General features: G+C 43.8%; 1 protein-coding gene across 8 annotated transcripts; it reads left to right on the top strand.

The window, feature by feature from the left end:
- Nucleotides 1-50,229: 50,229 nt before the first annotated feature.
- On the top strand, nucleotides 50,230-142,061 carry sh3tc1 (SH3 domain and tetratricopeptide repeats 1). 8 transcript variants are annotated; one of them, XM_078542033.1, is made up of 18 exons: nucleotides 50,230-50,668; nucleotides 59,031-59,120; nucleotides 60,852-60,893; nucleotides 62,470-62,597; nucleotides 72,086-72,191; nucleotides 72,452-72,595; nucleotides 73,432-73,621; nucleotides 74,312-74,385; nucleotides 74,576-74,771; nucleotides 87,489-87,622; nucleotides 95,959-96,000; nucleotides 104,530-106,227; nucleotides 114,043-114,223; nucleotides 118,181-118,331; nucleotides 129,303-129,425; nucleotides 129,515-129,665; nucleotides 139,350-139,546; nucleotides 140,997-142,061. In XM_078542033.1, the coding sequence occupies exons 1-18, from the start codon at nucleotides 50,455-50,457 to the stop codon at nucleotides 141,252-141,254; spliced, it is 4,119 nt and encodes a 1,372-aa protein (XP_078398159.1). In that variant the 5' UTR covers nucleotides 50,230-50,454; the 3' UTR covers nucleotides 141,255-142,061. The 8 variants fall into 8 exon arrangements, with proteins under 8 accessions (XP_078398159.1, XP_078398150.1, XP_078398180.1 ...); XM_078542024.1 differs by having other exon boundaries at nucleotides 60,804-60,893; XM_078542064.1 differs by having other exon boundaries at nucleotides 50,238-50,617.
- Nucleotides 142,062-144,179: the final 2,118 nt, after the last annotated feature.

Here is a 144,179-nt window from a genome sequence, read left to right as displayed (position 1 = left end):
TGTTGAACTCAATATTCAGTCCGGAAGGCTGTAAAGTGCCTAGTCGGAAGATGAGGTGCTGTTCCTCCAGTTTGCGTTGAGCTTCACTGGAACAATGCAGCAGGCCCTTTGATGATACTGAAAGGAAGAACAAGGACATTGGATCAGTTAATGTGATCACAGGATGCAGATTCTGCAAGTCTGTGCAAGGTACCGAGGCAGCTCCCACGATGCCTACATCCTCAGACACTCCCAGGTGCTGGGGCTCTTCATCCGGCTGGATGGGTGGCTGCTGGGTGACAAGGGCTATCCCCTCAGAAGGTGGCTCATAACGCCTCTCCGCCATCCAAGAACAGAGACTGAGCAGCAGTACAATAGGAGCCATGGCACCACAAGGGCTGTGGTGGAGAGAGCTATCGGTCTTCTCAAGATGCGCTTCCAATGCCCGGACCGCTCAGGGGGCGCATTCCAGTACCCCCCAGAATGTGCCTCGCTGATAGTGGTTGCATGCTACGCTCTCCACAATCTTGCGCTGGAAAGAGGGAATGCAGTGGACGATGAAGGCGTTGGCGCAGTGTCTGCGGCTGCAAACGATGAGTCCAGCAGTGATTCCAAGGATGAGCATGCGCAGGGAAATGCTGAGGGGGTGGATGCTGACCCGGGACTACACCAAGGAGGCAGGGACACCCGGGATGCTTTAATCTAATGAACCTTCACCTAGCACACCACAGATGGATCATCAGGACCAGCCTTGCCTGGCGCCTTGATACACAATACCTAAGTGCAAAATCTGCCAGGTCGTCAGCAGGAACTAAGGGCCTTGTACATAAAATCAAATGTCCAAAGAAACACTTATGATGCTTTTCTTAAACATACACATGTAGAAGAAAAGAGTCACCCTCAGCCATGGTCACACATCTGGCATTTAATGTGTGATTCAGAAATTCTCACAATTATTAAATGCTAGTGTAAGCGATCAGAAATAAATCATAAGGACCTAATCTCAGGCCAACACAAAAGCACCAGTGAAAAACCTGTGGTGTACCTAATGTGCCTTATGGTTACGTTTCCGGGTGCTACATCTTGGTGCTGCCGCATCGCTAGGAGTGGTACTTGAGACAGCCTGCTGACTGCTGTCCTGTTGGCCTTAAAGACCTTGGCGGTCGTCCTCTAGCCTGTGGAGCCTGTGCTGGCCCCGCCTGGGAGAGAGCTGCCAGTTCCACAGCTGGCATCTCCCCAGTCATCGCAACCTCACCAGATGATACAGTCATTGGGAGAGGGGCAGAGGATCTGCCGCCCTCATCCGGAGCACCCTGAGAGGTGCCCGCAGAGATGACAGGCAGCTGCTGCACCGACATGAGGTCACCTCGGACCTCCCTGCTCACCGTGGATGGATGGGCAAGGAGCTGGGAAGCTTGAGGCCCAGACCATCACCCACACTGGCACTGACCAGCTGAGCTTATTGCCGATGTGAGGGTTTGCTGGTCAGAGCACATCCCCAGGAAGCCCTGGCGGGTCTCCTGGAGTTGGATCTCCATGAGAGTCGCCACTCTCTCCATGGAGGACACATGATGCTTGGACATATGGCTCATTGCTTCGGCGAGCGTCCGCATGGACTCCTCCAATGGAGACCAAGCCAAGCATAGCCTCATGTATCTCCCCCAGACGCTCCCGCACACCTGGCCGCATTTCCTGCAGCTGCTGAATTGCAGACGACTCCAGAGGCACATCATCAGGCACCGACTGAGCATGTGCCTGGTCCCCTGCAGTCCTCTGACTGCTTGTGCCATGAGCAGTCCCTGTCTCTGTCAGCTCCTCGAGCGACTGTGAAGTGCCCTCACCACTATGCCCCGGGACACTAGCCGATGTTCTAATTCCCACTGAGGTATTAGTATCTACGCTGGTGCCTGCCTGGCAGAAATGGTGTGACGCTGGTGAGACTTCAGGTCCCTCAGGAGTGAGAGGGGGCATCTGCTGCTCCTCCTCCTGGCTGTGCTCTGATGATACTGAAAGGAAGAACAAGGACATTGGATCAGTTAATGTGCACACACTGACAAACTTTATCCCTGTCCCCCAGGCTCATTATGTGCTCAACCTTCCAGAACCAATTGACACGAAAATTGTTGGGGTGGATACCCTTAGATTACAGGAGGATATAGAAGGACTAGTCAGATGGGCTGATCAGTGGCAAATGGAATTTAATGCAGGAAAGTGTGAGGTGAGGCACTTGGGCAGGACAAACAAGGCACAGGAATACACGATGAATGGTAGGACCCTGCGAAGTAACAAGGATCAGAGGGACATTGGTGTGCATGTCCACAGTCACTTAAGGTAGTGGGACAAGTAGATAAGGTGGTTAAGAAGGCATAAGAAGGCCTTTATTAGCCGAGGCATAGAATATAAGGGGAGGGAGGTTATGCTGGAACTGTATAAAATGCTGATTAGGCCACAGCTAGAGTATTGTGTGCAGTTCTGGAATCTGCATTATAGGAAGGTTGTGATTGCACTAGAGAGACTGCAGAGGAGATTTACCAGGATGTTGCCTGGGCTGGAGAGTTTTAGTTATGAGGAGAGATTATATAGACGGGGATTATTTTCCCTGGAGCAGAGGAGATTGAGGGGGGACATGACTGAGGTGCATAAAATTATGAGGGACATAGATAGGGTAGACAGGAAGGAACTTTTCCTCTTGGTGGAGGGATCAATAACCAGGGGGGCATAGATTTAAGGTAAGGAGCAGGAATTTTAGAGGGGATGTGAGGAAGATTTTTTTCACCCAGAGGATGGTGGGAATCTGGAACTCACTGCCTGAAAGGGTGGTAGAGGCAGAAACCCTCATACCATTTAACAAATATTTGAATGTACCCTTGTGATGCCATGGCATACAAGGCTATGGGCCTAGTTCTGGAAAATGGGATTAGAATAGTTAGGTACTTGTTTGACTGGTGCAGACTTGATGGGCCGAAGGGCCTTTTTCTGTGCTGTAGACCTTTATGACTGTATGACTATATGACCCAGCAATGTTGCAACAATAACTAATTTAACAATCTTCAGTGCTATGGCTGTTGGGAGGACAATGCGGACCCCACTGTTGGCCCTAAATACCTGGCTGTGCCACCCCAGCCTCACCAACACCAGTAGATCTGTGTGCATGGTGCCTCGCCAGCTAAAGGGCCTCCTGTTCGAAACGGCTTAATATGGGAGCTGTGCCTGGCCACCTCCAGTCCTCACACACTCGGCCGCGTTATGAGTGTTCTTCTCCTGAAAAAGAGAGAAGAGCATTGATTAGGGCAAATTGCACATGGATTCTGCTTGCGCATGGCACACCTCAACCAGAGTGGTCCATATCAGGGCTCCACTGCCTTCTCACCCCGCTGCTGCTGATCACTCAGACCAAGATGCTAGGCCTGCTCCTCACCCCCACAACTTGGATACATAATGCGTACATCACATTAGGAACCACATGGTATTTCCTCCCATAGCAAGGAGGCGCAACCACGTGCAGCGTAGAGGGCAGCTGACGGTTTTTTGCCACAACACCTTGAGGCTCCCCTTCCACCATTTCATTGCCCCGACTAGGACACATCCTGAAGTTCTGAGTCTGCGCCTAGGTGCAGATCATCCAGGTTTCCCCCAAACCAGTCATGTGCGACTAAGAACAACAAATGCTGCGGGGAGAACTCATCTTCTCATGACCCACTCAGGCTGACCTCAGCATGGGCAGTATCTGCTTGCCCACCCAGCAAAGGATAAAATGCCCTAAATGATTCAATGCAGTCACAGCAGTAAGACTTGGTGGGGGGGGGGGGAGGGTGCCTCAGAGGCTAAGGCTACCTGCTGGGTTAAATGCCCAATGCCAACATGGTACTCACCCTGCCAGAGTGCAACAAATCATTGAAGCGCTTGCGGCACTGGATCCAGGTGCGCCGCACCACGTCGTGGGAGCTCACCACCTCCGCCACCTCCTCCCAGACATGTTTGGTCATGTGGGGGGGCCTCCTCCTCCCATCCTGGGGGTCCAACACCTCCCGCCATGCTGCCACCTCCTCGAGGAGGGCAGCAAGGCATTCATCTGAAAAACGAGGGGCGCGTTGGCCCCCTGCTGGCCTACCCTGCAGCCTGCCCTGCTCCTCTGGCCTTCCCTCCAGCCTGGCCTGCACACCCGAGCCCCTCTGCTGTGGCCTAGAACTGGCCATTGTGAGCAACCTACAAAAGGCTGCCATGCCTTCTTTTAAACAGACTGCCAGGTTGCCATTGGACCCGGTGGTCTGTGCATGCCCACCGCCGCCCACACACTCCCGCTATCTATGGGAGTTGGCAAATGGTGGAGCAGACCCGATCATGGGTGGTGATTGGGTCCGCACCCGCCTAGCCATAATTTCAAAATTTACATTTGACACAAAACTTGGAAATACTGTGAACTGTGAGAAAGATAGAGATAAACTTCAAAGGAGCATAGGCAGGCTGGTGGAATAGATGGATGAAATTTAATACAGAGAAGTGTGAATTGATTCATTTTTATTGATGAACATGGGGAGAGAATATAAAATAAAGTGTATAATTCTAAAGGGGGTGCAGGAGTAGAGGGACCTGGGACAAATGTGCAAAAGTCATTGAAGGTGGCACTGCAGGTTGGGAAAGCAGTAAATAAAGCATACAGGATCCTGGGCTTTATAAAGAGGGTCATGGAGTACAAAAGCAAGGAAATGTTATGATAATCCAGTGTAAAACACTGGGTTGGCCACCACTGGAATATTGTCAGTTCTGGGCACCACACAAGAAGGATGTGAAGACATTAGAGAGGGTGCAGAAAAGATTCACAAGAATGATTCCATGATTGAGGAATTTCAATTACATAAATAGATTGGAGGAGCTGGTGCTGTAAACTTTAGAGAAGAAAAGATTAAGAGGATATTTGATAGATGTATTCAAAATCATGAGGGGTCTGGACAGAGTAGATAGTGAGAAATTATGCCCTTTGGCAGAAGGATTAAGAACCAGTGGACACCAATATAAGATGATTGGCAAAAGAAGCAAAGGAGCCATGAGGAGAAAACCTTTTGTGCAGGGAGTGGTTAGGATCTGAAATCTGCTTAAGAGTGAGGTGGAGGCAGATTCAAGTCAAAGCTTTCAAAAGAGAACTGGATAATTATCTGAGGAGAAAAAAAAACCCAGGACTACGAGGAAAAGTCGAAGAAGTGGGACTAGGGGAGCTGCTCTGCAGAGAGCCGGCATAGTCACAATGGGCTGAATGGCTTCTTTCTGTGCAGCACCCATTCTATGATATACTTGAGCTGCATTATATTCTAGGCAGTATCTCTGCAATCTACACTATTTGTATAGAATTGAATGGCAGTTATATACTGGATAATGCATATGAACAGAGGGCAATGAATGTATACATGTAGAGATGAGCAATCTGTCAGAGGTCTAGAGGATAGCCCCATTTTTATGACCAAACACAAACAGACTCAGGTTATTTTAGAGTAATGTTTCATGCCCCAAAAAGAATAATTGGCAATTGCTGGGGTCTCATGCCCAGCTACTCCCTTGCAAATAATTCATAGAATGTTCAAAAAAAAACTCATAATTGTGCATGAACTTGACTTATGCATTTTCTGGTGTTTAGAACATGATTTTAAAAAAATAATCAATCAAATCCAAATTAAACCAGCAAAAGCTTGGAATTTACGTTCATATGTAGCCCCTTAGGACATTGATATTAATGAAATTACCACTGCCTCAGAACAGATACACAGAGAAATTTTGATAAATTTGAAAGCACTGACACTATCTATTTAGGGCATTACAAATTAGAAAACACAGATTTTCGATTATGCAGGCAGAGCATTTGCCCATGCCAGCAGCATAGATCCTTATCCTGGGTAGATGCAACAGGTACAATAGCCACATGATAGGTGGTTAATGCTACACCATTGAACCTGAATTCATTCAGTGAGGAAATCTATGGAGGTAAAAACTTGCTATTGTATTATCCTTTATGTTCTCTTAAAATACGGACTTCAAAGTTTCTTAGTCTATTTTTAAAAAATAAATCAGTCACATCAAAGTGGCCAAACATTCACATAGGCAGAAAGTGCTTCCAAGACCTATTAATAAAATGAAGTATTATTCAAGATAACAGTGGAGTAGATGTAAAATCTCAAGTGACCAACTGTTAAAGCAAGTCAACTTACCATCTGAAAGCACCGCCAGAAAGCCAGGTCCATTTTGAGGTTTGGGCCTCATTATCAAGCCACCTGTTGCAAATCGCTGGCTAGTGCAATTTTGGACCAACCCAAAAGCTAATCCATCTGGTAGCGAGGTAGGCTTCGGGAGGAGGTGATTGCAGGACGAGGGTGAGTCTGAGGCAAAAGCAAATCATATTATTCCTCTTGGCACCGGTAGGAGCACACCTGCTCTCCCTGGCCCCACAAAACTAATTTTAACGCTTTTGGTTATCCTCGACTGTGCTGCCAGGTAAAACTGGTTAGAGAGCGCATGATGCATGTTTCATCCGATTGTCTCCCAAAATGGCAGTCCTATGTGCTATGTAAAACCCCAATTTGCATATTAAAACAGCTTATCATCAGAGAGAGGAGTCATTTCATGGGTGCAAAACTAACATGAATAATAGTATGTGAAGCCGTATGATTAAAGTAACTGCAAACCCTGATAACCATTGTTGCTGAAATGCACAGTTTTAAATCAATTGGAGGAATTATCTTTGGTCACTAAACAAAATCAGTGTGTGCTTTATAAATACTGCACAACCTTCATTAGTAAAACTGCAAAGGCAGAAAATCAGAGCTGCAGAAACTTTTGTCATCACTTGAGCTTTGTGATAAAGGGTGGAATGTTTAACTTAGATTGTTCTAATTTTGTTGGTTCCAGTACATGCATAGTACGTCCTGTGAATAAATTAAGCAGCATATTATATTGGTTCTTTGTCAGTGACCTTTCACTTTTAACTAATGCTTATTTTCTATTAATTAGTTATTTATTACCACAACAAACTTCTCTTTGTCATTAGGATGGATGAAAATGTCTGACGACTCAATTGGCTGTCTTGTGTTTAGTTAATAGGAAGTATTTCTGCCAGGTAAGATGTGCAAAAGATTATTGTCCTTACAATGTTTGACACAGCCGAGCATGGACTTGCAATTTAAATTGTTTTGTGATAATATTATTTATTACGCAAGACTTCTCTCTGGTATCATGGGACTTAGCTTTGAAGAGAGACTGGAGAAATTCAGACTGTTTATATGCGAAAGGAAGCTACAGAGAGGACATCTCACTAAGGTAGCTGAAATGGTAAAGCCCATAGAAAAGACAAATCTAGAACACCACTTCAGATTAAACTGTGACTGAAGAATGAGATAGAGATCAAAATGGAGAAAGAGAAATTAGGATTGGTTTGGGAAGCTTTTCTTCATACGAGTAATTGACACAGGAAAAGTATTTCTCGTTAAAGTAGTAATGGCAAAAATCCTGGAATAATTTAAGATATAGCTGGACACTAATGAGGGATCATTTTGTTTTCTTGGATGAAGGAGTTAGGATAGGCTGAATGTGCTTCCTTCATCCATGTGATGTAGAATTAAAACATAATTTTAAAACATTGATTTACAGGATTCTGCATTTCCTTCCGCCCAATCAGGTAAGGAACAATATAGTCCATTACGTTTAAAAGCGATGAGTGATCTCAAAATTCTGAAGGAGTATGTTCTGAAGGAACATAGGTCCAGGTACACACCATTCAGCAACTCGAGCCTATTCTGACATTCAGTGAGATCATGGTTGACCTTATTGTGACATCATTCACTTGCCTTGTCTTCATATCTTTTTATACACTCGTCTATCAAAAATCTATTGATCTCAGGTTTAAAATTATTGGGGCAGCATCAACTGCTTTTTGTGGGAGACTTACATACTTTGGGTGGAATCTTGTGGAGGCACCAGCGTTCTTGCCCTCCAGCTGCTGAGACGGCGAGAGTCCGCCTTTGGTGAAAGCCTGCCAAACCACAAGCCAATCAGGCAGTTGAGAAGCCAGTAGCAGGCCCTTCCCCGGGATCAGAGGTCCTGCCTACTGAGAGCTGCTGACCAATCAGGGGCCAGCAGTTCTTCTGGCTAGCAGCGTCACTGGGGAGATGGTGGCTTCTGCCAGAACAACATGCGGAGCAACCCAGGCCATAGGTTGGCAGGAGGGGTTTCATGGGGTGCGGTACACAGAATAGAGGGGTGTAGTGGTGCTCAGCAGCAAGGGCAATGGGGTTGCTCACAGGGGGGCCCCCGACTTCCCAATGCTGGGTCCCTCAATCAGGCACTGAGTCCCTTTGAAATAGGGACACCCCCCTCCGCCCCACCACTCCACCGGCAGATGACAAGCAGCCTGCACAGGTTTATTTGTCGGGCATGCCATACGATGACAGGCCTTCCCACAGCTCAGTTAATACCAGCGGTGGGATGAGGCTCTTAAGTGGTCATTAATTGTCCACTTAAGGACCTCAATTGACAGCTGGGTGGGAAGGCTGACCATAAAACTTTCTGCCCCAGACTTAATCAGGAAGGTGGTGGGGGAGGGGGGGGGGTGCTCACCCACCACCCTCCTGCCCAATTAAATGCCTTCCCAAAACACACAACTAGAGAGGGCAGGAGATTCCACTCTTTACTATCTTTTGCGAGAATCAGCGTTTCCCAAATGATCTCCTGAATGGCCAGGCTCAGAATTTAAGGTTATACCTCCTTGTATTGGACTCTTTCTGGTTTTTCTTCATCTACCCTAACCTACCCTTCCAAAGTCCTAAAAATGTTCAAGCAAATCACCGCTTCAATTTCTATATTCCAGGCAATACAAGCCTACTTTATGCAATCTCTCCTCATAACATAACCCTTGGAGCTCTGGTAACATTCTGGTGACTCTCTACAGCATTTCTTCAAAAGGGCAATATCTGATTTTAAGATGTTGGGCCCTGGACAGTACAGAGTACTGCAGATGTGGTCCAACCAGGACTTTGTATAGGTGTAGCAAAACTTCCTCTCCTTTACATTCTAGCCCTCAAATTATAAAGGCTGGCATTCCATTTGCCTCTTTGGTTATCTTTTGTACCTTTCAATTTAAAGATCGATGTATATAGACCCCTAAATCTTTTTGGACGTTTGCTGCTCCTAGCTTTTCACTGTTTAAATACTCAAATCTATCCTTTTTTGGTAAAGGTATTTTACTCTTATAGGTATCCCTATGTGAATATAATGTTATGTGTCCAATTGATTATAAATGGGGCTGTCTCTACTGGAACGTAACAATCTCTAACTGAACATACATGAATCTGAAGTAAAACATTAACCCCTATTTAGCAAGATTTTGCCCTTCAAACCTTCCCCCACCTCCCCGCCAATCTGAACAAGGTGTTGGCCTCCAACACTTCATCACCACAGAGAAATAGTGCGCCCCTTTCTTTACTGCCACCCCTCACCCCAACCTGAGCAAGTTTTCATCCTTACCTCCACCCACTTTTAGCAAAAGTTTAGTCCCAAACAAGATTTCACCCATCCTCCTGCTGAGCGAGATTTTGAACTCTTCACCCCAATAGGGAAGATTTTGATTCTTTCTCAGTCTGTACATCTCCCACTGTGACCCATCTGCTGACTTTCTATTCTTCCAACCGCAACATCCCAGCTTATCAGCTGTAGCTGCCCTCATAGGCTAACTGTACCCTTCCTCACCTTGAGTTTAACAGTAACTCTTTCCCCAACTGTATCTCCTGTCCAAACCCAGTGCCTGCCCCACTTCCAAAACAGCACTGGCTATATTTCTCCTCTTCCAATGGCTGGATGTTCTATACTTCACTCCCCCTAACTAGTTAAACTCAATCCCTGTTCCTCAGAACTTCTTTGCTCTCATCCTCTTCTCTTTCATTTGCTTCACCCTCCTCTATCCTTGTCCTCTTTTCCTATCTCTCCCACTCCTCCATCCCCTCCTCTGTTCCCTCCTTTCCTATTATCTTCTACCACCTTTTCCACTGTTTACATCTCCTCACTTCTCCTCAATGCTCCCTTTCTCCTTTGTACTTCTCCACTCCCTCTTTCCCTTTGCCTCCTTTTCTCTCCATTCCTCTCCAGCCTTGCCTTTTATCCATTTCTCCCAGTTCCCTCCCCTTCCACCTCCTCCTCTTCCACAACATTGATTGCATTTTCCACATGAACCCTGCTTTAGCTGCTAATGTTAAATTTTATCTAATTACCTGTGTGCAACACCACAGAAAATGATCTATTTTTACATAAAAGTGGAAAATGATGTGTTCTTTAGGAGTTAGGGTCTAACAATGCTTTCAAGATTAGCTCAGCAATGGTGCTGTGATTCTACACATTTGCTATCAATATGGTTTAATCTTGGAAAGGCAATGGCACCAGAAATAATGTTTAACAACAAGAAAAACAATTTTGCTTAGCCTGGCTAGAGCTAATATCCTGCTTTAATTGACTGGAAGAAAAAACCCTGACCAGTGCACTAAAGAAATATTGGAAAAAGAACATTTATATCTAAGTAAGCTGTCCCTCTTGGGACACTTTAATTTTTTGTTTCATATTTAATGCATACATAGATTACGGTATGTGATATAATAAAACTCACAAAATATTGTCATGTACTTCAGTTATGAAGCTAGGTTTCCATCTGCTGTCTGAGGGAAAAATAACAACACAGTGCTTTCTCAATGTATTGTCAGCCTACGTGCCAACCTAAAAAACTCAGATGCCGATGAATGGCTTCAAAAAACCTGACAGTTCCAAAAAAAGCTGACAGATCAAAAACTACCAGACAGCTGAAAAACATCTGAATAAAGGCCATTGTTTCATGGTGACTGAATAAATTAAACTCTCTTTTCTTAGATTGGACTGCAGAATATTTATTCATGTTTTGCGATCACATTCTGAAATTGAGTTTTTTTGTGAAAACTGAAACCCAATGACCTCAAGTATAGCATTCAAAAAGAAATAATTACAATGGGAGTGCAGTGGGATGTGAACTTGTCATGTCTGAAGCTACAGCTATTCTCAATATTTCACGAATTGTACAAAATATGGAAAGAAACACAAATGTGATGTTTGCAGTGATAGATTTAGAAATCTTTGGCTGGCAAAATTAACTCTGGTGGTGCCAAATATAATTTCTAATGGAGTTTGGGGACTTGTCCTTTTGAATTTGAAGTTTACTTTCCAGTATTTTGTTGTGTGCTGAGTTTCATTCTTAGCCTGCTTTCAGGGTCTGATGGGAACTATTTGCTCCACCCTTCTGTTCACTCGTGACAACTGTGAACCTGTGTACAAGTGACATGGCTGCATTAATTGAATCTGATGATACTTCCTCTCAGGACAATACATCAAATTAAGCCTCCTACCAAGCCTCTCAGTAAAGAAAACAATATCTGCTGATAGGGAGCTGTAGATGACGTCTGCGAACATTGTGGTGAAAAGAAGTAGCCCAGTGGTGAGAATATTCAGGTGACCAGGTGGTGGATCCCACAAAGGGAGTTAGAGGAACTGGAGCCTTGTTAATACATATAGATATCAAGTGCTGACTTAATAGTCCAGCATTTCCTGCTGGTAATTTTAGCAGCTGACTGCTTAATGTGTCTTCTAGTTTATTGAAGATGGTAGCCGGTACATTTTATTTTATACAGTGATGCTCTTGCTAATCTAACAGATTAAGGAATGTCATATAAACATGTTAAGCACTTGGGTTAAAATATGAACCTCGTTGTAAATGGGCCCAAGGAGACAAGTGCAATGATGGGCCAATTTTGGGGATTAACATCATGCGTGCAAGAACAACTGAAAGTTGCTTAACCTGATCGTGGATCAGGGCATTTTCAGGCATTTCAGACGGTTGCCGAAAACAAACCTAAAACCCCTTGTTTATGCTAATGAGAGCCGTGACAGCCATTTCAGAACCAGGTGTCAGCTGTGACTCCGTTCATAGCACCCTCGCCTTTGAATCAGAGGGTTGTGGGTTCATGTCCCACTCCCGGAAACCAAGAACTGTGATTGTACTCAAAAAGAGTTGCAATCTGTGACTGTTGATAACTCGAAAGAGTTTCCTGAGCAGAACAAGCATTGGGCCTGCTCTGCTCAACTCTCCAGGCATGGATGGGCACTAGCAAGCTGCAGCACGACAAAGGTAGTTTGTTTTATTATGTTTGATTTGCAGCAGTTGTGGCTTGTCTGGGTCACCTGACAACACCAAAAGTCAAAATATTTTAATTTTGTAATATTATCTGTATTCTTGCAAAGAATTGTGATTTAGGTATACAGTAGATATTTTAAATGGAGAACAAAAGCAAGAGACTGCAAATGCTGGAAATCTGAAATGAAAACAAAAAATGCAGAGTTAACGTTTCAGGTCGAGATTACCTTATATCAGAGCTGGTTCTGATTTCTGTTGAAAGATCGTTTCGACCTGAAATGTTGGGCTAGATTGTGACTGAGTTGGGGTGACTTGGGAGCCCTTTAATAATGGTGGACAGGTCCCAATTCCAGGATTCCCAACCCCATTCACGGGGTTTCCAATTTTCAAGAGTGCCTTTTAAGGTGCAGACTGGTTCAGGTTGTGAACCCACACACTGCACTCCTGACCAGACCGGCTCCATTGCAGGGTTAGGCATGTCCTCGTCCTCCGCAGTTTTCACGGAGTCGGGTCAGCTTTTCAAAGAGTCATGGTTCAGGGCACCACAGAGGTTTCGTGAACAATAGTCTGCATGAGGAACCCTTTGAAAGGTGAGTTCAAAATGTCCTCTTCATACACACGCTCATTTGTCAAGGAATGCCCCACCCAACCTCTACGGCCCCTCATGCCCCAATGCCAAGGAATGCCCCCCACCCACATCGCATGGCCCCTTATGCCTCCCATGTGAAGCTATGACCCCCAAACAACCCCTAAGGAATCTCATTCCCCAATACCAAGATACGCTATCCCACCCACTTCCTGTGGCCCCTCATGCCCTCCATGCCAAAATTTGCCCCTACCCACTCCATATGGCCCCTCATGCCCCATGCCAAGCTATGCTCCCCAAACTACCCCTATGGTCCCTTATGCCCTCCATGCCAATCTATGGCCCCAAACAACCCCTATGGCCTTCCTGGCCGCTATGCCAAGGTAGGGTCCCCATTTCTTGCCCCTCATGCCCCCTATGCCAAGGTATGCTCCCTACCCACCCCCTATGGCCCTTCATGCCCCCTGTGCCATGGAATGCCCCCAATATAGCCCTATAGCCCCTCATGCACTGTTTAGAAACAATTAATTCTTTAGTGAAATTATCTTGTGTAAAAAAAAGCTTTACAAAAGTCATCCACTAATAACTTCCCAATTTCTTTTTTAAAAACTCATTTTTATTATAGCCCAATAAAAGTGTCAATCATCCAGACCCTTTAAAATACTAATAGCTGAAACTGCATGCACCTGAACCTCGACCTTGTGTCAGTGAACTTTGCAAAATTGATAGCATAGATCAGAGAGCCAGAACTGTCAATCAAACAATATTTTCCCTGAGGCTCAGGTGTTTCAACAGGCTAATGGATTTCTGGGCTCTCAGCCAAGCCTCATTGTGTATTCTTGACTGAAAGCCCAGAAATCCATTAGCCTGTTGAAACACCTGCACTCACCTGGTTCCATTCTTATTTATCTAATAGTAGGAAGAGTATATTTTGCAATGGTTTCTCTTCCCACTCCAACACTATTACCTCTGGTGTCCCCACGGATCTATCCTTGCCCCCCTACCATTGTTCATTTACAAGCTGCCCCTTGGTGACATCATCTAAAAACACAACATCTGTTTTCACTTCCAAGCTAACAACACCCTGCTCCACCTCACCAGCATGTCTTGACTCCTCAGCTGTTGCTGAATAGTCAGACTGCTTGTGTGACATCCAATGAATGAGCAGAAATTCCCTTCAATTAAATATTGGAATAACAAAGACACTGTCTTCAGTCCCCGCTACAAACGCTGTTCCCTAGCTATCAATTCCATGGCATGGGGTGAGTTTTACGTGTCCCCTCCCACCCCCAACCCCAGCTGACATGTTTGAGGTAGGGAGGCATGTATACAAGTAAAATAGGACGGATGGATAGCCCACCTCCTTCCCGCCCGTTCCCAATCTGGTCCCCATAATACAGAGGGTGCTTAAGGCATCCACTAGGCTGCCTGCCCTTGGGCCTATTGAGGCCCTTAACTGCGCAATGAAGTGTCAATTAAGTGCCTCAATCCACCTCCATTGTCATAATATGCTGGGCAATGGAATGCGAGTGAGAACAGGAAAACTGTTTTTTCAGCAAAGTTGGGGAAAGGGCAGGAAGGAAAAGGGGTTGCCTCCTTCAGGGGGTGCCCTGTGTGAATTGGGGGCACCCACCCAATATGGTACCCTTCCCCCCCCCCCCACTTTGTGCCAGGTTTTCGAAACCCACCTCCCTATATACTTGTTATTTTTTTCCCTGAAAAGTTTGTGGAAGTACTGTGGTGTGTTCTTGGATGAGTTTTAGTGATTTGCTGGTTTTGGAAGGGAGTGTTGCTGCACCCTGACAGGCAAGTCAGAGGAGTTTTCTGACCTGTCCACAGAAAGGCTGCTACAGTTATGGGGACTGTAGCTGCCAATTTGCTCTGCAACAAGAAAGGGAGATGAAACTGAAGTTACAGAGAGGGGATCTTGTGCACAGAGGAAGGAGGAAGAGGAGACAGGGGTGAGACACCAGGATGGGCTCCTTGAGCACCTACTGGGAATCCCTTTCCCTTGGAATGTAATCCCATCAACATTGCCCCACAGTCTTCCACCTTTCAATCCTTCTGCTCACGCCCATCACAGTGCCCTCTTAGTCAAAAGATCTGCAGTAAAAGCGACCAATGAAAAACTATTCCATCACAACTTTATCCAACAATTTATCCAATAATTCATACAAAATGGAACTGTCCTCTCTTGTCATCCCCTTAGTGCAGTGCTGCCCAAACTATTTCCCAAAGTGACCCCATTTTAACATTTGAAAGTTAATGCAACCCCACTTCCCAGCAAAAACAAAACAGCAATAAGACAGCATAGTAACTTTCGCTATACAATTATTAAAGTTTGTGTATTATAGAGCAACATATAATACATCATATACATATGAAAATCTATGTTTTTAAAGTACTTTGAAAAGATGTTATTACTTTATATACTCACCAGCCTATCACTTCATCTGAGCTGCTCCAGCTCATGAATCTAAGCGAGGAAACACTGAATACTATTGACTATTGATATACTATTGATACTGGATACATTTACATTCAGTGGTATTGACCTATTGCAACATCACACCAAGGTTCCCTAAAAACCAAGTTGACATAATTGATTTTAATGTGAGACAAGTCAAAAAAAATGTTTAATTTTCTACTGTGGATTTCTAATGGCATATAGTATTCATAATCCCAGAAAAATATTCAGAATCCCATAATCAACTCCTTTCCCCCACCAGCAGCCCCCAACACACACACACACACACACAAACACGCACAGACAGACACAGACACAGACACGCACTATAATCAACCCCTCCCCCTCACACACACACTGTAATCAGCCCATCCTGTAACACACACAAAGTAATCAACCCCTCTCCCCCACTCCACATACACAAACACACCCTATAACCAGCCTCTCCCCGTCTCTCACACACACACAAACACACACACTGTAATCAGACCATCTCCGCAACACATACACACTGCAATCAGCTCTCCCCCGCCTCCCCCACATCTCTCTCACACACACACACACACTAGTCAGCCAGCCAGTGGTGGCCAGTGGTGAGGTGGGCTACCCTGGCAGCTGGAGCCTCAGCCAGAACCTGAGGCAATGGGAAGCCATTTTTAAATGATCTTGAGAAAAATAATAAAAAATCCTGAGACCAAGAGGTGAGCACAGCAAGGGCAGGGCCTGCCATCGACTGGGCCTCAGTGCTGGTGCGGGGCACAGTCTCAGTGAAAAGGGTTGCTCATGTCCTCCTTTGTTGTTTCTGTAACCCCAAGCAGGATTGTGACCTACAGTTTGAGAACTGTTGCCTAAGTACCTGTCTTGTGGGTACCTTTCCCTAACCTAGTGCTCGTACCCAATGCTACCCCTGCCACAGTAGCATGGCTGGTGGAAGGCTGCTGACTTTCAAAGGGTAGACTGCAGATGGTAGTGGAGGATGCCCTCAAGCATCTCTGGCCCTAGAAGGCCCGACTTTGGACTTTACAGCAGTTTGGGTGGTTCACTGAGAGGTAACAGCAAGGATGCGGATAGAGTGGTGGTCTGACAGAATGCTGTCATCCTGAGAGAAGGCGGGAGGTTTGTGTTCCTCAGAGCTATGGGCATACCCACAGCACCTCTGTAATCCTAGTAATTTGTTGGATGAAGAATTGCTGGACTGCTGTGAGAGCCTGCATGTCCTTTGACTGGGCTCCAAGTTCTGTACGATGCCCTGTGCCATGTTGGAGCTGGGCTCCTTCATGCTCCTGGCAGGGACAAGGTGCTCACTGATGAACCTGCCAATGCACTAAACACGTCTGTGTGCCTATCAACCTTTTCCATAAGCTGCCCCATCATGAGAAGTTGGTAGTGGGGGTGCATAGGAGATGTCCTTTGAAGATGCATTCACTGACCCTGAGTACCTGTATGAGACCATTGAATTTCTTGCAGCACTGCCTCCAGGTCCTCGGGGAACTGATCCCACCCCCCCCGGTCATTTGCTCCCAGTCCCTTCTCAGTGTATTCCTGGAGGGCAAATTGACCCCTGCGTTAGCCTCTCTCTTCCTGTAGACTTCCTGGATTAAAGCTTCCAGAACCACATCCATGAACGTGGGAGGCCTCTCTTGGCTGTTGCTCCATTTAATAACATTCTTCTTACAACTACCTGTACTACAGGCATTCAGCAGTAGCTTCCTTGTAATGAGTGCAGCTCCCGATTGAGAGGAGAAGGTTGCTTTTAAAATGGGTCAGCCAGATGAAAATGTTCTAGCCATGCACACTGCTGGATCCGCTGTTGAGTGTTTAACCAGCCAGCAGCATGGGTTGGGTCTGGCTGAGAACTACAATCATTCATATGAAGAGGCAGCATGAGATTTGTGTTCTGCCTGCCTCAATAAGATCAGGTGCAGGCTAATCGTGAGTTGTGACCCCACCTCAATAGAAAATGGATGCATTTGAATTTTTAGCCCCATAAATTTTGTCACTGTCATTGTGACACTCCCCTTTAATATGTACTCATCCCTTAAAATTTAACATAAGTGCAATCTTCTCCTACCAGTGGTGTAATTCTGAGATGCAGTCAAGTTTGGATTTATAAATAATTATACAAATAATTTTAGATCAGAAAGTCGAGTGCTATTAGCATTGGGGTTAACGCAGGTCATAAAGCCATGCAAACCAAATTAGAACTGTTCTACAGCGAAAACAAAAATCAACCTCATTGATTTTCCACTGCGATTTCTTGACAATTGACTTTACTTTCCTCAGGAAATAAACAGTCACTGCTTTAAACACGGACTGTCAACATAACACAGGAATTTCATTGTTCTCTTATCAGTGTTCTGTGCCAGCTTGTTCTTGCTTCCTTAAGTACATCACTTCATTTGCATTCTCCTCATGATTTCATGAGGGATAAATTGGACAGCTCCTGAAATCGGGTGTAGGCCTCACCATGTGTAATTACCCTGTGCCTATTCAATGTGATGCTGGTAGCCAACCAAGTTTGTGCTGCCCGTTCATTACCATGATTGTGACGTGTAGCAGCCAACACTAGCCATGCTATTGAACGGCAGAAGGCCTAAAATCATCAGAGGTCAGCACAAGTCAAAGCTAGTCTGTGCTATCAAGAGCGTAGAGGGCTCCTTGTAGTAGACGTAATGTACAAGAATGCTCCACTCCGGTTAATTAACGTGTACGCCCCGGCACAAAAGGGCGAGCAGCTGGCAGTTTGTCAGCAGCTCCTGCTGCTGCTGGCGACCTCCAGGCCGGTCATTCTGGGCAGTGACTTCAACTGCATCATCGATGCAGCTGGACGATTCGGCAGGACCGACAGCGGATTGGACGCTACATCCAGATCCTTGATAGAAACAGTAAAGGATGCCAAGCTGCACGGCGTCTTCAGCAACCCTGCAGAAGGAGCGCAGCGTAGATACACTTGGTCGCGGCCAGACGGGTCCATCCGTTCCAGGATAGACTTCCTGTTTGTGTCCCGTGCATTCGCAGTCAGATCCACCGACGTCAAGCCGGTGTTCTTCTCTGACCACTGCCTCCGACTGGCTGACTGTCACTTAGAGGAAGACCAGAGGGTTGGCAGGGGGGCATGGAAGCTAAATGTGCAACTGCTGACCCCAGAGAACATTGAGGAGCTCAAGAGGGATTCTCCAACAAAGGTTGGAGAACCGTGAAACCCCTCTTTGAGTCCTTCACACACTGGTGGGAAGCGATCAAGGGAAACATCAAGAGGTTTTTCATCCTCAAAGGCACCCAGAAAGCTAGAAAGGAACAGAGGGAAATGTCTCGACTCCAGAAAAACATGCAGAATCTGCTCCGGCTGCAGTCGATTGGGGTCGATGTCAAGGAGGAACTTCAAGAGATGAAGAGCCAGCAAGCCTCGCTCTTTGCCTCGGAGGCCTCCAAGATCATCTTCCGTTCCAGAGTCCGCTCCGTGGAGCAGGATGAGACGTGCTCACGTTTCTTCTTCCAAAAGGTACACAGAGAGAGCTCTGTGATCAGCAGCCTGAAGGAAGAACACGGCTCAGTAAAGTTATCGCAGTCTGACATTTTGAGGATCAGCAAATCCTTTTATGCTGGATTGTATGACGTGAAGCCCACAGACAGCACGGCCTCCCAGTGTTTCCTGTCCTCTATCACGGAGGTCTTAGACGACAGTACATGGGAGAGCCTGGACAAACCACTAACTCCTGACGAACTGACTAAGGCCCTTGAGTCCTTCGAGAAGAGTAAGACTCCCGGAAGCGACGGCTTGCTGGCTGAGTTGTATTCGGCTCTTTGGGACTGTGATCAGCAGCCTGAAGGAAGAACACGGCTCAGTAAAGTTATCGCAGTCTGACATTTTGAGGATCAGCAAATCCTTTTATGCTGGATTGTATGACGTGAAGCCCACAGACAGCACGGCCTCCCAGTGTTTCCTGTCCTCTATCACGGAGATCTTAGACGACAGTACATGGGAGAGCCTGGACAAACCACTAACTCCTGACGAACTGACTAAGGCCCTTGAGTCCTTCGAGAAGAGTAAGACTCCCGGAAGCGACGGCTTGCTGGCTGAGTTGTATTCGGCTCTTTGGGACTGTGATCAGCAGCCTGAAGGAAGAACACGGCTCAGTAAAGTTATCGCAGTCTGACATTTTGAGGATCAGCAAATCCTTTTATGCTGGATTGTATGACGTGAAGCCCACAGACAGCACGGCCTCCCAGTGTTTCCTGTCCTCTATCACGGAGATCTTAGACGACAGTACATGGGAGAGCCTGGACAAACCACTAACTCCTGACGAACTGACTAAGGCCCTTGAGTCCTTCGAGAAGATTAAGACTCCCGGAAGCGACGGCTTGCTGGCTGAGTTGTATTCGGCTCTTTGGGACTGGATTGGCCCAGACCTGCTAGAAGTGTACGAGAGTATGCTTCTGGCCGGCAGCATGTCAGAATCCATGAGGAAAGGCATCATCACCCTCATCTACAAGCACAAGGGGAAAAGGGAGGAAATTAGAAATTGGTGATCCATTTCACTATTGAATGTGGACTATAAGATTCTGTCCAAGGTCATCGCCAATCGGGTCAAGTCCGCTCTGGAATTGATGATCCACCCTGACCAGACCTGCGCTGTGCCAGGCAGGAAGATCTCTGACGGCCTCACGCTACTCAGGGATACGATTGCCTATGTGCAGGACAGGGGTGTGGATACCTGCCTCATCAGCCTGGATCAGGAGAAGGCCTTTGACAGATGTGCACTAGCCATGCTACATGGTGGATGTGCTCTCCAAAATGGGGTTTGGGGAGGGAATTCGCAATTGGATCCAACTGCTCTACACTAACATCAGTAGCGCAGTCTCAATCAATGGGTGGGAATCAGATAGTTTTCCTATTAAATCTGGAGTCAGGCAGGGCTGCCCTCTCTCCCTGTCCTGTTTGTGTGTTGCATAGAACCCTTTGCTGAGTCCATCAGGAAGGATCCAGGCATGAGAGGAGTGATGATATCAGGCAGTGGAGGCACTCAGGTCAAAGCCTCCCTGTTAATGGACGATGTCGCCATCTTCTGCTTGGATCCGCTGTCAGTGCGCAGACTGATCAACATCTGCGACCAGTTCGAACTGGCCCCGGGAGCCAAGGTAAATCGTGGGAAGAGCGAGGCCGTGTTCTTTGGGAACTGAGCTGACCGATTATTTGTCCCCTTCACCGTCAGGGCTGACGGCCTGAAGGTGCTGGGAATATGGTTCTGAGGGACCGGGGCATGCGTTAGAAACTGGAAGGAGAGACTGTCTATGGTGCAAAGAAAACTGGGCATGTGGGAGCGATGGTCCCTCTCCATTGCGGGTAGGAACCTGGTCATCAGGTGTGAGGCACTCTCGGTGTTGCTGTACATGGCGCAGGTCTGGCCCATTCCAGACTCCTGCGCGATGGTGATCACCCGAGCCATCTTTCGCTTTATCTGGAGGTCGAAAATAGATTGTGTCCACAGGGACTCGATGTACAAGCCTCTAGATAAAGGGGGAAAAAACGTGCCCAACATCGCCCTCATACTGATGGCCACCTTTGTGTGCGGCTGCATCAAGCTGTGCGTAGACCCTCGGTACGCAAACACCAAGTGTCACTACATGCTGAGGTTCTACCTGTCCCTGGTGTTGCGAAGGATGGGTCTGGCCACGCTGCCGCGGAACGCTCCAAGTAATTGGACTGTGCCGTACCACCTGTCCCTCATGGAAAAATTTATGCAGAGCAGCACCATTGACCACAAGTGCATCAGGCAGTGGTTGGCACGTAACGTCTTAGAGGCCCTGCGGGAAAAGGAGTGGGTGGATCCGGTGGGATGGTTCCCCGAGCAGACTGTGAAAGTCATTTGGCAGAATGCTTCATCGCCAGAACTTTCCAACAAGCACCAAGATGTAGCCTGGCTGGTGGTGAGAAAGGCCCTCCCCGTCAGATCTTTCCAACACGCCAGGAGTCTCACCCACTCTGCCTGTTGCCCTCGAGGAGGCTGTGGTGGGGACGAGACCGTTGTTCACCTCCTTGTGGAATGTGCCTTTGCAAAGAAGGTCTGGAAAGAGACGCAGTGGTTTCTGTCGAGGTTCATCCCGAGCAGTTCTGTGACACAGGACTCTGTGCTCTATAGGCTGTTCCCAGGGACACACACCGAGACAAACATCAACTGCAGCTGGAGGATCACCAACTGCAGCTGGAGGATCATCAACTCGGTGAAAGACACTCTTTCGTCTGCCCGAAACTTGTTGGTCTTCCAGTGCAAAGAGCTGTCCCCGACCGAATGTTGCAGACTGGCACATTCCAAAGTCCAGGACTACGTGCTGAGGGATGCACTAAAGCTTGGGGCAGCCGCCGCAAAAGTGCAATGGGGAAAGGTCGCTGTCTAAGACCTTTCTGCCATAGTGCACTGAGGGGCTGGGAAAGGTATAGACTCCTCGGGCTGTACAGCTCACAATGAATGTATGCATTGAATACTAATTGTATTATAATTGTATTGAAGCACCTCAGAGTGCAACATGATGTATGACGGTAACTCCAATACCACTGCACTGCCTGACTGTCTGTAATGACCATATTGAAATGATTGTAATATGTATTGATTGTATCGAAACAACTCGTGATCCATGTGTAAAAGTTGAATCTGATTGCACTTTTTGTGATGGCGATTTAGAAATGTTTTGTAATGTTCTTCCAGATATTTTATGAATAAAGTATATTTTTCAAAAAAAAATCTAGAGCCGGGGAGATACATTGTAGCTGACGGAGGTGATGGAATTCCTTCTACAAGTCACTTTGATGTGAAGAAGGTCTGAATAATGGTACAATATGGGAGAGTTCTTGAATGTTGTACTGAAGGCCTTGGTGTCGGAGGTGGAGAAATGGTCAAAGTGAGTGAATGTATCTTTAACCGCACCATTTGCACCACTAGCCTCAGGCACTACTCAATGCACCATACCCCCATCACTCACCTACCATCGATCAATCACAACTGTTACCTAGTTGTCATGACTCACTGGGGATAATGCGCTGTAACATCAAGCCTCACAGTTCCCCGAACCTCAACAAATGTGAAAAGTTTGACCAAACCACCGCATTGCCCCAATTCTACCTAACTGTTTAATTTAGGTTAACAGAATACAAGCACAGGTTTATAAACTGAATAAGTAAATGACTGTTTATTGAACAAACTGTCATTGACCATGACAAAAGAAAGAAATATGAACTGCTAATTTCTAACTCTATAACTTAAACTCTACTCCTTCTTAAACCCCTATATACACACACACACAAGACACACAAAGCATGGGTTTTAAAGATGGGATAAAACAGTTCAATAGCACCAATTTTGGAGTACAGGATTCAATGGGTTGATTTTGATCGATGTCTTCCAAATTCCTTTCAGTTCTTGTTGATTACACGAGGCGGTCTTCCAGCATTTTCAGTATTTAGTTCACTGGCTGAGCACTTGCCTTTCAATGTCTCTGACAGTGATTTTCCCCTTTGCCTCTTGACAGGGGTTTTCAGAGAGACAGCAAGTTACAGAGATATGACGAGAAAAAGCCAACTAGCTATTAGTGTTGATTTACTGGAATCTTCCACACACAGGAGAAAGAGGTTTTAGGTCTTGTTCCTTTCAGGCTGGGAGCTATTCTGCACTGCCTTCACACAAAATCCTGGTCACCTCGTCAGGAGCCAATTAAAACATTGTTGCCAGGCAGCTCCCTTAGTCCAGGACTCCTTTCCGGCACCATCCTGTCTTTCATGGCACACTCTGTTCTAGGACTGCAACATTGTATGTGTCGCTCATCCTGTTCCAGTGGACATGTCTTTCAAACTGTAGCCATTGTAAATTTAATCCACAGTCCAACAAAAAATAAAAAGATATGTTCTTTACAACAGTCCAACAGAAATAAAAAGGTATGTTCCCTACATGCTTCTATCCTTAAAAGAGATGAAACACCATTTCAAAAATGTGTTTCGTCACAAGGTATGTGACACAAGGACAACAAAACATAAGGTTTACTTTCATTCATCCTTCCTCCCTCTTATGTAATCTTATACAATCTTCAGCATTTCTACCCCTTTAACTTATTTTATTTTACACCCGGCACAATGTATCCACGGTCACATCATCTTTGCCAGCAATGTGAACAATCTTTACATTGAATGGTTGAAACAATAGATTCCATCTAAACAATCTCACATTTTGAGTTTTAAACTTCTCAATGAACGGCAGCGGATTATAGTCAGTGTAGATTAGTGTTTCTTTGTTAGCTATTTTGCTGAAGTTAGGCACAAACTTCTTATAAAACCCACACATTCCCAAAAATCTCAGGATTTCTCATTTAGTTTTAGGAATGGGAAATTCTATTAGAGTGTTCATTTTTGCTGTTCTTGGCAACACTTGCCCTTGTCCTATAATATGACCTAGGTAAGTTCCCCTTGCTTTTGCAAATTCACTTTTGGCCAGATTTATGACTAAGCCAGCCAACTGTAATTGCTTAAACAGGTCCTCTAATTGCTTTACATGTTCTTCCCATGTGATACTATATATTATGACATCGTCTAAATAAACCAAGTGTTAGGTAATTCAGCTACGACTTGATTCATAAGTTTCTGAAATGTAGCTGGGGCGTTTTTAAACCGAAACAGCATGACTAGACATTGATACAACGCACTTGGTATAACAAAGGTGGATATTTCTTTAGCCCTTGATGTTAATGGCAATTGCCAGTACGTCTTCAATAGATCAATTTTAGAAAGAAATGAGGCACCGCCAACCCTATCAATGTAATTTTCTAATGAAGAATTGGGTACGAATCTGTCCTCACTTTCCTGTAGTATATACAAAATCTAGTGGATCCATCCAGCTTAGAAACCAATACTACTGGTGAACTCCACTTTGGCTAGGCTCAATCAATTGATTGTCCAGCATATACTGGATCTCTGTTTCTAACTGAGCTTGTTTTTCTGGGCTCAACCAATAATGATGTTGTTTTATCAGCACTGAGTCTCCTATGTCCACGTCATGTTTAGCTAATGTAGTACTTCCAGGTGTATCCCTACAAATTCCCTTATACTTCCTAAGTAACCTTATTAGGTCTTTCCTTGGTCCTTTCTCTAAATATGAGAACACAATATCTAACTGTCCCAGTATTGCCGAATAGGCCAGTCAAATTATAGGAGGTTCACTTTGGGCACTGTCTACTTCTCCTCCTACCCTGCCCTACTACTCTGTAATCCTCCATTACTCCTACCACCTGGCACACTTGTTCTGTCTTATCATCTTCTCTGTGATGATATTGTTTCAACATGTTTATGTGACATAACCACTTCTTCTTTCTACGCTCAGGAGTATCTATCAGAAAAGTTGCTTTACTAAATCGCCTATCTTATAGGGGCCACTAAATTTCACTTTAAGGGGTTCACGCTGCAAAGACAACAATACTCATACTTCATCTCCTGTTTGGAATGTTTTAGTTGCAGCATGTTTGTCTGCCCATTCTTTCATTTTGGTTTGGGAAATTTTTTAAGTGCTCTCATGCTACTTTACATGCTCCTGTGAGTCTTTCTAGAAACATAGACATGTAATCCAACATGGAGGACTCATCTTTCTGCTTTGGGAACTTTTCCTTAATCACTTTTAACGGACCTTTTATTTCAGGCCCATAGGTCAATTTGAATGGATAAATCTAGTAGATTCACTTGGAGAATCTCTGGCAGTAAATAATAAGAAATCTAATCCTTTGTCCTAATCCTTTGGGTATGGCAATAGGTCTTAATCATGGTTTTGAGAGTCTGATGGTATATCTCTAAAGCTCCCTGTGTCTGTGGGTGATAGGAAGTACACTTTATTTGTTTGATACATAAATTGCTGATTATGTTCTGGAAAATTTTAGGCATGAAGTTAGAACCTTGGTCAGATTGCATTTCAATTGGTAGGCCACAACGAGTGAAAAACTGAGTTAACTTTTCCACTACCACCTTAGCTGTAATTGCCCTTAAAGGAATAGCTTCTGGAAATTGGGTTGTCATATCCATGATTGTAAGGATATACTGATGTCCTGCTTTCGTTTTGGGCGATGGTCCTACACAATCTACTAACACCTGACTGAATGGTTCTTCAAAAACTAGTATGGGTATTAAAGGTGCAGGTTTGATTACATGTTGAGGTTTACCTATGTCTTGACATGCATGACATGTTTTACAAAATTGCACTACATTCTTTTGAAGTCTTAGCCAGGTAAAATGCCTGCTTATCGATGATTGGGTTTTCTGTATTCCTACATGTCCTGCCATAGGGATTTCATGTGCTACTCACAATATCTCCTTACAATATTTGGGCAGTACCACTATCTAATGAACAACCACCCATTCCTCATCTGCAAGTCTGTGAGGGTGTCTCCACTTCCTCATCAGAACTCCGTTTTTAATGTAATAGCACTCTGAAACTCCTTCTGCCTCAGTTTCAGTGTGAGCTGACTGTGCTAACTTGTTTAACTCTGGATCTGATTTCTGAGCCTCAATTAATGAAGACATGCCAAAATACTCCCTTTGAATTATCCTCATTTTTAAAGAAAGTTTTGGCTACTCTAACATTTGCTCGTGGTATTACTTTGACCTCTGGTTTGTTTAGCCATTGCTCTGGTCACCACACATGATGGAAAAATACCAGGAGCTTGTTCTTGTAACTGCTCCATCTCTTTAGCCTCTCTTGGACCTTCCGTAATTATGGGCGAAGTTATAACCTTCACTCCTGTTGAATCATTCCCCAGGAGTAAATCAACTCCATCCATGTGTAATTTCTTAACCACTCCTACAACCACCAAACCAGGCAACAAATTACACTCCAATTGCATTTGTACAATGGAACCAAGATATACTCTCCACTTATTCCGTTTACCAATACAGCTTTCATTGAACTCTCGGGAGGGAAAACTAGGTCCTTCTCCAGCAAAAGAGTTTGAGTAGCTCTTGTTTCCCTTAATATAGTTATGGGTTTAGCTAAATCATTTGATGAAAAAGGGGTTATCTTTCCTAAAAACCCTTTATATCTCTCATCTACCTTATTCACTTCACCTGCATTCATAGCAGTGTTTACCTCTAGTCCCTTATTTGTAGTTAAAGCTACAATTTGAGCTATGGCATTTTCTTTTTGAGTTCCCTTTTTGGACTCACTCTTGCGAACTCCAATAAGTCCCATGGGCTTCCCTCGTAACTTCCAGCATTCTGAATGAATATGTCCCACTTTATTACAATGGAAACACTTAGACCTTTGAGTTTCACCTCCACCCTCAGTACCTTCCTTTCTCATCTGGGGAGGAGATTTCAAGGTATTCCCAGATATTCATTCTTTACCATGGCTACTTTTTATCCTTTCACTCTCCCGCTTTCTCTCGTTTTCAAATTTATGGGTGTGATGGAAAAAAGGTTTAGTTTTATGGATCAGCTCATAATTGTCAAACATTACTGCTGCCTGTCTAGAAGTTGCAACCCTTTGGTCTTCAACATGGGTTCTTATTACAAAAAGGTAGGGAGTTTTAAAATCTTCCAAGACAATGTTCTCTCTGAGAAGTTCATAGGTAATATCAACTCCTAATGCTCGTATCCACCTGTCAAAACTACTTTGCTTAATCCTTTCAAATTCAATGTAAGTTTGCCCAGGCTGTTTCCTTAAATTTTGAAACTTTTGTCTATATGCTTCAAGGCCCAACTCATACACACTCAAAATGGCCTTTTTCACCACATCATAATCCCTAGGAACTTCCTCTGACAGTGAAGCATAAATTTCCTGTGCTCTACCTGTCAATTTGCTCTGCATGGGCAATGTCTAGTTTTCCTTTGGCCCGTTCATCTGTTTAGCTGTCTTCTTAAATGAAATAAAGTATGCTTCAACATCCCTTTCCTCAAATTTTGAAAGAGCTTGTACAAATTTAAACACCTTCCCACTAGGTTCTGATCTGGAAATAAGTTTTGCCTCACCCACTGGTGTCTCTTTTTTAACTGTCAGCATTTTAAGCTGGAATTCTCTCTCTTTTCCTGTTTCCTCCTTTTCTAGCTTTCCCATTTCTAACTTGCTTTGAAATGTCATTTCTCTTTCCTTTTCTGCTGCCTCTCGTTCCAGTTTTTCTATTTGCAACTGAATTTGAGTCCATCCCAATGAACGACCCCTTGTAGAACTCGGTCTCTCAGGTATTCCTTCCAATTTCAAATGTTGTGCCATCTCTTCGATTATCTCTGCCTTCTTAGCTTTGGCAGGCAATCTGACTCTTAATTTACATACCAGTTTGATTAATTTGGCTTTTGGGATCCCTTGTAATGTTGCCAGGGACATCTCTGCCACTTGCAGAAAAGCTTTAGCAGTTTCAAGTGCCATCTTATTTTTGACAGTATGAACCTCATGTTTCCTTTTAGCTTTTATTACTTACTAAATCTACACCCAAATCATCATTGTCTTTTTCTCCAAAGTTTCCCAGACCTGAGCCCCCAAACTTTGTCACTGGGGATAGTGCGCTGTAATATCAGGCCCTACTGTTCCCCGAGCCACGACAAATGTCAAAAGTTTGACCAAGCCACCAGATTGCCCCAATTCCACCTAACTGTTTAACTTAACTTAACAGAATATGAGCACCAGGTTTATAAACTTAATAAGTAAATTACTGTTTATTGGACAAACTGTCGGTAACCAGTGGCAAAAGAAATATGTACTGCTAATTTCTAACTCTATAGCTTAAACTCCACCCCTTCTTAAACCGCTATAAACACACACACACACATGCAAGGCACATAAGACACACAAAACATGGATTTTAAGGGTGGGATAAAACAATTCAACGGGACCAATTCCAGAGTACAGGATTTTATGACTTGATTTTGATCGATATCTTCCAAGTTCCTTTCAGTTCTTGTTGATGACATGAGGCAGTCTTCCAGCACTTTCAGTATTTAGTTCACTGGCTGAGCACTTGCCTTTCAATGTCTCTAACAGTGATTTTCCCCTTTGCCTCTTGACAGGGGTTTTCAGAGAGAGAGCAGGTTATAGTGATATGAGGAGAAAAAGCTATTATTGTGGAATTACTGGAATCTTCCACACACAGGAGAAAGAGGTTTTAGGTCTTGTGCCTTTCAGGCTAGGAACTATTCTGCACTGCCCTCACATAAAACCCTGGTCGCCTGTTCAGGATCCAATTAAAACATTGTTGCCAGGCAGCTCCCTTGGTCCAGGACTCCTTTCCAGCACCACCTGTCTTTCATAGCACACTCTGTTCTAGGACCTCAACATTGTATATATCTCTCATCCTGTTCCAGCGGATATGTTTTCCAAACTGCAGCCATTGTAATTTTAATCCACAGTCCAACAGAAAATAAAAAGATATGGTCCTTACATAGCAAACATAGTTGCACCCCCCTCTCACAGATGTAACACTACAGCAAGACTCACACCCACTCACATCTCACAGCTTGCACGCACCAACACAGTCCAGTCTCTCTCGCAGGACAAAATGGAGCACAGCAGCTCACCAGTGAGGACAGGTGTGGCAGCATGTTCTTACTCTCGTGGAGAAGACTGCCACCATTGGAGTGTCCATTGCTGAGGCCAAAGCAAATGGCGAGGTTGAAACCATAGAAGTTGATGATATCCTCATACCCAATCCTCCTTCTCACATCCTACATCTGCCTCATTGCACAATCTCTTTTGATTTACAACCTGCAGACAGTATAAGCATCATCAGTAAAGTAACGGAAGGGGTCATCAACAGTACTATCAAGCAGCACTTGTTTAGCAATAACCTGCTCACTGACACCCAGTTTAGGTTCCGCCAGGGCTACTCAGCTCCTGACCTCATTACAGCTTTGGTTCAAACATGGACAAAAGAGCTGAACTCCCGAGGTGAGGTGAGAGTGACTGCCCTTGATATCAAGGCCACATTTGACCAAGTGTGGCATCAAGGTGCCCTAGTAAAACTGGAGTGAATGGGAATCAGTGGGGAAAGCTCTCTGCTGGTTGGAGTCATACCTAGCACAAAGGAAGATGGTTGTGGTTGTTGGAGGTCAGTCATCTCAGCTCCAGGACATCGATGCAGGAGTTCCTCAGGGTAGTGTCCTTAGCCCAACCATCTTCAGCTGCTTCATGAATGACCTTCCTTCCATCATAAAGGTTACAAGTGGGGATGTTCATTGATGATTGCACAAAGTACCGTTTGCGACTTCTCAGATACTCAAGCAGTCCATGTCAAAATGCAGCAAGACCTGGACAATATCCAGGCTTGGGCTGACTAGTGGCAAGTAACATTCATGCCACACAAGTGCCAGGCAATGGCCATATCTAACAAGAGAGAATCTAACCATCACCCCTTGACATTCAATGGCACTACCATCACTGAATCCCCAACTATCAACCTCCTGGGGGTTACCATTGACCAGAAACTGAACTGGACTAGCCATATAAATGCTGTGGCTGCATGAGCAGGACAGAGGTTAGGAATCCTGCGATGAGTAACTTACCTCCTGACTCCCCAAAAGCCTGTCAACTATCTACAAGGCACACGTCAGGAGTGTGATGGAATACTCTCCACTTCCTATTGGATGAGTGCAGCTCCAGCAACACTCAAGAAGCTTGACACTATCCAGTACAAAGCAGCTCGCTTGATTAATACCCCATCCACAAACATTCACTCCCTCCACCACCAACGTACAGCTGCAACAGTGCGTACAATCTACGAGATGCACTGCAGGAACTCACCAAGCCTTCTTAGACGGCACCTCCCAAGCCCATGGCCACTACCTATGGCCTAGAAGGACAAGGGCAGCAGACACATGGGAACACCACTACCTGGAAGTTCCCCTCCATGCCACTTACCATCCTGACTTGGAAATATTTTGCCGTTCCTTCACTGTTGCTGGATCAAAATCCTGGAACTCCCTCCCTAACAGCACTGTTGGTGTACCTACACCACATGCACGGCAGTGGTTCAAGAATGTGGCTCAGCACCACCTTCTCAAGGGCAATCAGGGATGGACAATAAATGCAGGCCTAGCTTTGGGGAGTCAGGAGGTGAGTTACTCATCACACGATTCCTAGCCTCTGACCTGCTCTTGTAGCTATAGTATTTAGATTGCTAGTCCAGCTCAGTTTCTCATCAATGGTAACCCCCAGGACGTTGATAGTGGGGATTCAGCAATGGTAATGCCATTGAACGTCAAGGGGGGTAGTAAGATTCTCTGTTGTTGGAGATGGTCATTGCCTGGCACTTGTGTGGCGCGAATGTTACTTGTCACTTGTCAGCCCAAGCCTGGATATTGTTCAGATCTTGCTGCATTTAGACATGGACTGCTTCAGTATCTGAGGAGTCACAAATTGTGCTGAACATTGTGCAATCATCAGCGAACATCCCCACTTCTGACCTTATGATGGAAGGGAGGTCTTTGATGAAGCAGCTGAAGATGGTTGGGCCGAGGACACTATCCTGGGGAACTCCTGCAGTGGTGTCCTGGAGCTGAGATGACTGACCTCCAACAACCACAACCATCTTCCTTTCAACCAGTGGAGAGTTTTCCCCCGATTCCCACTGACTCCAGTTTTGCTTGGGCTCCTTGATGCCACACTCGGTCAAATGCAGCCTTGATGTCAAGGGCAGTTACTCACCTCACCTCGGAAGTTCAACTCTTTTGTCCATGTTTGAACCAAGGCTGTAGTGAGGACAGGAGCTGAGTGGCCCCAGCAGAACCCAAACTGGGCATCAGCGAGCAGGTTATTGCTAAGCAAGTGCAGCTTGATAGCACTGTTGATGACCCCTTCCATTACTTTACTGATGATCAAGAGTAGACTGATGGGGCGGTAATTGGCCGGGTTGGATTTGTCCTGCTTTTTGTGTACAGGACCTACCTGGGCAATTTTCCACAAAGCCAGGTAGATGCCAATGTTGTAGCTGTACTGGAACAGCTTAGCTAGGAGCGTGGCAAATTCTGGAGCATAAGTCTTCAGCACTATTGCCAGGATATTGTCAGGGCCTATAGCCTTTGCAGTATCCAGTGCCTTCAGCCATTTCTTGATATCATGTGGAGTGACTTGAATTGGCTGAAGACTGGCATCTGTGATGCTGGGGATCTCAGGAGTAGGCCGAGATGGATAATCCACTGAGCACACTTGGCTGAAGATTGTTGCAAATGCTTCAGCCTTAACTTTTGCATTGATATGCTGGGCTCCTGCATCATTGAGGATGCAGATATTTATGGACCCTCCCCCACCAGTGAGTTGTTTAATTGTCCACCACCATTCATGACTGGATGTGGCAGGACTGCAGAGATTAGGTCTGATCCGTTGGTTGTGGGATCGCTTAGCTCTGTCTATCACTTGCTGCTTATGCTGTTTGGCATGCAAATAGTCCTGTGTTATAGCTTCACAAGGTTGACACGTCATTTTTAGGTATGCCTGGTGCTGCTCCTGGCATGCCCTCCTGCACTCTTCATTGAACCAGAGTTGATCCCCTGGCTTGATGGTAATGGTAGAGTGAGGGATATGCCGGGCCATGAGGTTACAGATTGTGGTTGAGTACAATTCTGCTGCTAATGATGGCCCACAGGGCCTCATGGATGCCCAGTCTTGAGTTGCTAGATCTGTTCGAAATCTATCCCATTTAGCACGGTGGTAGTGCCACAGAACACGATGGAGGGTATCCTCAATGTGAAGGCAGGACTTCCTCTCCACAATGACTGTGCGGTGGTCACTCCTACTGCTACTGTCATGGACAGATGCATCTGCGATAGACAAGTTGGTGAGGATGAGGTCAAGTATGTTTACCCCTCTTGTTGGTTCCCTCACCACCTGCTGCAGATCCAGTCTAGCAGCTATGTCCTTTAGGACTTGGCCAACTCAATCTGTGGCGGGGCTACCGAGCCAGTCTTGGTGATGGACATTGAAGTGCCCCACCCAGAATGCATTCTACATCCTTGCCACCCTCAGTGCTTCCTCCAAATGATGTTTAACATGGAGGAACACTGATTCATCAGCTGAGGGAGGTCTCCGCTAATTCTCCCAGTCATGCTGCATTCTAAGAGGAATGCCCACTATTCCATCCATGTCTGGGAGCAACTGGTTTGTACAGAAGTCATGAAGTAAGATAACATCCTTTAGTGATTACTACACCACTCCCTGTAGACTTTAGCAACTTTCAAAAGCTCTAGAAAGCACAGAACTTTTACAATTGTAGCATCAGCCAATAGGAATCAAGCAGCAACTAGCCTCTAAGTATTTGATGAACCCTTTAAATATGAATAGATGTGTGAATGGAGGGTTCCTTCCTGCTGCGAATTGCATGTTCAGCCGTGCACGATTAAGAGAGGGCGTGAGCTTATCCATTGAGCTCCAAACTGGAAGCGTGGTATTAAATCAACATTCCACACCAACTAACATTGTGATCTTTCTACTCTGCATAATTCTAGTGGATGCTCACTGTACACATGCTAATGTCCTCAACAACATGGCAGCCAGTGCAACTCGCACCAGAGATATGCGTGCATGTCTTATCAACACCATTTTGGCAATACCTTTAAGGGCATGCTTAGCATCCAAAAAGTAGGCACTACGGATCCAAATTTTGCACAGCATATCTGTCAATAAATCTGCCTATGCGTTTGCTAGGAAGGACAAATATTTGTTTTATTTCCACACTTTGAGACATAATAAGGCATGACAGCCTGGAAATTCAATTGTGCTACACCTATTTGCAGGAAGAAAGCTCAGTACCACTGGGTCCAATATGTTGGGTGACCTACACCAGAAAGTGCTTCATCTGCCATTTTGGATTGAGCTCCTCAGTCAGTACCCATGGTGTGTTGTCACTTGTGATGACCATAACTCCTCCCGGTTCATCATGCCAGAGAGGATGTGTGAGCAGACATGGCCTCTTCCAACTGTTGCCTCCTGCCTCAAGTTGGGCATGATCTTCTTTTCATAGAAATCCTAAAAATCATGGAAAATTTATAATACAGGAGGAGGTTATTCAGCCCATCATTTCTGTGCCAGTCAAAGAAGAGCTGCCCACCCGAATCCCATCTTCCGTCACTAAGACTTTCTGCCTGTACAACCTTTTTAGTCAGTGAGTTCCAGGTCTCTACCACCCTCTGGGTGAAAAAATATTCTCTCATCTCCTTTCTAATCCTTCTATCAATTATCTTAAATCAGCCGCCCCTGGTTTTTGACCCCTCTGCTAAGGTAATTATGTTGCTCTATTAATTTACTCTATCTAGGCCCCTCATAATTTTATACACTTCAATTAAGTCACCTCCTCAGCCTCCTCTGCTCCAAGGAAAGCAATCACATCCTATCCAATCTTTCTTCATAACTAAAATTTTCGAGTCCTGGCAACATCCTCGTAAATCTCCTCCACATCCTCTCCAGTGTAACCACATCCTTCCTATAATGTGGTGACCAGAATTGCACACTATGCTCAAGCTGTGGTTGAACCAGTCTTTCTCTTAAAAGAAAGATTTGAGTGATTAGTGACAGCCTCATGAGCTGTTGTGAGAATGTGCCTATGGTGAGAGTGAGAAATTGCAGAATATGTGAGTAGGAGGAAAAGGAGGTGGAGTGGAATGTGTTGCAGTGATTGTAAGAGTGTGAAGGGAGGTGGGGAAGATTGTGAGTAGTGGAGATGCAGATGGTTCTGGTGTGAGGAGAATGCATCTGAGTTGATTTTCTGATCTTGATAGCTCTAATGAGGTCAGCTCATTAGTTGCATCAAAGAAATTAGCTTTGAATATACCTTATACCCATAACAATAACAATCCACTTGTTTTTAGCTTCACTGCGCATACATCTATGACAGTAATATTAATCACTGTCACTTTTTGTTCATGTACTTCTACTCATTTCGATAATGCTGCACACAATCCATCGCTGTCCTTTACTATACTGTCTATCTAATGAACTAATATGTGTCATTCTCTCTGCCTGTTTGTTGCTCTTCTTCCTGGTTACATACGTCTTCAAAACAGCTATCTGTTTACCAGCAATACAAACATCAGTCATAGGAACGTACATTTTGCTTTAGCTCTCTCTCCCCCTTTCTCTCCAATTAAGTGATGTAGCATCATTTACTCCCTGCTTCTTTCTGTGCTTGTGGTGCACCTGCTCATTTGCTCATCTGTCCACGTTGACACATATAATTCTATCAAAAAATTAAATAACATTTTCTATGTCTCCCATTTTTGCTTCTCATGCAACTATGTTCTGCACATTGTCATTTCACTTGGTTCAGGGAACAGACAGAATGAACATCCTGCCTGTGTCATGATAAGAAATCCCTTTGTTCAGAACAACATCATTTTAACAGCAGATAAAGCAAGCAAAATATAAATAAATATGCCAGATAAAATACTTTTTAACATTTATTTACTTGAATAACAAAAATGAAAGCTGAGGCCTTTATGCTCCAGTGAAATGTGAATAACAGATATTCAGTATTAAAAGAGAGACTGACACCATGAAGTATCAACATTGGGTCGGGCTTGGGCATCAGTGGAATGTCCCGAGGTGTCTTCCCCCATCTCTGAATTCTGATTGTCAACTGTCCATCTTTTAGGTGAGGAACAAGGGGACTGAAGTTGAAAATTGCCCAGAGTATGTCAGTCTTTCAGTGCATTGGCTTGAAAAAAGGCTGACCAAAGTGATCATCAACCAGCATAGACTGGGGGAACACACTCACCAAAATTCTCTGCAGGGATTGTTATAACTACCCAGCAACAATCACGGAGAACTGACTTCATAGAATTCAGACCAGCAGAGAGTCAGATGCAATTCTGTGCTAACTCTCTTAACTCCTGTAGCAAACATGCAGCACAGTCTGGCACAACTAGTGCAGTACAGTCAGCAGTGGCCTCAAAACCTTACTCCTGCTCATTTTGGTGATGCTTTCAGGGATTGTTTGACAAATCTATCGGAGTTTTTTGAGGATTTAACATGTGCAGATGCAGGGTCAGCACCTGTGATGTCACTGACCGTGATGCCCGAGGCAGCTCCCTACATTAAAACAAAGACAGCAAAGAAAACCCAAAATCTCTGGTTGCCCCCATGGCCACTCACATCCCATGTGGCTCCTCATTTCTTATTGCATTCTCCCATTCCCTCCTGCTTCCCCCATGATCTCTCACCACTTCCTTCACCATTTCTTGCACCGCCCCCCCCGCTCCCTCCTGCTTCTCCCGCAGCCCTCACCACTCCATCTTGCATTACCCCGGCCCCTCGCCACTTCCTTCGCTGCTTCATTTTGCATCACCCGGCCCCTCTCTCTTCTCCCTCTCCAGCCCCCACTACTTCCTTCGCCATTAACTCATTCCCGCAACAGAAGGGGAGTGTGGAAGGGAGAAGCAAAGGGAACAGTGGGAGGGAACAGGAGGAGAAGTGTTGGAGGGAGCCATTATGGGGTTGGGGTTGGGGTTGGTTGGGGGGGGGGGGTGGGGGTGGGGGGGTGGGGGGGGGTGCGGGGGGGTGGATGCTGGGAAGTGGCAATGGGAGCAGGCAGCAGGGAGCAGCCTGCGGATGGGACCTGAAGCGTCGGGACACACAATGATGAAGTATGTTGTTGGAGAAACCGTGCATACGCCGGGGTTGAAGTGGGAGCTTATTTCCATTTCCTGTATGGCACATCTTTTCTAAGTGATAGGGCTTTCCACTAGCTCTGCAGTTTGACCCAGCATCTGTGGAGTGAAAAACAGAGTTAAAGTTTCAAGTAAACAGTGTCTGTGGTTAGCTCTGAAGAAGAGTCATACGGGCTTGAAACGAGTGCTGTTAGACCTGCTGAGTTTTTCCAGCATTTTCTGTTTTTGTTTCAGGGGAATTTCTAATGGGAGATAAAGAACTGGCAGAGAAGCTAAATGATTATTTTGTGTCTGTCTTCACTGAGGAAGATACAAGAAACCTCCCAGAATTAGAGATCTAAGTGACTGGGGAGAATGAAGAATTGAAAGAAATTAGTAAGCAGGTTGTGTTGAAGAAATCAATAGGGCTGAAGGTTGATAAATTGCTGGGATCTGACATTCTACATCCCAGTGAGTATGGAGATAGTGGATGCATTGGTGATCATCTTCCAAAAGTCTACAGTTTCTAGAACAGTTCCTGCAGATTGGAAGGTCGCAAATGTTACCCCACTATTTACGAAGGTAGGGATAGAGAATATGGGGAACTATAGACCTGTTAGCCTTATATCAGTAGTAGGGAAAATGCTGGAATCTGTTATAAAGGATGCGACAAATGGACATTAGATAATAATGATCTGACTGGGCATTGTCGACATGGATTTATGAATAGGAAATCATGCTTGATGAACCTGCTGGAGTTTTTTGAGGATGTTACTAACAGAATTGATAAAGGGTGGTTGGTGGGGATGTAGTGTACTTAGATTTTCAGAAGGCTTTTGATGAAGTCCACCACAGGAGGTTGATTAGCAAAACTAAAGCATTTGGGATAGGATGCAATGTGCTGGCATGGATTAAGGATTTGTTAACAGGCAGAAAACAGAGAGTCGGGAAAAAATGGTTCATTCTCGCGTTGGTAGGCTGTGACTAGTGGGGTACTGCAAGGATCAGCACTTGGGCCCCAACTGTCTGCAATATAAATCAATGATTTGGATGTGGGGACCAAATGTAATATTTCCAAGTTTGCAGATGACCCAAAGCTAGGTGGGAATATGTGTTGTGAGGAAGATGCAAAGCGGCTTCAAGGGGATTTGGACAGACTTAGTGAGTGGGCAAGATCATGGCAGATGGAATATAATGTTGAAAAACGTGAGGTTATCCACTTTGGTAGGAGGAACAGGTGTGCAGAGTATTTCTTAAATGGTGAGAGATTAGTAAGTGTAGATGTACAAAGAGACCTGGGTGTCCTCATCAATAAGCCACTGAAAGCTAACATGAAGGTGCAGCAAGCAATTGTTATGGTACGGCGGATGGTAAATGCCGAGCTGCTCAAATCCCAGAGGGAAACTTGAAACAGCTGCCAAAACGTTTTTTTGCAATTTGTATTGTGTGAGAAAAGGTTTTGAAATCAGGAAATATTGTCCCTGGCTACATGTGATGACTTTATAGTAAAGTAAACATTTATTAAAAGAATAAAGGGGAAAAAACACAATTACACAAACACAAGAATGGCTTTACACAGTAAACAGTACTTTAAAACAGTTCCACAAGATCTTAACTTAACTACCCTCTGAGCTAACCTTGCCCTTTTCTGTACAGCAATTATCCTTATAGATTCTATAATCTATAGAATTCCAGTATTTTTTTACCTCACAGTGCCTTTTTCCTTGGGCAGTCCTCTGAGGTTGACAGCAGCTGGGTCTTCAGGTCTGGCTTGTTCAGACTGTCTTCTTGGAGTTCTGCCCAGCTATCCTACTGTCTTCTAGGAGATCTGACCAGTGGCCCCATTGTCTTCTGGGAGATCTGACCAGCTACCCCTTCACATAGGCTTCAGTATTTCATTAAATGCATTCCTTCCCTTTGATCTCTCTATTTTTTTCAACCTGTCTTCAGAAATGATTTCTTCCCAGAATTGGTTAAATCATTCTTTACTTTGGCTCTTAGACTTGTAAAAACAAACTTACCCTGTCTTTACCTCACTTCCTTACACCTTTTTACAACCTGCATATATCCATCCTTTGAACTAAAACAACTCAATTCAAACTATTCCTTTTATTTCTTTATGTAAAATTCTGATTGAAGTTCCTCTTGGTTCATTAACATATCAAAACCACTTCTTACTGTTGACTATAGACCTTGCCATCACTCTAGCTCTTAATCCAATTACAGCCTGACTTCCAGTGCATGAGAAAATATGCCAGGGTTATTATAAGAAAAATATTCCAATTTCTTGTTTTCTTGACACCTCCCACCTTTTTTTAGAAAATGAACCGATCATAATTCAAAAGGACAGTTTCATTTTCTTAACCTCTTTCCTATTAATTACTAATTATCTCTATACACTATACTATTACATTATAAGATGCATGCATTAACATGATAATATACCCAAGGTTTCAGTAAAAATAGAGTCCATTTCAGCCCTTTTTCCCAGGTTTCACATGTCCAATCTTCTTTACACCTTCAATCTTTGATAATGCATCCACAATTAGGTTTTCACGTCCAGCCACATGTATAATTTGCAAGTCAAATCTTTGTAACAATAGACTCCATCTAAACAGTTTCTCATTTCAATTTCAAAATCTTTCCAAAAATCTTAACGGGTTATGGTAGGTGTAAACAATTGTTTCTGATGAATTGTTGGCGACATAAATTTCAAAATGTTGCAATGTGCCAGCATCAAACTCAGTGTTTCCTTCTCGATGGTGAAGTATTTTTGTTGATGAATATTTAACTTCTTTGAGAAATATCCCACAGGCTTTTCAATACCTGCGTCATCTTCCTGCAACAATACAGCACCAATAACCACGTCACTTGCATCAAATGCCAATTTAAGCCGCTTGGCATAATTCGGTGTTGCTAAAACTGGTGCTGTTGTCAACCCAGTTTTTAGATTTTTGAATGCATTTTGGCACTCTGATGTCCAGTTGAACTTCTTGTTCTTTTTTAAGAGCTCAGGTGATGGAGCAACCACGCTACTAAAATTTGGCACCAACTTCGTGTAAAAACCACTCATGCCCAGAAATCGTAAAACTTGCCTTTTTGTTGAAGACATTGGGAACTTGTCAATTGTCTTCATTTTTACATCTCATGGAGCCATCTTACCATGTCCAACAGTATGGCTTAAATATGTGACCTGCGCTTTTGCAAATTCACTCTTAGCCAAGTTCACCACCAACATAGCTTCTTGTAGGTGATCGAATAGTTCTTCCAGATGGTGTAAGTGCTCCTCCCATGTTTGACAGAAAACCACCAGATCATCAATGTACACAGCACAGTGACTCTATCCAGCAATAACCTTATTCACTAGTCTTTGGAAGGTGGCTGGTGCATTTTACATACCAAGTGGCATGACTTTGAACTGATAGAGTCCATCTGGTGTTACAAAAGCTGAATCCGCTTTCACCCTTTCTGATAGAGGTACTTACCGTTAGCCTTTTAGCAAGTCAATCTTTGTAATGAACTTTGATTGCCCCACTTTCTCAATGCAGTCTTCCAAATGTGGAATAGGATATGAATCCGCTTTTGTCACTGCATTCATTTTTCGATAATCCACATACAGTCTTTGTGTTCCATCCGGCTTTGGTACCATCACAATAGTTGAACTCCAACTGCTGCTACTCAACTCAATAATGTCATTCTTGAGCATAAATTTAATTTCACAGAATCACAGAATCACAGTGCAGAAGAGGCCCTTCGGCCCATCGAGTCTGCACCGACATATGAGAAACACCTGACCTACCTATCTAATCCCATTTACCAGCTCATGGCCCATAGCCTTCGATGTTTTGACGTGCCAAGTGGTCATCCAGGTACTTTTTAAAGAGTGTGAGGCAACCTGCCTCCACCACCCTCCCAGGCAGTGCATTCCAGACCGTCACCACCCTCTGGGTAAAAAAGTTTTTCTTCACATCCCCCCTAAACCTCCTGCCCCTCACCTTGAACTTGTGTCCCCTTGTGACTGACCCTTCAACTAAGGGGAATAGCTGCTCCCTATCCACCCTGCCCATGCCCCTCATAATCTTGTACACCTTGATCAGGTCACCCCTCAGTCTTCCCTGCTCCAACGAAAGTCTATCCAACCTCTCTTCTTAACTTAAATGTTTCATTCCAGGCAACATCTTAATGAATCTCCTCTGCACCCCCTCCAGTGCAATCACATCTTTCCTATAATGTGGCGACCAGAACTGCACACACTGCTCCAGCTGTGGCCTCACCAAGGTTCTATACAACTCCAACATAATCTCCCTACTTTTGTGATCTATGCCTCAATTGATAAAGGCAAGTATCCCATATGCCTTTTTCACCACTCCACTAACATGCCACTCCGCCTTCAGAGATCTATGGACACACATGCCAAGGTCCCTTTGTTCCTCAGAACTTCCTAGTGCCATGCTGTTCATTGAATGCTTCCTTGTCAAATTACTCCTTCCAAAGTGTATTACTTCACATTTTTCAGGGTTAAATTCCATCAGCCACTTATCTGCCCATTTGACCATCCCGTCTATATCTTCCTGTAGCCCAGACACTCAACTTCACTGTTAACCACCTGGCCAATCTTTGTGCCATCCGTTTTGAATTATGGGATCTGCTCCACTCTCCAGCTCTTTTATAACTGTATTCTGTGCCTAATCTTTTGCACTGCCATGTTTTCTAATTCTCTTTCTCACACATATCCATTTTTAAAATAGTCTTACAACTCAACAGTTATTTAGTCAAGCTCTGAGTTGCAATTTATACTGTATGAGAAGAAAGTGCTGGTTGGTCAGTAAGTGGATTCTGACTCTGCCCTGGAAGGGCAAGGTACCTCAAAAGGTTTGAACAACAGGTGAAGCCAGCTGTTTCATGCTGCTACTATGCATTAGCAACACGAGTGGTATTCGCCGCTAACAGGATGCTGCCGTCAAACCCAAAAAGACATTTTGCCTATTATACAAATGAGTAATGTAGTATATGAATTTCAGTGCCAGTGTTCTTTACTTTAGCTCTTAGACTTGTAAAATCAAACTTACCCTGTCTTTACCTCACTTCCTTACACCTTTTTACAATCTGCATATATCCCCCTTTGAACTAAAACAACTCAATTCAAACTATTCCTGTTATTGCTTTATGTAAAATTCTGATTGAAGTTCCCCTTGGTTCACTAACATATCAAAACCACTTCTTACTGTGGACTTTAGACCCTTGGTATCACCCTAGCTCTTAAAAAGATTTCTTTTTTACTCAGGAGATTGTGAATCTTTAGAATGCTCTACCCCAGAGGGCTGTGGAAGCTTAGTCATTGAGTATGTTTAAAACAGAGATTGACAGGTTTCTAAATATCAATGACATACAGGGATATGAGGATAGTGTGGGAAAAAATCATCGAAGTGGATGATCAACCATGATCGTATTGAATGGCGGAGCAGGCTCGATGGGCTGCATGTTCCTATGTAAACCCTTATGGAGAAGGTCAGCAATTTGTTCTGTGGGTGTGGGGTGAGTATGGTTTTTAAGAAATATATAATTCAAAACTTTGGCACAGGGTTCTTAAGCTTTTCCGTCAAACTCAAGTGTTAAGTGCTGGAACATTGCTGTCAGCAGAAAACTGCAGAAAACAGTTCCCGACAGAGCAGGAAATGTGGACAGGATTCGCTGGCATGATACAGATCCATTTCTAAACAAACAAAATGCACTCTTACCATAGTTATCTCTTTCATTAATTACAAAGTTTTAGCAATCTGTAAACATTTCAGAATAGACATCTAATGCTAAAAGATAAGGACAGATTTTTAAACCTGTCCCTTCCCACCTAGTGGCAATGGTTTAGACATGTGAGGAAGGGTTGTTGGGGGGACAAGGTCGGGCGGGGGGGCGTGGTTGCACCATGTTCTCACCATTTCCACTTGACTGAATTCAAGCACAGGAAGGTTGACCACCTCAGAGGAGTGGGCTCCCATGTCAAATGGTAATGTTGTGCCCTGCTGATGTCATCAGGGGATACACAGTATATTGAATTACAAAACCATAGGCACAACCTAGACCCACAGAGTCTCCAGCCCATAAGCACTGCTTGCAAAAAATACATGTCCATCTTTATGCTTTTTAGGAAGCTTGCTTGGAACAAGGGAGAATATTATTGCAACCAGTGTTAGGAAACTGCATTACATTATGTACTAATTGCCAGGAGATATACAAGCAAGCTTCTTCAGTGGGATAATAGCTTCCATAATGAATGCACAAAACAATGTTTAACTGCTTTAGTTCAGTGCACGACTAGCTTGCAGAGAAGCTGCCTAGAATTGGAAAGCATACACAACTTAAGAAAAGATTTAGAATTGCATATATACAGAGTAAATTAATCAAACCCTGGCTTGAAGAGTTGGATAGGATTATTGAGATGCTGAAATGCAGTCCCCAGAACAGAATCTGTCTTAATTATTTAAAATAATTGAGATTGCATCTTGAATAAGGATAGCAGTCATCATGCAGGTGTGTCCACAGTAAGAAAATCCAAGGGCTGAATTTTACATGCCCTGGCTGGCGTGTTTCCTGCGGTTGGTGGGGGAGGCATGTAAGATAAGCCAGGTGCCCACCCCACAGCGTTCCTATCCACCCAAGCTCACCCCATAACACGGGCAGGGTTGGGGGGGGTGGGGGGGAATGGGAGTGGGGGGGAGGGGGGCAGTGGGCAGGCGTCGAAATCAGTTGTCCCCGCCCACCATTTTAAATTAATAATCATAGGTCAATGAGGTTTGTTATCAAGCCAATTGACCCTGATAATATGCTTCCCATGCCATAAAACTTTTGGCGTGGGCAGCTGGGCAGGAGCAGGCAGCCTGATTTTTTTTCACTTACCTGTTTAAATGGCAGGAAGGGAGGGTTGTTTCTCTTCAGGGGCTGCTCTTTGCCTATCGCGTGCGCCCCCCCCCCACCCCCCCACCACCAAGCCCGAACCTCCCCTTCCTTCCTACCTGTCCTCTCCCTTAAACCCACCCCCTCCCCTAGTGAGGGGTGGAAGTCCCACTCGACCATTGTTAATCCACCCCGCAGCGCTTTATGACTGTGAGGTGGGTCGGCATGGAGCATGTCAGCTCCACGCTGACTTTATTTCTGGGGCAGCTGTGCCTTCCGCTGCTCCGTATTATTTTGCCCCTAGTGTCTTAATGGAAAATGACAGCTGGATTTCCTGCAGTTGCACAAAAACTACAAGTTGATATTGTAACAAATATGGTTCATGTTAATATTTTAGAGGTAATGTTTAGTTCTGGGAGGATTGTTGTTGTGAAGGTAAAGTAACTAAGATACTGGGCTTTAGAAATCACCAGAATACCTAAAAGAGAATGTAAGTTCAGGAGGTTACCCATTTTTGTTTAATAAAATCAGAATAGAAGAAATGGAGCCATAAAGCAGCAGGTGGGCTTACTTAGCTGGAAATCTGGAGACGTGATGTCTACGATGCTTGCAAAAAGTGCAGTTCAGAGAGATATTTTGTTTTGGGAATTACAGCTAAATTAGTTTAAAAGCATTCAGTGAACTCTGAGAGACTGTGTCCTCATGGAGATGGGTGGAGCTTAAGAAGATTCTCTGGTTTCACTTTATCGGTGTGTTTGCAGGGAGAGGGTTTGATTGCAGTTTGGGCCTCGTTTGGTTTGCAGCTCATAGAGAAGTCCTGGGAGCTGTGAGCAGGCACCAGGCAGTGAGGGCTCAGAGAAGTCCTGGGGAACCAAGAAGGTGGCAGAAGGTCACTGGTTCTATGCCAGGCAGTTAGAGTTCAGAGAAGCCCTGGGGGCCATTTATAGCTTGGTGCAGCCGGGAGGCTGGAATTCAGAGAAACCCAGGGGCATGCCGGCTTAGTGAAGCTAGAGGTCTACGAAAGAGTTGGAAGTGTGCTGATAATTAGAGGCAGGAGTGCAGCTTTCTGAATCCCGTGGAACACAGTCTCGGGGGAGAGATTGAACCATCAGGAGGTGAACAGTTGTTGTGGAGCTCCCTTTCCTTGACATGCTAGTTGAGAAATCCACTAATGGTTCTCTACTACTGTCTACCGCAAGCTACCTTCACTGGTCTCTATATGCATTAGGATTCCTACATCTCCACACGCTATAAGATTGGCCTTATCGGCAATCTCGTAAATAGGGCCAGAGGCATTTGCTCAACATGCAAGTTTGACACTGAAAAAGGGGGCATCAATGCTATCTTGCACGGTAATGGCTACCCCGATCAGATCATTGCTTGCTGGGTATTGCACGAAGGCTATCACAAAGCGTCTAGTCTACCTGAAAGTTCTGTGAGAGGATTTAAAGGGGTCCCCCAAAAGTAAACAATGGATGTTGAAAAAACATATAACTTGTACCCATAAATTAACGGCTGACTATCCGGGAGAAATTTTACATTTGTCTGAGTGAGTTTGCTTGCCTAAATAGGGTCATTACTTTCCGAAAGTATTCTCTGTGAAGCGTTTTGAAATGAAAGCTACATAAAAAGTGTTTTAATACTGTTGAAGACATTTATGTCTCAACACGAGTTTAACCAGATGGTGGCTGTCACTCAACCAATCAGTCATTGCGGAGGGAGGTAAAGGTACCAGCTGTGACAGTGTCGATATTTGATGTAGCTTCCGAGACCCATATCTGCCTCATGGTGATAGTCAGGTGTGAGAGGGAGCTCAGTTAAGGATGGAAGTAAGGGAAAAATTTAATATAGCTGATCAACACCAGCAACAAGTTTCAAAATAAATAAAATAAAAAAGAAACAGTGATACATGTTTCATTGTATAACTAACTTTTTTTTACAGAAAAATACCTGTGTTGTGTTATAGGGGGTACATGGAATTTTTATAACCTGAAGGGGGAACCTCAGAAACAAAAAGGTTGAGAATCCCCCTGCCTTAGAGAAAACCTAGCCCCTTTTAAATTTTGAATTTTGAGCATGGAACTATTTCAAAATCTAAACCAAGATCTATGAATTTGAAGCCTTCAGTTCATTGACCCTTTCCCAAAACAAAAAGAAAATGGTCAAATTAAAACTTTTTGTGGTTGGTATGAGCCAAGAAATTATTGCTGGTAGTATTAGTAAGCAAACATGTAATGTACTTGTATGACATTCTCTTTCCATTATTTTAGTGAAAACATTAACCCGGTTATAATAAGTATATGAACATCTGTGTTAAAATAGTGGTCAGATGAATGTCACACAACCAAGTTAAGTATTAATCCAATTATATTGTGAACAGTAATTTTGACTCTATTATAGGAAACTGGAATTTATATTATAATGTAAAAGTGTTTCAGAATTTATTTATAAATCAAATAAATGACTTACTGGACTATATTTTGGTTAAAGTATAACTGCCACAGCGTCTGTGTTCATATCTGTAAATAATAAACATTGTCCATATTCCTGCTTTGGTGTTTTGTAAGTTTTAAGGTTCAGGAATTACAGAATTCCCAAAATAGTCAGTCAAAAACTCATAAGGTAGTTATTAAGTAGTGATAGTTTAGATATGATCCATAAGCTAAATAAATGGGAAAAGCATACAACCCCTGACAGGTGAGAGCAGTTTACTGATCCTGGAGGACAAACAGATAGATGACACAGAGTGTGTTGATCTTTGTAGCTTGTGGCGGCAGCATTCTTCTCAAGACCAGAAGTGTTAGGAAGCTCTTCCGGCAATCTTCCTTTATCTGAATACTTGACAAGGACTGCCCCTGGTCTTCAAGCATTTATTAATATGCTTTATTTCTAGGGGCTGGTTGTTTACCCTATATTAATCACTTGCTTGGACCCTTCTAATCAGTAAATACAGGATAAGTACCCAGATATCAGAGTGGCCACCTCCCCCCTTGTCCATCACTTTAGCGCAAGGCCATGCTTCAGTTTACCTCATGCTGATGGTCATTTGTTAGCCCTTACTAGACAATTGTATAGATAAGCGGGTAGAAGACAATGTCCTAACTACTTAGGAATGTCAACATGGAAGCCTGAATCAGGACACCTCAGCATTTCAAGGGACTGTTTATGTGTTTTTCCGGAGAGAGAAAGAAAACATCTTTCTGCCAAATGGCCCCATGTTGGGCTGGCTAATTCTATAAGAATTCTGTGATTTTCAAAAAATACCACTTCCTAAAGATTACAGGTTAAACAAGTTCACAAGGTGAGAACCAGCAAAATTGAAAATCAGCTCTAGATATAGACTTAAAGATATTTTCTTAGTGTATTTGTATTTTGTTTTATTCGTTCATAGGATATGAGCATCGCTGGCAAGGCCAGCATTAATTTCTCATCCCTAGCTGTTCTTGAGGATGTGGTGGTGACACACCTTGTTGAACCACTGCATGTGGTGTAGGTGCACCCACAGTGCTGTTAGGGAGTTCCAGGATTTTGACGCCGCCACATTGAAGGGCTGGTGACCTAATTCCAAGCCAGGATACTGTGTGGCTTGGAGGAGGACTTCTAGGTGGTGGTGTTCCCATGCATCTGTGACCCTTGTCCTTCTAGATGGTAGAGGTCATGGATTTGGAAGGTGCATTCAAAGGATCCTTGGTGAGTTGCTGCAGTGCATCTTGTACACACTGCTGTCACTGTGCATCAGTGATGGGGGGAGTGAGTGTTGAAGTTGGCGGATAGGGTGTCGATCTCAAGTGGTCTACTTTATCCTGGATGGTGTCCAGCTTCTCGAGTGTTGATGGAGCTACAGTCATCCAGGTAACTCTTCACTACTACAGCCGGGATGTGGTCAGGGCCCATTGCTTTGCTGCTTCCAGTGCCTTCAGCCATTTCTTGATATCACCTGAAATGGAATTGGCTGAAGATTGGCATCTGTGATGCTGGGGACCTCAGGTGAAGGCTAAGATGGATCATCCACTCAACACCTCTGGCTGAAGATGGTTTTAAAAGCTTCAGCCTTGTCTTTTGCACTGATGTGCTATGCTCTGCCATCACTGAGGATGGGGATGTTTGTGGGGCCTCCTCACATGGTGAGTCATCCAGGCACAAGTGGGCTGCAGCCAGGCCAGGCGTGAAGGATTGTTTGTTTGCTAGCTCATTGGAGGGCTCTCCAATGCCAGATGAGCTCTGCTGCAGGGGACTCAGATGAAGACCTCAATGGGGCAGTAAATTGGAGATGCAGATTGCACATCCACACCAAGATGCTGTGTGCACTGGCTGGGCTGCCAGTCAACTTCTTGTCACTGTACAGGAGCATGGAGGAGCCTGGCTACGACTAGCCAACGGGCATGGCGCAGAGCTTGTTCTCTCTGCAGCCTGTGCATCAACTCCCTGTCATGCTGCAGACTCAGAGGCACTGCCAATGCTGCCCCATACCTGTTATTCTCCTTAGAGTTGAGAAAGCCAAGAGAAGATTTAATAAGGTGTTCAAAATCATGAAGAGTTTGGATAGATTAAATAAAGAAAAACTGTTCCAAATGGCTGATGGGTCAAAAATTAGATGGCACGGATTAAAGGCGATTGCCAAAACAACCAGATGTGACTTGAGGATAAACTTTTTACGCAATGAGTGGTTAGGATTTGAAACACACTGCCTGATAGAGTGGTGGAATCAGATTCAATAGTAGCTTACAGGAGGGAATTGGATAAATGTTTGGAAGAGATAACATTGCAGAGCTATGAGGAAAGATTAGAGGAGTGAAAGTAACTGGATTGATCTTGAAAAGAGCTGGTACAGACTCAGTGGGCTGAATGGCCTGCTGTGCTGCACTATTTTATGATTCCATGATATAGATTACATTATAAAAATATTGCTGGAATCTGATATTTGAAAAGTATCCTACATTTTAAATACATTTGAAACTAGAGATTATTTTGAAAAATTAAGTTGTTATTTGCTATATCATCTATCCTGACCAATCAAAGAAATTGCTTACCACTGCAAGATGCATACGTTAAACTGAAGAGATCTATTTCCAACATCACTTCACAACAAAACTGAAGTTTTTTTAAAAATTCATTCTTGGGATGTGAGCATCACTAGTAAGGAAGGCTGCTATTGCTCATCCTTAGTTTGCGGACATTCTTTTTGATCTGCTGCAAGCAGTTTGATAGAACTGAGTTGCTAAGCCACTTCAGAGGACAGTTAAGAGACAACCACCTTAGTACGGGACCTGAGTCACATATAGACTAGACTGGGTAAGACATTAGCATATCAATTTGGTTTTCATGACACTCTGCCAACTTTTTGGCCCACTTACAGTTTATTTATAGTGTTACAATCCCGCAGATATTAATACTGGACAAGTCAGATCCGAGAGTGAAACCTGGCGTGGTAGATCTTAACCTTTAATTTATAAACTGTGAGGGGACGTTACTGAACAAATTCACAGGAGTCTGCTGATGAACTTTTAACACAAAGAATAAAACATGTGTTGCACCAGACAGAAGGTTGGAAAGTTCTCAATACAAACACAAGAAAATGTTTCAAACTCACACAATTCCTTTTACCCCAGCAATATCTTTACTGACATATACTAACTCAGAAAGATAAAACAATTTGCAATGTCTATCTAATGCTCTAATACTCATGTGAGGCACATGTGAATTAAATGACAAACTATGGTCAGACGCACCACACTCCAAAGTCAATGACAGGTACGGCCAAAGCAGATTCCATGGATTTCTCAACAACCCACCCAGACGTTTGTCATATTGTGAGCCAACTGGTCTCACTGAAACTTTGTCTTTCTCATGAGGGTTTCCAATCTCCATATTTGAAGAACTTACTTTGGAATTCTCTCCAAATGTTGGTCCCACTTGGATGGCTTTGATAAGGATCCATCTCCAGGGTTTCAATCTCACCTCCTGAGATTCCTTTCCCCTGGATCTCTGAGTACACTCATGCTTCACCTTCCAAGAACAATTTCAGATCCCCGCCCATGTCACACAGAACACCACTGCTCCAAAAACCTTGCAGTAAGGAGTCACCAACCATCGGCTGCCTCCTCGGATCTTCAGGGCTTCTCTCAAGTCCGCCTCGCTTCAAGTCTGCTCCTTGCAGCTCTCTCTTTAAATCAGAGCCTATTTCTCTGCTCCTTTCTTTCAACTTGAATTTTGGAACCTCTTTCTGATCCCTGTCTTTGTCCCTGCCTGGGACCTCTCCCTGTTCCCTTCCCCATGTCCTGCTCCTTGGGACACCTTCCTCAGTAATGGTGCTCTGGTTCAGGTCACCTGATCTGCATTTTACATCTTATTTACTTTTCTTCTGCGCGGGAGCGGAGAGCTGGTTTCCGGCCTAAAGACGTGAAAACCTCGAACTGCGCACGTGTAGGCAGTTCCTGGCTGGCGCATGCGCAGAAGGCCCGAGGTTCGCTGGGAGCTGTTGCCCCCGATCTACGACTGCCAATTTAAAATTAAGGTAAGTATCTGAGTTTCCTAACAATAGGTTCAATACCAGTTGTTCTTTTTCTGAGGTTACATCGTGAAACCACAATAAACAAGTCTCTGAGTGGACATGACTCATCTAGTTAGCACAGGAAATCTTTTCAGGTCTCACCAAAAAATAAATAGTTAATTTTAGGAGATTTTGACTTTGAAAGCTTCTGCGTTTGCCACAAAGTGGAGACCACGGCCTAAATCTTGTGTCCGACTCTGATCAGACAGAAAACTACCCAGTTAACTGCATACGTTGAAAAGGTTCTGACTTCAGAGGAGGATCCTACCCTCAGCGCAGGAATCCTCTCAGAGAGCATTGAAGAGAATCTGCATAGAAGACATGCCCTCTTTTTCTGGCACTATCTGCCGTATTGTGGTTTAAAGGTCCCCATGCTTCTTAGTGTGTTAGTGAATGAGTGAATGGGTGAGTGTGTAGCTGTGTAAGTTGGTAGGTGGGTAAGATAAATGGGTAGAGGGGCAGCTGGATAGGGTCTTAGGTGAATAGGGTGGCAGCTGATTTGAGTAGCAGGTGGGTAGGGTCGCAGGTAGGTAGGGTGGTAGCTGGGAGTGGGGTACCCAGAGGGAAAAAGCAGTAAAAACTGGGAAATAAGAACATTAGTCCGAACTGGTCTTGTATGCCTTAAAAATGGAACACCAGTAAAACTGGGAAACAAGAGTACTGGTCCGAACTGTTCTTTCCTTCTGGGTAGGCGGGTGGGTGGTTTAGGGTAGTCAGGCCGGGGGAGGTTTTCAGGTTGAGAGCTCGTCAGGTCGGGTTCACGGGGTGGGTCGGGGGTAGTCGGGGAGATTAAGACTTTCTCGTTGGTCCCTTAATTTTGAACTATTTGTTACAACCCAATGCACGAAATTGGTCGAAATAAAAATTCTCATAATGTTTTCACAGTTACTTTTTATGCAAATTAGGAGGCGTGTCTGAATTTCAAGAACTTCTTTTAAAAAAATGTGGAAACTATGCGCAGTCCCTTGATTTATCAGGGAGGGAGGGAGGTGTGTGTTCCAGTCTGACACCCTCGGGGAATTTGGAGGGTTAAAAAAATACAGGCTGATTGGGACAGTGAACATAATGTTCAACAACATGTGGCACATTTCCCCAAGAATAACGCCATGAAACGGGCTGGGGCCGAGCGGACAGCATTTAGGAAGACGGAACATCCCGTGAGAGAGCCTCTCCGCAGAGCCAAGTTTGGCTTTCCAGCAGGTTTGTGGTTATGGAGGATGCAGAGTTGGGTGACGCGAGGGAGGATTTCCTTCTGTACACTATCGAGGAGGAGAGGTCGAGCCTGATTTCTGAAGGCAATGCCCGGGATCCCTATTTGTACGGCCGGGAGGTGGGGCAACCAGGAAGCGGCGACCCTGACAGCAAGTTCCTGGGTAAGCCGGCAGCAGGAGTCAGTCCCCCAGACATGGTACCGGACTCAGACGGTAATGCATGGGTGTTTTTCCACATATTTTCCTTTAAAGACTGATCACTAATTGCTTTGCAAGTGACTGTATTAAATAGGTTCTTAGTTGAAATTAGGGCCCTTAAGGGCGACTTTGCTTATTTTTTTAAAAATTGAACTTCGTGGAATCCAACCCTTTCATACTTTAGAAACTCCTTAGAATACATAATTGTGCTAAAATAACATGTTGAGTGTTATAGTGCATACAGGCCACCAATAGCTGCAATTTTGTGTGCCCTGATCAAAGTTGTTAATGTAAATATAAGCAATTGTGGACCCGTTTGAACCCTACTGCACTTCGCACTCTCCGAACACACACATCGACACAACCCCCACCCTTACAACCAATCTTTTTAACCCATTCGCAAACTTTAACCTGAATCTCCACACCTTTGAGTTTTAACTGGACACCTCTAATTTGGAATTTTTGAAATACCTTCTGGAAGTCTTTTAGAGGGTTTACCACAGTTAACTTCTGTTTTGACTTACTCAAAATCAAGGGAGATTGGTCAAATAGCACCTTCCCCTTCTAAAGCTATGTTGATTGCTGTTAACTGTTATAATTAGTTCCATTATTTTACATGGAATTAAACTAACACCATTGGTTTGTTGTTTTGTGTGTCTGTTTTGTCACTTTTCTCTGAATATCGGCACCTATGGGTCTAGTTCCAATCTATTGATATTTCGTCCCAGTGTCCAATGACTCTCTGATAATGTTAATTAGGAACTCTCAAATGTTTTTATTCATTCACAGGATGTGGGCTTCGCTGGCTGGGCCAGCATTTATTGCCCATCCCTAGTTGCCCTCCTATTCTCTTTCTCAGCACTGTAATTAGAAGAAAAACTAACCCCTGGAGATATATATGAGATGGAGGTCTTAAGCACATCAACCCTGAATGTTTCCACAGTCCTTCATTTTTGGAGGAAGAGAATATTTGTGTCATACCTTGAATACTTTGAGGAAGTAATTACTCTGAATTTTTATTATTTCATGTTTTAAGCCTGTTTTCATGTTTAAATTTCCTGACCTCTTTTCTAATAGCTTTGCTATTGTGATATACTGCTATTTTTACAGTACATCTGGTAATTTGTGCAGTTTGCTATTTGTCTTTATTTGGCACTGTTGATTGGCACTTCCACTAGCAATTGCTCCACATGTGGCAGAGTCTGCAGATCGTGCATTGGACTTGGCCATCTCAGAACCCACCAAACCGAAGTGGAAGCAAGTCATCCTCGATGCTGAGGGACTGCCTAAGAAAGAGAAGAATGGGGCAAGATCTAGACGTAAAACTTACATTTGAGGCTCCCTCTCCAAGTTTTAGTCCTCTTATTTGCATATGTAGCACATGTTTTAGGGGTAGATAAAAGTTGCATGTTATTTTCCATTAGCATCATGGTGGGTGGTGTAGTTTTGGCTAGAAATGTATGCATGCTTTCTGCAGCTAAAACAGCGGGTGTTGGAAATGTATTGGCAGGTCTGTTGGCATCTGAAACAGAAAAGATGGATTAGGATTTTGCAAGATAGAAGAATCATTTTAGTACTCCTGCACTCGAGCTGTGCCCAGAGGAAGCATGGGGGTACAACACTATTGTGCTTATTGTCCAACCCTTTTGCCCTAATGTGTCAGCATTTTCAAAATGTAACTCATCTTTTGTCTTTCGGGTGCTGCTGGGTCTGATGTGTATTTTTTGGTTTTATTTTGGGTCATCCCACAGATTCCCCTTTTCATTTTTGTTATTAGCATGTCAATGACTATAAACCGTGCTTTCATTTATTGCATGTTTAATACTCCTTTCACAGGGAGTACAGGCAAAAATATCTCTCATAGAAAGGATATAGATATGGGCGCTCACTAGCATCATGCTGTTTATCAGGAAGGCCATGACGAGGGAAGACTATTATGATAGTAGCCCTGCTCTATAGTTGAATGGAGTATCTCCTAGGAAAGAACTAGAGGAGGATGCAGCGTGCAAAAATTTTTAAACTGGAGGATTTGGAGCAGGAATGTTTAGAAAGAAGAAAAGTTGAGAGGAATATGGGGAAAAATAGGGGGAGAAGTTTGATCCCCTAGTGCTGCTTGATGCAGCGCCGCTGCGCTGAGTACATTGATTCTCCGGGATGGGCAGCACCAAGGACTGTTAGCTGTGTGGCCTACCTGGCACTCTTCAATGATATTGATGCGAAATGATGTGTGGGCCACATGGATGGCAGCCCATGGCACTGTCTGCCCCCAGGGATCTGTGAAAGGGTGCTACAGTAATATTTTACAGTGAATTTTACATGCTGTAGTGTCTGTTCTATTTTTATAATGATACAAGTGGGATCATGTTTTTGGTGCTTGCTCCCCTAATTCCTAGGAGATGAAGCAGTGCCCAAATTTGCTATATCAGGGGATATAGGGGAGTGAATATGGATTAAAATACAGAGGCTGTTCACTGGTCAACGTAATGGATAGAGGTTGCTGATTTTAACCGAGTTTGTTTCTTAATTGTTTTCTTTGACACGTTTTTCTCCTCACCTTCTCTTGAAGGTATTGACTTTCTGGGATAGAATAGTTGCGCTCTAATATCTTGTCAAGGTCCAACATCATCTGTAAGGAGAAAAGCGCAATAAGGTTTTAGATGCAGATGTTTTATTGGGCCTTGTTAAAACAGCCTTGTTGAAGAATCTGCACCCAAAAGAGGAAACCATTTTTCTGTTTACAGTTGCTGATGGATATGCTGTTTATTTCTTTACTTTGTAAATCTGGAAATATGAAATAGAAACAATGCTTTTTCAATTTATCTTGACTTTCTGCAAGCGGTCATTCTTCATGTGTGAACCTAGACAATGGCGACAAGCTCCTTGACTAGGGGCATTCCAGCTACATCTGGTCATGTCTTTGCCTGGAATCCACACATACGAGTAAGAGTAAATGCTTAGTAATCGGAAACAGAAATTAAGTGGGTGTGGATTTTGTTCCCTCAGCCAAGGGCATCGAGGATTATACTAGCATCTTTGTTGCCACTCTGACAAAAGCTAGCTAGCACAGCACAGTACATCAAAGTGAACATGTCTGCCCTTGGTACACAGATAACATAAACATGGCCGGCCGACAGATGAAAATCTGAGACTTGGGTTTTGCGTAATGTTAACATCATTACTTATAAAGCATATTGCAACAATGCAGGAAAACAATGCTGCACTTTTATGGTATGGATTCCTGTTCAGATGGAGGAACCTTTGTTAACAAGAATGTTAATATTCTAAGCTATATGTGCTCTTGCTATGATGAGGATGCAGTTCAGATTTAGATTGTTGCCAGAACCCAGACACTGCTCAGTCAAGGAGCCACAGAAGAGACATAGAAAATATTCAGGAATTTAAAAGTTGATTGCTAATAATGAGCTCAATTTTCTGAATATAAGGAATACTACACAACAGCAAACCTGCCAATAGAAAAAGTACAGTATAGGGTAATTTTCTAATTTTGTGCTCTTGACAAAGATTCCCTGCATTTCGAGCTTGGGTAAAGAAACCATAATTACTGTATAAGGCTGTTATAAACAGATTGTAACACCATTTACGCCATTCTATTCTCTATTTTATTGGCAATTATTAGAAATTATTTGGACCTAAATCCAAGTTTACAAAATGAAAGGCACTGCTGAAATTCTCAAATGTTCACCTTTTCCTTTCCTCTTGCCCCTTGCTCCCTTTCCGTCATTCTTTCCCCTTTCATTTTCCCTCACCGACTAACTCCCTCTTTCTCCTGTACCAATGAGAAGTTGAGTAATGAGCATCCAGAAAATTGAAAGTTAGTGAAAGGGGTGATGTAATTGTTGATGAAAGAAGTTTGAATTTGCTTCGTAAACAGGAAATTTTTGTTCTGTAGAAATAGAGTTCGTAACTCCAATTTCAAGTTAATCATCAGTATCCTTTGGGATAAGAGGCTGAAGTACTCAGCGCCTACAGGAGGGATGTGTATCCTCTTCCTGCAGTCAGCAAAATCTGAAAACATTGTTCTGACTGTTGGAGGTTGAATTAATGCATGATTTGAACTTTGCTTTTTCGTAGAGTGCCATGGCAGATAAGAGTGAAGGAGAAGCAAACATTTCATTTAGTCAATAATGGCTCAAAAAGACCCAGAATTTTTGATGTTTCAAAAACCTGAACCCAGGGCCTTAAAATCACTGGACTTTTCTGGAATCATACATACAGTAGACCACTAGTTTTGAATGTTCAGTCATCAGGATTAGATTTGCTGACATTCATGTAAAACTATAAACTACTCTGCTACCAGATCTTTTTTTATATCCCATGGTGTGTTGTGTATTACTTGGCTGAAGTTTTAATGGAAAATTTCTAATTAATTGCCAAGTCATACAAACACATTTTTCTTCACCCCTCCCCATCAAACCAAGTCATATTTGATTTGAATTGATAACCGTTGGCAACTTTGCCCTCCATGTAATTGTAGTAAGTGGCTATGGTTGTAAAGAAAAACCTGATGGTTGACATTCCTGTGGTTACTTTGTTGCATTGCTATGCAATGCTAATTATTCATGAAAATCCTCCAGATCAGCTGCCCTTGACAATGCTTGAAAAAAGCACCTGCTCAGCCTCATTAGAATAGTTTGTATTATTCAAAGAAAATAGTTAATAACTTTACTCTGTTAATGATTTTTTTTAAAACATGCAACAATTGTTTAGTATTGAAATTGTCCTAAGTAAAGTTGTGTGTACATATTGGAGTTGCAAATCCAAACTGACGATCTGAAATAAGAACATAAGAAATAAGAGCGGGAATAGGCCAATTAGCCCTTCAAGCCTGCTCCACCAATCAACAAGACCACCGCTGATCTTCAGCCTCAACTTTATCATCCCTCACTAACCCCATATCACTTGATTCCTTTAGAGCTCAGAAATCTAGCTATCTTTGTTTTGAGTATACTTAAACACTGAGCATCCAATGCTCTCTGGGGCAAAAAATTTCAAAGATTCACAAACCCTTTGAATGAAAGAATTTCTCCTAATCTCAGCTGTAAATGGCTGACCCCTTATTCTGAGACTGTGACCTCTAGCTCTGGACTCCCCAACCAGAGAAAACATCCTCCCAGTATTTACCCTGTCAAACCTCTTAACAATTTTGTTTCCATCAGTTCATCTCTCATTCTCCTGAGCTCCTGGGAGCATAGGTCTGATCTATTCAATCTCTCCTCCCAGAAATCAGCCTAGTGAACATTTATTCCAGTCTCTTTAAGGCAAGTATATCCTTTTTTGGATGAGGAGACCAAAATAAAACCAATATTGCAGGTGTAGTCTCCTCAAGGCCTTGTATAATTGCAATAAGATTTCCTTGCTCTTTGTACCCCAATCCCAAGGCTACCATACCATTTGCCTTCCCACTTGCTGTATTTGCCTGGTAATTTTCTGTGATTCATATACAAGGGCATTCGAGTCCCCCTGAATACCAACATTTCCCAGTATCTCAAAATTTAAAAGATATTCTGCTTTTTAAAATTTTTCTTACTGAAGTGAATTACTTCACATTTCTCCACACTATATTTAATCTGTTATGTTCTTGCCCACTCATTTAACCTGTCCAAACTCTTTCGCAGCTCATTTTTGTCTTTTGCACCACTTACTTTCCAACCTAACTTTGTATTATCAGCAAACTTGGATACATTACATTTGGTCCCCTCATCTAAGTTATTGATATAAGTTGTAAATAGCTGAGGCCCCAGCACTGATCCTTGCAGTACTTCATTAGTTACAACTTGCTAACATGAGAATGACCCACTTACTCTTATTTTTCTGCCTGTTAATGAATCCTCAGTCCATGCTTATATATTGCCTCCAATTCCGTGCATTCTAATAACCTCTTGTGTGGCATCTCATTGAATACTTTCGAAAATCCAAATATCCAAATCCCTTTCCTGCCCCACTAGTTACAACCGCAAAAAACAGATGTGGCAAACTTGAGGTCTTATTCATACATTCATATTGACTGCCAAATTATATGATGGTTTTCAATGTGCTCTGTTACTACATTCTCAATAGATTTAAGCAATTTTCCTACATGTCATACTAACTAGCCCAAAATTTCCAATTTTATCTTTTCCTCCTTTCTTGAATATAGGAGTTATATTTTCTACCTTCCAATCGACAAGCACTGTTCTAGAATCAAGGAAATTCTGGAAGATCAAAACAAATGCATCCATTACCTCTGCAGCTACCTTTTCAAATTCCTATAATGTAGACCACTGTTTGTTGACTTTTAGTCCCATTTAGTTTCTCCAATACCATTTCTTTGCATATAAGGATTTAAGTTTGTCATTCTCTCTAGACTCTTAGCAGTCCATTATTTCCAAAATGTTTTTGTGTCTTCTATTGTGAAGATAGATACAAAGAATTTGTTTAATCTTTCTGCCACTTCTTTATTCCCCATTATTCCCCTCCTTTTTCTGTCTCTAAGGAGCCAGTGTTTACTTTTGCTAATCTCTTCCTTACAATGATTACAATGGCCAAAATCTTCCGGACTCCGGATTGCCAAAGACCGGACATAGGACAGAAGATACGTGTCAAGGCCCTGTGGAAGCCCTGACACATGGAACCATGTGGGAATTGCCTGGGATGTTTAAACGTCTAAAGCCTGTTGGAATATGACCGACTCTGAGCTGGAGTCGGGGCTTGGGCTAGATACTTGCGACTTGCCTTGATAGTTGCCCAGGGAATGTCAGACAAATTAAAATCTAGTCTAACAACTGGGTAAGTCCACAACTGACCTCCGACCAACTGACTAATCTTCACCCAACCCGACTACGGGATCAGAAGATCCCAGAAGAAATGGGCAGTAGTGTTGCGTTGGGAAAATCTTTGCAGCAGCGGTAATGTGCGCAGCATTGCCACTGCCTGGAGGATTTGGGCTATTGTGGTTTGTTTTTAATATCCTTTGCTTAGTTGCTCTCATTCTCTTTTCTGTTTTGTGATCAATTTCTTGGTCATTTTTATGTCTTGGGTTTATGAGCTCACTAGTTGAGTAAACTCGAATTGCACGTCTCCATATACACTTGTTAGTTGATGCTCGCTATCAAGAATGGAGAGACCCCAACATAAGAACAAACTGTGATTGTTTATTGCAACAGAAGGCAGAGCACTAAATCCTTGTGTGCTCCCACAACCACTCCCAGCTCGAGACTTAGATAACCAGTAGCCCGTACTGTACGGTGATTGGTCAGTACTATCACATGGTTAGTCCACTTGCATTCTCTTAAAGGTACATTGTACTCCACTTTACTATAGTCACACTTTGCTGAATTCTAAAATCCTCCAAATCTTCAGGCTTACTGTCTCATCCTTTAATCTTATACTATCTGTAACTTCTTTTGTTAGCCACTGTTGGACTACTTTGCCACCATTTTTGTTTTATTTCTTAAAGGATTGTATATCTGTGGCAATTTATGAATCAGTTCTTAAATGAATCAGTTCTTAAATGTTTGCCATTGCTTATCTACCATCATATCTTTAACGTAGTTTCCCAATCTATCGTAGCCAACTTGCCCCTCAAAGCTACGTACTTTGCTTTGTTCAGATTTGAGGTCTTAGTTTCTGACTTAATTAAATCTCCCTGCCCAAAGTCTGAGAAACTCTTTGGAGCCATTAAGAGATCTCAGGCCATCAGGCGTACATCTCGGTTACCCACTTGTTGAATGAGGCTAGGGACCATAGTGTGGGAACAAGGCATTGAAGTAGATGATCAACCATGATCGTATTGAATGGCGGAGCAGGCTTGATGGGCTGAATGGTCTACTCCTGCCCCTATGTTCCTAACCCTGCAAAAGTAAGCCAGGTCTGCAGGTGGATGTTGGGACATGATTTTTTCAGTCACTTGGGTATCACCTCTGCATTCAGTAGGCCAAGATGTCTGGTCTCACTTGGTATACCAGCAGCCAGTGCATTCCCTGGCATATTCCAGACTGGGTCATTGGGCCTTCCAAGCAGGATGTTATTTTTCCACAGTCACAACCCTTTCTAAGGTGCAGGAGTTTTTTTTGATGATTCCAGAATGGGGCATGTTCAGTGAGGAGCTGTGCCTGAAAAGGGCACTAGTTGGGAGTTGGTTCTTTCGAATGCAATAAACACAATCCCAGACCTGGAACTTTGTGTGTGTTTTTGACAACATTCTGCTTTGTCACTCGCAGCATTAATAATTCAATAATTACATTTTAAAAACTGTACATACCACAGCTTCAGATCAGAAATCACTAAATAATTACTAATTGCAAATTGTTTAAATGATCTTTTCTTTCTGTTTCTATGCTATGTCAAAAAATTGCAGACTCCATGTTATTTCTTTCAGGGAAAATGTCCTTCCATTCATCTACAAGATCCTCACACAACCTAGTGGAATCCAGTGCAGGCTCAACAGCTGGAAAGCAAGGAGGCTCAGGTGAATACTAAACACCTAATTGTAACCCTGCATTTCTTTAGAGCCTGGGGTGGACAACTAGTGTAAGGCTATTTGGGGGCAGAAATTGGGTAGGACCTAAAAACACCAGCTCTCTGCCCTGCAGGTAACAAGGGATCACTGCTGAGGGTGAGAGCAAGCAAAGAACCAATTAATACCCTAATGTACAAAAAGGAGTTGGGATTGTGTGGATTCCTTGTAGCTTTTATCTCCTTGCCACTGATCATTCATTCAGACACAGACAAGATATTGGTGTTCAGGTCAATGGATTGGTGGAAATGTGTTCCAGGCCATGACCCAGTCCTGGATAAGGAATGCGGAACAGTTTAAATTGTCCCTTTGATCAAGGAACTAATTCCAGTGGGCCTTCAACTAATTAGCCTTCACATTTTTCAACCTGTTCGACTTTCTTTCCACTGCGGCAACTGCCTCTCCACTGGGTGCTAAAGTTGGCACAGTTAGGCAGCTCCTTTACATAATGACCTCATCCTGGATAAGCTAGCAGGTCAGGGTCTAAGTCCACCTATGGGGCATGAATCGTGCTCTGCTATAGTTATGAAAGCAGAGGAGGATTGAGAAGTTTTGGCCTCATCTCTAAGTAATTGTTAGGAGTGAGTGTGGAAACAATTTAACCTTTTGTGAAATAACTTAATAGATTAGGTTAGGTTGCAATAGAATTGTTATAAAGCGATCCTAATCATGGCAGACCCCGTCCACCCTCCCTGGCATGGCAGTCCCCCCATCTTCCTCCCCCGGCATGGCAGTCCCCCCTCCCCACCTCCACGGGAAACACCCGCCAAGGCCCAATCCTAGTCCGACTCTGATTGCCGTTCTGCGGAAGTCCAGGCCCATTAAATAATTTTCACAGACAGCAAACCAGGAAGGAAAAACATTAATAATCAAATTACTTTTTTCAAAAATTTTACATTGAGCAAAATAAAGAAAGGGACATTTACATGACTGAAATATATTGAAAAAACTTAAATGTGTTTTTAAATTTTACTTCTTATTCTTTCATGCGATGTGGGCCTCACTGGCTAGACTAGCAGTTTTATTGCCCATCCCTAGTTGCCCTTCAGCAGGTCGTGGTCAGCTGCCACTTTGAACTGCCGCAGCCCCTATAGTGTAGGTACACCCACAGTGCTGTTAAGGAGGGAGTTCCAGGATTTTGACCCAACGACATTGAAGGAACGGCGATATATTTCCAAGTCAGGATGATGAGTGACTTGGAGGGGAACTTCCAGGTGATGACGTTCCCATGTATCTGCTGCCCTTGTCCTGCTAGGCGGTAAAGGTCGCGTGTTTGGAAGGTGCTGTCGAAGAAGCCTAGGTGATTTGTTGCAGTGCATCTAATAGATGGTACGCATTGCTGCCACTGTGCGTCGGTGGTGGAGGGAGCGAATATTTGTGGATGTGGTGCCAGTCAAGCAGGTTGCTTTGTCCTGGATGGTGTTGAGCTTCTTGAGTATTGTTGGAGCTGCACTCATCCAGGCAAGTGGGGAGTATTCCATCACACTCCTGACTTGACTGTCCTTAGTTGCCACTGTAGATGGTGGACAGGCTTTGGGGAGTCGGGGGGTGAGTTACTCGTTGCAAATTCCAGGCTATTGTTTTTAGATGTAATGTACAGCCTCCTGACATTCTTTCTAATTCAATGCATTCTAGTACAGGTTCCATTAGAAGAAAATAAAGCATCTTTTTTGCTTCCTGAAGAACCATCACATGCTTCAACAGGCATGGGAAATTGGGAAACAGGTGAGGATGATCCACAGCATACACTGTAGCAGTTGCACAGTGTATATGCTCAGTAAAACATGCTTGAACCAGTTTGAGAGGGATACATCGTACACTGTACTTCCACTACACCATACTATTGTGTAGAATGTAAGTACTCAATATGCAGAGATTTGCGCTTAATTCTCCTGAGTTACTTGGTGATGAATAGGAAAATGCATTCTGAAAAGCTACTGCTTCAAATTTGTCACAAAAATAAAACTCTACCTGAATTCTCATTCCAAAAAGCCCACTAATTCCTTTTAACGAGCATCACAAGTCACTTCTGCTACTTTAAATTAAATCAAAGGGTTGTAGCTAACCCCTTTTCCCCATTCCCCACTATTACCACCTCAAACCTGTACCAAATATTACTGCCATTATAGGTAAGAGCTGCTGCAAGCTATCCTTGAGGTAGATACCACGTTCAGGAGGCCATTTAAAAAAAGTCTTGGGAACTCGACATGGCTTGGTATTAATTGCCAATTTATAATTTCCCTTGAGAAGGCAGTAGTGGCCTTTCTACTTGAACCACTGTAGTCCATCAAGTGAAGATACTCTCACAATGCTGTTGGACAAGGAGCTCCAGACCAAGCGATGATGAAAGAACAGAACAGCACTACATATCCAAGTTGGGATGCTGTGTGACTTGGAGGTCTCTTGTATGCAATGATGTTCCCATGCACCTGCTGCACTTGCCCTTCTAGGTGTTGGAGGTCACCTATTTGTGAAGTGCTACCAAAAAAAGCCTCGATTACTTGGCTGTAGTGTATCATGTAGATAGAATCAAGTCAGTGCAGAAGGATGCCATTCAGCCCATTTTGCCAGTGCCTGCTCTTTGAAAGAGCTATCCAATTCATCCCACTCTCCTGCTCTTACTGTGTAAATCTTTCTAATCTGTAACCAAGAATTCAGAAAGAGGCTTGGCCGAGAGCCCATCCATTAGCCTGTTGATAATGCAAGTCTTCTGAAAATGAACTCTTCAGCCCATTCCCCATCTCATCCTTCTGAGCTTTAACTAACACTTGGATTTGCTGTCCTTAGTTGCCATATTTTGCTTAATCTTGGCCTGGTCACTTTTTTCCACAGGTTATTGTATATCAGCAAAAGCACTCAATGGGGGAGGGAAAAAGAAAGAAGGCAAAAACAGACTTTCCATAGCAACTGGGCTCCATGATTGCAGCCGCTATTGATGAACCAAGGAGTAGCATGAGGAAGACTGCAGTGAGGTCCTTGTTCCAGGCTACTTTTCCTTTTGAGGTGCAGGTGTAGTGCAGAAAATAAAGGAAATCAAAATATGGTTTAAAAAAGCAGATAAGGCCCAAAATTCCTTTGTAGGGCTGCAGGTGCCTAGATGCTCCTGACCGCACCAGGAAGCTCTAATGACAGGAGAAGGTCACATAACATGTTAGTTCTAGCAGGAATTGACTATGCAGATAACAATTCCTAATGTAAAATGGCAGTGGCTAGTAATGTAAATACAAACTATTTGTGTGTATATAAAGGCAAGTAGTAAAACTTTGTGGAAGTAAATTCTTTGCCTTTGTTTCCTGGATAGATATTTTACTGAAACTGATAATGAAGCGACAAACAACAGGACTCCCTGACGTTCAGCTACAGGACAAGCTGAGAGGAAAGCTGCGCATTCTAGAGAATGACTGTGGAGAGGTCATATCCCTCTTTAGTGTAAGTGACAGTATAGAATACTTCCCTCTTTGTTGCACACTGTTGTAGTAAAAAATGAATTGGGCATAACTGAGCATGTACCTGCTGTTGGCACAGGCCCAGCATTATTACTGAAATGAGATGGGTGCTCCTGACTCTCCTACTTCAACTTCCAAAGTATCCTCCCCAGGGTTCCTAGATCCTAATTCTCCAAAAAGCTGGTGTTGAGACTTGTATGGAGATCCCCTGAGGACTGGTGTGCCTGAGGTGGGGATCAGGAGCAACTGAAGGATGGAAGGAAGTTGCAAGTAAGAATACTTCCTTACTTTGTCTTGTGTTTCCAGGAGGATCCTTAAGTTTTGGGCTTTCCAGTCGCTGCTCTCTTTTTATCTAATAAACTGCTCGCAGCCCCTATACTACTTTAATTGAAAAGCAGAATACTGCAGAAACTGGAAATCTGAAATAAAAACAGAAATTGCAGGTCAGGCAGCATCTCTGGAAAGAGAAACAGAGTTAACATTTCAGTTCTATGATCTTTCATCAGATCTGTTTTTATTCCCTATACTACCTTGTTTCTCTCCAGTTATTTTTAGCTAAGCAGCCACAGCGACTATACCTTCCCACTAACACACTCACCATAGTGCAGCTTCTCCACCTGTGTCACATCCATTTAGATGCTGCAACCTTCTACACTAGCGCTTCCAAAATGTCTTCCTTTTTCCTCAACTGAGGATTCCAGTAACCCTCCCCCCAGCATGGTTGACTGGATCCTCTGCGGTTCCTGATCTATTTCGCGCACCTCTGCTTTGACCTCTTCACCTTTCCCTGCGCCGCCCCGCAGAACCATGATAGGGTTCAGCTTGTCCTCGCCTTCCAGCCTACCAACCTCCGTATTCAATGGATCATCATCCACCAGCTCCAGCGTGATGCCACCATCACAAACACCTTTCCCCGCCCTCCCCCTTCAGCATTCCGAAGGGACCATTTCTCTGCGACACCCGGGTCCACTCCTCAGTCACCCCCTCCCTTTCCTACAGCACATTTTCTGTCGCTTGTCATTTTAATTATCCACCTTGTTCTGTCGTCATGAAAATGCTAGAATCCATTATCAAAGAGGAGGTACCAGGACATTTAGAAAATCATAATACAATCAGGCGGAATCAACATGGTTTTGTGAAAGGGAAATTGTGTTTGACAAATTTAGATTTTTTGAGGATGTAACAAATGGGGTGGATAAAGTGGAACCAGTAGATGGGGTCCCACGTAAAAGGTTACTACATAAGGTAAGAACATGTGGTGTTGGGGGTGATATTTTGGCATGGATAGAGGACTGGCTAACTAACAGGAAACAGAGAGCCAGGATAAATGGGCCACTTTCAGGTTGAGAAACTATTCCTAGTCAGGTGTCACAAGGATTAGGGCTGGGGCCTCAACTATTTACAATCTATATTAATGACTTGGATGAAGGGACCAACTGTATTGTAGCCACGTTTGCTGATGATATGAAGATAGGTAAGAAAGCAGGTTGTGAGGGGGATACAAAAAGTCTGCAAAGGGAGAGAGATCAATTTAAGTCAGTGGGTAAAATTTGGCAGTTGGAGAAAATATGGAAAATGTAAGGTTGTCCATTTCGGAAGGAAGAATAGAAAAACAGAATATTATGTTAATGGAGAAAGATTACAGAATGCTGCAGTACAAAAGGACCTGGGTGTCCTTGTACATGAATCACAAGAAGTCAGCATGCAAGTAGAGCAAGTAATTAAGAAGGCCAATTAAGAAGAATGTTTGCCTTTATTGCAATGGGGATGGAGTATAAAAGTGGGAAAATCTTGCTATAACTGTACAGGGCATTGGTGAGAACACACCAATGGTGGAAGGGCTTGACAGGGTAGATGCTGAGAGGATATTTCTTCTCACTGGGGAATCTAGAATTAGGGGGCACAGTTTAAAAATAAGGGGTCTCCCATATAGGACGGAGATGAGGAGGAATTTATTCTCTGAGAGGGTCGTTAATCTTTGAAATTCTCTTCCCCCAGTGTGCAGTGGAGGCTGGGTTATTGAGTATACCCAAGGCTGTTTGACAGACTTCTGATTGACAAAGGAGTCAAGGGTACTGGGGGACAGGCAGGAAAGTAGAGTTACGGCCACATCAGATCGGCTGTGATCTTATTGACTGGCAGAACAGGCTCGAGGGACCGAATGGCCTATTCCTTCTATTTCTTCTGTTGCCATTCTGACCTTACTGCTTCAGTGTTCCAGTGAAGTTCAATGCAAGCTAAAGAGCAGCACCTTATCTTTAGACTTAGTACACCATAGCCTTCTGGACTTAACATTGAGTTCAAAAATTTTAGATTATAACCTCTGTCTCTGTCTTGTTCTTTTCTTTCCTGCTGGTTTAATGTTGTCTCCTTTATTCCTTTCCTCCTTCATGTTGCTTTCAGATGGCTGCACTATAACCGTTCATGCCTCATCTGAACAAATCCTTCATTGCTTTCCTATACCCATTACCACTCTTTTTGGCTTTTGAACCATATTTTGTTATTTAGGGCGGGATCGTCCCAGATTCGCACTAAGTGTGCTAGTGGGTGGGTAAAATGTTTTACCCGTTGGCCACAATGGTGAGTTTTCACACCATATCGTCCCAAACCTGCTGCGGATGGGCTCTCATTCGCCTGCCACACCATTGCCTCGCTGCTTCATCAAGCTGGGTGCCATATTTAAAGTCCAGCCACGTGTACACATCTCAGTGCTTCCAGCCCAGGACTACTGCAGGGAAGATGTCCACAAAAGGCAAAAAGACTGCAGCCCCCAGGTTTAGTGACGTGTCACTGGAACGCCTTTTGGATGATGTGGAGGCCTGCAGTGATGTCCGCTAACCCCCCTCCACCCCAGCTCTGGCTGCAGGACGGGCAATGGTGTGACCATCCAGGCTTGGGAGGCAATGGCAGTGGTGATCAGTGCCAATGCTGCAGAGAAGAGGTTGGCCATCCGATGCAGCTAGAGGATGAATGATCTCACTCATCTGTGCAGCCAGGGTATGACAATCACCTCATCACTCTAAACTCTCACACTCAAGCGCATCACACATTCACTGGCATCTCACTCGCTGCCAGCTCAAGGAACATCACCACCCATTCTCACACCCTCGCACCTCCATCTGGCCTCACCTCCTCTGGAGACTGCCTCCTCAGCCCTCACCATTTTGAGGCCACTTGCACAGATAAACATGTGCCCCCACACACACACTGGGTTACGCTTCTTCCTCAGTACAGCCCTCGTCCTGCAGCCTCTTCCCTTCCCTGAGGCCACTTTCCCCCTTTGCCAAGCAAGCCCCTGCAGTCATTAAAAAGCCACCCATATATCACTAACCTGGTAGGTAGGGACCTGCTGTGAGCCCTCCCTAAAAGCGATGCGGTGCTATCCGTGAAGCCTGGCACTGATGACTGCGAGTGCTGACCGAAGCAAGGAAGGCAAACAAACCTTGAAGCCCCAAGCGAAGTCAACCTGCCAGGTGCACGTCGCTTATGTGCTGCTGTGAAACATGTAAGTGTGTTTTCCCGCCGAAGTGGGTGGACGATTCAGCAGTGGAGGGAGGATTCCGGTGGGCAGACCTAATGATGATATGCTGATGTATTGCAATGAGGTTCCCAATGTCCGATGGCGGGCCATGTTTCCTGCCATCGGCGGGCTGAGCAGACAATTGCAAACTGGTTTCACACCATTATGAAACTGATTGCGCCATATTGTCCCCTCACACCACTGAACATGCCCGATATCGAGCACGGAAAATCCCGGCCTTAATCTCTCCTGTCCTCCACCCTATCACAGATTCTCCCTTTTGTTCTTCCTGCCCCTCGCCCCACCCCTCACTCCTTTCCATCAGCTCAAAATCTATTCAATTTCTTTCTTTCTTCAGCTCTGATGAAAGGTCATCTCGACCTGAAACCTTAACTCCGTTTCTCTCCACAAAGGCTGTCTGACTTGATGAATATTTGCAGCATTTTCTGTTTTTATTTCAGATTTCCAGCATCCACAGTATTTTGCTTTCGTAACAGTGCGGTTGATGTTGTGTAAATGGACTTTGAAAAGGTGTTTGTCATAGGGACCATGGGTACGGTGGGGCGGTCTCAGCTCCCTCATAGGTTTCTCCTTTGGAGCTTTCACCCTCTTGATCACTACAGCTGCCACCACTGTTCTGAACTGTCCTGAATCTGACTTTGTCTCTCTCCCTCTGATCGACTGGAACTTAGTATTAACCCGTCTGCACAACTGCAGGTACAAGGTGATAATAACTATCATCCCTTTCTTTTCCTTATCCTTTTTCTGCTCTATCCACCACTGTTTTTGTTCTCCGGGGGACTCCCTGTGGGTTCCACCCCTCCTTCTGCATTTTTAGTGATTAGTTTTGACTGCTGTTCCGCTATGAACCTCGTAATGGAGTCCGCGGTTCCCCAGTCGAGTTCCATAGCGCTATTTTGTTTCCCTGACGGCATTCTGTTCCTATTTTCTGTCTATCTCTGCGCAGTACGTTCGCATGGTCCTAAGAACTTAATTATCTGAGGTATGTACGGTTTCACTGAGTCCTGGCCTCCCTGCGCGGCTTCGGCTAAGGCTATATCTCAAACTGTAGCCTGCCAGCACGGCTCCACCCTCCTCTTACTGGGACTTGGCCTCCCTGCACGGCTTCGGCTAAGGCTATATTTCAAACCGTAACCCGCCAGCACGGCTCCGCCCTCCTCTTAACTGGGGTCTGGCCTGCGCGGCTTCGGCTAAGGTTATATTTCAAACCGTAACCCGCCAGCAAGGCTCTGCCTCCTATCTCTGATAATGGTCCGGCCCTCACTGCGCGGCTTTGGCCCCACTAGCCCTCCTGCACGGCTCCGCCTCTTACCCCTGGTGCCTTCTATCTCCTGTCCCGAGTCCTCCTCCTGATTCTTTGATACTTGACCGGACCGTTCTCGGTTAGGCTTACTGCACTAACTACGGGTGGCTAATAAATATACTCACCCACTTTGCAGAGCCGTCCCGAGGATCTGATCCAAGTATCCTGCCGTCTATGCCAAATTGTTGTGGTCACTTTGACAAACGGACCACAGGAGTCTCAGGTACAGGTCACGATCGTTTATTCGAGCAATTGCAAGGGGAGAACCATCTCAATGCAGCTTGAGATAGCACTCTGCTAAATTACAAATGTTCAACATATTTATACATTATTGGTCACGTACAAGAACAGTTTCCAGATTCCGATCTCGTCAACATATAGATTTACATTAAACAGACATCTCGTAACAGGTACTTGCATTGTATGTCCCTATTTTCACCCAGGCCGAGACCTTCCCTCCTACCTAAACTAGGACCATCTGTTCTTTCCCTATCTGCTGTAAACAGGCTCAATCTTAGTTGTTTTTTACAACCTAAGTCTGACTCCCAGGGCCTTGCTGGTGATTGCAAACCCTGAGGGTGTACAAAGTTCGAGAGTGTACAAGGTTCATCAGGTGCTTTTTCACTGTTTATGTACTTGCAGGCACTGGCTGCTTGGAGATTCCAACAGTATCATTCCCTTACAATGAATTCTCCCTTACCATAAATTCTCATTTACTTTCTTCCCCCTAACAAATAGTAACTTTTGTTAGAAGTGGGGGGTGGTGGGGATAGGTGAAGAAGGTGGTTGGGGATAGAGGAGGGCAGTCTTTTCAAGCTTGAGGGATGGGTAGCTTGCTGGGCTTAGAGGAAGCACTCCTGCTCTCCCTGGCTCACGAGCAGTGCTGTAAATCTACTTCCCTTAATGATCCAACCCAGGAAACCTGGCTGGCTTGCATTAAAAATAGAAACACTGTTAAAGTGAAGGCACACAGCCTCCTTAACAGGTTTCAACTATTTACCTGCCTTCTGCAAGCGAACTGATTGTTTGCCCTTCATCTCACCTCTGATGAAACCATAAGCAGGTGAGTTTGAGGTGGTTCCTGTTTCAGATTTTTAACTTTTTACTCTCCCATCTACCCCAAAACTACCCATATTTGAGTTAAAATTACCCCTGTGCCTATGGGCAGAATTTTATGGCGCTGTCATGGCGGGGGTGGGGCCTTAACATGCGGTGAGCCATTCAGAAGTCCATTGACCTCAGCAGCACCATAAAATTCCGCCCTTTATAAATAAAGCCAAGGATCCTGTATGTTTTTTTTAACATTCTTATTAACTTGTCCCACCATCTTCATTTTCTGTATTTAAATCTCCGGGTCTCCTATGTTCCTGCATCCCCTTTAAAATTGCACTATTCCATTCAAAATGCATCACCTCACACTTCTCTGTATCAATGGAGAGGTGGTGGCGATGGTAATGTCATTGGACTAATATTCCAGAGACCCAAGGTCTAGGGACTCAGGTTCGAATCCCACCAGGGCAGGTGGTGAAATATAAATTCAATAAAAATTTGTAATTATCTGAATTGTTGTAAAAACGCATCTGGTTCACTAATGTCCTTAGCTGGCCTGGCCTACATGTGATTCCAGATCCACGGCAATAGGGATGGGCAACAAATGCTGGCCAAGTCACATCCCATGAATGAATAAAAGAAAATCAAGTTTCATCTGCTATGTCTTCTCATCTCACCTGTCTAATCATTCTGAAGTCTGTTACTGTCCTCTGTTTACTATTTGAAATTATGTATTTTTTAATGTATATTTATTCAAACACAATTTGAACAGTGCCAGAGCTTTTAAGAATTAAAGGGATTGCCAGTCACAAACTTTGGTACAGGGGAAACACCCATACTCCAGCTCTTTCCAGACTCAGGAGCTCAGGTAAACAGGAGAGATAAGGCTGTCAGTTTTTGTCAGTTTGAACATCAAAAATGTTTTTTTTTGTTTTTAATGATTTATTTTTCATGAATGGTTGGTCATTTTGAAATGTTTCTATGTGGGGTTTCTATGTTTCTCTTTAAGAAGTTGACAGATTCCTGAAGACTCCCTACAAAATTAACATACCCCTGGGAACTCTTTGCTCTTACTTTTGAATGAAAGTGTTAGTTACCAAAGGACACCATATTTATGTAAACGTTTGTATTAGTTCACAGCATGTGCTTGTAAGTAAAATGGTGTAAATACTGTATATGCTTTTCATTGGAAAGAAGGGAAAATAAAATAAACCATTACATTCTATTGCATTGCCCGATTGTATAAAAAGGACGAAAGAGACCAAAGTGAACATAGGCTCCTTAGAATGAGGCTGGGGAAATAATAATGGGGAACCAGGAAATGGCAGAGGAGTTGAATAAATACTTTGCTTCAGTCTTGATGCTAGAAGACACTAATAGCATTCCAATATTAAATAACCAAGGGGTAAAAGAGGGGGAGGAAATAAATACAATAACTATCACTAGAGGAAAAAGTACTAGGAAAACTAATGGGGCTAAAGGCTGATAAGTCCCCTGGACCTGATGAGTTGCATGCTAGGATATGAAAGGAAGTAGCTACAGAGATCGTAATCTTCCAAGATGCTTAGATTATGGAAAAGTCCCAGAGGTTTGGAAAACTGCCAATGTAACACCCTTATTCAAAAAGGGAGGAAGACAAAAAACAGGTAACTATAGGCCAGTTAGCTTAACATCTGTCATTAGGAAACTGTTAGTCTATTATAAAGGATGTTATAGCAGAGCATTTAGAATTACATAATCTAATCAAGCAGAGTCAGCATGGCTTCATGATGGGGAAATCATGTCTGACAAATGTATTAGAATTCTTTGAGGAGGTAACTAGCAGGATAGATAAAGGGGAACCATTTATAATATAATATATTTGGATTTCAAAAAGGTGTTTGACAAGGTAAGGCTACTTAACAAGATAAGAGCCCATGGTGTTGGGGGTAGTATATTAGCATGGATAGAGGATTGGCTAACTAATAGAGGACAGAGTTGGGATAAGGAGGGCATTTTCAAGATGGCAACCTGTAACTAGTGGAGTGCCACAGGGATCAGTGCTGGGGCCTCAATTATTTACAATATATATTAATGATTTAGATGAAGGAAGTGAATGTACTATCGCCAAGTTTGCAGATGATACAAAAATAGGTGAGAAGGCAAGTGGTGAGGATGACTCAAGGAGTCTACAGAAGGATATAGACAGGTTAAGTGAGTGGGCAAAAAAGTGGCAGATGGAATATAAGTGGGAAAATGTGAGGTTATGCACTTTGGCAGGAAGAATAGAGGAGCTGAATATTATTTAAATGGAGAAAGACTGCAGAAGGCCACAGCACAGAGGGATTTGGGAGTCCTCGTGCAGGAACCCCAAAAGCTAACATACAAGTTCAACAGGTAATGGGGAAGGCAAATGGAATGTTGGCCGTTATTTCAAAGGGAATGGAGTATAAAAATAGGGAAGTCTTACTAACACTATACAAGGCACTAGTTAGACCGCACCTAGAATACTGTGAACATTTTTGGCCCCCTTATCTAAGGAAAGATATACTGGCATTGGAGGCAGCCCAGAGAAGGTTCACTAGGCTGATTCTCTTATGAGGAGAGGTTGAGTAGGTTGGGCCTGTACTCATTGGAGTTTAGAAGAATGAGAGGCAACCTTGTTGAAACATATAAGATTCTTAGGGGGCTTGACAGGGTAGATGCTGAGAGGTTGTTTCCCCTTGTGGGAGAGCCTAGAACCAGAGGGCATAATCTCAGAGTAAAGGGGTGCCCATTTAAAACAGATTAGGAGGAATTTCTTCTCTGAGGGTAGTTAATCTGTGGAATTCTTTACCACAAAGGGCTGTAGAAGCTGGGTTGTTAAGTATATTCAAGGCTGAGATAGACAGATTTCTAATCAGTAAGGGAATCAAGGGTTATGAGGGGGAAAGGCAGGAAAGTGGAGTTGAGGATCAACCATGATCTCATTGAATGGCGGAGCAGACTCGCTGGGCTAAATGGCCTATTTCTGCTCCTACGTTTTCTGGTCTTACGGTCTTATGCACTGGTTCATGGATTACATTAATGATTATGCAAATAAATTTAAATGGAAACATGAAGCATAATCTAACCATCATGCTGTCAAATGCACTTTAGGTACAATTGTCTGATGATGCCAAAACAAAAACTCGACCCCACCATTTGCTTCCTCTTTATAACACCATCTCTATACGTAGAAAATCATTCATGTGTGGCTGCCGAAAGCCAAAGGCAGGTCCTTAGCTCATTGTCTGCTGATGCTTCACCCTGAGCCCTTTTTTTAAAGATTTTGTCAGTGCTGGTAGACCCCAGTCTACCTCAGCTGGAATGGGAATCAAACCCACGCTGCTGGCCTTATTTTGAACCACACGCTAGCCAACTGAGGTAGCCAGCCCCTCATAACATAAAAAAATGTTTGTGTAATTTTATTACTGATTTTGTTTCTTTTTAAACTTGGCTTTCTGAAGGGAATATGTTTTGGTTTAAGAATATTGCGCTCTATCAGTACAAGTTATCATTCTGCTATGCATCATCTCCTTTGTGGTCTCTTAATTCAATATTTTTTCATCTTTTTCAGGAACTTTCAGCTAGGCTGCTGTCCATACATAGTGACCAAGACTTGATTGTGATCACTTTTAAAACATTTGAAGAAATTTGGAAATTTTCAACTTATTACTCACTAGGTAGTAACAGTAGTTTCAGTATGACAGATGTGGGTAATTTCTATATAGTTCACCTTTAATTAAAGCTACAATGGTCTGAAGAAATGTTTTAGAAGAAATATGCTTTATATACATATGTTACCATTGCAAATTGTATTTTTAATGACGTTGTTGAGATCTGTTGGTATCACTAAGTAGAAAATAGTGATTGATAGATTGCTAGATGATCAATGGCTTGTACTTCACCATAACCCGCGATTACAATTTCTGTTGCTGTTTAGGCTTTGTTGGCCACTGCATGGAGAACCTACTGTTAGATCAAGGCTTTTGGCTGAATTGTATCGATGAAGAGGATGCCAGGATTGAGGTGCAGATAAGTGAAGAATCTCTCAAAATAATGTACAAAGGCCTTCTTTTACAGGAAGGTGAGGATCTGTTATTCTGAATTGCATTTCAACTTGGAAACAACTCCCAATAAATTCAACAACAACAATTTGCATTTACAGAGCACCCTCACCAGAATAAAATGTCACAAAGCACTTCACAGGCCCACTATTGATCAAAATTTGACATCAAGCCATATAAGATATTAGGACAGGGGACTAAGAACTTGCTCAAAGAGGTAGCTTTTACGGACCATTTTAAAGGACGAGAAAAGAAGAGAGAGCGATAGAGAGGCAAAGAGATTTAGGGAGGGAATTCCAGAGTTTAGAGCCTAGGGAGCTGTGATCGAGATGTGAAAATTGAGATTGCACAAGAAGCTAGAATTGGGAGGGGCCAGGGCATGAAGGGAATAGCGCTGGAGCTATTGGACCAAATAGCCTATTCCTGTTACTGTCAGTTCATATTTTCAAAACTGTCCAAATTTCAGTTGTGAATTCCTGTTGCAAACCAAGGGACACAAAACCCATGACTCTCCTGGTGAACCTGCATTCACCGTGAGCAAGGCCACCTTTATCAGAATGGGACTTGGTCAGAGGGAATGGGACAGTCAGACCAGGAGTTTATTTGTCTGTGACTTGGACACCTAACGGAGGCCACTGAGTACCTTTGCAGGCTGCGGCAAAATAGGAAAGAGTTAGCCTTGCCTTTCCAAATCTAGTGGTCTCCACAGGAATACTTGACCTGTCTGATCAAGGGGGCACAATATTAAAATGAGATGACATCTCCCTGACCCCACACACTCTGGCAGGATCAGAAGTGGAAGTCATCAAATGTTTGTAAGTTCATATTTACTCCTTGTTTTTTTTTCTCTCCTCAGGAATGTTTTTTGTAAGTTATCCATTCAGTCTTCAGGAAAATGAAGAAAATGACCAGGAGCCCAAACAGAATGACCTTGTTGTTGTTGACAATGCAAAAAGTGGTTCTAAATGGTCAGGGCAGTCTCTGGTCAGTGGAAAGAAGGTTTTGGTTCCAAAATCTCACATGGAGCTTCTCATCCCTTTTCATCAGTAGGTGCCAAAATTTTTCAGTTCCTGTTCCTTTAAAATACTGAACCTGCAGGGAGAGGCTGAGAATTCTGCAGCAACTAGCTCCCCTCCTGACTCCTCAAAGCCTGTCCATCATCTACAAGGCAAAAATCAGAAATGTGATGGAATTCAGATGTTTAGATAAAACAGCTCCAACAACACTTAAGAAGCTTGGCACTATCCAGGACAAAGCAGCTCCCATGATCAGCACCCCATCCACCACCTTTAAACATTCATCCCTTCCACCACTGGCACACATTGAAAGCAGTGTGTGCCATCTACAGCACTCCAATTCGCCAAGCTTCCTTCAACAGCATCTTACAAACATGTGACCTCTATCATTTAGAAGAACAGGGGACACATGAAAACATCACCTGCAAGCTCCCCTCCAAGTCATGTCTTCTGCCATGTGACCTTATCTTATACCACGTACCATCTCAGAACTTGCAAGCCTATGATTTACCTCTCATTCATTGCTATGGGCAGAAAATTGCAGGCAGGCAAGAGAAAGGTAGAAGACTCTGAAATATGAGCGTAAAGTTGCACTTTCCCACATTAATTTCTTAATATGGACAAATTTTACAATTTGGTGAGAATATTCAGGCTCAAGGTTAAAATTAATCATTGTACGGGCTGAATAATTTTATAAGCTGGAATTTTGTCTGTTTTTAGATGGTTTTTCAAAAAGTACAGTGGAGGCATTGATGTACCAAATAACATGACAGCAGAATTTCCTCAACCACTTGGTAAGTTGCTGATGTTTTACAACAATTCATGCAGTGTGTGAATTATTTATGAGAAAAAACACAAGATAGAGACAAGTAACTAACCATAAGGGACATCAGTTTTAAGAAGATGGCTGAGGAAAAACTGTGTTACAAATAGATGGCAGTGTCTCAGGAAGTTGATTTTAACACACTTTAATTGTTTGCACAGGACAGGGGTGCTGCATGGCAGCAGTTGATTACGATGGTTTTGGAGCTGACGAGCTAAGCTTCCAGCTGGGGGACAGGATTGCAATCATCGGCTTTCTCAGCACATGTCTGCAGTGGTTCCTGGGGAGAAATGAAGCAAGTGGAAAAATTGGATTTGTGAAAATAAATCACGTGAAGCCAAAAGATTTCATGCCACTGTAAGTAGCTTTTTTTAAAAAAAAAGTACATGTGTGACACTGATAATTGAATTAAGCTACATCCATCCTATGGTTCAATTAACCTGCTGTTATGCACTGTCCATCAGCTGTGGCTCAGTCCATAGCACCCTCACCTTTGAATCAGAAGGTTGTGGGTTCATGTCCCACTCCCAGAAACCAAGAACTGTGATTGTACTCAAAAGAGTTGCAATCTGTGACTGTTGATAACTCGAAAGAATTTTAAAACAAAGAAAGGGAGGTGTCAGCTGTGGCTCAGTTCATAGCACCCTCGCCTTTGAATCAGAGGGTTGTGGGTTCATGTCCCACTCCCCGAAACCAAGAACTGTGATTGTACTCGAACGAGTTGCAATCTGTGACTGTTGATAACTCGAAAGAGTTTAAAACAAAGAAAGGGAGGTGTCAGCTGTGGCTCAGTCCATAGCACCCTCGCCTTTGAATCAGAGGGTTGTGGGTTCATGTCCCACTCCCGGAAACCAAGAACTGTGATTGTACTCGAAAAAGTTGCAATCTGTGACTGTTGATAACTCGAAAGAATTTTTTTTTAAAAACAAAGAATCGGAGGCTGTGCATGCCTTTGAAATTATAAACTTAAATAGAACGGCATCAGAGATGAGGTAAATCAAGAGATTGAGAACTGGCTATTGCCCAAAAAGTAGTTAAGAATAACAAAAACAGTGTAAGAAAATGGAGGCAGATACTTTTACTGGATTACCTAAAACCCCTGAGAAATTTCAAAACGGGTTCATTACTAATACTGCACAGTACAGTTTAAACCCATGTTCTGTAATTCTGATCGCCTTCCTCTCTAAAACCCGTTAACATGTAGGATAGAGCTCAGTGAAGGGCAGCCAGGATCCTAAGACTTAAAGCAATGTTGGTATAAGACAAGGCTAATGGAACTTAACTCTCTTTCATTGGAGACAGGATGTTATCCAAGTCCTTTTTAAATATTGAATAGTATAGATAGTGGGTTAGATTTTCTGCAGTGGTGGGTTTACTGAATTAGTTTCTCAGCCCAACCAGACCAACTTTTCTTAATGTATCGTTATTAAATATTCATAGTGGGCTCCTGGAACTATTAACATCTGGAGGAATGGAGGAAAATCAAGCTGATAAAAACAAAAAGCTAAAAGCTACTGCGGATGCTGGAAATCCAAAACAAAAACAGAATTACCTGGAAAAACTCAGCAGGTCTGGCAGCATCGGCGGAGAAGAAATCAGTTAACGTTTCGAGCCTTCATGGCCCTTCGGCAGAACTGAAGCATAGTTAGAAGAAGGGAGATATATAAACTGGTTTAAGGTGGGTGGGGGGGTGGTGGGGGGGTGGAGAGAGACATTGAGGGTGTGGTGATTGTGGAGATGAGCAGATAATCAAAAGATGTCACAGACAAAAGGGTCAAAGAGGTGTTGAAGGTGGTGATATTTGTCTAAGAAAAGTGCTAATTAAGAATGGAAGACAGGATATTCAAAGTACAGCTCTAGTGGGGTTGGGGTGGAAAGACTAACGAGGTTTTAGTTTTAGATTTAAAAATAATGGAAATAGGTGGGGAAAGAAGAATCTATATAAATTATTGAAAAAAAAGGCGGGGGGGTGGGGGGGGAGAAACGGGGTGGGGATGGGGGGAGGGGGAGTTTAAGATCTAAAGTTGTTGAATTCAATATTCAGCCCGGAAGGCTGTAAAGTGCCTAGTCGGAAGATGAGGTGCTGTACCTCCAGTTTGCGTTGGGCTTCACTGGAACAATGCAGCAAGCCAAGGACAGACATGTGGGCAAGAGAACAGGGTGGAGTGTTAAAATGGCAAGCGACATGGAGGTTTGGGTCTTTCTTGCGGACAGACCGCAGGTGTTCCACAAAACGGTCGCCCAGTTTGCGTTTGGTCTCTTCAATGTAGAGGAGACCACATTGGGAGCAACGAATGCAGTAGACTAAGTTAGGGGAAATGCAAGTGAAATGCTGCTTCACTTGAAAGGAGTGTTTGGGCCCTTGGACGGTGAGGAGAGAGGAAGTGAAGGGGCAGGTGTTGCATCTTCTGCGTGGGCATGGGGAGGTGCCATAAGTGGGGGTTGAGGAGTAGGGGGTGATGGAGGAGTGGACCAGGGTGTCCCGGAGGGAACGATCCCTACGGAATTCCGTCAGGGGGGGTGAAGGGAAGATGTGTTTGGTGGTGGCATCATGCTGGAGTTGGCGGAAATGGCGGAAGATGATCCTTTGAATGCGGAGGCTGGTGGGGTGATAAGTGAGGACAAGGGGGACCCTATCATGTTTCTGGGAAGGAGGAGAAGGCGTGAGGGAGGATGCGCGGGATATGGGCCGGACACGGTTGAGGGCCCTGTCAACGACCGTGGATGGAAAACCTCGGTTAAGGAAGAAGGAGGACATGTCAGAGGAGCTGTTTTTGAAGGTAGCGTCATCAGAACAGATGCGACGGAGGAGAAGGAACTGAGAGAATGGGATGGAGTCTTTTACAAGAAGCGGGGTGTGAGGAGCTGTAGTCGAGGTAGCTGTGGGAGTCGGTAGGCTTGTAATGAATATTGGTGGACAGTCTATCGTCAGAAATTGAGACAGAGAGGTCAAGGAAGGGAAGAGAAGTGTCAGAGATGGACCATGTGAAGATGATGGAGGGGTGGAGATTGGAAGCAAAATTAATAAATTTTTCCAGGTCCCGACGAGAGCATGAAGCAGCACCGAAGTAATCATCGACGTACCGGAGAAAGAGTTGTGGGAGGGGGCCGGAGTAGGACTGGAACAAGGAATGTTCCACATACCCCATAAAGAGACAGGCATAGCTGGGGCCCATGCGGGTGCCCATAGCCACACCTTTTATTTGGAGGAAGTGAGAGGAGTTAAAGGAGAAATTGTTCAGTGTGAGAACAAGTTCAGCCAGACGGAGGAGAGTAGTGGTGGATGGGGATTGTTGGGGCCTCTGTTCAAGGAAGAAGCTAAGGGCCCTCAGACCATCCTGTTGGGGGATGGAGGTGTAGAGGGATTGGACATCCATGGTGAAGAGGAAGCGGTTGGGGCCAGGGAACTGGAAATTGTTGATGTGACATAAGGTGGCAGAGGAATCACGGATGTAGGTGGGAAGGGACTGGACAAGGGGAGAGAGAAGGGAGTCAAGATAACGAGAAATGAGTTCCGTGGGGCAGGAACAGGCTGACACGATCGGTCTGCCAGGACAGTTCTGTTTGTGGATTTTGGGTAGGAGGTAGAAACGGGCCGTCCGAGGTTGGGCGACTGTCAAGTTGGAAGCTGTGGGAGGAAGATCTCCAGAGGAGATGAGGTCAGTGACAGTCCTGGAAACAATGGCTTGATGTTCTGTGGTGGGGTCATGGTCCAGGGAGAGGTAGGAGGAAATGTCTGCGAGTTGACGCTCAGCCTCCGCGAGGTAGAGGTCAATGCGCCAGACAACAACAGTACCACCCTTGTCAGCGGGTTTAATGACAATGTTGGGGTTGGACCTGAGAGAACGGAGTTCAGAGAGAGACAGATTAGAATGGGTGAGAGGAGCAGAGAAATTGAGACGGCTAATGTCACGCCGACAGTTCTCAATGAAAAGATCAAGAGAAGGTAAGAATCCAGAGGGAGGGGTCCAAGTGGAGGGAGAATATTGGAGGTGGGTAAAAGGATCCGTTGAACGGGGAGAGGACTCCTGCCCAAAGAAGTGAGCACGGAGACGAAGACAGCGGAAGAAGAGTTCAGCATCATGCTGAGCCCGAAATTCATTGAGATGAGGGCGTAAGGGTATGAAACTAAGTCCTTTGCTGAGCACTGAACGTTAAGCATCGGAGAGGGGAAGGTCAGGGGGTATAGTGAATATACTATATTCTGGGGCTGGGATTGGAAGATGGGGTGAGGACGGAGGGACAAGCAGGGGTGGAGGGTCCCAGATGGGTGTTGAAAATCAAGCTGGTTGGCTCACAGGCATGTCCTCAAACCTAATATTAACTGTGCTCAGTATGAACGACTGCACACCCAGGAAAACCTCCCACCTAAGGAGCAGAGGAAATCTTTCCCCATTATTGCAAGCAGAAATACAAAATGCTAACCTGAAATTAGTCTACCGTTGAAAAGATTTGGTTTTCCCTGAAACTACTGGATATAAAGAAGACATCCATTAAAATAATGTTACATGTCTTCAAAAAGGGACTGGAGAAGCAGAATTTAAATGTCTTTATTTTAATGGGTAGCCTGCCCTGGCACATTCCATTAGCATCTTCACTTTTATTTTCGATAAATAATGCATTATTTTTTGCAACTGCTCTATACTCAACACAAGGGATGCCACTGCTGAGAAATTAAACCATTTCTGGTTAGCTAATGCACAGCAATCTCTATCCCAACAAAACACTTCACTCTAAAGCAAAATGCTGAAGATACTGGAAATTTGAAACAAAAACAGAAAATGCTGGAGATACATAGGTCAGACAGCATTTATAGAGAGAGAAACACTTAGTGTTCACATTGATGACCTTTCGTCGGAACTGGGAAGTTTCCTACTCTTGTTATGAACCATTGTCATTGTACTTTTAAGGCAAGATGCACAGTGTTTTCTAATCTGTATTAAATTATGTTCAGGTTTGTGTTATGGAACCACAGCCACAGTAGTAATGAGTTAAACCTATACTGAATAATTTCACATAGAACCATACAGTCAGGAAATAAAAGACTTGTATACCCTAACACTTTAGGCTGATCTATTCCAAGGTGAAAGAACAGTTTACTAACTTGTGACACTAACTGGTCCTCATCATCAATGTCTGCATCTATTAATGCATGATCATTTTGTATCTTCACACAGTCTTGGTCAACTTTTTCTATAATAAATTCCTGGTCCACCATTAATAATGGAAACATCCTATATAAACATGTAATGTACTAATTCTACCATATGAAAGAACAAGTTTGTATTTCTGTGATGCTTTTTACAATCTCAAATTCTCATGACACACTTTTTTGAAGTGCAGTCACTGTTGTAATGCAGAGAAAGGTGGCAGTGAATTTGCACACAGCAAGTCCCACAAACAGCGATAAAATAAACTGTTTTTGTGGCGTACAATTAAAAAGAAAGATTTGCATTTATATTGTGCTTTTCAGGACCACCGGATGTCCCAAAGCATGATGTCTTAACAAAATCCTTTTGAAGCGTAGTCACTGTGTGTTGTAATGTAGGAAACTCAGCAACCAATTTGTGCACACCCAGTTTCCACAAACAACAATGTGACAATGATCAGATAATCTGTTTTTGTGATGTTGATTGAGGGATAAATATTGGCCAGAACAATAGGATAACTCTCCCTTATCCTGCCAGAATAGTGCCCTGAGATCTTTTATGTCTACCTGAGGAATTAGATAGGATCTTGGTTTAACATCTCATGTGAAAAAGATTATTGCCGATAACGGAAACATGTGATGTGAGTGTATTTCAGCATAACAAGTTTATTTAAGAAAATTCCATTCTAAATATGGCACAGAAAATAAGGACAAAATTAATAAAGACTGCACTACATCTGTGCACCTGCACCTTCTGATCCAATGGTCCTCTGTCCTTTGACCTTGCTTCACCGACAATCTATATGTGTAATTACTTTAGGAGATTGATTAACATAGACCTTAAATATTTTGAGTAGATATATGCAGTAATTGTGGTTTTATTTAGTGTGTAATGTACTTTTAAGAATAATACTTGTTAATGAAGATCACATGATCTGTAGTAACCAATAGGAGAGTAGCGCAGGGTACCTCAGCAGTCAGTGTAGAGATAGAGTTGGAGTTGAAAGCACGCGTGTAGTTGTTACTGAGTATATTGTTAATGAACTTAACATTTCCACTCAAGAAGTGACTGCAGATCAACTCTATCATTAATAGTACAACACGACCACCCTATAACAATTTACTTAAGAAAATACTGAGGTTTAAGGGGGTTTGGAATACAACTAACACCATAATGGCCCAGATTTTGTTGTGGTAACGACTACAAAACTGTTAATGTTCAATATCATTATTCCACTGGAATTGACAGCAACTTCAGGGGCAGGATATTGAGGTCGGCGAGCGGGGGGCGGGGTGATGTCGGACAGAACTTCCGATGTCACCCCGCGTCATTTCAATTTTCAGGTTGGCGGGGCCGCAGCCGAATCAGCTGTGCGCCTGTCAACAACCAATTGAGGCCATTTAAAAACTAATTAAAGTAGTTAAAAGACCTGCCTGTCCAACCTTAAGGTTGGCAGGCAGGCCGGGAGCCCTGGCGGGCTTCAGACAAAGCATGAAACCTCATCCACGGGCAGGATGAGGCTTCATGTAGGTTTTTAAAAATTTAATAAAAGTTTAATTAAAAGTGATGGACATGTCTCAATTCATGTGACAGTGTCACATGAGGGGACACGTCAGGGAAATTTTGTTTTTCTATATTTCGCATTTTTGAATTTGGCGCCAGTCTCCCTGAGGCAGCACTTAGCCTCAGGGAGATGAGTGTGTTCTTTCGTGTGCATGTGCGAAAGAGCGCACTCTCAGCTTAGGAAATCTCCCCCCCTGTCCGCACAGGGAGCGCATAGCGCTTCCTGGTGGACGTCAAACTAGGCGGGCCTTAATTGGCCCGCCCATGTAAAATGGCGCACCCCTGATCGGGAGTGCCGATCGGAGACGCGCCCACACGCGCCCCTCCTGAACTTAAATTCTTCCCCAGGAGTTTGAACATGTATAGAATAAAGCAGAAATCCTGAAGTTGCTGCCAATGAGTTTGCACTCCCTCAGAGGTTGTAGAAATTCCCACTAACTGCTGTCTCCTTTGCAATTAGAGAAATTCTACTTCAAAGCTGTTGGGTTCACTGTAGAAAGCCTAGAAAATATGACACTTTGAGTTGTAGCTGGTTTCTTTATGCCATACTAAGTTAATATTCTACATTCTACTCTCTGTAAAGTTGAGGTCATCCAAAACTCTGCCACCAGCGTCTTAACTCCAATCATGTCTCGCTCACCTATTACCTCTGTGCTCGCTGACCAACGTGGCCCTCGGTTAAGCAACACCTTGATTTTAAAATTTTCATCCTTGTTTTCAAATCCATCCATGGCCTTGCCCCTCTGTATTGCTGTAGTCACCTCCAGCCCACCATCTTCCAAGATACTGGTGTTCCGTTAGTTCTGGCTGCTTGAGTGATTTTTTAACTGCTCCACCATTCATTGCACCTTCAGTCGTCAGGCCCTATGCTCAGGAATACCCTCCCTTTACCTCTCTGCCTCTCTCTACCTCACTTTCCTCCTTTTAAGGTACTCTTTAAAACTACCTCTTTGACCAAGCTTTTGGCCATCTGAACCAATATCTCCTTATTTGGCTCGGTGTCATATTTTGTTTTATAATGCTTCTATGAAGGACCTTAACATAATTTCGTTATGTTAAAGGCACTGTATAAATATAACTTGTTTGTGGTATTGTTCACTGGCCGTGAAAAGCTTATTTTATATTTGTAGAATGTCATACATAGTCATTTACGGTTAGAAAGAAGCCATTCGGCCTATTGAGTCAATGCCAGCTTCCTGTGGAGCAATCCAGTCAGTCCCCCGATTGATCCTCATGGCCCTTCAAGTTTACTTCTTTGGAGTGCCCATGAAGTTCCCTTTTGAAATCACTGATTGTTTCCACTTCCACCACCCTTGTGGGCAGCACGTTCCAGGTCATTACCACTTGCTGTGTAAGAAAAAAATTCTTCCTCGCATTTCCCCCTGCATCTCTTGCCCAAATTCTTAAATCTGTGTCCCTTAACCCTTGTACCATCAACTAATTGGAAGAGTTTTTCCTTGTTTACCTTATTTAAGCCTGTCATAATCTTCTACATCTCTATCAAATCTCCTTTGCTCCAAGGTGAACAACCCCAACCTTTCCAACCTAACCTTGTAACTAAAACCCCCCATCCCTGAAACTATTCTGGTAAATAACCTCTGCATCCTGTCAAGGGCATTCACATCTTTTCTAAAGTTGGCAATCAGAACTGGGCACTAGTTGGAGCCTAGTCAGAGTTTTATAAAGGTTTAGCATAACTTCCCTGAGCTCAATGCCTCTATTTATGTACCCAAGGTCCCACACGCCTTGCTAACCACTCTCTCAATATATCTTGCCACCTTCAAAGATCGATGCACACACACCCCAAGATCGCTCTGACTGTGCGCACTCTTTAGAACTTTGCCATTATATCTATATTGGTTCTCCCCATTCCTTCTACCAAAATGCATCAGCTCACATTTATCTACATTACTACCATATTCAACTTGTCTGCCCTTTCTGCTCGTCTATCTATGTCCTGTTGTGGGCAATTTGTATTATCCTGCATTAGGGTTAACCCTGACCCTAATGCTGTTTCTTATTCCTCCAAGTTAAGTATCATCAGTAAATTTTGAAATTTATTCCACATCGCAAGATCCATGTCATATAGCAAAAAGACAATGGTCCATACGCTGATCCCTTGGGGAACACTATGCCTAACGTCCTCCGGCTCAACAAACAGCCATTACCAGACTCGCTGCTTTCTGTCCTCAAACCAATTTTTTATCCAATTGGACACTGACCTTCCTATTCCGTAAGCCTCAATTTTGTTAATTAGCCTTTTATGTAATACCTTGTCAAACACTTTCTTAAAATCCATATAGACAACATCCACCGCCTTACCTTCATCAACTTTCTCTGTTATTTCATCAAAAACTTCAATTAGATTAGTTAAGTATGATCTGCTTTTTTACAAATCTATGCTGGCTCTCCATAATTAACTCAAACCTCTCCACATGCCTGTTGATTTTTTTTTCTCTGAATATGGATTCCAAAACCTTCGCCACCACGGGAGTTAAACTAACTGGTCTGTAGTTTCTAGGAATGTCCTCATACCCTTTCTTGAAAAAGGGTATTACATTTGCCACCCTCAACTCCTCTTGACACCTCCCCATATCTGGGGAAGATTGGAAGATTAAGGAAAATCCTTTTGCTATCTCCACCCCCACTTCCTTGAGATACAAGCCATTCACCCCAAGTGACTTATCTACCCTAAGCATAGCCAGCCTTTCCAGTACCATCTCTCTTTCAAATTTCACACTATCCATTGCCTCCACCATCTCCGCTTCTACCGATATTGTATCAGATTACTCTTTCTTAGTAAACATTGATACAAAGAACTCATTAAGTATTGCAGACTTGTCCTGAGCCTCTAAGCATTTATCACCATCTCTGTCCCTACAGCACCCAGTCCACCTCATACTATTTACATGCTGGTAGAAGATTTTTGTGTTCCTTTTTATATTGACTGCCATTCTATTCTAATACTCTCTCTTGGCCAGCCTTATTTACCTCTTCACCTCCTCTCTCAACCTTGTATTTGACCTGGTTCTCACTTGAAGAATTCAAGTATACATCATACACCCTCCTTTTTATTCCATCATAACCTCCTTGTCATTGAAGGAGCCCTGTTTTTATCTCCCTTACCTTATGCACCTAGCCTATACCTGAAGCATCTCTTCCTTAAGAATCACCCATTGTTCTTTTGCAGTTTTTCCTGTCAGTTTCTGGTTCCATTTAACACTCACTAGATCCTTTCTCAGCACATTGAAATTAGCCCTCTTCCAATTTAGAAGTTCTGTATTAGGTTGTTCCTAGCTCTTCTGCATGACTAATATGTACCTTATGATATGATGATCATTCTTACCCAAATGTACCCCCACAAATACCTGGCCCATTTGGCCCACCTCATTTCCCAGCACCAGATTCAGCGATGTCTCCTTTCTAGTTGGGCCAAGGACATAGTGATCAAAGAAGTTCTCCTGAACACATTTCAGAAATTCCTCCCTCTCTTTGTTCTTTATGCTAACATTAATTACCCAAATATAGATAGGGATGAAGTCCTCTAGTATCACCACTCTATAGTTCTTGCACATCTCTGTGATCTTCCTGTAGATTTGTTCCTCCATCTCTCCCTCTTGCTATTTAGAAGTCAATAGAATACCCCAAGTAGTGTGGTCTTACCTTTTTTGCTTCTCACTCTAACCAAATGGATTCTGTCCTTGCCCCTCAGGACATCCAACACTGCAATAGCTTCCCTAATCAGTACTGACACCTCACCTATATTTCCTTCTCTATCCTTTCTGAACACTTTATATCCTTGTACATGTCAAGTATCCATTATCTGAAAACCTCGGGATCGATCACGTTTCGGTTTTCGGGTACTGCATATATGATTCGGTCTACTTGCATTACAATAGCCTAAGCTTAGGCTAGCTATAGTCTAAAGTAAATAAAATGGCTAGAATACCTGTAATAAGTTCCCACCTGTGGGAGCATTTGTGCTCCTGCTTGTAGGAGAGGGTTCAGAGTGTTGATGTTCAGACAAACAACTAGACTTCCCACGCTAAAGGTCAAAAGCAGTCGGTGATGTTCGTGTCGGCTTGGCTCAGGGACTTCCTGTGCTAAAGATCGATGAGGTTCAAAAAATGTGCAGTTTTTGGATGTGTTCGTTTTTCGGATTTACGGATAAAAGATATTCAACCTGTATATTAAGCATCCAGTCTTCACCATTTTTAAGCCACCTTTCCATTATTGCTGCTATGCCACACTGCTATTTGTGCTTGTAACTCATTAACCTTATTCACTACACTTCTTATTTCACTATATTGATTAAAAAATCCGCTTACCTTTAAAAACAGTAAAAAAAACTCCTATCTAATAGAGTCAAACATTTATTTTGCTATCTGAAAATTTAAGTTATAGGTAAAGCATTTGAAGTGTTTTTAACTCCCTGGTTTGCTGTGTGTGAATACTTTGATTGTTTCAGAGTCTCAGAATTGTTACGGTGTAGAAGGAGGCCTCTCACCCTATCATGTCTGCACCGGCTCTCTGAGCATTTTAACTTGGTGCCAATCTTCTGTCTTTTCCCTGTAACCCTTCACGTTGTTTCTATTTAAATAATCATCCAATGCTCTCTTGAATGCCTCAATTGAACCTGCCTCTGCCACAATTTCAGGCAGTGCATTCCAAACCTTAACTACTTACTGTGTGAATAAGTTTTTTCTCACCTCGCATTTGCTTCTTTTGTAAAACAATTTAAAACTGTGCCCCCTGGTTCTCGATCCGTTTACAAGTGGGAACAGCTCCTCCCTATCTACTCTGTCCAGCTCCCTCATGATTTTGAAAACTTCTATCAAGTCTCCTCTTAGCCTTCTCCTCTCCAAGGAAAACAGTCCCAACTTATCCAATCTTTCTTCATAACTAAAGTGTCTCATCCCTGGAGCCATTCCTGTAAGCCTCTTCTGCACCCTCTCCAATGCCTTCACATCCTTCCTATAGTGTGGCGCCCAGACTGTACACAATACTCCAGCTGAGGTCTAATCAGTGTCTTCTATAAGTTTATCATAAGCTCCTTGCTCTTGTACTCTGTGCCCCTATTAATGAAGCCTAGAATGCTGCATGCTTTAGAAATGGCTGTCTCAACCTGTCCTGTCACCTTTAATGACATATGTACATATACACCCAGGTCTCCCTGCTCCTGCACACCCTTTAGAATAGTATCCTTTATTTTATGCTGTCTCTCCATGTTCTTTGTACCAAAGTGTATCACCTCACACTTCTCCGCATTGAACTTCATCTGCCACCTATCTGCCCACTCCACCAATGTGTCAATGTCCTTTTGAAGTTCTGAAGTTTGCCTACCTGCTTGCTGACATCAACGCAGCTGCAAGCCAAGACACCCACTTGGTGCCAGATTTAAATTGCCATCAAGAGCAGGGAAAATCACACCACAGAGATTGCTAGATCTTTGTGGGCAGCTTTCTTCCTGGTCCTTGCCAAATACAGGTCAATATATTTTGAAATAACGTCCTTTTTTTGACCTGCTATTCCCATTAAACCTCTTTCCTGCTAAGATGGAGAGGGAAGTCTGGGACTATGAATATCCTCACCGTTTCCATCAAGGAAAATGCATGATTTGTTGACAGAAAACAAAATTGAAGTAAAATAAGATTACTTAAATTAGTTCCAGCCTACTTTAGAACATCTCAAAACTGCAATAACTTTTGCTTGAGACTGTAGTATTTATAATTATAATATTTATAATGCAGGACTACACGTTGCACTAGCATGATGTGCTCCACTGAATGTGCATCATTGCAGGCAAGTTGTGCATATATCTCAACTTTAGCACTCCATATCACTGCTGTTTTGAAGGCTGTGATTATACAAACACCTTCTTATTTTATAATTCTAGCAATAAAGAACCAAAATTGATGCAGCACCTTCTGTGCATTTGTATGTTAATGTTCTGCACAATGGTGTTCTTTGCAGCTATCAGTGTGGTAGAAGTGTAGGTAACATACCATTCCATTCAAAAAGTGGACTGCTGACAGCCGTTGATCCATGTTAAAACAAGTGTTCTCCATGTAATTGAAATTTCAAATCCTATTTAATGATCTGATAATGATCCACAGAATGCCGGTTTATACACAGTGTTGTCAACTGCTGTGCGCCATATCACAGAGTGGCAGGGCTTGGAGCTACTGCCACTGTGCCGATGTGCATACAGCTTCAATCCTGGTATTTGTGGAAAATGATGAGCAGAGACCAGGGGATTCCTCACTGGAAGAGCAAACTGGAAGCATATTCACTCAGCAGTAATCTCTTACACCACCTTGTGGCCTGTTACAGAATGTCACACTAATTTGATTGTCCATAGGGCAAACAATCTGCTGTTCATTGACGAAGCAGAGAAATACTTTTTTGTGGAGCAGGATGAGTTTAATGAAGAAGATTCTTTGAAGATGCTCAAGCAGATGATTCAGACTGACATCAGTACAATCTATCGAATGGGTAAGTGAGGACTACAGCAGAAACAAACTTTAATGGGGTAGCATTTAAATAGGCTATAGGAGCTTTGTGGTTATGAGTGTTATGATCCCAGCTGATGTTACCACTGGACAAGCCTGATCCCAGAGTGGAACTGAACTTGATAGATCCTAACTTTTAATTTGTTTGTTTAGATACGTGGAGATTAGCTACTGAGCAGAGTCATGGGAATCAGCTGATGAACTGTTAACAAAAGAATAAAACATTTATTAAACAAGAAAAGATGAATTATATCACAATACTCCTTCGCCCACAACTATACCTTTACAGATATATACAGATTTGTAAGGATAGCAAGTTACAAAATCTTATATTCTAATGTCCACAGCAATTACACAGTCCATTGGAAGCAATAGGCGACCTGTGGTCAGGCATACCACACTCTGAAACCAAGTGACTGATGTCATCTGAACCAGATGCTATGGATCTCTCCTCAACTCCCCCTAGACGCTGGTTACGCTGTGAGCCAACCAGTCTCGCTGAATCTGTCTTTCACATGAGGGTTTCCAATCTCCACTCTCTAAGGACTCGCCTTGGAATCTTCTCCCAAACTGACGCCTTCTGCAAGGGTTCACCTCCAGGATTTCAAACTCTCCTTCCAATGTTCCTCTCCCCTGGGTCACCACATGCGCTCAAGCTTTCTTCCACGCACTGTTTCTCACCTGACTCAACTGTCAACAGTACACTACTGCTTCACATGCCCATAGCAAGAAGTTATAGACCTTCAGTTGTCTCTTTGGACCTTCTGGCTTCTCGCATTAAATCTGCTTCCTGAGCTTTTGTCTCTTTAACTTGAAGCTTGGAGCCTTCCTCTCTGCCCCTCACTGTTAATTTAATTTAACACCTTTTCCAGGTTCCTGTCCTTCCTATGACTAGGAAGATCTGCTTGGGACTTTCTCCTGTTCCACTTCTCTGGATTTGGGGACTTTCTTCTTTAGCTTGGGACTTCCTATCTGCCCCTTTTGCTTCAGTCTCTCTTTGGCAGTTACTTTCAACCAACTTTAGCTTGGGACTGGCTATCTGCCCCTTCTAGGTTGTTTCTGCCTGGTAGCTGCTCTCAGCTGAACTCAAAACTGCTATTTCTTTAGCGTTTCTGTGTGTGGTGTGTATATAGCTGGGGCCTGCCTCTAAGCAACAGCACAGTTTTCTTTTCTACTCTTATTTGCTTAACTACTCTTTAGGAGTCATAAAACTCATGAGAAATGCAGGCATCTTTTAAAGTGAAACTAACACTCAACTTGACCTTTTTTTAACACAAATACAGAAATATAAATCAAACTTTAAAACTAGAACTCACTCCTAACACCCACAAATACAAATATAACTTACTCAAACTGTCTCTATTTCCTAACATGAGACTAGGCTACCAACTACTTAGCCATGAGTTTAAATCCCACCATGGCAAATTATAACATTGAATTTAATAAATATGGTAATTTGTGGGCTGGCACAATAAATCCAACAGACTTGCTGATACCTCTTAGGATAAGGATCAGTCCACTTTACCTAGGCTAACCTACATGTGAATCCAGTCCCGTACGAGATGATTGACTCTTAACGCCCTAAATGTTATTAGGGTTAGGTACTAAATGCTGTCTTAACACTGTTGCTGACATCTGGAGGGTGTGGGTTAAGGGTTAACGGCACACGAGTTAAATTCAGAGGATAGATTGCACAAACTAGGGGTGTACTCCCTGGAATTTAGAAGGACAAAGAAGGTAGATAGAAAGAAACTATTTTTGCTGGTTGGGGAGTCTAGGACTAGGGGCAGAGTCTAGAAGTTAGAGTGAAATTTGGAAACACTTCTACATAGGATGGTAGAAGTTTGGAACTCTTTTCCACAAATGGCAGTTGATGCTAGATCACATGTAAATTTTAAATCCGTGATCGATAAATTTTTGTTAACCAGAGATATTAAGAGATATGGGGTAAAGGCGGTATATGGAGTTATGATGCAATAGGCGATCTTTGACCTTGAGTGACAGAACAGGCATCAGGGGCTAAATGGTCTGCCCCATTCCTATATTCCTAAAAGTAAATAATTTAAAAATGATTGTATCCCGCTCAAGATGTTCCAATCCACTTCATGGCCAATAGATTACTTTTGAAGCTTGGTTACTGTTACTAGTAGGAAAGCATGTTACACATGCAGAGATATTTTTAAAAATTGTATTCACATAGTGCCTTTTGTGACCACTGGGCATCTCAAAGTGCTTTACGATAAAGAAGTACTTTTGAAATGTAATCATTGTAATATAGGAAATGCAGCTGCCAATTTGCTCAAACCAATTTAGCTCCGACAAACAGCAATGTGACAATGAGCAGAGAATCTGTTTTTTGTGATGTTGATTGAAGGATAAATATTTTACAGAATGCCACATGAGGTAGGATTTAATGTTAATTGTAGGAGATAACACGTGCTACCAGAAGGCCTTGTTCAGTGGGAGAAAACTGAACATTCAACTATAGTTCCATCTGTGAAATCACTATAATTCTCTCAAATTTTGTCTTTTCATTTTTTAGCCTCCCTGCCATGCTTTTGATTTGCCCTAAAACCTTTTTGTACTAAGACTTCCTGAAAAAAAAATCAATTTGGAGTTTAAGTGCACTTTTTTTACACTTGCCCTTCTTCCTAAAGCTGCTACCTATTTCTCCTCCCCTATATCAGGTTGTCCCTTACCGGCTTTATGGGGTATGAGGAGAGGAGCTGGGGGGGAGCTGAAATTTTGATTTCCCAAAGGTGGGTTGAAATACAGAGATTAAGTCAACAGTGTGTCTGATCTTGCAACATCCTGTGACAGGTTCCTACTTGTAATACATTTGCCATGAATACCCATTATGTTTAAACTTTTTGAAATTACCCTTACTTCCACAATTAAGTCAGTGGTGCAGGAGAATCTCATGGCACCCGGTTCCCATTTGTTTAAAGGCGGTGTGCAACAGTCGCTTTTTTGCTGTTATGTCTAAGGTCAGTGGCTCTCCTTGCTGAACTCTACAGCACAAGGAAGGGGAACAGGAGAATGACAGCTTGCATGGAGGCCTGGGGCCAGAAAGGCAAGGCAGTGGTTGGGTCAGGGTAGGGAGTGGGGGTTGAAAGGTTGGGATTCGGGTGTATAGAAGTGTGGAGATGGAAAAGTGACTTGGGTGCAGTGGTAATGTGAGGGGGGGGGAGGATGGAGGTACAGACTGTGGAGGTGAGGTGAATGAGGGGCTTAAAGGGTGGAGTTGGTTCTGTCAACATTTTGGACCTGTGGGTTGCATTGAGGGTGCTGAGTGGCAGAGGGAACAGTCACAGTGGGGAATCGGTTTCGATAGTGGACGGTTTCAATCTCACGGTCGGGTATTCGAAGGTTTTGTGGGATGGGGCATGGCAGCGGCTGAAAACAGTAAGACTGATGACCGAAGAGCTTCGGGTCAGGTTAGGCATCTCAACTGGGATGGGTGTAGGCAGAGTGGAGGAGAGATGACACATCCAGGTCAATAGTGATAGGTTCTAATGGGAGGAGGTTCAGGAATTACAGAGGGAAGGTTATGTTGGTTGGGCCAAGGGCAATGGGGTGCAAGTGTAAAGGTGACAGGAGGATGGTGGAAGGTATAAGATTGGGTTTCGAGGATAACATGCACCATTTCAGGGTTTGTTGCAAATGCATGTTGGAATACAAAGATTGCTGATCAAAGTGGGAGGAGCCTAGTGTGTGGGTGAGGTTTTGGGTTAAGATTTAAGGTACTCACTGCTCATTAGTTCTATAGATGAGAACCATGATAAACATGTTTTCATCTTAATGCCTGATCTCTTAACACAGTTCAATTGCAGGAATACCCATGGGTCTCATTCACCCGATATTCCTGCAACCTTGGGAGCAGGAGGAGAGGATGCGACAAAGGAGAGCTCTTGCTGCTCAACAACAGAGACCACAATGCCAACAACAGGCAGCACCAGAGGGGGAGGCTGGTTTGGATGCAGCCGTCCTGGGAACTGTCACGTCAACGCAGCCTCAGGACAAGAACTAAATGCCTTCAGATGTCAGTGAGGAAATGCCAGAGATGGCTGAGGATGCCCTGGAAAATGGTAGCTGAGATATGTGGGATTGTTGAGCAAGACCTGCAACCACTTGGATTTGTTTGGAACCCCATCCCAGTGGCCCTCAAAGTCTCTGACGCTCAATTTCTTCACCAGCAGTGGAATCTGGGATGCAAGGGGTAATATATGTAGCATATCAAAGGCTGCCCCACAGAGGTGCATAAAGGAGGTGACTAATGCCCTGTTCCAATGGCTTCATCCACTTCTCCACAGATGATGACAGCTAGGCGGCAAGATTAATGCACTTCAGGGCCATCGCTCGTTTTCCTAGATGGCAAGGATCAGTAACTGCACTTGTGACCATTGGAGTTCTCTGGGACCAGTAAGCTGCATTTGCGAATCGCAAAGGCTTTTACTCCTTGAATGCGCAGCTGGTGTGTGACCACAGGTGAAGAGTCCTGATCAGTGCTCGTTTTCAGGGAGCTGTGACGATGCATACATCTGGTGTCACTCACAGCTCCTGGGGATTTTTGAGGCCCCAGCCCAGGTTGACAGCTGGATCCTGGGTAACTGGAGGCGTGGTTGATGACACCAGTGAGGCATCCCCAGAGTGCAGGGGAGGAGCGGTACAATTGAGCTTATTCCTCCACCAGAACCATCATTGAACATGCCGTTGGCTTGCTTAAAGAGCGCTTCCACTGCCTTGACCATTCTGGAGGGGCCCTGCAGTACGCACCTCAGAGGGTGTCATGAATAGTAATAGTCTGCTGTGCACTGCACAACCTGCCATGTAACATGGACACATATTGCAACAGGACAAGTACGAGGAGCATCACCCCTCCTCAGGAGAGGATGAGTTGCCTGAGCCTGGGGAGGAGGCCATAAATGTGAATGAGCCTTTAATGGATATCTCCAACAGCTTTACCTGCTGGAGCTATATTGGGATCAATGGTGGAGGGGATGAGAAGATGCTGCTAATCCTGAGGGTCTCCTGAGACGAAGGCCCTGGGTAGTTGGCATGTGCTCCTCCTCCATCTTGGAGCACAATGGCACTGTCTTCGGGGGAAAGGGGTTCCTGGAAAAAGGACCAGGTGCCTTATCCCCCTCTATGGCTGGGCGATGGAATGTAGGTCCAAATGCATATAGGCTAAATGCTCAACCTAGCCCTCCATTGTAGCTGCCATCCTCTCTGTGGATGAAGTTATGCGATCAAATTTCTGGGACATGCCAGAACTCATAGGCCAGGACTTTACGGCGTGCACACCCCCGCCCAACCCAGCGGTTGCAGTGAGCCACCTAAATCTCCATTTGGTTCAGTGGGACCATAATATCCCGCCAGGTGGGAGGGGCCATAAATTCTTGGCCATAGTGTGCATGGACTCCTCCATACTCCACGCAAAGATGCACATGATCCCAGGCATCTTCATAAATTGAGAGAGAGAAGTCCAGGAAGGGAAGGGAAGAGTCAGAAATGGACGAGACGAAGGGTGGAATTTGGAAATCAAGTCAATGAAGTTTTCCAGTTCATGACAAGAGAGGGAAGCTATACTGATACAGCCATTATTGTATTGGAAAAAGAGATGAGGAAGGGGGCTTGAGTAGGACTGGAATAAGGAATCTTTCACATATTCACATATTCCACAAAATGACAGCCATACCTAGGACCCAGTCAGGTACCAATATCAATTGATATTAATTTTCAGTCGTTTCTCTGTTCTCACATTTTTCTACCACTGTATCAAAAAAAATCACTTGTGGCGAATTTAGTAGCTGGCATTTTTAAAATTTCTCCTGAAATATGCTACATTATTCCTGTTGGATATTGAATGTGTTCTGTACTCAGAATAATGAGCATAACCTTCATCATAATATGTGAACGTTTCTTGACAGTCTTGTTACCCAAAGCCTTTGTTTCCAAGCTCTCCCTGTCTTATCTGTTTTTATGTTTTTGTCTGATACTCTGTCTTCCTAGTCCTTCCACCATTCCTTTCTGAAAAGCAATAAAGCCCAAGCCTACTACACCCTAAAAGCATGAATATACCTGCCGGATGCAGGTAACACTGATATCAATAAGTTAAAGGTGGTGTACAAATACAAGTTGCTACTGTTGGATCCAAGTAAAAGTGGGATTAGGGAAGATGGCACATACCGATGAAGTGGGTTTTAAGGTGGCTTTTAAATATGGGGAGAGATGTAGCAAATGTTTAGAGACGGAGTTCCAGTAAGTGTGTATTGAGTGTATTTCTCCAGCCTCTGCTGCCAACTTTGCAGGCCAGTGGGGTGGGGGGATGGTGGCAGAATCAGTGTTGGAGAGCAAAGGTGGATCAGGCTTGGAAAAATGCAGTGTGTGGGGTGGGATCTAAAGCTGTAGGAGATTACAAAGGTCGAAAGGGGTAAGGGTCAAGGAGAGATGTAAAGACCAGGGCCAGCATTTTTAGCATGTCGGGCAGGCGTGTGCCCAAGCCAACCGAGCATGAAATTATGTGCGATGATGTTGGGTGAGCGTCCCGACATGTTCGCGCGATATTTCGGCCAGTGGGCGCCCGCCGGAGTCAGCAGCGCGCCCGCCGACAATTAAAAGGCCTATTAAGGCCATTAAGGTTATAATTAAAAGAAATTTTTCACTGCCCGCCCAATCTTTATGGTTGGCGGGCAGGCGAAAAGATCAAGCGGCCTTTGCAATTTTAGGTGTGAATGAGGTTTTCAACAGCAAAGAAAAATAAAATTAAAATTTTAACATTTCATTTATAACATGTCCCTGCTCATGTGACAGTCACGTAAGGGGACATGTTTTATAACCTTTTTAAAATCGTTATTTTTAACGTTTTAAACTCTTCATCTCCTTGAGGCAGCTCTGTGCCTCGGGGAGCGAAGTTCCTTGCTCACTTTTCTCACCCCCCACACACTGACAGCACTGAGTGCTGCCGCGCGCAACTCACGCTGGGCAGGCCTTAATTGGCCCGCTAGCATGAAATCGCCATCTGGCCCTGATTTGCGGGTGGCAATCGGCTTCCTGACCTCCCCCACCGAGCCCGCCCCGTGAGGGAAAAATCCTCCCCCAGGAAGTGGATTTTTGAATTTCTGTACGTGATGGGCAGTCATGGATTGACATAATAGATGAGTCGGGTTTTATGTGTGATAGGATGAGGTGGAGTTTATGTAATGTGACATGCAGGAGCCAGTTAAGGATAAAGACATGGATAAGGGATCAGCTATAGAGATGAGTTCGGCTGGACACTGATATTTTGGAGAGGGAAGTAGTTTTCTCTAAATGCCACATTCAGTTTCATTAAAGCTGACTCCAGGTTTCGGGTTGTATATTGTCTGGCTGACTTTGGGCACCTGGGAAAAGATGGGAACTGGAGTTAGAGTGGAGAAAGTGATGGAAACTGAATGGAAGGCTTTTGTCTCGCCAGTGTTGAGTGACAGGAAATTTGAGCCCATTCATAATTATGGAGGTGGCTGTATTTTACTTGAAATGTCCAAAAATGCTAGGTTGTTTGCTGGTTTCAGTCCTTCAATCTATCCCAGACTGTTCTCTTGCCAATCCAAATTACACATTGGTATTTCTTCATTCTGTAGTCCCCTGGCTCCACGTGGTACAGTGTGCACTGTTTTTCTCCAGTTTATCCCATTCAATTAAGCTGCTTTCTTCACCACAGCCCCATATATACTTCACTATATGATTCATCATCAGCCATTCTGGCCAATACTTATGAACCCGTCATGGACTTCTGCGATGGTTAAATACAGTTTATCTCAGTTAAATACAGTTTATCTCAACTTTTGAACTGGATTGTCCGAAAATGAGCACTCATATCTGACAGATAATTCTCTGAATTTTCGATTTTTGCATCTAAAGCTAAAGTCAAAAACTTGCTTATACTGCAGAGGCTATAATGTCTGCTGTAGTGTAAAGCTGCCAGATCCACCAGCAGAGCAGTTTTTCAAGCTGGTAGTTTCTGTTAGTTCTGCCTTGACATCAACCCAACAGAAAACTGCAATAACATCCCCTTAAATAAAAATATTAGATAAAATGATCCTAAATATATTACTTTTTATGTTGCTGTATCATATGTGTTTAATTGAGAAAGATGCAAGATATTAAGGTATTATTGAAAGGTTTTATCAACTGCACTTTTGGGGTGTTCTCTGTTTTCTTTCATTTTAAAAGTATGTACTGTTAATTAAAATCTGTGATACTTAGCATGTTTTCTGTTCATCAAACAGACTGAACAAGCATGTGATTCCCTGACTATTGTGTTATTTTTATATCCAGATAAATTGGGACCATCGAATCCACAATATGAGGATGAAAAAGGTAATAAAATGAGAACCTGTTTAATATAAATTGAACATTAATTTACATCATAAGGGATATCACTTATTCATATGGAATCATTGACCTTCGATCTTCTTGCATCCTTGAATTTACAGAACCGTTTTAGCTTTTTGCTATCTACATAATACTGTAAGTAACTAGGCTTATCTTGCATAAAATAAAAAGAATAACCATGTTACATCCTTTGATCAAAATGTTTTGTCAAGTTTTGGAATCCATTCAAACAGCGTGCAAGGTTATTTTTTTATTGCACGGATAGATTTGGATGAAGAAGGACCTGAAGTCCTTTTGATGGCATCCTTCCAGAATAGCAATCTTATCATCATCCCATTTGCCTTTTAACTGATTCCTTCAATGATTCCAGTGTCCTGGTTTTAACCACTTTTCTGAGCAACAGTTCCAGCTGCTGATTACTCTCCCTCTCCTAAATTTTCTAGTATGTGGCAGAGCACTAAGCATAAAGAAATCCTTTCCAATGTCCGTTTTAAATTTTCTGTTTGCCCTTGCTTTCTTGGCATATTTGGAAGCATTGTTTCGAGTGTACCTTCTCCAACCCATTAAGAATTTTATATGCTTCTTTAAAATCCACTTTGAGACATTTCTCTCCAACGCTGAAGAACCTGAGCATATTAATTTGTTTCTCAAAGCTATTTCCTCTGGGGTTCAGCTTATTGTTTATCTCTGCATTCACTGAAGGGCTGAATTACCACCATATGTTACGGAAACCAGAACGACTATAGTAACAACAACAGCAATGTGTATTTGTACCTTTAATGTAGTAATATATCCCAAGGTGCTTATGTATCAAGTACTGCATGCTGTACTCTCATTGTAGCCAGAACAAAGAACACTGTGGCTTCACTTTGAAAATAAAGGTGCTGAATTGTGCTGATTAAGTGAGGTATACTGCTTCAATTGAATCTGCTTTTGAGTTTGTAATTGATACTCAATGAATGCATATCTTTTCTCAAAAGTTGAAAAGGAAAGTATCTCATTAATATAAAGCTGTTATCAGAAAGGTTATTCACATGCTGACATTCATTTGACAATATAATTAAACAGGTCATTTCAACTTCATATAACTTATTTGGAAGGTCATTTAAATACCCTAGCTTCAGGAAGGGATTTCCAGAGCTGAACTTGTTTTTGTTGAGGAGAAGAAGAAAATGACAACATAATCCACAGGCTGAGTAATCCAGGGGGGCAGTGGCCGGATGGCCCACCTCCAGCCCCCTCCCCCCTCCCACCTCCGTGCCTCGCCTGGAAGCAAAGTTGGCATGGAACTGATCTGCTTCACTCCGGCCCGCCCCATAGCCATGATATGTCACAGGTGGGCCAAGTGGGGCTTCTGCCCCTCAGTGGGGAGGAAGTCACACCCTTGGGAGCAGTTGGCCAATCCGATTGGCTAGCAGCTCCATCAGTCCTGGCAGCATGAAGAGCATGTTATTGGCAGGACTGCAAGAGAAGGGGTAGAAGGCTCATGGATCCCTGGGATCTTGGGTGGGGAGGATTTGGACAGGTCGGAGTAGAGCAGGTTTATGGCTGCGGGTGGGTAGGAAGATACGGGAGGGTTTCTATCTTAGGGGGGGCCGACACCCAACTGGCAAAGGGCAGCTCCCAAAGATAGAAACCCCCAAACCCCTCCTTCCTTCCTGCCCTTTGAAAAGATTAATTTAAAAATCTGGCTGCCCATTCCCACAACGTTGTTTTGTAGCGTGGGTAGCATATTATCAGAGTCAGTTGGCTTGGTAACAAGCCTAATTAACCCTTGATTAGCTATTTAAATATGGTGGGCAGGCTGCCTATTTCAGCACCCGCCCACCCCCAGTATTATGGGGGTGGGCAGGAAGGTGGTGCAGCCCCCCTCCCCCCGTGTAAAATACATTGTGCATCTTATTTCAATGATTAAAAATGGCACAAAAAAAATTGTGTGTAAGCACTTTGACAGGTAATATTCCGGCTCTGGACTTCCATTGCAGCCCATGAGTCATGATGGAATATCGGGTGCAGAGGCTAACGCACGCATTCCCATATTCTGTCTGTAATAAAGTGGAAAAGGATCTCTTATTTCTACTATGACTATTGTTGAATACTGTAAATGGAGCTAAATCAGTATATTTGCAAATTCTCACAATGTTTTCTTAAACTGGATTCTTTCAATGTAGCCCTACTTGGTTGATTTTTAGTGTTATACAATTTGTGGATAATTCTGAATAGTGGCCACAGGTAAATGTAGCTTCTAACTTCTATGTCTTCTGTGTGCACTTCAGAAGTCAAGTAAACTGTAAAGTAGTCATTTGGTATTACAGAATTTGAATATTGCTGAAAAAAGACATTGTCGAAGTTTTTCGTCTTGCATTCAGGACAATTCGCAAGAACACTAAATGTAAAGGGAACAACAATTTATACTTTATGAGAAGAGAATGCTGATTAGTTGGGAAGTGGACTCCGATTGATGGAGGAGTTGCCATAGAGAATGCACCAGTTAACTGATGACTGACCGTTAACTGCCAAGTTTGTTTAAATTCAAACCAGGCAGGTTTTCTCTGATTGGTTAAAGCATTGCCTTGGGGAATGAACCAGAGAATGGCTGTCGCCTATTTTGTTTAGTTGAAACGGGAACAATGGCTGGAATTCTCCCATCTGGGATTAAGTCCTGTGGCGGGGGTGGGGTGTATCTCCTGCTATGGAGACTAACGGAAAGCCATGCTACATCTTCCAGCCCTGACATAATGAATGACACATCTGGGGGTTTCGCACTGTCTTCCATTGTGGGGCGGGCTTGATGACACACATTCCGCTGTCATATCTGGGCACCATATTTAAAAGGCGCCTGGACATCCACAATGTCAAAACAGATGCCTGCAAAGTCATCTGCCGTCTCAGCTCCGGAATTTAGTGATGCCTCCCTGTATGTCCTTCTGGACCATGTCGAGGTGCGCAGGAATGTGCTGTACTCGCCTGATGGGAGGATGAGGCCAAGCAGCGATACCAACGCTACATGGGTGGAGGTGGCCAATGCCGTCAGTGCCCAGGGGGGTACACAAGAGATCGGCAACATAGTGCCAGAAGAGGATGAATGACTTTATTCGTCAGCCAGGGTAAGTCTTATCGGATGGTCACACAAACCACAATGATCCAATATGTCAGGGTGCAAGGCCCAGTGGCACGGCATGTCCTGCTTCACTGTCCCACTTCAGTACATCCAAGCTGTGGTGAAGTGTCCACTGTGCTTCCCTCACCCTTCAGCAGACATGGAACTCTGTGGGAGGAGGGGGGTGCGGGGGGTGGAAGGGGAACTGGCTTAGGCGCAGACAAGCAACCTCTGCAAATCACATTCCTGTCTGAGCTTTCCCCTTGCATGTGGATTTGCTCAGCGCTCTGGAGGGAGCTGGTTCACAACCCTTCTGCCCAATTTGCACCAATAGTGACATGCCACAAAAGTTGGCTGTCTTATGAGGGGAGGTTTGATAAATGAACCAATTTCCACTGCTCTAATCCATGCAACATGCAACTCCTCTCAAACATGTTCTTTGAGCAGGAGAAGCTCTGTCACAATTGCAGAGAACGGGAGAAGACAGGGTTGCAGTGGGGGGGGACAATTTTTTGGGTCTCTGATGGAATTTGAGGAGAGGGCATCTGAGGACTGGAACAGAATGGAGCCATTAGTGAAGGGAAGCTCAGCCTTGGGCATCCACCTAGTAACGATTCATCCATTCAATGCAAACCTGAGGGTCAAATGTGCCTCCATGTTGGAGGCAGCTGATGCTGTCACTAGCACTCTTCCATCACTTACAGGTGCCTCCAGGAAGAGGCCAAGGCCCAAGGAGGAGGACTCCCTATCAGGCGTCAGACCAGAGACATGCCAGGAGGGAGCAGAAGAGGAGAGATCCACACCTGTAGAGGTGTCACAGCAGCCACTTGCACTCTTTGCACACCTCAGTGGGTATTTGTGCTAGTTTAGGAAGGATCTCAACAATCTGGTGGTCACCGCATGACATGTGTCTGCAGCAGGTGGAGGCAGCTTCAGCCGAGCTTCGCAACTCTTTGAGGACTGCTGGGGAAGAGGCATCTGTGAGGTCTGAGTCAGGTGACCAGCCTCTGGAACCGGTCTTCTAAATCATGGTGGAGAGTCAGTAAGAGGCAGCGGAACGTCAGGCAGAGCTGTTGGAAGCCCTCAACAGAGTGGCACGTGAGCCAGAGGAGTCCACCCACCTGCTCTCTGATGAAGTGTTGCCCACATGTGTGCACTAAGGTCTCCATGGGGAGGATGGCGGACGCCATGGAGCGCCTTGTACAGCAGAAACCCCCAGTTTCTGCTGGAGATGCACACGGGCCTGCACTCCATTGACGTTGCCATGATTGCGTTCATGCAGTGGCAACGCGAGAGGGGAACGGGGCATCTCTAAGTCGCTCCAGGTGTCCCTTCCCTTCAAGGAGTCAAGCCCTCGGGCACCAAAAGGGAGGAGGAGCGGCAGCAGGACAGCTTGGGCTGTCCACTCAGGACTCTGAAATTGTCCGGTCCATCCAAAACCCCTTTGCCTGTGACCCCTGCAATCTCATCCTCTGTTACTGCAGAGGGAGCAGTTGGCCCACAGGGGGACAGCCAAAGTACCCTGCGGCCCTCCAGAGGATGGCAGCAAGTCAAACAACTCCACAAGCTGCCTCCACTCCTGCTGTGGATGCCAGGGCAGCACCTATAAGAAGTGGTAGGCAATTTAAAATCAAGAAAATTTGATCTAAAGTCGTTTCACAGGCGAGTACTGTCACTGTATTAGCTGCAAATATATTCACTCTCAGTAAATAGTTTCTACTGTTGCCTTTCAGCATCATTATATAGGCTTCACGAGACTTTCCCTATCTCCCCCCAACACTAGCAGGTCAGCTGCATACAGCCGGACCACGAGGGAATCTGGGTGGAGAAGTGACTGTGACAGGGCCTAACAAAGCCTCATGCAAGCACACTCCCGCTCACGCGGAGCTTTCAACCATCTCACTCATCTTAGCGTCCCAAGCATTTTCAAAGCTGCCTACTGACGTTCTCTTGTCCATCTGAGCTGACCTGCATCTCCGCCCACCCACTGACTGCACTCCCATGCAGCACCTGTGCCCATCCAACATGAGGCTCTGCTTGCTTTTGATATCGCAAGGATGGCAGAAGTCAGATTTCTGGTGAGCTCAGCCATCATTTCTCCTTCTCCAGTCTCATGTGTCCTTTTATCCCCCCATAACAATAGCCACCCCCACCACCCCAGCATAACCTTCAACCTCCCCACCGTCACCTTCCAGCTCGAACCCTTCTCATTCCAGGATGTCCAGGTGAATGTGCATGTTCCCTACCTTCCAGGGAAACCCACCCTGGTCCATGTTGAACTCCCCGATCTCCTCTTTCCCAAACCCCAGGGTCCCTGTTTGCCTCCATGCCCCCACCAACCAGCCTTGCTGCCCCTTCTACTGCACCCTCACCCAACTGACTCCCTCTGCTCCCTGTTATTCTAACCATCCCCTCCTACCACAACCATCCTGAGTTTGCTCCCCAGGAGCAACCATTGACCCCACAAACCCCTCCTTTGCGTGTTCACCTGGACATTCCAGCCCACCCACCCACCTTGCATCTTCCTCCCCCCCCCCACCCCCCCCCCCCCACCCCAGCCCCCAACTCTTTCCTCCACCCTCACTCCTTCCTCCCCCTGTACCCTCCCCTCCCCACAGACACCTCCACTCCCCCACCCTGAACTCCCTCCCTTACACCTTCCTCCCCCTTACACCTCCCTCCCCACTTGTACCATTCTTCGCCGTTACTCCTTTCCCCCCTCCGAACTCCCTCCTTCCCCCCTTGAACTCCCTCCCCCTTTCCCATCTTCACCCCCCCCCCCCACCCCGATACCTTTGCCCCCACCCCACGGCTTCGCCTCCACCCTCCCTAAGACCTTCCTCTCCCACTCGCACCTAAACCTTCCTCTTCTCCCCTTTCCCCCTTCACCTTATCCTTAACAGCCCATGGCAAAGCCCATAAAGTTCCGAAACAGGGCCGAAGTATCAGCAAAGTCCATGCAGATCCACAGCACTTCAGAACTCGAAGCTGCTGTGAGGAGACCTTCCATCTTCCGATAGCTCCTTCATGGCAGAGCCATGTGCATGAGGATCCACCCACCATATGATGCCACCTGTTCCTCCAGGGTCTGGTAGCTGTAGGCTTCCAGCATCATCTCCTAGGATGTCCGCGGTCCGAGCAAGGCCCTAAAGATAAGTCCTGACTTCTGCATGTCATGCTTGTCCAGGCACATTCTCCCGCTGGTGTAATGGAGAATCGGGTATGGTGGGGGTGGGGGGATGGTGGGGGGGGGGGGAATGGAGGGTGGATGGAGGGGGATGGGGGGGGAGGGAATGGAGGGTGGATGGGAATGGAGGGTGGATGGGGGGGATGGGGGGTGGAATGGAGGGGGGATGGGGGGTGGGAATGGAGGGGGGATGGGTGGATGGAGGGGGGATGGGGGGGTGGAATGGAGGGGGGATGGGGGCAGGGAATGGAGGGGGGATGGGGGGGAATGGAGGGGGGATGGGGGATGGCGGGGGGGGGGAATGGAGGGGGGATGGGGGGCGGCAATTGCAGTTAGCCTTCATTTGCATCCCATTAGCCATGGTGGACAGCATCAGAAGATCCCGCTGAAAATTCATACCGGCATGAAACCGATTTTTGGGCCTCTCACCAAATTCTGTCCCCCTCCCTGCCTGCCATTGATCCCGTTAATGGGGGATGGGAGAATCCTATCTGCAAAGAACAGGCCCCTGTGTACTAATGTATGTAGCTTCTAGCACACGTAACCGCGCCATACTGCAAGCCTGACTGATAATCTTAAATTGATTGTCAGCGTAATTCTTAGCACACTCGGGGTTGCTTAGAAAATGCTGCCCAATTATGGAATCACATCTAATGTTGGACACTCTGTTTTGAGTTTTGCAAGCCCGGGTTGGTTGAGCACGGTCAGTAACTTGCCTGTTGTGTTTGAGCACGGGCAGTAACTTGCCTGTTGTGTTTGAGCACGGTCACTAACTTGCCTGTTGTGTTTGAGCACGGTCACTAACTTGCCTGTTGTGTTTGAGCACGGGCAGTAACTTGCCTGTTGTGTTTGAGCACGGGCAGTAACTTGCCTGTTGTGTTTGAGCACGGGCGGTAACTTGCCTGTTGTGTTTGAGCACGGGCGGTAACTTGCCTGTTGTGTTTGAGCACGGGCGGTAACTTGCCTGTTGTGTTTGAGCACGGGCGGTAACTTGTCTGTTGTGTTTGAGCACGGGCGGTAACTTGCCTGTTGTGTTTGAGCACGGGCGGTAACTTGCCTGTTGTGTTTGAGCACGGGCGGTAACTTGCCTGTTGTGTTTGAGCACGGCCGGTAACTTGCCTGTTGCGGTTGAGCACGGCCGGTAACTTGCCTGTTGCGGTTGAGCACGGCCAGTAACTTGCCTGTTGCGGTTGAGCACGGCCGGTAACTTGCCTGTTGCGGTTGAGCACGGCCAGTAACTTGCCTGTTGCGGTTGAGCACGGCCGGTAACTTGCCTGTTGCGGTTGAGCACGGCCAGTAACTTGCCTGTTGCGGTTGAGCACGGCCGGTAACTTGCCTGTTGCGGTTGAGCACGGCCAGTAACTTGCCTGTTGCGGTTGAGCACGGCCAGTAACTTGCCTGTTGCGGTTGAGCACGGCCAGTAACTTGCCTGTTGCGGTTGAGCACGGCCAGTAACTTGCCTGTTGCGGTTGAGCACGGCCAGTAACTTGCCTGTTGCGGTTGAGCACGGCCAGTAACTTGCCTGTTGCGGTTGAGCACGGCCAGTAACTTGCCTGTTGCGGTTGAGCACGGCCAGTAACTTGCCTGTTGCGGTTGAGCACGGCCAGTAACTTGCCTGTTGCGGTTGAGCACGGCCAGTAACTTGCCTGTTGTGATCAGCCGAAGGGACATGCTGTTTGAAACGACCTGCCAGTCTTTGGGATGTACGGCCTACATACCTAACATCATACTGGCACTGAAATTCATATACCACATTAATCATTTGTGTGATAGGCAGAACATCATTTTGCCTTGGCAGCAACATCCTGCAAATGGTGAACACCACTCGTGTTGCTGCTGCATAGAAGCAGCGTGAAATGGCTAGCTTTACCTGTTGTTCAAATTTCTGAGACACCTTACCCTTCCAGGGTAATCTGAGATAGATTGGGCACTTTTCTGGACCATAAGTGGTGGCCTTAGGGCCATTCATGAGTTTGCACAGCATAGAGCGAGCTAGAGTGGTCATTATCCCGCAGGATTGCTTAATGTGCCCTATTTCAGCTTTGACAACATGTCATTTTTTCAGCACTACTCAAACTGTAAAGCAAAGAAATGTTCTGATTTTGCACAGTATTGTAAAGTGTTTTAAGAGTATTTATGGAATAAGCTAGAATCGACGATTTGCTGGGTTCTATTTTTAATGCTGTAGTTTTGCTTCTGTAATTAAATAACAATTTATTCCTCACAGGGGAACAGCAAACTCCAAGCACTCAAGAAATGGAATTGCTGAAAACCAAGCTGAATAAGGCTGTAAATGGGTTGAAAGAGAAAAACCATATTCCTTCAGGCGATGGGAGGGAAACTATTGAACAGAATTCTGTAAGTTGTGACCAAGAGGATGGACTCGTCACTGAGGAGCCCTGGCTCTTTGTAGGCCACACAGGAGACCTGGACAATCCTGAAGCATTTCACCCTTTATTAGTCATGCTCAATAATGAGGAATACAGCAAGCACTTCAAAAACCTGTACGACTCCGGTTTTTCCTTTCTAAAATCCACTTTTTATGGCTATAGTGAAGAGGAAGAAGTGGTTCATTATCTTGAGGTGGCAAGAGAAGCAGCAAGAAAGCGACAGATGCAATGGGCTCACACAAGAATCTGTTTTCTACTGGGCAGAATGTGTGCCAGGAAGCTCAAGTACTCTCAGGCCAGAGTTTATTTTGAAGAGGCTCTCTGTGTAATGAAAGGACAATTCACTGACCTATTTCTCTTAATTGCTCTGTATACAAACCTTGTTGCTATATACTTGAAACAGAAAAACAAAGAGAAGTGCTCTGCCATTTTTGAGAAGATTGCAGCCTTACTCTTGGGTACCCCAAACTACATTTGTACCACAGAAATGGAAGCTGAAATTCTGAAATACATTTTAGGGAGGGCGGTGCTGTCAAAAAATAAGCATGCTGAAGCAAGAGTGTGCTTTCTTCTAGCTAAACTTCATATAAATCTTAAACAGTATGATGATGCATTGCCTTTCATTGAGAGACTACAGTTTTTGAGAAATACCATAATTTTAGAAAGCAGAAGCTCTTTAGACTTTCATTTTACATTAGGATCACTGTATTATCGCAAATGTCTGCCAAACCTTGCTATAAGCTGTGTAAAACTTTCATGCATACAACCTACAAGAACTTTAATGGATTGTTTAAAAGGTGCTGACTTTGTCATGAAAGGGGCCTCAAAGCTCTGTGGAATGGGTAGAGTCACTCCCACAATTCCAGCACAAGTAGCACCCTACCTTAAATGGGCACTTTCATTAGTTAACATCCTTGAACAGGGAGACATTAGCCAAGCCATTTGCCTCAGCTTGTCAGAGGTTTACAAATTGCATGGAATGTATGGAAAAGCAATTCATTACATCAAAATGGCCATTAACACAGAAACCTCCACTAGTACTGAGGAGATGGTTGATGCACTCATTTCTCTTGCATGGTTGCACATTCTGAACAGCCAACCTGCTAAATCCGTTGTTATTTTAAAGACAATACTGGAGTGGCCTTTTGTTCTGAGTTGTCCTGTACATCAGGGGATTGTTTACAATATGGTTGCTATCTCCATGAGAAGAATGAGAAATGTCAAGGAAGCTGCTAAGAACTATCGCAGAGCCCTATCAATTTCTGCAGATTCAGGAATGAAATTTAACCAAGCTATTGCAAATGCTAATTTTGGCTTGCTCTGTCTTTGGGCAAAGGCTCATGGCCTTTCAGAACAATTTATTTTAAAGTCCATTCATATCTTCTCTGAACTACAAAATGTTGCCTCTGATGAAAGTTTTATTCAGGTTCTAATTATGCTGGGAGATTACTACATTGAACAAGAATTAAAAGAAAATGGGATATTTTGTTATGAATGGGCACTTTTAATCGCACTGAAAGCAAATCTTATTGAAAGTAAGTACTTACTTTTTTATAGACCAATGCCATTTATTACCAAATGTTTTATATAGTAAAAATGGACATATTCTTATAATCAATTGAGGTAGAAATGCTGCAGGCCCATTAAGGTTGTGTGAGTGTGGCTGAGGGAACTTGCGTTCATTGCTGTCCCCGTCCCAAATCCAAAGCATGAGGTCAATTAAATGTTTCCTTGCAACCCTCCACTTTTATTTATCCTGGTTAGCACCCAATTGCCTGCCTTTGCGCAGTGGAAAGCATAAGGAGCAGTATCAGTTAGCTTGACTGTTTTCAGCAGAAATAATTCATATTTTAATTGAAAGCTTATGTTGGGTGCATGGGCGTGGGAACTTTATACAATAAGTTGCTGTTTTAAGGAGTTTCATTCAATGTCATTCCCCTTTAGCATCACAAATATAATTGGGCTCGTATGCGCACTTAACGTAGCGATTCCCGCTTTAGCTTCATTTTGCGCTGGAGCCTACATGGTGTTGCGTGACCTGATGGGTACCCTTTTGGAGTGGCCTCTCCTTCCCAACTCTCTGTAGCTCCTTGACTTTCCCACTTGCGTGCCTCCATGAACCCCCTCCCCATTTGCTGCCTACCTCCACGACACCCCCTTCCTTTCCCCCCCCCCCCCCCTCTCCCACCCCCCTCCTTCTCCTCCCCCCCCCGCCCCACCTGCCAGGGTTCTGGAGAGGCAAATGGCGAGAGGGAAATGACAAGCGGGAGCGGTCGTGTGTGGGAGGATCAGCAAGTGGGAGAGAGAAGTGGTGAGCAGGAGGTAAGCAGAAAGAATTTGCATAACAATTTTATATTTTTAATTTAGTTTTAATTTAAAAGTTATTTTATTTACAAATAAAGGAATTTGGGAATGTACAGTATTTCAAATGTTAAAGTTTTGTCTGACAAAATTCCTACAGAACCTAACTGCAGCTTTTACATTGGTTGTAATGGGAAAACCTGATTTGCTTAAAGTTCATTTACTTAAAGTTGCACTTTCCAGGAACACAATTATAACATTAAGTGAGGAATTACTGTATCTGAAAGTTAAAGGAAAGGGTAGTCTGAGGTGGTTTTCTGCTGTTAGGGGGGTTTCTTCATGGGGCCAGCAGCCATGGATGTAGAGGTAGCTTGGTTTCCTAAGAGCCATCACTTGGTGTTTCTTCTCCTTCAAAAATCGCAGGAACCATAGCCAGCCAAATAGCGAAGACATTGTAGTGACTTTTTAATTAGCATTACCATGTGTAATTGTATTTCTCCGGTCAGATACTACCTGAACATCAACTGAGTGCAAACTATTCCTGTTCTTGTAGGTGATAGGGTTGGTATTAGAAAATCCGATGCCCACATGTGTGCCATCCATTATGCCTTCCACTGAAGAATTGAAGTTCTGTGCACTACCCAGATGATGCCCCCATTGTGCAGAGAATGTGATGAAAGTGTTGACCACTGCAACATTTGGTTGACACTTGTGGGTACTGATGTGGCAAATGTTGCCTGAAATAGCTTGGAGAATCCAGTAAAAAGGCTGTGTTAACATGGGAAATGCTGCTCCTGTATTGACTGCAAATCACCTTGTAGCAAAAGGCCAACTCAGTGGCACATTGGGCTGGATTTAATGCAGCCCAGTGTGGCAGGAAACATGGTGGCTGGGCCCACTTGATTGCGAGAGAGACCGTATGTCAGTCCCCTTGCAGCAGAATAATGTCCTGCGATTTGTTGCAGGTGGAAACAGGCCCATGGAAACCTGCCTGCTCGCAGCGGGTTGTCAGTTAAGCTCATTATTGAGCTAATTGACCGTAATTATCCGAGTCCACTGGAATTTAGTGGTGACTCAGGGATTACATGCGTATGGAAAGGCTTTCTTGTGCCTCCAGAAGGCAGCCAGGGAAGCCCTGTCAGGTTTGCCTGCAACCTTCTGGGAGATCCCTCTTTCAAGACACTTAGATGCCAAGTGCTTCAATTGGGCACTGGCAAAATGTCACTACTGAAAGCCACCTCCTGCTCTGGCCTCCGATTCCTGTGACCCCCATCCCACCCTCACTCACCTGTGGCCTGAGTCCTTTGGCGATCCGGGTACATTACCAGCAGCAGCCACCACTCCTGGTGGTGCTGCCTGTAATGGAAAGCTACCGGCCTCTAATTGGCCAGCAGCTCTCAAGGGATGGGATTTCCACCCCGGGGGTCCTGAAACCCAGGGAAAGCCCAGCGCTGGCAAGTCAAATGATGGGCACTTCATCTGGCCGAACCTCCACCTCAGAAGCAGCACAGGTTTCTCACCAGTTCTCCAACTGGTGGGCTGAACCTGTATCAATTACATTAAACTCCACCCATTGGTTCTGACATGTCTAGTTATACGTAGTGGTATGCTATTGTGGCCCCAAGGTAGTGATGGGTGCAGAAAGAACATCTCTGGTGTTGCACCTGGATTTGTTGTCCTATTATAAAGGTGTCTTTCTTATCCCATACATGCAGCACAATTGAAACCCTCAGAAGAACTCCCAGCCTTAACAGTTTGGTGCTTTAAATTGTAGCAATTAAAAGTAAAGAAGCAGAAGTATTGGTATAATTCATTTTTTAAATTAAAATGACAGAGTATCCAGCAAAGTCAAAGAATTGTGGAGTATAAAACAATTGTGAATTGTGGCTGCTGCTGTGGTACAAGCCTCTACTGCCTCATGACTTAACCATTTAATTTCTTCTTCTCTGATTTTTGGTGTTTTCCATGCAATAAATGGAATCACCTTACTGTTAAGGATGGGGTGAGGCTGCTGTCTTACCGCAGCATGGCACTGACCCATTAGCCCATATCTGGTGAAAGGTAATTGACCTGAATTTTTGCCCAAAAATGGTGAGTGGGTCGCAATTCCGGTATTCCCGGCCCCCATTCCCAGGCTTTCTGATTTCAACCAGGGCCTTTTAAGGGTGCAGGTTAGTTTGGGTCATGAGACTGCACCCTGCAGTCCCGACCTGGTTGGCTCCATTGTGCAGATGGGCATGTCCTACCCCTCTGCAATTTTTATGGAGTCAGGCTAGCTTTTTTAAAAAAAGTAATGGTTCACGGCACCCCTGAGATGTCATGAACCATAGACTACATGAGGGAGCCTGTTGAAAGGTAATTTCAGCCAAGAATGCATAATAGGGCTTGACTGAGGACTCAGAAATCCATTAATATGTTGAAGTACCTGAGCCCCAGGGAAAACCTTGTTTGATTGACAGTTCTGGCGCTCTGATCTCTGCTGTCAATTGCACAATGTTTGTTTACACAAGATTGAGGTTTCAAGTAATTGCAGTTTCTGCTATTGATACTTTTTAAAGGGTCTGTATAACTGACACTTATATTGCCCTGTAGTAAAAGGACTTTCTTAACATATTGAAAAGTTATGAACATTTTTTTTTACACATCCGATTGTCACAATAAGGTTCATTGGTTCTGTGCAATGTTTAGTGATTCAATGGACATGGTAGTGCCACAGCTTAGCACTGGGGGCATCAGGGGCCATAGGAGTGGGTGGAGGCATTTAGCCTGGCATGGGGCATGAGGGGCCACGGGGGTTGGGTGGAGGGGCATAAGGTAACATGGATGGGGCGTGGGAATGTGTAGGCAATGAGGGCTAGAGGACCTTTTCTTCATTATAACTGGAATGAAGTCCCACTTTAATCAGCTCCACTTGGCACCTGGCAGCCCCTGTGGCTGCCTCCAAACTTTCTCCTGGGTTGTTTGGCCTACATCCACCCCACTCCCTCCCACCCCCCAATGAAGATCCCATTTTTGCGGACGCTTTTGCCCGAGGCAGGTGCGCAAAGCTAGGAAACTTCCCTACTCCCAGTACCCACCTCAAAAGATGAAAATCCAGCTGTTAACTCTGTTTGCACGCTCCACAGATGCTGCCAGACCTACTGAGTGTTTCCAGCATTTTCTGCTGTTATTTCCCATTTACCTTGGTTGAGCTCATTAATGCTTTGGGTGGGAATTCCACCATACATAGGGAGCCTGTTGTGATACTGAGGAAAATTAAGTGATGCTGCAGCAAGACACTCATTATAGCATTTCAAGGCGGAGCAGGAAGTCTTAAAGGTAACAGAATCATCTTTAATGATTTATAAATTAACAAATAGAGGTTCTTGCAGAGCCATGTGATCTCCAGTTGAGCCTAAAGAGAGGAGAGGTACCCATGACTAACTCCCCTCCTAATAATAAATGTGGAATTCCTGAGGCTGGGTAAGGTGAAGTGCCTCAGATCAGAACAGTTGAGGCAGGGAAATCATCAGTTTTATCGGTCCAACTCACCCCCACTTATCATTTAAATGTGGTAATATGGTAAAGTGGCTAACAGTTGACTTCCTTCTGGTAAGGGTGGCCAGACCTCCACAACACCAGCACCATCTCTGTGCTCCCCCACCAACTGCCCCAGCCATTTGATTCCATTTTTTTTGCAGCTATACTTCTCAAGAACAGAGAAAAATATGGCTCTAAGTGTTTTGGCAAACTAAAAGCCTCTTTTTGTGTTGAAAGGGGCTTTAATTTTTCTAACTTACCTTTATCATTGGCAAATACGATAATTGTTCATAAGACTTGGATCAGTGAAAGTAAGTAGCTAAAGGGACAGGAGGTGGTAGCAAAGATACGAAGGGAATTTTAATTCACGAGTATCCGTTTCTATAATAATGTGTTCATTTGTATGTTCCTGCTGCCCCACTTGATTTGTCGGTGTGCCCAACACTCAATATTTGTTGTTCCAGTCATTTATTATTTGTTGCTCTGCCTGTTTCTGCATTATTAATTCAATGCTACCCACTTTGTCTCCTCCTGTGTTCACTCATTAACATACTTGTGCTTGCTGTTTTATTAAGTTACTGGTGCCTAATTGGCTTTGCTGCAATATTTACTGGCATTCCCTGTTGCTTGTGGCATTTGTAGGTTTAGTTTTCCTTTTGTGATTTCTTTTTTAAGTCCAGCTTTCTAATTTATTGATTTTTTTTTTTCTAAACCTTCAATTTATGTTATTGTAGTAGTTTCTGAAGGTTTTAGGGTGTAATGTCTCCTCATTCCTTGGAGTATCAAGATAACCTTTTTCAACATTGGCACAGGTCTTGACTCTCCATGTGGAATGCCGCTGGAGGTTGACTAGTGATTTTAATAAACCTGCAGTATTACTGACAGTTTTACAATATTAGAGTGACACTTCCTGAAACCAAAAATTAACAATGCAAAGCAAGATTTCAGATCAACCTTTCCACCAGACCTTGACATTCCACCAACAAGGCTCTGTGCTCTTGACAGAGCCTCAGAGTTTTCTGTGCCTCAGTCGCCTTCAATTCTCCCTTTAAACTCTGCCCAGAGTTAGTTGTTCGCCTATCCGCATCCATTGGGTCATGTGAGGTGTTTCTCACTACTTCCAATTTACAATGAGAGGTGAGGACAGACAGCTAAGCACTAGAGCTTCTATGAAAGTGCCAACTTCCCAAGGGTGCAAGGAGGTATAGATTGCTCCCATGTAGCCACTAAGATTCCATCAGTCCATAAAGGGTTAACGCACAAAATGAACACGAGAAAAAGGCCATTACCCATTAAGTCCCACCAATGCAGACATGGTGTAGCCATGGACACCCTTGATCTCTCCTGCTAAACAATTAATCTCTTGACAAGGCAAGATAATAACAAAAATAATTTTGGAAAAATCTGTGAAATTCCTCTTCAACTCCTAAGGTGAACAAGCTATCTCTTGGAGAGCATAGTAACTCATGAATTCTACAATTCCCTCTATCCAACAAGTTACCCTCTATACCTTGGTATCCTATCACAGAGCTTCACTGGTTAGATGTCAGGATAATTTGGAATCATAATCTATTTTTATCTATCAATGCTATGTTACTTGGCAGCAACCATGATGCATGTATCATAAGTTGATACAGTACCCCACAATTTGTTTCATGGGGACAGAAAACTGGAGGGTCAGTTATTGAAGAATTTTTGCAAGTGCACTGCAACAGTGGCTGACAACACCAGTCTGCAATCGCTCATGAAGGCAAAGCAGAGTAACAACGATTGCAAGGAATAGGGTGCACAACAGTTCAATAGTTCTGATCACTCAGAGGTGCCTCACAATATGCCTCAGAGAAGGTGCCTAGTGTGCTTCATGTTTTGTGAAGCACTTTCCTAACATGGGCTACCTGCAGCATGCCAATCATTTTCAAGGTGCCTATACCCTGAAATCCCTTGGCATTCTGCCATACTTTTGATGTGGAAACTCCAGAGGAATGGCATAAACGGCACAGAATGGGAAAGCTGCGGAATTTCTGGTTTTACATATTGGAAGGCAGAATCAGCTCATTGTTGCATTTGTTTCTCAGCTTATTTCATTCATTTGTCAGGTTATATGGTTGGTACTTTGCAATATAAACCGCAGTAATTGTTCCATGAATTATAGGTTAGGCAGCATCTATGCCTGACATCTTTGAAAGATCATTAACCTTAAACATTAACTCAGGTTCTCTCTCCATAGATGCCGCCTGACCTTCTGAGTGTGTCCAGCATTTTCTGCTTTTTATTTCAGATTTCCACGCATTGCAGTTTTTAGCTTTTGTAATTGTTGCCACGTAGCAGAGTTGCTTAGAATACAGCAACAGTCACAAAAAGTCGCACTCACGCTGAAAAGCAGGGCCTATTGACCTTGTAAAGCACAGGATATCAGGGCAACCTTGACTGTTCACCTTTGTGACTCTTCTTGAATCCCAAGAGTTTATATGGAAGTACAAGGGGGTTTGGGGCACCTGTGGCCACATCTGCTTTGTAGTGGTGAAGTCAGTTGCCTGAAACAAATCCTAGTGATTTTCAATTATCGCATTCCATCATTTCTGAGCGTGCCTGTATGATAAGTCCACATTTTCTCTGCCTTCTTACAGAGATAGCAGGAAGATCTCTGCTGAAAACAGTTTAGTAAGCACTGGCTGCTCATTTTGCATCTGGCTGCCATGACGCTTGAAGCCTGTTTGACAGGAGGCTTGTCTTTTGTTTAATTTTGGCTGCTAGCTCTCGCAGTAATATCTGGCAATTAGAAACTCTGTGCAAAGCACGAGTCCCAAATTATTACCTCTAAAGCAATGTTTTTTCCAAGTATTAAACACCATTGACTATGCTAATAAAAGCTGACACCCAGACCTCACTTTTCATTAATAGCCTTAAAGCTTTTTTTCTTCTAATTTCTCAACACATTTTGGGATGAAAGACATAAACAATAGTACAAACAAACTTATATTGCTTTCTGCTGGCTTTGGCCCCTGTTTATGTATATCTAACCTGCTCAGTTGAAATGAACCTTAGACTAACTAGCTTGTTCATCACTGTGACAAAAGCTGTGAATCTGGTGTTTCACCTCTTATCATACTTTAGATTAACCGGCGAAATTCATGTCAAAGCATACAAGGGCTGTCGTACAAAAACTTGGAGAAACAGAATATAGGAAATAGTGCATGTCATTTTAATTAAAATAAATCAGCATTACTCAATCACTTCTCCAATGTATAGTGTGATACTGTTTGGTACTTTTGGAACTGGTTGCTAAATCAAATTGAGAGAATTTGTTCCAGGGTGTTCGTTCTTACACTAAATTAGCAAATGCCTTTGGTCCGATTGACCTACTGCATGCATAGGATCTGCATAGGATAATATATGGAATGCTAATTTGGTTAAAATTATTATGAGCAGGAGATGCACTGATTCTGCATCAGTAAGACAATTGTTGTCCTGGACATTGTCTCCAGCAGCTTCTCTATACTTTATGCTTCAGTTTTTCTTTTTGAATCTAGGCCAAGTACGAGCCACTCAGTTGCTGTGCCAGTTTTACAATTCTGTCCTACCTAATGAGGCCCAGTGCATCATCTACAATGAGTTTCTGCTTTACCTCACTCGTAAACTGGCAGACAAGGAACTGGAGGGACATGTTTTACAAAACACCAGTCAACTCTACCTCACCCTGGGAACTGAAAGGTAAAGGGATTGAATGAAGTGACACTCAATAATAAGTTTTCTAGCTGATTGTTATTCTAACTGATTCCATGATTAGTGTGTGGTGGATGGTAGAATAATTTTCTTTTGTATTTAACGTGTTATTCTGTTGTATCCTTCAAACTTCAGTCAAATTTCACAAATTTATGTAAGGGTGGTTATGCTGCTGTGTCATGCATAGAGGAATTTGACCCAAGCTTCTTGTGTTCGTACCTTTAGTATGTGGTGAATGGTTCAAGTTTTTTTTCTACATAGGCCCCAGCAATTACAAAGGCAAATTTTGCAGAAAGAAAACTCTATTCTTCAGGGAGTTTAGCACCTGCTTTCAACCCACTACAACAGGCCTTTTGGTCTGTCACAGCAAATCTACACCTCTAACCTGCATTACTCCCACAAACCTGTTTCCAGCATGTAAGTGAGTTCATAGCTGGAAAATTTTCTGGGTCAGGTAGGGTGTCACCTTGGTATCTAAAATGGCCCATATTTGAGCTGTTAAGCCAACTGATGGGCCAATTTGGGTATATCAGTGATTAACTAATGTTTTGTATTTTTGTTTTCTCCTTGGCTGCTCTTGGTTCCCTAATTCAATCACTCAATTTAGAAAAAACTCATCGGGACCATGCAGTGAGAGGCACTCCATATCATTGGTTTTAGAGGCCTGAGGACCACCATATGCTTGATGTGCTTTGTCCTCGGGCGTCTAAAACCTCTGAAACCAATAAAAATAGCACAAGTGAAGGACCTTCCCATAACTCAGGGTGTCAACTTGGTTCAGCAACAGTAATCGTTTGTAAGATGATTGTGGATTCGAGACCTGCTCCAAGTTAAGAGCAGTACTGAGGGATTGTGGCATTATTGAAAACAAAAACAAAAATACCTGGAAAAACTCAGCCAGTCTGGCAGCATCTGTGGAGAGGAACACAGATAACGTTTCGAGCCTGAATAACCCCTCAACAGAACTAAGTAAAATTAGAAGAGAGGTGAAATATAAGCTGGTTTAAGGCGGGGGGTGGTGGGACAGGTAGAGCTGGATAGAGGGCCAGTGATAGGTGGAGATAACCAAAAGATGTCACAGACAAAAGGACATAGAGGTGTTGAAGGTGGTGATATTATCTAAAGAATGTGCTAATTAAGGGTAGAAAGCAGGACAAGCAAGGTACAGATAGCCCTAGTGGGGATGGGGTGAAGGAATCAAAAAAGGCTAAAAGGTAGAGATAAAATAATGGATGGAAATACATTTAAAAATAATGGAAATAGGTGGGAAAAGAAAAATCTATATAAATTATTGGAAAAAAAATTGGCCCTCTATCCAGCTCTACTTGTCTCTCTCTCCCCCGCCCCCCCACTTAAACCAGCTTATATTTCACCTCTCTTCTATTTTTACTTAGTTCTGTTGAAGGGTCATTCGGACTCGAAACGTTAACTGTGTTCCTCTCCGCAGATGCTGCCAGACCTGCTGAGCTTTTCCAGGTATTTTTGTTTTTGTTTTGGATTTCCAGCATCCGTAGTTTTTTGCTTTTATCTTAGTAGCATTATTGAAGGTGCTTTTTTAATGAAACATTAAATTAGGGCTCTGTTTGCTAGGCCTCATCTGCCTGCACTATTTCAAAGAGAAGATGGTCCTTCCAGTGTTGCAGCCAGTATTTGTACCTCAACACTAGCAAAATAGATTAGTTGCTCACTCACCTCGTTCCCATCATTTGGCACCTGACTGTGTGAAAATCGGTTGCCTTAATTTCAGAACGTTTATCCTTGGTGCTTGCAAGGCCAGAATTTAATGCCAATCCCCAATCCCTGAGCTGCTGCTGTCTACCAAGTGAAGGGGCTCCCACAATACTGTTAGGTAGGGAGGTCCAGGATTTGGATCCAGTGTAGATTGAGAAACAACAACATGTACCCAAGTCAGGATGGTGCTAGACTTGGGAGGGGACTTGGAGGTGATGGTGTTCCCATGAACCTGCTGCCCTTGACCATCTAGGTGGTAGAGGTTGTGGGTTGGAGAGGTGCTGCATGCAAAATAATAACCACACTTCAAAAGTAATAGTAATGTCCATGGACATAAAAGGTGGTCTATAAATGCAAGTATTTTCTTCCTTTGCAATGTGTCTGATGCACTAGAGTAGCATGCCAATGGCATACTGCTCACTCCAAACTGGTGTTGAAGTGGGGACCTATCTGAAAAATTTTAAATTTGATACTTCTTATAGGCTCATCTTCTCCTTCCCACAGCACACCCCCGGCTCCATGCCCCCAAATTTTCATTCGACTTTCAACTGCCTGGGGAACGGTTCACTATGAGGCCAACAAGCCGGTGTGAAGCAGGTCCTGAAATTGTAGACAGGAGTGAACTTAATTATAAAAATAATTCGATTTTGCAGAACATAGATCTTAATCTGTATTTTGTATTTATATTTTTAGATACCATAGAGCACAGTGCATAAAATGAGCATAGTCCTGATAATGAAAACTTAGAAATGGAAATAACCTGAAGATAGGTCTTGAAGATTTCAAGTGATGGGGATATCATTATTTCAACTTTATTATTTATTTATTGAAACCATGTCAAGAAGTTACAGTAAAATGTATGTTAATTTTTTGTCCTGATTATTAACATTTTTCTTACCATTTTATGTGAATTGTAAAACTGCCAGTGGACAAAGATCCATGGGTGCTGTGTATACATTTTATCACATCAGCTCTGGGGATTACCGTAATCTTTTTTGCGGGGTTCTTGTTATTTGCTGAAACTCAAGGTGGGACACAAATGGACAGTAAAATCGCCTCAAAGGTGAATTGGGTGTACATCTAAAAAGAGCCTTTGAGTCATATTAATAAATGAATAGTGGGCACAATTTCAACTGATTTGAGAGCAGGATCATGTGTTTTTATGGAGCTACATGTGCATCAATTAATCAAATACAGATTGACAGTCCCCAGTGTTGTTTTTCTATTGGTAGATTATAATAGAGAGGGAGGGAAAAAAATCGAATTTTGCAATAGAATTTTGTGTGTGTTCGGTACAGCTCTCATTTCCTCTGTTGGATGCAGTTAGATGGGAGGAGAGTGATTAATTTTTCTTTCGGCACAAATGTATTGCAAAGCACCAGAACAAATTGGAATTTTCAAATAAAGTATTGAAAATGTTCCACCTCCCCGAAACGAGCAGAGTCCAGTTTTGCCATCTTCCCATGCAAGCAGTGTACGGTTTTTCAGCATCTCCCAATGGAGATGAGTCTGAGTATCTACATCAGTTGCTGCAGAATTCTGCAGATGCTGGAAATCTGAAATAAAAACAGAAAACGCTGGAAATACTTAGCAGATCAGGCAGCATCTGTGGAGAGAGAAACAGAGTTAATGTTTCAGATTCGAGTATTTCCAACATTTTCTATTTTTATTTGAGAGTATTTACATTCCTTCTTGTTGCTTGACTTGATATGTTTTATATTTGGCGTATAAGTCGACCCCCATTTTTGGAAGGATTTTTTGATTTATGTTATATGTGTGCAAGGAGTAGTTTTTGTTCCGAAAGGACACTTTGTTAGTTTTTACTGTTCCTCTCTTATATAAGCATTAAAATCAAATCCTACGGTAGGGGTTGCATTGTTCTGTGAAGGTGCAGCACAAATAACACATTGGTTATTTGAAGGGCTGGAGGTTCATGACCAGAATCTAAGATCACCATGTGAACTTGCCCATGAATGTTGCTGTAATGATTTTGAGGAGATTTCATGGAGGATTTTGTGACCATTTGTGTTGAGCTATGGCAGTTTTGTACTGCAGATAAGTCCCATTAGGAACTGGCTTAAGACTGAACTCAAATGGGTTCATGTATGATGACCATTGCTGCCAGGAAAGAGCAGGGATTCGGTGTTGAAAGGGCAATGTGGTAATTTACTGTATCACCCAGTCTTATAACAAAGTTTGCTTTTTTAAACTCAGGGCATTCAGATCAGCACTGGAGTATACCAAACAGAGCCTTGGAATCTTTATCGATCTGGAGAAGAAGGAGAAGGAAGCATTTGCTTGGCTGCAGGCTGGAAAGATATATTACATTCTAGGAGAAAATGAATTGGTGGACCTGTACATACAGGTAAAAATAATATTAAGAACTGAAACAAGTAAATATACTAATCCAATGGTCTTTTATCTGGGATTTATACATAACTGAAGTTACTAACTTTAATAGATGTGTTTACAATTATCATTTTATCATACGGGAATGCTATCCCTGTTATTGACCAAGTACTGGGGCACTAGCCTCCTCACTGCAATTCACCACAAGACTGCACAGCTTACATACAAACTCCTCATGTTTACAAGTAAAATATATATAAAATATATATAATTCATTTTTATGGTTCTGGGAAATGACGATTTTACAATTGTAAAGATTTACACCAAGAGCCTACACCACTCCATACTTTCCTTAGAATTTTATGCTGGTTCACAGTTGCCCCTCACTGAAAACGGCTAGATGGTTATATTTCTATTAGAATTAATAGCAATCATGGTTTTGCTGCATTTACACCACTGTCATTCAGACTGATAAATAATGGGGCTGGAGACCAGCCAGCAGTGTGATTTATGAGTTTATTCAATATGGTGTAGCAGGGCTGTCCTTTCTGCTTTAGATGCCTTATTATCTATACTTGGCACATGTAAGATCAATCTAAAGGGAATCTCCAGATTCATTATCATAAACAGAATCTCAGTTACTACTTCATAGGAGCATGGAGTTCAACTCAGCAACCAATAAAGCCTCAATCAGAGCAGCCTCACTGAAATACTTCATTTAGCAACATAACTATTCCCATTGTAATAACCATCAGAATAATGGCATATTTCATGTTAATTTATTTATATTCAGAACTTCTGTATTACCACCATAACTAAAAGAAATTTGCTTGGTTCTTGCACTCATTGAAAGATGAATCGTTTTTTTTTAAACAGATTAAGTTAGGGCATCTCTATACATTATATTAGAGATGATCCTTAAAGAATTAAATGAACCCTAAAATTCTTTGTGGCACTAATAGGCAAGAGAGAGATGAGGTAAAGATAATAATTATAAGTAAGCATTATAACTATAATCTATTGGCTTATTAATAGATCTGAGTTTGCAGAAACCAGCGTGGAATTTTCCAGTCCCGCCAGCAACAGGATTTGTGGCAAGCGGGAGGGGAAAATTTGGAGGGAGGCCAAAAGTCGGATTTTCGCTGGTGGGAAAACAAGCTGGAATTTTCCCCTTAGTGTTTCATAGTGTTCGGCTTATCCATGTTGGGAAGCACATTTGCATTTATTAGCATGTCATGAATACTCATTAAAAACGCAAGCTGCCGGAATTACGTTCCCCCTTCCGATTACGTGCCATGCCAGCAGAAAATTAGCCTGGTCTGAATCACTATCTGATATAAATGGCGTGCAGCTGGCCACCTTCACTTCGCTTGTGAGGTGAGGTGAGTGCAACATTCAAAGCCTAGCTGCAATAGTGGCCCTCCGGGTAATCAGCGACATCAAAGCTGCTGTGTTAGGCCAGACTGGTGGGGGTATCTGGTTGGGCTCCTCACGGTCAGTGCCACGAGTGTCTGGTGAGGTCTACATGGGGCACAGAGTTATCCACAGTGATGGGTTCAATGAGGAGGGCTGGAACATCCACCACAAGTACTATGGGCTCCAGCATTACTGGAGGAAATTCTACCAGCACGTCATGGGGTCCCAGGAAGATCGGAGGGATGTGAACGGTGATGGGGAGGATCGACGTTGGTCTTGTGGTAGAAATGCAGTACCGCCATCTTGAGACCTTGAATCAATGATGAACTTTAAAATGAAACTGGAAAAAAATCCTTGTGGGAGGGGTCTCAGGCAGTGTGGGAGGAGCCCATGGTTGGACTCAGGGGGCACCCTCATACTTACTAGATTCTCAACATGGCGATGAAGGCTCAGTTGGTAGAACTCACGCTTTATTGAGAGGTAACAGTTGGATCTACTAACAAATGGTGCACTTTAACACGAGACTGCAAGAGTCACTAGGGTCACATTAAAGCTGATTAACCAATTGACATGGGTCACAGGCCAAAGGGCATCTGCTCATTCCAAAAGTGCAAGGTAGACGTAATCTATAAACCAGATCAGGCATCGTATGAGTGTCTTTACTGAGGGTGAACATAGCATGGCTGTGCTCAAGCCTCTTCCAACCTCTGGCATTGAGTTGTCAAGTTGCTGGGGTGGCTTCTTAGGCACCTATGACCTGTGAGGGAGCGCCACAGCTACAAGGCTGGAACAGGGAAAGGCAGGTAGCGCAAGCACAGCACAAGGGCATGACAGTGGCTCGCTGGCTGTGAGTGGAGGTCTAATATAGTTGGTCATTCTACTTTAACCTGTTGCATCTACCTATCCACAGGAAGGAGGAGGATTTCAGGATGGAGGCGGTGCTCAATGCTGTCAGCATGATGACAGTGTTCTGATTGAGGAGGAGAAGGGGATGGTGCCGTCCAGCACAGCTTTGACATGAGCCCTGGCCTGAGTTGCATAGTCCAGGGGAGCCCCAAGAAGACCCAGAAGCTGAAGAGGTCAGAGCCATCCAACGGAGGTGACTGGCATGACCGAGGGTCTACCGAAGGCGCCTTTCCTATTTGGAGATGTGTAAGAGACAGTGCTGCACACATCAACACTTGTCAAGAGATGTGGTGGATTATATCTGTCCCATTCTGTGAGAGGATCTAATGCCATATGGACTAGGAGGACATCCCCTGCCAGTGCCCCTGAAGGTCATCGCTGCACTCAATTATTTTGCAAGTGGATTGTTCCAGGGATCCACAGGGGACCTGTGCAGCATCTCACAGTCCTCAACACAGAAATATATCAAGGAGGTGACGGATGCCCTCTGCAGTAAAGCTCATCATTATGTGAAGTTCACAATGGATGAAGCTTGCCAGGCGGCTAGGTTTCTGGGATTTGCGGCTGTTCTCAGGCTTCCCTAGAGTACAGGGTGTGATCAATTGCACACATGCGGCTTTGAGAGCTCCATGGCAGCAGCCCCTGATGTTCATTAACAGGAAAGGGTTCCACTCCCTGAACGTTCAACTGGTGTCCGATCATCAGAAGCACATCATGCACGTTTGCGCAAGGTACCCTGGGAGTTCTCATGACTTCCACACCCTAAGTCACTCCCAGATGCCTCAGATTTTCGAGGGGCCGCAGTGCTTGCAGGATTGGCTGCTGGGTGATATGGGGTACCCGCTGAAAAGATAGCTCATGACACCTGTGAGTTGTCCTCAGTGTTTCGGAGGAGAGGTACATTATGGTGGACTCTGTACCAAAATCTATCATAGAGCAGAACATTGGCATCCTGAAGATGCGCTTCTGATGTTTGGACTGCTCTGTTGGGGCTCTGCGGTACTTTCCACAGAGGGTGTCTTGCATCATCGTGGGCTTTTGCACCCTGCACAACCTGGCATTTCAAAGGGGAGATCACTTGCCAGAGGGAGACATGGAGGAGGCTGAAAATTCCACAGACACTGAGTTCTGAAAGGGCAGGAACTTGAAGGGGGCAATGAGGGTCAGCTTCCACGTAATGATGCACTCGAAGTGGCACGACATGGAAGACATGCCCGTGACACACATAGCCACAAGGTTCCACCAGGAGTAAGGTCCAGGAAAGGGGAACCAAGGGCATTTTTTTTATGTCCATCATGGCCATGCCAACGCTCGGAAAAGTCTTTACAACCAGTGACATCACAAGCAAGGTCAGCATTCAGCCTTGGACCTGTAACCTTCACGTATTACGAGGCCCTCATCTTTGTAAAGGTCGGCAACCAAACATGTACGTAGCCACTGTGGGAAGCGCAAGGCAGCACATCAGCTCAAGCCCTGCGTCAACTGCACATTGTGCAGCTGTTGCCACCTGAATGAGACATTTCTTGCCGAGACAGAGATGTGCACATGGTTGGAGATACTATCATGGCTGCAGCTCTAGTGCTTTGGCTTCATTGCTTCAACAATGAAGACAGTTCATTAGTGATGAAACAACATACCTTGTAACCCTCCAAGGCACATGAGCGCACTAAGTCTACGGTGTCTTGTAAGAAATAAAGGTTCCAAACTCAGTGTGCAGACCCTTTCGGGGAAATAGCTCGACACATCTCCCTGACATTACACAAGGGGTGAGTCACTAACATGAGTCCGCCAAACATCACGTGAACCTGAGGCTTACAAAGGGAGGCAATAATGAAGTGGGAGCTTGGGTCACCTTCACAATAAGAGGGCATATAGATGCATATGCACAACGCAGTCACATGACGAGACCATTGTCATGAACAGCAAATGGTGCATTGTACATACCACTGTGTGATAGTGATCTCAACATTTCTTAATTTTTCTAACCCTACTGCTATGTCTTGGTGCCTTCCTGACATCCACAGCAGAGGTGGAGACTGACTGTGATGCCCTGTTGTCTGTGATGACCTTGGCAGGTGGCCTCTGGAGGGCCCCGGCCTCCTTTGGGTCTCCTGCTGTGAGGCAGGTGCACCCTCTTTGGCCTGTGGAACTGGAGGGAGTGGGGCCACAGGCAAGAGGGGGTTGGGATTGGCTAGACACTGAGTCACCTTATTGGGTGGCCCTGGGATGTCCAACTGATGGTGGTCCTCCCTTTGGATGCCCGAGGGCCCCTGCCTGACTCCTTGATGAGAAGGGGCACCTGGAGTGAGGTCGAAGTGCACCGTCCTCCGCTTACCTAGCCACTGATGAATGCCACCTATGCCTCGAACGATGGAGTGCATGTCAGAGTCCAAATCTGGCAGAACCTGCTCAACCAAGGTCTCCAGGACAGCTGACACCCTTCCCATGGAGACCTCAAGGTGCTCACATGTCGGAGCCATGACATCAGACAGAACATGGACGGACTCCTCCATCCTTCATTCTAGTCTGTTGACTGCCTCTCGCAACTCTGCCTTATTTTCCACTGCCTGTCTCTGAATTTGCAGCATGTTTGCGATGGCTTTTTCTTGAGGCTCATCATCTGACTCAGACTCAGCGGGTGCCTGTTCTCCAGCAGTCCTCAGAGTGCCAGAGACCTGGGCTGTCACTGACCCCAACTGCTACAGAGACTGTCAGTGAGGTGTCCCCCAGAGTGTGACCCTGAGTCTAATCTAGATTTGTGACCCAGTGGGGTGTGTGTCTCTGCGCTGGTGGAGGGTGCAGGTGAACTCAGTGATGGGTGTTCTTCAAATGGATCCTCATCATCCTCCTCTGAGGTGGCCTGGGGGCTGGGGCTTATGTTAGCTCTGGTGGGCCGTCTGGACCTGCTGCTGCCTGTAAGAGAGAAAAGGTAGATTTAGTTCATGAACTGAATACAACATTGCATGTCACTCACTGATTATCAGGATGTGATCAACTCATGGAGGATTCATCTGTACTGGCTTGCTGGGAGAGGCTGATCTTGCCTTTACCACAGGAGCGACGTCTGTCCTTCACTGCCAACTTGGTGGCATCCACAAATTTGGAGAGCTCCTGGATGTCAGCTGTCCTTCTTCAAGTCTAGGATTTCTCCCTCCTGTTGTGGGCAAGCTTGACCTGTATGAAGACAAATGGATGGAATGTGATGAGAAGGGATAGAGCAGAGGTTGGGAAGCATGCAGGCCTGCTGTGTGTGCTGGGCCTGCCCAGTAAGGGCTGAAGATCCTGTTTGTGCAAATGGGATGCTGTTGAACAGGCTTTCAATGCTGGTATCTCCCCTGTTAATATTGTGTGAGATCCCTGAGCAATGTGATGCTTTGTCTACATAATGCCATGATGAGAGTCCGCGTTTGGAGTGAGCAGAAGGTTGACTTACTCTTGCGGAGCAGATGAGATCATTCATCCTCTTCCTGCAGTGGATGGCATTTCTCTGGTTTTCCACTGAGCTGCCCTCCTTTGCAACCGCCTCCCAGGCCAGCGTGGTGAGATCGGTGGACCTGCTGGATCCATCGCTTGGGAAAAGTATCTCCCGGTGCTGGTATTATCATCTCTGATTAATGCCTCCAGGGAGCCGTGGCTAAACCTTGGCGCGCTTTTTAATCCTTGGGGCTATCTCTGAAACGTCCGACCAAATATCTGGGCTGCAGAGAGTAATGTGTGTGTTCAGCTGGCATTTAAATATGGCGCCAGGACCCCAGTAGGTGACGGCAGGGTGCACAAGTCAGTGCCTGCCTTGCCATGTGATTTGGATAGCTGCTTGCCAATTCATAATTAATAAGCTTCCAGGCCTAAGATTGGCAAGATATCCCACCCTGCTGCCCAGCGGGAAACGTGCCACATATCCTGCCTGTCACCGCACTTAGTCTCCAGAGTGGAAAATTCCACCCTAGATGACAGTTAGAATAATCTACAAGCTAGCTGATGGTGAAATCAATACATTGGCCATTTGCTGAGGCACTTTGAATTCACTGCTATGCTTGCAATGACTTATTCTAATCAGTTCTCCTGCAAATTTTGGCATAAGTTTGCCACTGCAGGATCAGGGAGTATGCCTGTCAAAATTAATGTTTTTGTTGTCAATTCCAACATTGTAGCTACTCCTGGGCTGTTATAAACAACAACAACCTACATTTATATAACAACTTCAGCGAGTAAAACTTCCCAAGGCAATTCACAAGACTGTTATCTAACAAAATTTGACACCGAGCCACATAAGGAAAGGTGACAAAAGGCTTGTTCAAAGAAGTAGCTTTTTAAGGAGTATCTTAATGGGGGAGCAAGTGGCAGAGAATGTTGGGGAGAGATTTTTAAAAAATATTATTTCATGGGATGTGGATGTCACTGGCCCATCTCTGAATGCCCTTGAGAAGGTGGTAGTGAGCAGCCTTGCACTGCTGCAGTCCATCTGGTACAGCTACACACACACTGCTGCTGGGAAGGGATTTCTGTAGCAGTTTGGTACAACTGAGTAGCTTGCTAGGTCATTTCAGAGGGCATGAAGAGTCAACCAGATGGCAGTGGATTTAGTGTCACAAATAGGCCAGGCCACGTAAAGTCCCTAAGGGACATTAGTGAGCCAGATGAGTTTTTTCGACAGTGATAGCTTCATGATCACCATTACTGAGACTTGCTTTCAATTCCAGATTTATTCACCAATTGATTTTAAATTCCGGCAGCTGCAAGGGTGGGATTTAAACTCCTGTCCCCAGAGCATTAGCTGGACCTCTGGGCTACTAGCCCAGTGATATTACCGTCACCCCTTCCAGAGCTTAGGGCCTAGGCAGCTGAAGGCATGGCTGCCAATTGTGGCATGGTGAAAATTAAGGCTGCGTAAAAGACCAGAATTGGGGGAACATGAAATTTTGAAGGACTGGAGGAGATTTGAGTTAGTGAGGGGCAAAGACATTGAGGGATTTGAAAACAAGGGTGAGAATTTTAAAAGTCGAGGTGTTGATGGACCAGGAGCCAATGTAGGTCAGCAAGCACTAGTGTAAAGGGTGAACAGAACATAATGTCAGTTAGCATATGGGCAGCAGTGTTTTGATGTTCTGTAAGCCAGGATAACATTTTGGGTACAAGTAGTTCCTCAGAAATGGAATATCTGTGAGCTTCTTTGTAGAAGCTGACCAGATAAAGGGTGGAGGAGAACAATGTAAAGTTGATGGCCTAAGGCCTAATAATGTTGCAAAACAAAAACAGGATTAATTGCCTGTGAACATTCTGCTAGTTTATATGTAAAAAAAAACAGCTGAGAAAGATGGAAAATGCTGGCTAATGTACAAAGGTCAACTCAGTCAGTCTGTGAAAAAACAAGAGAAAAGTAAAACTGGAGCAAAGTGGAAGCAACTGAGGGAGACCGATATGATTTGATTTAAATACATGTTATCTTTTTATTGTAGCACTTGCCATTCTTTACTATAGTGTAGGGAGTTCTCTTCCTCACTCAGAAACCCTCTACGCTCAGCTTTGTGACACCAGAATTACAAATGCATGACTCTAACAGAATAATCAGTGAGACAAGTTCCTTCTGATAACTCTCAATCGTTTTACTGAATTATCCACAATTCTTAGAGAAGGGTTACATTTAGCCATCACAAGTTACAATTGCAACTACAATTATGTTACTTAAGACCTCATCCTGTTAGCGGCTAAGCCCCCTATTCCTAACTTACTTTCCTAACTTAATACTTACAATCACCCTTCTGTGGTCTTGTGATGGTGTCTGTAGGCCTCTTGGTGGAGTTGACCAGGCTCTACCACCTTCCTTGACTATCTGTAGGAACAGATCCCTAATTCGGATCTCTGTTCATTTTATATCATTTCTTCCTGCTGGCTTGGCCATCTCCTCTCCGAATTTGGCAATACTCCAAACCTTTAGTTCTGATTGGCAATTTAGTCCTCATTCTTGATATCCTTTTTAAAAAATATTCTTCTGCCAAAGACACAAAATCACCTATTTTTTGCTGATGATCGTTTTCGGGAAGGCCAGTCTCTCACGCCTCTTCCTCTGAGATTTACACAGTGTTTGCCTCTATTGTGGTTGCAAGACATATGTTTACTGCACCTTTAATTCTCAACTGGGCTAAGTGACTGTCTTCTATCGCTCAAACTTGTAACTTCAGCTGAATCTCACACAAGGAGTTAACCCATTGTTGTCCTTTAATAGCCAGTCAAACAATATTAATGATATAATATTCCAACTACATCCGGTTATGTATTGGTTAAGTCAGTGATATTTTAGAGTTCAAAATGGCATATTACAATTACTTTAGGACTTTTTAATCAGGATCATTTATTTTAATCATAAAAGTTATTGGGTGGTTTCTAGCAGTTTCTCATTGTAATCTTGGTAGATGATCAGTGGAAGCCCCAGAGAAATGGTGCAAAAAGACAAGTCTGCTGTCTCTGCAGACATTATGGCAGGAGACTGGAGAATTTCCATGGAACTCCTAGCTCTAACTATCTTTTGGATGAGGTGTTAAAGTAAGGCTCTGACTTCCCTCTCAGGGGAGATGTAAAGGATATCATGGCACTATTTTAAAGAAGAGCAGGGGAGTTTTCTTCTGTGACGTGGCAATTTTTTTTATCGTTCAATCAATATTACTAAAACAGATTATCTGGTTGCCATTTCGCTGTTCCTTGTGGAATCTTTCTGTGCTTAACTTGGCTGCCACATTTCCCTACATTTCAGCCGAGTCTCTACATCAAAAGTACTTCATTTGGTTGTAAAATGCTTTGGGACAATGAGGCTATAAAAGAGGCTATATAAATGTAAGTTTGTTCATTTTCTTTCTTCATTTCTTTATTCACTACCCTCATGCTATTGTAAATGTTCATTTGTTAACTGTTTACTTAAAAGTACACTAACAACCATAAGCTGTTATTTATTATAAGAATAAAATAGTGGAATTAATAAATTAGCTTTTACCCTACAACCTAAATACCCTGGCTAGAAATACACCTAGCAACTACAGACCAGTCAGCCTAAGGTCATTTTTAGAGTCAGAGGCAAAATTAATGGAAAAATATGGATTAATAAATGACAGCTAGTGTGGATTTTTAAAGACAAATAATGTTTGATATGATTGAGTTCTTTGATGAAGTAACAGAGGGTTGATGAAGTTAGTGTAGTAGATGGAATGTATTTGACTTCCAAAAGTGGTTTAATAAAGTAGCACATAACAGACTTGTTTGCAAACTTGAATCTCATAGAATAAAGGGACAATGGATATGAAATTGGTGAAAGGATAGAACACAGAGAGTAGAGGTGAAGTTATTTCTCAGATTGGGGGCAAGTGGTATTCTCCCAGGTGTCAATCTTAGGATCATTTCTCTTTTTGATTATATATTAATGACCTGGACTTTGGTACACAACATTAATTTCAAAATTTGTAGATGATACAAACTTGGAAATGTAGTTAACAGTGAGCAGGTTAGTAACAGATTTCAGGAGGACATAGACTGGTGAAATAGTGACACATGGCAGGTGATATATAACACAAAGATGTGTGAAATTATATTTGTTTTTTAAAAAAAAGCATACTGAATCCTTGACATTATAAACTGAGGCATAGAGCAAGAGGTTAGGCTAAACCTTTATAAATCGCTGGTTAGGCCTCAGCTGGAATATTATGCTCAATGTTGGGCACCTTACTTTAGGAAGCATGTCAAGGATTAGGGAGGGTGCAGAATGAGGTACTCATTCTGGAAAGACTAGAGAAGCTGGAGCTGTTCTCCCTCATCCAAAGAAGGTCAAGGGGATTTTAAAAATCACCTCTTTTTTGATAGAATAAATAAGAGGCATTGGTAAATAGAGACACGTATTTAAGGTAAAAGAACTAGAGGTGAGATGAGCAGAATTTATTTTTAGTAAATTTTATGGTTGGAATGCACTGCCTGAAAGGCTGGCAGAAGCAGATTCAATAATAACTTTCAGAAGGGAATAAGATAAGTACTTACAGGGCAATGAAATGCAGGGTCATAGGGAAAGGACAGGGCAATGGGACTAATTGGATAACTCTTTCAGAGAGCCGGCACAGTGAACTGAATGGCCTCCTTCTGTGCTGTGTACATCTTGAATAGTGCATGACAATTCTTTCTTATCAATCCTACAATCAAGAAGACATTGAATAAGCTGGGTTTGCTTATTTGTTTTGGAAGCAATCAAAAAGACAGGCTAAGCTTCCTTAATGGTTAATAAGTAAACACAGCAACAACCAGTGTGTTATGGTGTAGTACAGATGAAATAAGTTCTTTGTTTACTTCCATGGCAGTGCTGAGTTAGCTTCTTGGCACAGCATTATTCTCAACTTCCCAGGGTAGAGAATGGAAAATTATCAGCCAGGGTTCATGTTGCTATTCAGTGATTGTGCTGGAAAATGCAGCTATTTAGATGTCAGATAAGATTAGGATGGTCCTTGGCTGCAGTGAATACTCTTTGATCACATTCGGCTAATTCGGCTAATAAACCGCTATCAGTGGCTGTGACACAGTAACGAGCAAATGTCAATATCTTCAGGAGAAAACTTGTGAACACAGGTGGATTCTAAGCAGGTTCAGAGTAATAACACTGATTTTTGTAAACATTTTGCAATACAAAAAAATTAAGGTTGCTCAAGATGCTGCTGTGAGCACAGAAAAATTGGAGTTCGCAATGGAAGTTTTTGAAGCTGCGGGGGATGTGTTTTTTAACGGATCCCGGGACAGAGAGAAAGCCATTTCCTTCTTTAGGGTAAGTATCTTCTGTAACACTCAGCCATCATATCAAATTAAGCCTCAATTCAGCTAGCAAATGTTTAGATTTCATGTATGTGTTAACAGGATCAAGCACTTCCCCTTGCTATCAAAGTTGAAAATACAAAGGTGGAGCTCAGACTCTGTAACAAGCTGACAGGACTACTGCTGCATATGAAGACTTATGCAGAAGCACTAGAATATGCCCAAGCTGCTCTGACACTCAGTGTGACCCTTGGTAAGTCGAGCCTTTCTTTCTATTTCACTTTCTATTCCAGTCTATAATATTTTTCTGTGGTTGGAATCAATAACTATAATCTCACAGAATGTTGGAATGGTCCAATTTTATCTTGGGTTTTGATTGTTCCCTTTTACATTTTGCAAGTCTCCTTACAAGCTCGGGGCCGGATTTTTGTTTTTGGGCTGGAACACGTCATTTTTGGGTTCTAACGCCAGGATCTTTTCCAGGTCCTGCCCCCGCACAATGTTGGCATAACATGCCTACCACCATTTTCAAAGGAATGGCCAATTAATGGCCAGAGGGTGATTTGCTGCCCAATTAAGGATGGCAGGCTCCTGATGTTGGAGGGCCAATAGAAGGCCCTCCAGCACTTGAAGAGTGGCAGGCTGCTGATGCAGGTAAGGGGAGGGAGAGAGAGATCAGACTCAAGATGGAGGCACCCTCTCAGCACTTCTAAAATTTTTTAAATTAATAGTCGCCATAGCTGCCAGACCACCATTGTGGAGGGGAACACAGGGCAACCTATGGCTTCAGATGTGGCCATCTTTCTAAATTGTACGATTTTTTACATGAATCTGGAGTGCTGAACTCCTGGTTTGCCACCATGAGCCCATTTTTCACTGGCTGCGTTTCGACCACCACACGGGGGCCTGCCTGCCAACTGGAAAATTTCTGTTGGTGCAGGAGGGAGACCTTAATAGGCCCCGTCACTTGCAGGTGAGTAGCTATTTCAGCCTCGACCCTGCCTCTTTGAAAATGGCCTGGAGATGGGTCTTTACAGGCAAACTGGCAAGTCAGCTGGCAGTGGGACATTCTGGGCCTGTCAGCCTCTGGAGCTGATTGAAAATTTGGCTCAGGGTGTAAATCAAAGGATATTTTTTTTTTTTTTTGTAAAAATGTACTTTATTCATAAAATATCTTCAATCACATTCCAAACCATTTCAAAAACAACATTACAAGGGTACAATCCAGATTAAACTTTTACAAAATGTATCACCAGGTGCATCAGTACAAACAATATTACAATAATTTACAGCCTTTCATTTTGATCTGTACAGCCCGAGGGGCTCTAAACAGTTCCCAGTCTCTTGGTGCGCTGTGGTAGAAAGGTCTTAGACAGCGACCCTTCCCCATTGCGCCTTTGCGGCAGCTGCCCCAAGCTTTAGTGCGTCCCTCAGCACGTAGTCCTGGACTTTGGATTGTGCCAGTCCGCAATAGTTAAGACTTATTTGTGTAGTGGATTAGGATGCTATGCTTTCACTTTGGGGATTTGGGTTTGAAATCAGTGCAGACTGATGGTTTCAAAGTCAATGTTAACTTCCCAGTCTGGTCAAAACTCGATGAGGCAGTGGAGCTGTTGCAATTAAAGTGGATTGAATTACCCATTCAATTCCAATCCTGATCTGACCTATTACAACTTAAAAGATGCAGGTTGCAAGGACACCTACCGCAAGTTGGTGGAGCCCTCTATAAATATGCAGATTGGCCTCTAATGAGCAGAGCCTGATCTTCCAATCTTAACTTGAGGCCTGAGCAGTGGATGGTTTTCGCCCAGGTCCAGTGTTTCCTCCTGGGGCCCACAAGGAAACATTGGGCCTCTGCTGAGCAGGATTTATGATGGGGACTGTTCCCTTTTCCTGTCAGTGGCTTTCTTCCAACCGATTTTAATGGCTGGGCATTACTTCCTGCCAACCTCCCGACTGTTTTAGTTAGGAAGCCAGCTAGTGGCATGTTAATGAGGCCTGGTCATTGAAATCAACTGAGCCTGTCTGCTACTGGTCATGGACAGGACCAGCTGCTTGCTTTACTGCATTCCCACTGGTGAGTTAAAATTGAGCCCTTTTCATGAGATATTTGAGGCCATCTCAACTCAGTTTGTAGTGAGTGCATATTCACGACACAAAATTTAATACAAATGAGCAAGAAGCTGTATGAATACCTGGGCCTGGATTTTCACAGAGTCGGGTTAACTTGGGAGTCCTTTAAAAATGGCAGGTGGGCCCCAATTCCAAGATTCCCGACCCCGTTCCTGGGCTGTGTGATTTTCAAGAGTGCCTTTAAAGGGCGAGGGCTGCTTCCTGTCTAAAGCCCGCATTCGGCACTCCCAAACTAGCCAGCTCCATTGAGGAGGTAGGCTTTTCCTACTCCTCTGCAATTTTCATGGTGTCGGGCCAGGTTTTTAAAGAGTCGTGATTCATGGCCCCTTAGTGGAGTCTAGTCTGCATGAGGGAACCTTTTTAAAAGGCAAGCTCAAAAGGTTCCCCTCATGCCCGCATGTCAGGCTTTGTAACTTCCTTGCCCATTGACCCACTGTACACTTTCTAGAAGCAATGAACGTTACAGTGTAAAGTGGTATGTATAAAAAAAAACTTTGTTAAAATGTACTCCATTGATAAATTTCTCCCATGGACAAAAAGGTCTGGACTGGAAGCTAATATAAGTGTCAATCATCCAGGCCCTTTGAAGTTTCAAAAACCACAAGTACTTGAAAGCAATTGAGCTATGTAAACAAACATGGTGAAATTGAATCAGAGATTAGGGAGCCTAAGCCTCTTATGTACCTTGGCTGAGAACCCAGACACCTATTAGAATAACAGAACCCCTGCTTGCCAGAGGAAACATTGTTTGGTTGACAGCTCAGACTCTCTGATCTCTGCTTCAATTTCACCATGTTTGTTTTGCATAGCTCAATTGGTTTCAAGTACCTGTGGCTTTTGAAACTTCAGATGGCCTGAATGATTGACATTTTTGTTAGGTTTAAGCCCAGACCTCCTTTCACAGGGGAAAATTATCGATGGAGTACATTTTTCTTTCGGAGCTTTTTTTTTCTATGCTTCTCATTTTTCACTGTGATGTACATTGATCCACTTTACACTTTCTAGAACCAATTGGTATGGATGTGCCAGAGCCTGGCATAGGGGCATGGAGCGAATGGAGAGGCAGATGCTGCCATTGGGGGCATGAGGGGACATAAGGGGTATGTCGGACACAGCCTGGTATAGGGGGCATGATGAGCCTGAGGGGGTGGATGGGGGGGGAGCTTGAGATGGCATGGATAGGACATGGGAGTGTTTGGAGGTGAAGATGGTGCGAGGGCTGGAGGGCCTTTATGGTGTTTTTTCCACTGGACAAAGCCCCAAGGCGGGCCTTTTGCACAGCCCACCTCAGCACCTCACAGCCCTGTGGCTGCCTCCTGGATCAGCTGGCCAGACTCCAGCTTGCACCTGACCCCAACAATGAAGATCCCACCTTGCGGGTGCTTTCTCCTAAGGCGGGCAGGCTAAGCCAAGAATTTTCTCAACTTCCCCTCCGTGCCTCGAGGATGAAAATCCAGGCCCTGGTGCTGGAAGTGTAAGTAATAATTGTGCTGTAAGGGATGCCCTATTTGAGTTAAGAGCGAGTAGAAGAAGCTTTGCACGAGGATACCCATAAAAGAAAAAGGAAGACTTGTATTTATACAGTGCCTTTCATGAACTAGGGATGTCCCAAAGCGTTTTACAACCAATGAAATATTTTTAAACTGTAGCCATTGTTGTAATGTCAGAATTCACCATGTGTGAAAGTCTCCAACTGCAAACGAATTAAAAAGCCACAAAATTAGACCTTCAATTTGCCTGATATGAAGTACATATTCTCTCACTACCTACGAGTATAGTCCTGGAGTATTAAGCACTAAATTGGCAAGAGCCAAGATTTAGGGACACTTGAGTTTGCATAGGGGTAAAAATGGAATTTAACTGGCCGTCTAAGTGAGCCTCCTGCTGCTTATCCAACCAGAACATCAGAATATTTATAAGAACATTAGCTTACAGGCCATCTAGAAACTAGTAGGAAGAATCTCGTCCATCAGAAAGCCACTGCTCTGCGACCCATCAATGAGCTACGTGGCTCATCAAAGATGAGCACAGACCTGGAGTGTAGTAGACTTGCCTTTCTCTCAGATATTGGATTACAGAGTCTGTTATAGAGGGTTGCCTCTCTGTTCGTAACAAAGATTTTCAGAAATAACTCAATAAAAATTTGCATGTTAAATTTTAATTATAAATGTCAAAGCTATACTGCAGTTGAAAATTTGTTTCATAATTAGAAACTACATTTGGTAGAAACTAATTGGCAGTCTTGCGTCGCAGTGGTCAACTCTGTGTTAAACATTGCCTGGTGTGACTCAGGAGCTCCATTCTGACAAGGTGGTCTCTGCTGTAGAAATTTTTTTTGTCTTGTTCGATGGATTTGGTGCACTTGTTGAGCACAGACTCTAAGCTCCTAGTACATCGAAGCAGATGGGATTGTGGCGGGTCAGGGCCTTACTAATTGGGGGCTGCCTGACTTGAGATGGGCGGTGGCTGACTAGTGGGACACAATCACCATAAACTTTTCCCAGGCTTGCACCCTGGAGAGGACATTCCTGTTTTGCTGCAGAGTGCTAACGCAACATGGGGGACAGCAGTTACAAGTGATAAGTGTTACAAAAGCCAGATGTACCTCGTCGGAGAGTGGGGAGGCCAGGAACTACCACCATCAGAGACCACTGTAGCGCCTGCTCTCTATGCCAATCAAGTTGGGCTTAGGTTATGTCCATCATCTGATTTCTTTCTCTCATTGAATCTCAAGCTCAAGCTTTCGCATTTCTATTTCTTTCGCTCTTTCTTGCTCTTTTTCCTTCCTTGCTAATGTCTCTCTCTGAAGTTCAAGCTTCTTCATTTCTTTTTCAAGTGCACGTTCTCTCTATCTCTTTCCATCTCAAGCTGCTTCATCTGCAAAAGAATTCTAGCCAACTCAAGCTGTGTTCTACCTGTGTCAGGCTCTTCCTTGTCTAATTCCAAATGCTGTGCTGGTACCTCAATTATGGCTGCTTTCTTAGCCCCTGCTTCTAATTCTAATTCTAACTCTTCTGCTAATGTGATTAGCCCAGCCTTGGTTACTGGTTGCAAATCACTCGGGGATAAATCTTCCCTCTCCAGAAAAGTCATGTGCAGTTGACAAAGCCATCTGCCTTTCGCTTAATATAGTAAAGTTCACTGTGGGAATCTTAACAACCCTAAATTGTCAAGTACCAGCACCTGTACTTCTCTGTGGATTCAAAACCCGCAAGAGCCCTCAATTTATGCTATGATTCTGGACTTGTCCCCAAGTTTTTGGTAAGATCCGGCTCGGGACCAATAACTTTTTGTTTAAAGTAAACAAAGCTTGAGTTTCAAGACACCTACGAGAATAAAGCCACAAGATTGCACGGGTTTTGAACAAACAGAAATAAACTTTTCTATACAAGGTCAGAAAGGTAAAACAATTTACAATACCTATCTTGTATTCTAATATCCAGGGTTAATGTGAGGTACACGTGAATTAACGGGCAGACTGTGGTCGAACACACCGCACTGTACAATAACTGGCGGATGCAGCCAAGACACATTCCACAGATTTCTCACTAGCCCACCCAGGTATCAATAACACTGAGTCAACTAATCTCGTTGAAACTCTGTCTCTCAGGAGGGATTCTAGTCTTCACCTTCAAAGATCTAACCTCCCGGAAACCAAGAACTGTGATTGTACTCAAAAGAGTTGCAATCTGTGACTGTTGATAACTCGAAAGAATTTCAAAGATCTAACCTTGGAATTCTTCCCAAAAGTTGCTCCAACTCGGATGGCATCAACGACTCTCGAGACTCTGTTCCCCTGGATTCTCGAGTATGCACTCGAGCACCAATTCACAAGCACAACTTCACCACTTCTGCGCTGAGCAGAATACTACTGCTCCAAAGGGGTACCTTCACCCTAACAGCCTGCAGCACAGAATCACTAACCTGCTGCCTTCTTAGATCTTCAGGGCTTCTCCTGAGCCCTCACCAGCTAAAGTCTGCCAACTTTGTTAGCTTGGAGCCTCTTTCTTTGGTCCTCTTTCTCCATAACTTAACTGGAACCTCTCCCTGTGCCCTCTCCGTTACCTGCCTAGGACTCTTCTTTGGGTGATTTCCCTATCCCCTATCCCCTCTCCATCTCCACTGCCTGGGCGTCTTCTCCAATATGGTGTCAGCTTCTGGGTCACATAAATCTGGTTTTCCCATGCTGTTTTCTTTTTACACAGGCGTGCTGGGCCTGTCCTCAGCCCAAAGAAACCAAAATGCTAAATTGTACATGTGCAGGCTCCTCTCAAGAACTGTCAGGACTTGGGAGTTCCTGGCCTCCCCACTCTCCGACGAGGTACATCTGGCTTTTGTAACACTTATCACTTGTAACTGCTGTCCCCCATGTTGCGTTAGCACTCTGCAGCAAAACTGGAATGTCCTCTCCAGGGTGCAAGCCTGGGAAAAGTTTATGGTGATCCTGGGCTGCCCAAATGCAAGGGTCCTCCTCTCAACCTCCCTGGTTGAGTCCAAAGGAATGCAAAGCACTACGTTTGGCACCAGCTTGGTTGCTGGAGTTGCCAGAAAGGTGACATATTTAGACATCAGTCCACCTTTGGGCTTCACTAGATTTTTTTTATCAGCGTTTACTCCCTTATTCCCCAATTCTCCTGAAGTATCCACAAGGCAGTCGAGCTATTCACCCAAAGCTGGAAGTTTGGTTCGTGATTGCTAAGGCAAGTTCATAAGTCCACGTGCCGTGGGTCTGCACAATGCATGTCACGTGGCTGAATCTCTTCCAAATTTCTCTGAAGCTTTAGTCTGGGGCCATGAGGGACCAGTTTCCATGGGCAGGATTTTTGGACAGGTGCGGTGGGCAGGCCCAGGAGCGGCTGAGAAATGCCCTGCCACCCGCAATCGCCCCCCCCCCCCCCCCCCCCCCCACACTGGGATTTCACGCTGGCTGGCCAATTAGTAGCCAGCCAGTATGAAAGGTGCGCTGAGAAGCTCAGTGCTGCTGGGGTGGGGACGGGAGGAGTATGAGCGCAAGAGTCTGCGTGTGCACAAGGGAGTGCGCACTGAAAGCTCCTTGAAGGTAGAGAGCTGAAGAACTTTAGAATCAAGAATAAAGATTTTGAAAATGTGAAAAAATAGAACTCACTCACATGAACAAAGACATAGTAAAAATTCAGTCAAAACATTTTTTAAAATTAATGTTGGAAACCTCATCCTTCCCGAAAGAAGGCCTGTGATAGGGTGGAAGACAGGAGAGATTAAATGACAAAAGAGTTGATGGTACAGGCTAAAGGGAGTGGTAATGGGACAAGTAAAGAATCAAAGGATGTGTCTCGAGAAGGTGTGCAAGGCAGAATGATGAACAGCTACCATCCAAAAGGGAAGAAAAAGGTGAGAGTAAAAGCAAAAACTGCAAAGAAAATGGAAACAAAATGGGGGCAGAAATCACAGTCTGAAATTGTTGAACTCAGTGTTGAGTCTGGAGGTTGTATGGTGCCTGACTGAAAGATGAGGTACTGTTGCTCGAACTTGCATTGAGCTTTGTTAGAACACTGTAGGATGCTGAGGACAGAGAGGTCAGAGTGAGACTAAGGTGGAGAATTAAACTGACAGGTGACTGGAAGCTGGGGGTCATGCTTACAGACTGAACGGGAGCTGTTCCTAAAAGTGGTCACCTAATCTGCATTTGGTCTCACCAATCTGGAGCGAACTGCACTTGAGCAGTGAATACAGCATACTAAATTGAAAGAAGTAAATGTAAATCAGTGTTTCATCTGTATGGAGTGTTTAGGGCATTGGATGGTGAGGAGAGAGTAAGAAAAGGACAGCTGTTGCATCTCCCGCACTAGTAAAAGTGCCATGGGAAGCGGACAGGGTGTTGGAGGTGATTGAGGAATGAACCAGTATATGGTGGAGGGAATGGTCCCTTCAGAACATTGAAAGGGGACAGGAGAAGATGATGTGTTTGTTTATGGCATCACGCTGGAGGTGGCAGAAATGGCAGAGGATGATCCATTAAATACAGAGCTGGTGTGGTGAAGGGTGAGGACAAGGGAAATCCTATCGTGGTCCTGGAAGGTTGGGTGAAATGGGACAGACATGGTCAAGGGCCTCATCAACCATTGTGTGGGGAAACCTCAGTTGAGGTAAAAGACATACCAGAAGCGCTGGTGTGGAAGGTTGTATCCTCAGAAGAGATGCAACAGAGGCAGAGAAGAGAATGGAATGGAGTCCTTTCAGAAAGGGGGTGTGAGCAAGTGTACACGAGGTCACTGTGGGAGATGGTGGGCTTATACTGAATATTTGTTGATAACCTAAACCCACAAATGGAGACAAAGAAGTCGAAGAAGGGTGGGGAAGGGTTGGGAATGGACCATTGGAAGGTGAGAGAAGGGTGGGACGGGGAGCAAAGTTGACGAATTTTTCCAGTTCAAGGCAAGAGCAGGAAATGGCAATGATACAGTCATCAATGTACTGGAAAAGAGGGGAGGGAATGGATCTGATTAGGACTGAAACAAAGAATGTTCCACATCCCACAAAAAGACAGGCATAGCTACAACCTCTGTGGGGTAAATGTAGGAAGAATTTTTTTCCAACATAATTTTTTGGATGAATTTTAGACTCATCAAGTTGAGGAATTTTAATTTTGGGGGCCAGGCACCTATTCTCAGCATCAAGCACAGCTAGGTCACTTATAGCATAGTGAGTGAAGCTGTCTGCTGCCCCAACCTCACATTGCACCAGTAGGACATTTTCTAGTTTCTCTTGCCTATGGTCTTTTTGAGTGCAATTGTCAATGCCAAATTAGGGACGGTGTTAGGCTGTGCACCATGCTTTAGGAACTAGACTGAGGTCATTCTCACATTGGAACTTTACAACCAAGAGAGAAGGATTGTTATCCCTACTGTCTGGGCTTTATTTGGACCTATGCTTAGATGTCCAGCATCTAAACCACTCATTTCTATTTCCATATTTAGTGAACTAAACATCTTTCGGAAAATGCACTTTTCTCTTTTACAAATTCAAATCCCCCCTCATTTGTACCTGTGTTTGAGCCTGGTGCACTGCATTTGACAGATGTAGTTAAAACTGTTGTTGGGTATCCAGGGAAGCAAGTATTTGAAGGAAAATTCAAAGATTTTCATGACATTTTCAGGCGACTTTTATAAGACTGTAATAAACGAAAGTTATTCCTCCAGGCACCTCTGAGGCTTGGTAATTAATTTTAGATGCTAAATAATGGCTAATAACTTTAGATTGTAAATGATGTGCACATAAAAAATATTATGCAGAGAATAAGTGCCTGACTTTATAAGCATTGGACAATGTAAAGTTTTGATGTGCTCTATATCAAGCATTTAGATGGATTGCTAAAGTTAGTGGGAGTGGGTTTCAGGAGAGGAACAAATGTAGTGTTGCTGCTTTACTGTGTCAGGTGCTGTAGTGTCTTCAAAAAGCACTTACAATAAAACAGATCTTGTAAAAGCAGGCAGAAGATCATTTTGGGTTTTTTGAATATGAAACGCCTGTAAGAAACATTGGCAATCAGGTTAGGAATCTGTGTTCAGCAGTGCTAAGTATCAGTGTAGTTCACCTGGAGTCATGACAGTAGTGTGTTAGAAGGGCTAGAGTTTTGGCCCCATTGTAATGTACAAGCAGGAATATGCACCAGTACTTAATACTCTCAGCATGTTCATTAACAACATCAATTTAACATTGCAAAAGGGGAGAATCCTCTGTTACTTTCTCTTTCAGTATTAGTAGTATTGCCTCTGCTGCCATTGTTCTCTGAAACACTCATTACATATGTCTCTTTGTCCAACAGGAGATGCACTCAATGAACGGGTTGCTTATCATCGACTGGCAATAGTACATCAGTCCCTTGGTCAGTGTGAGCTGGCTGAACACTTCTATCTGAAGGCACTTTCCCTTTGCTCCTGTCCACTGGAGTTTGATGAGGAGACAATTTACTATGTCAGAGTTTATGTACAACTGGGAGATATGATATTCTATGATCTTAAGGTAAGAAATGTAATCTTTTTGTGGAATGATGGTTGTAGTGGTATGATCTAAACAGAATATTGAGGTGTGCAGTTTGCCAGTCAGGGGTCGGTTAGCTCAATTGGTTAGATAGCTAGTGTGTGGTTTAGAATTTTAGGGAAGGAAATCTTCCATCCTTACCTGATTTGACCTACATGTGACTTCAGACCCACAGTAATGTAGTTGACTTGTAACTGCCCACTGAAATGGCCTAGCAAGCCATTCAGTTCAAGGGTATTTAGGGATGGGCAATAAATGCTGGCCTTGCCAGCAATGCTAGTATCCCATGAAAGAATAAATAAAAGAATAATGGCAACAGCACTGATTTGATTCCTGTTCTGGCTGAGTTAGACTTGGGACCTATCTCCTCGCCTTGCCCCTGAGAGTGGAAGGCAATGACAAACCATCACTGACAAAAAACTGCCAAGCAAAACGGCTCAGGATGATGCATCAACAGACAATGAGTCCAGGACTTGCCTTCAGGCAGAGCACACATCATGAATGAAAGATGTGCCAGTTTGGCGACATAATCCTTATAAAGCTACACACACAATTTTGGGATGGCGAAGGAGAGATCAGCCTCCTGCTTGTATACTCCTGACTTTGATTTCGCAGTGTTATATACTGTGCCACAATGGTAGGGTTTGAGTTCATGAAGGAAGATGCTGTGAAGATGCTGTTATGTGCTAAGAAGAAGCCATGTCCTGCCCTACAAGGAGGGAAAGTTATCTTTGTTGCTCCAAGGCATAACTTGACAGTTTTCAGAGAGGCTTTGATGGGCGATAGATTTTGCACCATCCAGCTTAATGGTCAGTAAGGGTTCGTAGATATGAAGACCAAAGAAAAGTTGGAAATAAATACCCTTAGTTAAAAAGCTTCCAATAAAATTAAAGAAGTAGCTCACATCTCATACTAATTGTATGAGATTTAAGGTGCAAGGCAGTAAGAGGTAGAATTTCCACAAGGGTTATCTGATCTCCCACCATAACTTTGATAGTAGATTGTGAACTCCAGAGAAATGGTGTGAAGGGCCGATAGTGCTGTTTCAGCTGAAGGTTAGGCAGGAGTTCGAGAAACTCATGTGGATATCACTGACATAAAGCTCCAGCAAGAAAAATTGTCGTAGTAAATGTAAGTCAAAAAGAGGTCAGTTACTTTAGCTCTGAAATTGAATATTTCTCCTGTAGAGGAGGGCTGAAGAACAGTGAAAAATAGTGCAGAATTCTAACAGTGGGGACTCTTCCAGAAATGATCTCTTCACTTAAAAGTTTGGCAGTTGTATATTTCCCAAAGCACTAAATGCTAAATTAGAACATTCCAAAGGGAACCATTTCAGATACTTTCCTCAGTATGGCTGACTATTTCTCATCCTTATTCACATAATGCAATACCTGATGGAAGCTAATTGACAGCCTTTTTATTTGCATTGCAGGATCCATATGATGCAGCAGGCTACTACCACTTGGCTCTCGCCGCAGCCACGGATTTAGGCAGTAAGAAATCTCAGCTGAAAATCTGCACCAGGCTTGCCACAATTTACCACAATTTCCTTGTGGATCGGGAAATGTCACTCTACTTCTATCAGAAAGCAAGAAAATTGGCCAATGAGCTGAATATTCGAAGATTAAATCTAGCTCCAGACCAGTATTATAAAACTGTAGCACAGGCACCTTTAAAATCCTCCTTTTAAACAGGAAATGGCTATACTGCGACTCTAAAACAATTTGCTTAAAGGGACAGTAACAAAGATTGGGTCATTCTGTTTGGGTGCAAAATGTAAGTGGCTGACCTTGAAGTCCTCGTTCTGGTTTTACCTCCACTTCTTCCTCCTCCTTGCATTGTCTTAGATTTGGATTTCCTCCAGACAGAAACAGCAGTCAGTGCCAGAGCTGTGAAACATTTTTCTTTGTAAAAGGTTCATTACAGCTTATGTTGGTTTCTGTTTTCCTTAAAAATGTTTGCAGGTAACTGTTTCAAATTGTATAGTTTTAAGGTAGAACAATGTAACAAAAATGTATGAAAGAACAAGTTAGATACATCAGCAGCTGAGATTGAAGTGCATTGAGAATGTCACTGTTTAATACTGACATTGTTGCCATTTGAACTGAGCTAGATCATTCCTATTCAAAGTTTCATTATTGTTTCCTTATTCTTCTCTTTCCATTTGTCTCCATAATGTTTTTGATAGGGCACTTGACTGATAGTGCATAGCAAATATGAATTCTAAAACTACCCGTGATCACATTCATTAACGTGCACCCATTCATGAATAATGCAGAAAATAAATGTCATTTGTCAATCGAATACCACTAATTATGGAGACATTGCTATTTACAGATGCTGTACAGGTTAGTCCTAAACATTTTGGGGATAATTGTATATTGTTCATTGTTTAGCTGAATAGCATTTTTAAGAAATTTAAATGAGGGATCAAATGGCTGCTTGCTACCCTACTGAATCTGAAATGTAAAACAAATATATCACTCCTCATTTGTCACCAGATTGTAGATTTGTATGTTCTGTGTTGTTCTTAAAAGTTTTAAATTAGTTTTCCAACTTCAAAACAGAAATTAGATGCAGAGAAGTGCCATATTCTTTTATTAGCCACTTTTTTCAGCACTCATTTCTGGTGCAGAAATTTGTTTTATGCAGCAGCTAACCCAGTGGTCTGGGTTTGTTGCTGTAGTTCAGTTGCTGTACAATTTGACCTTTTACTGAACAATTTTTTTTCCATGAACCAATTTCATTCAGTTCAGAAGGTTAATGGGTAATCTCCTCTTGTGGGGAAGTCCAGATCAAAAGAGTGCAATCTCAAAATTAGAGCTGGGCCACTTAAGAGAGAAATGGGGAGGCACATTTTTGGTGGAGAAAATCTGGAACTCGGGAAAATCTGGAAGGCATCCACCACCCACCCCCAAACAACCGTAAGTCTATTGATGCTGGACTAATTGAAATTTTCAAGAATGAATTTGATATACTTTGTTAGACAATGATAAAGGGATATGGATCAAAGGTGGGTAAAATGAGTTGAGGTACAAATCAGCCATGATCAAATTGAATGATGGAACAGGCTTGAAGGACTGAATGACTGTTCTTACGTAACAGTTATTTTGATATTCAAGTAAGTTAACTTTGAATTTGAAGCTAAACACAATCTGATTAATCCAGATGTGGCCTAATAATACACTGGAATCGAAGGTTTGAGATTCAAAGTCCTACATTAGCTCTTCGGCTGTTAGTCACCAAAGTGTCCGAAAGGATGGTGATATACATGTGCCTTGCAGGCTGATAGTATACCATCCATCATATTGGTATAGGCATCAAAGGAGGCATTCATTATCCACACCTTTATTTGCATCTGCAAAGGGCTCGAGACCTTTACCAAATTATTTCGTCCTGATCACAGCCAATGTTGAGCTAACATGTGACCAGGAGAATAAAGTCTATATGTGACCCAACAAGCTGCTGGCTGCCACCAAAACAAATAGATATCTGAATGTGGAGCCCGGGGGTGCAGGAGTGCTCCACCTGTCACCATGTAAAACCGCTGATCATTTATCTTGCTATGTACAAAAAGGCTGCTGCATGTGTTCTACAGAATAGCAAACCCTGGTGCTCAAACATTTCATTCTATATTTTGAGACATTTCTGAGAGGTGTCATAGGTTCAAGCGTTACTTTCTACATTTCTTGTAAGAGCCTTCTACATGTTCTCGTGTGGCATGCACCCTGCTGCTTGAGGCCAAATCCTCATGGCGACCATTGTTCTGTGTGTGTAAGAATGTTACTTTACCATGAGGTCTCAATTATTCTGTGATGGCTGTCCCTAGTATATGACCAAACATCACACCTGGCCTTTATCATATCTCGGGCAGTCGACTATGTCCCAGTAGCATCAGTGGGGATTCTCATGAAGGATAACCAGCTGTGCTCACTATCAGTATCTGAAGAATGCACACTGAATGACATGACAATCAGCAAAATTATTTTATAGATTAAGATACCTTGGCTATAAAAAAGTTTTGAGAGCTGACTGAATGAATTGGCTCATCAGATGAATGCAAGAATAATTGCCTTTGGTCTTCAGTTTTTCAAAGCTACTTTTTCTAGACTATCCTCTTTAGCCTACTCCTATATTGATTCTCAACCATATCCCCACTTGGTGTAAATGGAGCACACTACTGGACCCATTCAGGTGAAACGTATTAAACTGCTCACAGCAACTAACATCTGTAAGTTACTGAAATTAAACTGAATGACCATTTACATATGTGACAAGCTCCATAATTGGCAGTTCATATTTTATTCACCCTCCTCATTGTTCACTCGTGGCATTTTTGTTGCTGTCAGGCATCAGCAGTAGAATTTTCAAATCATGGTACCTTTCAAACCAGCAGCAAGTATAGCAGGATGGGAACCCGATTGCTACTGAAGCAGGCTTTGGCATGACCATTTAATTCAGCCATGGTAATAGCGTCCTGTTTCCTGGTTTACGACCAATCAAAAGTGGGTTGGTGTGATGACATGCCGAATCTGTCAATTTTAACGGCAGGGATCTGAATGGCCACAGGATATCAAATAGTGAAGCATTCACAAAGGAGTAGAATGGAAGGAAG

This window comes from Cetorhinus maximus, chromosome 1, assembly GCF_964194155.1.
Source record: "Cetorhinus maximus chromosome 1, sCetMax3.hap1.1, whole genome shotgun sequence".
Classification (NCBI taxonomy): domain Eukaryota; kingdom Metazoa; phylum Chordata; class Chondrichthyes; order Lamniformes; family Cetorhinidae; genus Cetorhinus; species Cetorhinus maximus.
This window is presented reverse-complemented; position numbering and strand designations above follow the sequence as displayed.

Coding starts and splice junctions, on each gene's coding strand:
- sh3tc1 (XM_078542024.1), top strand. CDS start 50,455: ATGGAGGATGCAGAGTTGGGTGACGCGAGGGAGGATTTCCTTCTGTAC. Junction 87,623..95,958: donor CAGTACAATCTATCGAATGG/GTAAGTGAGGAC, acceptor TTTTATATCCAG/ATAAATTGGGACCATCGAAT. Junction 106,228..114,042: donor GAAAGCAAATCTTATTGAAA/GTAAGTACTTAC, acceptor TTTTGAATCTAG/GCCAAGTACGAGCCACTCAG.